At 43.0% G+C, this 108933-nt stretch overlaps 1 protein-coding gene across 2 annotated transcripts; it reads right to left on the reverse strand.

The window, feature by feature from the left end:
* Positions 1-2071: 2071 nt before the first annotated feature.
* On the reverse strand, positions 2072-92850 carry ldlrad3 (low density lipoprotein receptor class A domain containing 3). 2 transcript variants are annotated; one of them, XM_084365017.1, is made up of 6 exons: positions 92368-92850; positions 53271-53417; positions 41552-41677; positions 39616-39747; positions 4994-5396; positions 2072-4622 (listed from the first exon to the last, which is right to left on the reverse strand). In XM_084365017.1, the coding sequence occupies exons 1-6, from the start codon at positions 92420-92422 to the stop codon at positions 4418-4420; spliced, it is 1068 nt and encodes a 355-aa protein (XP_084221143.1). In that variant the 5' UTR covers positions 92423-92850; the 3' UTR covers positions 2072-4417. The 2 variants fall into 2 exon arrangements, with proteins under 2 accessions (XP_084221143.1, XP_084221144.1); XM_084365018.1 differs by lacking the exon at positions 41552-41677.
* Between the last annotated feature and the right edge of the window lie 16083 nt (positions 92851-108933).

Raw genomic sequence — 108933 nt, forward strand, 5'->3', positions numbered from 1 at the left:
ACATCTTTATTTAATGGCTGAGTGTTAGTGGACGACAGTGGTGTGACAGCCAGGTGAGATGGCTGCCAAGCAAGAGGCTACTGTGCAAGACAGCATATCAACATTTGTAAGTGTGAAACGCCTGCATATGTTTAATGAGACATCGAGATATTTTGCCACTATTGGAAACAAAACTGGATGTTTTTCAAAAAAATATGTCTGGACATTTTCCAGCTGGGAACCGGATACTTTTAATGAGATGTCAGGATGATTTCCAGCCATGTTTGTGGCAACGAAAGCAGGTATTTTGAGCTAAAACACAATCTTTTTCTAACCCAGTGCACTAACTTGGTCTCATCTTGTGTGGGACAGCATCCTCTGGTCCAGCCACACAACTATTCATCAGCATATGTAGAAATTCCCTTTTGCCAATTCCCCAGCTGCCGGGCGGACAGAGACGGGACAGACAGCAAAAGCGAAGCGTGCAGGCTTTTAATTAAAGTCTGTGTAGTTAAGGGCTCGGGCTAAGCAAACATGGGCCTCCAGCATCAGAGTTTAAGATGAGGCAGAGGAGAGCGAGGGCGACGAGAGAAAAGGCACGTTGGATGAGGGAGGAGGGGTGAGGGGAGGGAGAGATGTGCAAGTGTGGGAGGATAAAAGATGAGCAGAGAGGGATAAAGGACAATTAGGAGGCGAGGGGCAGGTAGAGGGATGGATGTGTGCTGTCAGAGATGGTATCACATGTTATCTGATGTGTCATAATGTCATGCGGATATTGGGGTGGGAGGGCGAGATGAGATGCAGGCTTTGGGGAAGACATTAATATTATCTCACCAGTCGCCCCCTATTTTCATTGTAATTTATGTATACACTGAACTAGGTGTCGTGAGAGATGTAGATAGTTGCCATGAATCGATGATGTGTGCATATCTGAGCTTGAATTAAAACTTTTAACATCAAGGTCTCGAAAGCTACTTTGACAAAGCCTAAATGTGACATGTTGAATTACAACAAGTAGCAGGACAGAAATGTAGAGCTTCACTTTTGCACATTGGACAACTCTGCCTGAAGACTGTCCACTGTGGTGAGACGGTGACACCTATTGGTCCAAATGTAGAACTGCAGGGCTCCGTTCAGCTGCCAGTATAATAAAAACATTCATTCGTGGAGGAAAAATGTGGATACTGGACTGAAGAGCTGCATGCTGAACAATAATTATGGAAGTAATTATGGATTTATGGAAGTGATTAAAGGTTTCAGATGGAAATATTATGTTTTTACTCTTTAAGACTGTTTCAAAGACTGTTCATCTCTGCACATGGACACAGATGCAGAACAAATGACTTTGAAGGTGCTGTTTGTAAGAAAATTAGATTTTTGAGTGTCATACTGATGCTTTGGGATTGTTGGACGGGTCGACCGCCATCCCAAAGCGTCAGTATTAGTATAGTATACGAGTTGTTTATAACAGCTTCAGAATCATTTTAATGCTACAGTGTCTGGTAAAAGGGTGAATGGTGTCTCTGTCTCAGCCACTCCACGCCCCATCACTTGTTTCTGCACTATGTTACCTCAGCGTTACGCACACGTTCACTCCAAGATATAAGTTTTCAACACGTAACATTGTTATGATGTAATGAGTTTATTTGTAGTTAGCACCTACTGACAAATTGCTACACAACATTTCTACATAATGTTGCTTTAAATAACTGTTGAAGTCCAACAGAGTCAAAATTCTTCAATCTATATTTTGATATCGAGGAGCTTTTCCTTGACCAGCTGCATCAGAACCCACAATCGTGTCATAGATAATAATATTATCAGTCACAAGGGTCATTTTTACTGCAGAACAAGTACTTTTGATGTTTAAAGTACATTTTGCTGATAACCCTTCTGCACTCTCCACACACAGTTTAGACTCCGATGGCTGAATCTTTATTATTTGCTGATCTGTGATCTAATCTCTGTCAGTCTGGGGCGCCGGCAGCTGGCGGTACAACTCCAGAGTCTTACAATATATAGATTTAGCTATATATTAAGTTGCTGAGAAAATGTCATATTAGACCTCCAAGAAGTATCATACAGACACAAGCTGAGTCAGAATTTTATATTACTTTCGATGTACAGAATACAAGAGATAAAAAGATCACGATGGGCAAACGTCACAAATATGTCAATAACTAACCTCATGAGATCAAATCAGAAGAAGAAAAATGGAACATGATCTTAAAACACAACCAAGATATAAACAACAGAACAGACGAGACTGGTAGAAATTTTGTCCTGAGAAATATTTTCCAGTTTTTTTTTACAGCAAATAACATGAATTCTGTTTTACTCAATAAACCTTTTGCACATTTTAATAGAATAACGGCACAAACACTTGTGGAAAATCATTCCTTTGGAGGGTAACAGCCTTGGGTTAAGGTTAATCATGATTATCTTTGGTTTGATTGTTTTTTTCTTGGGCCTGCATTATCACGGCTGGCTCTGGAGGAAAAAGTCAAAATGCAAAGCACGACAACATTTACACATTCATCTCTTCCTTTTAAACTCTACCTTTTTTAAATAGATCTCTTTACTTTGCCCTTTCTGCTATGTACAGTGTCCAACGAACAACGGTCAAAACACAACAGTACACTTACAAACACAGATCCTTCAGATATGGGTATCATCGGTCATTGTCTAACACTACTGAGGATGATTTTTCAAGAATGATTCACAACCAGAGTTACATACATTTAAAAAATCTCAAGCAAAATTTTAACAATCTGATTATTTTTGTCATGTGAGCTTTACTGTAATATATCAGACCAAGCTTATGTTTTTATAGGTTTTTAAAATGGCTGTTTGTGCCCACAAACACGTCACATACAAAGGCACTCATGGCCGACCTGGCACAGAATAAGGCCTCAACAAAAAAATCATTCGTATTTTCCTTTTTGTCTCTACATAACATCATTATTGGTCTTCAAGCAGAAAAGTTATATTTGCTGACAGCGGTGGTTCTTTTGCTCGGAGGAATGATCTGTGAAACTCGCTTACATAATTTCTGCTCAGCATTATTTAAAAAAAAAAAAAAAATCTCAATGGTCCTCTTCACATTTTTTTAGCTTGAATTTAAGCAAACGACAACAAGAAATACTGTGAACATGATTTGTGAAAAAGGTACAAGGCCTCCACTGCTCTTTTATGATGACAACCCCGATTCCAAAAAAGTTGGGACAGTGTGCTGAATGTTTATAAAATCATTTATACAATCGTCTTTCACACCCAATCATGATGCTATCACCTGTAATGTATCTGTCTACCTGTCTACCGTCTTTTGCGTCCCTGTCCCAACTAGTTTGAAACACGTTGCTGGCATCAAATTCAGAATAAACATATATTTACAAAAATCTATGAAGCTGATGAGGTAAAACGCTAAATAAATTGTCTCCGTACTGTTTTAATTGAGTATATGTCTAACAGGATCGGCAAATTATCACATTATGTTTGATTGAACATTTTTAAGGAACTGGGGTTGTTTCCTTTTGAGATGTTTCTCATCAACTATGTGAAAACACATCGTTAATATGAGTTTGAAGTCGCAGCAAAGACGTTACAAAATGATGTTTTTTCCTACAATCAGTTCAGTGAAGCTGTATAATCAGGTCACTGTTGAAAGGACTGCTTAAAAAGGTTTGAGTACCTCTAGACTGAGCTGCTCTTAAACATTTTACACAACACTACTGCACCGTCTAAAAGTGTAAAAATCGGCTTCAGTAAGAATAAGGCGCGTCATTGCTAAAACCATCGAGGAACATTAAGTCATCAAATGTAGCAGTAACTCTACAGTACAGGTTTCATCTAGCATTCAGGTACTTTACAATTTAACACAATGATAATTATGTAATTTTAAACTCCACTATGGAAAATATGGTAGATGTGAAATATTGTGTACAGTGAGGAGGAGTCCCAGTGCTGCCAATGTGTGTTACACCATTCATGATTATACTAGAACAGAATGACAATTTCAGGTGTTATCATCTTATATATGTCAATGATTACGTTAATGATTGGCAGTTTAACTCCAGCTTGATAGGTATCGTGGAGAGTTTTTTCTTCAAGGGGAGCACAATTCAATTGAACTGAAGTGATGAATGAATGTGTGACTGATTTAAGGTGTAGTGCAGCCACGACGCCAGCAGGGGGCGCCAGCACACAGGATCAGTCTAGCAGGAGGAGCTCGTCTCAGTCCGGTGCTTCAGTCAGCCGATGTGTGGGCAGCCGGTTCAGGGCCCTGTTTATTCCAACAGTCTGTGAGTCCCTGTTGATTCTCCTCAGCGGGTCTCAGCTGTGGACCGTCTCTGGCCTCTCGTGGTGCCTTGCAGCCTGCTCCTTCAGTCCGGCAGTCTCTCCAGTCTAACTACGGTCTCTAAGTTCTACAAGAGAGTGACTACAGCTGCTCCGACTCCTCTCTGGAGCCTGAACTCGGCTGAGTGCCCGAGGCCACAGTTCTGGGTGTGGAGGGTGCGGAGGGATGTGCTGTGGGGTAGCTCAAAGGGTCTTGTGGGCCCTCGTACTGAGGCAGCTCGCCTTCTGATGGAAGCTCCCCATCAGGGAGGTATGGGGGAGGCGGGAGATCAAACCAGGGAGGCCGACTGGGGGAAAAAATAGAAGATAGAGGAAGAATATGATGTCAGGGCCATGAGCTACTACATACGGACTGTACAATGAGTATTTTTTTTGACTGGGACCAGCAGCTAGTGAAGCAGGGTGTACAACCTTTCTGACAAAATAACTTGCATCTGTGTGTATAAAAGAAATAATATATGAGAAAAATAAGCCAACAATGAAATTAAATTAGTCTCATTATGTTGTATTAAAATATTACACTGAATTAGATTATTCTTTGCTAGAGAGACACCTTTCCGCGCCACTATTTTGTGCTTTTTGCTTAAGTCAGGCTTTCAGTTATGAATACAGAGATAATAAACCTCCACAGAGCTGTGAGAATCATTATTTCTTTCACCTGACATCCAGAACAGCTTGTGAGTAGGATGGAGGTGAGTCCATGGAGAGTCCGGAGGGATACAAGGTTCCAGACAGCAGCTGCAGTGCCTGCGGAGTCGAGCGGTACTGTCCCGCTGCGGTTGGGGAGCCGGGGGAGAGGCCCGCACCTCCGGGGTGGACGTGGCCCCGGTCCAAGATGACCAGACGGGACAGCAGCAGGGGCTGGTGGTGGTGGTGGTGATGCGAGCTCCCTCTTACGCCTCTGGGCAGCAGGACGCTCCGCTTCCTCTGGTGGTGGAGCACCAAAGCGAGCAACGCCACCACCAGGACGAAGATGACGGCGCTGCCGATGACGGCGTAGGTGATGCTGGGGTAGTAGCGCAGGCGATAGTCCAGTGTCACAAAGTCCTGTCCTGGAGCTTCTGTAGGGGGGGGAGAAGAAGGAGATGAAGAAGAAATTAAGAATGATGCAGAAGGTTGGGGGGAAAAAAGGAAGGATGGAGGGGAAGAGGAAGAGGGAAACAATTAAGGGGAACAGGAGATTGAGGAAATGGGAGGATGAGTTGTGGAGCTGCAGAGCCAGGGGAATGGAGAAGGGAGTTAAGGAGAGACGCATGAATTTCAAGCAGTAAATTGTTTTCAGGTTCACGCTGAAATGTGTTCAGTGTGATTCAGATGAGAGGGAGAGAGATAATAAGCATAACGGCAGCCAGACTCTCCCCGTGAGCATCCGGAGACAAGGAGAACAATTTGAGCCTAGTGGAGGCTAGTCGTGAGCCTCTAGTTCAAAAGTGGGGACCTCACTTTTCATCATGAAGAAAGGGAAAGAACAGAGTCTAAATAGTCTTTTGCAAGTACAAAACAGCTTAAAGCAGTTATAGATAAAACACGACCCGAGTTGTTCTGCACTGAAGACGATAGAAGGCAGAGGAGCACCAGGGGCTGCCACAGATTGCCATGTTTGTCGCAGGGAAACGGGGGCGTCTGCAAACTAGGAGTCCAGGGAACTTAAAGTTGACAATGAGAAGACGACGATGGCCAGCAGTAAGGAACGAAGAGCAGCCAGCTCGCTGCCTGTAACGAGTGCAGTGCAGTGCAGCTTATTATTCCAGATGGGATGAGGGGAATAGCGCTTAAACATTTCCGCTGACTGATATTACAGTGTGAGAATTTCAATCAGGCACTCGGGGTGAGGCTCATGTAAATATCGCTCCTGCTGCTCACCGGCAGACAGTACTTTTGTATTATGGAGGCAGGGAGGGAGTGGAAGGAATCCTATTTATTACGGCGCTGCAGTCAGGCTGTGCTAATGAGGAATGAGCTATATAAAAGTATTTTACAGTTGCTGTTTCAGTTCAAATTACACTAATGCCTCAGGGGGCTGTAAACATCAAACCTCGGTGCGGCTCCTAAAAAGTTCAATACACCCTTTGGAGTACTTCCAATCTTCTGTATTCGAGGTTTCTGTGCATAGCAGACTGTGTGTATCGACGGCTAATATACGCTTTAAAGGACTCATATCTCTGTCCACTAGCCATCATGCGGACAGTTGGGGATATTGCCCAGAGAGCTTGCCAGGAAATGACCATTACGAGAGATCTCGAGGTTGAATCAATAGTCCGAAAAACGCCATCTGTAAGGATTAGATCCCCTGAAACTGCAAAGCAGCCAAGCCTTTTTGGAGCTTTTTGAAGTATTCAGGGCTTACATAGACTTACAGGCTCTTGGGGGATATTGTATTTAGCACAGGGTAAAGATCCCCCCCCGCTTACAATCTAGATCGACAGGGCCTCGGAGAATTAAATAAAGATGCAGAGCTCCACAAAAAGTCAACCGGTGCGACCCTCTTACACCGAGTTAAAGGTCAGAGACACCAACTAAAGTGCCTATAAAAGAAACTCCACTTTCTGATTCCCAACAGACTAAGTGATAAACTTTTTATATGTGCTGGAATTCAAATCATGTTTTCATAGAGGTCAAAATGTGAATCTTAAAGGAATAGTTCCACATTTTGGGAAAAATGCTTATTTGCTGTCTTGGCAAGAGTCGGATGAGAAGATGGATAATACGATTTCCATTAAAGTTAGATTTTGTTTCATCACGATGTCTGACTCCCTTCCTCACTCTGATGTATCATCAGGTGTTTACCTGGAAGTGAAAAGCCTTCGTCTTACACATGAAATGTTACAGATTATATCGTCAAGCTGTACAAAAACAGACAGACGAAGCTATAATTGTGTGCCTCTGTGCGCTCGTCAAGTTGCTGTGTTCCCTCATGGTGTTTCTGGAGTCCAGGCTGGTCCAGGAGGAGACTGTTCCTTGCCAAGAAATAGTTTGGCACATAACCCCCATAACACTGCAATGTGTGCATCTATTATTCAGTTCTTTGGACAGATTAAATAAATGAGATATGATGTGTTAATTGATGAGCTCAAAAGCAGATTATGTTACTTTACCGAGGCTAAGTGTCTCCCTCTGTCTCCAGTCCATATGCTAGGGTGAGCTCACCAGTTGTGGGCTTCTTTGAACAGACAGGTATGTGGGTGGTATCAATCTTCTTATCTTACTCCTGGCAAGAATATGATTAAATGAATATATCTTCCCAAGTGTCAAACAATCCTTTAAGAAAACAGTGCTGGGGGTTAGAGATACTATCAAAGCTCGGTATTTTCCAGAGCACCTGTGTGGACGTAACAAGGAGCTATCATTAGAGGAGGAGTTTTCGAGCTTGTTTTTCCTTTTCTTCCAGACACCATGCTGCATGTTTCCTCTGTCTACCTGACCTTGAGGGCCTGTGGGAGTCTTCAGCTGTTGTGTGTGTTTGTGTTTGTGTGTGTGTGTGTGTGTGTGTGTGTGTGCACACACATACTGTTGAATTCAAAACAACTACCACTCTGGCATACAGCCTATTTATGTACCAGTGAGTAGTCAGGGGCCTCATGCCTTAATTAAATCTAATCTAATTCAGATGCTCCACCCGCCCGCTGCCCCAACCAGGCACCAGCCAATAAAACAAGCCCCCCTCGACCCCTCCCTTGTGATTTGAAATTGGCTAGTCCTTCACGCTACCAATTAACTATGAGCTGGACTCTCAGCAGAGAAAGGCCAAAACAAAGAAGAATTATTTCCATAATTACCTAGTTTAAAAAAAGCACAAATAAAGAGATCCCACCGCTGCCACCCCTACGCTGCCTATCAGGTTTCAGTGCGGTCTTCTGGGAGCAGAGAGAAACGCACACAAAAGGAACTCATAATGCTTTAACATTAACAATGGGAGCCTATTCGGTACATTAGCGATAGAGGCCTCAAAGGCTGTTTCAAATAGCACGGGAGATGAAAAGACAGGCAGAAGACGAGAAAGAGACTGAAGCTCATTTTCTGTAAGAGCAGAGAGGTCCTGTGTGTCTGCCCCCCCTTCTCTGTGTGTGTCTGTCTGTGTGTGTGTGTGTGACTGTAATTTGCATTCACGTTTTGAGCTGTCACTTGCAGTTATAGCACAAGGAAGGTGTGATCATCACATGCAACGACAGGTGAGGGGGCTTCAACAATAATGATGTAATTGTGAATCAAAAGAGAAAAGTGCTCATCATACCGTACGGACACGTGCGCACATTATGTCCTTTGATAGCAGCAGTTACTATTGGCTTTTATCTGCGAGTCTTATTATTTTAGTTTCTACCAGTGAATTTAATCTCTATGAAGAATGGATTCACACATCAAAGTCCAGGATGGCTGAGATGTTGTTTTTCTGAGGCACATCAAAGGAGAAAGTCACAAACCTGACGACTCTGATGCAATCTACTTATTTTAAATGATATGAATCAACATGTTGCCTCCTTTTTAAATAAAAGCCAGCAACCGTCTGACTGACATATAATGAATATACGACAGGTAATTCAAAACAGTAAAAAGCCAGTAAAACACTCTGAAATGTACTGTGTACCAAATCCATTTGAGGGAACTGTCATCATCAAAGTTGAAGATCAAAGTTCAGACCAGAGGCTTTCCCGTCGCGTCAAACTCGACATGAAAGGCTCAAGTGCATCCGTGCTGTCGACCAATAGCAAAGCTGCCTGGACACTGTTGGCTTCAGAAGAGGGGACGTCTAAAGTGAAGGAAGCGTTCAGCTCGTTCAATTTCATACAAGTCTCGTGTGATGTGACAAAAAATTTACATTCTTAAGAAACCGCTGGCTTACTGTCAGTCAGGATACAAGTTGAAGTACTACTTCGGTGGTTTCCCAACCCGGTGTAGGCCTACATGTGCTCCGACCGGTAACTTGTTAGCAAGCAAGCGTAAAGACTCAACAGTTAGCCATACTTCCAACCATTTATCCATTACTTTAAGCTAAGTATGGTCAAAATAGTTCACTTAAAGTAAAGAATTAAGGGTTTAAATGGTTAATTAATACATGGTTAATAAACTAGAATAATAGAAATGGTTGCTAAATAATAAACGTTGCAATTGTGAAGTAATTGATAAATGGTTGAAATATTCAGGTTTTTTCGCTCCAAGTGGTCGTCATACAAATGTGAACTTGGCCCAGCTGACCTAAACATTGACTATTCAATTATATGAAAAGATTATTGTAATAAATTAACCTCTTTTCGAGGGTTGTCTGCCTGAAGTGAATTGAAAAGGAATGGACTATTTTTGACCTTTGCTTTGACTTTTTTTACTTTACATCAATGGACTTCAAGGCTGCTTTTGAAGGAAAGTTAGTCCTTTTTGAAAGATTTTAGTCGTATACCTCTTCTTTTGAAAATTACCACAATGGATAAAAGATGAATCTATTGATCGTGTTTAATATCAGGTAACTTTCAGAATCCGTGAAACTCGTCCAGTTGTGTTGTCACCTCTAACAGTGCGTCTATGCTGTGTTCATAAACTCATAAACCTTCCATATGTGCAGGCTTGGGGAGAGGGGGGGGTGGCAAGGTGCAGCCTTTCAACTCAGCCACTTTAATTACATCAGAGTGCCTTTCCTCCACATCACTCCCCTCACATCCCGTCCTCCCCTCTTGCCTCCGCGCCACCACGCCTGTGCCTTTTGTTTCCCCCTCTTGTCTCTCCTCTAATGCCTCCCACCTCCTCCCTCCTCCTCCTCAGCTTCGAGCTTTTCCTCTCCCGTCCACCCGCTATCCCACTCTGCTCCCCTCTCGTTGTTAATTTACTGTCGTGGAGATGACATGTACCTTGCCTTTATGATATACAACAACTGCACTCACCCTGGATTATGCACTTAATAAAATGCTTATAACAAAAGACAAAAAACAAATCAAATCCCTCTCTGTGTTTCCCCACTTCCTCTTCTTTCCTTTCAAACTCTCCCGCATTGTTTCCTCTTTCAGTGCTGTCCCTCTCTCCAATAGTCCACCACTCTATTTTTTTTTTTTTTGCATTTCATTATCTGCTGCCTGCATCAATCTTATTACCCCTGCATGAGAGGAGAGAATTATAGGGACACAGTGAGGTCACAGACAGCAGTGGACAGAGGCGAGGAGATGAAATAGGACGTAGGTAGGAACAGATGAAGATATGTCCAAAGGGAGAGGGAGGAGACATAAGCAGGGAGTCTTTTGAAGTATCATGTGCACACATCTCATCTCCTCCACCACAGACCTAGAAAATTGAACTCCACACACGCTGCTCCAAACAAGCCTTAAATCTATCACAAGAGACAGAGTCACAAAACCCCCTTCTGGAACGTAATCCTTCTGCCTGGATCCCTTTTTGTGCTTTTTCTCTTCTACATCTTTCAGCCATTCTTTGCAAACACGCATAACACTGCTTATTTTATTCAACTGTTTCCCTTTTATCTTATATTTTTGTGTAAAGAAGCGACCCAGTATCACCCCAAAGCATGTCATATACCCGCCGCTCAACCAGGTCAGTGTCCCGTTTTGTACAGCACGTGTTCTCTTAACGTCCAGTTGGACTTTCAAAATAAAGCTTCATCAGGACATTTAAGGTGATTGTCTCAGTTTGGTTAGGATTAGGCACCAAAACTATTTGGTTATTATGTTTTGAAAAAAAAATCATGGTTTGGTTAAAGTGACTACTTCCTTAAAGGTCGGGTTTGTAGGATTTAGTGGCATCTAGTGGTGAGTTTGCAGAGTGCAACCAACTAAAGACCCCTTGCTTCTCTTCTCTTCCCTATGGTGGCTTTTTGAAACAGCCTTCTCTATAGCCAGTGTTTGGTTTGTCCGTTCTGTGCTATTGTTTGTATTGTATTGTAGAAACATGGCGGTGCAACATTGCCGACTCCCTGGAAGAGGACGTGCTCACTTTGTCGACATAAAAGTTTAATTCTAAGGCAAAATTACAACTCTTAGTTTCAGGTTTTCATACCTGAAATCCTCCTAAATACTACACACTGGACCTTTAAAACAATCAACGTTGATTTAAGGTTTCAAGCAAGATATGAACCCCAGTCTCCTGTGTGACAGCCTGTTTTACACTCTGTTTGACCAATCCATCCTCCAGGGAGCTGCAGGGTTTTTTATATTACACGCTATTACACACTTTGGTGTTACAATTTACAAGAACGGCAGAATATACTCGTCATTTAGAGACAGCGTGGCAATAACATGCTGTTTCTCCAGCAATAAGCATAGATATAGCCTATTCAACTGCAAAAAGGCCCACTATACGCATATCTTAAAGTCACAGTGAATTGAAAGTGTCAATCTTCAGTGATGTGAAATCTGTGTTCCTGGGAGAAACCGGAATCTGCGAGGAGGGTGTCATCAAAAATACTTTTTTCATTTCAAAAGTAGAGAAAAGGGGATTTTGATGTATAATGCAATGTCAAAAATGTATTTTTTGACACATATTTAGCATGAAACAAGATGTAAGAGGGTTATTAAACAGGATTATCGCACAAAATTCTCATTAAAACATTTATTGGCTGAAATAAAATAAGAATATAAAAGCACTAAGGTGTGGATGAAGGTTCTCAGTCATCCAGGTCGTACTATATCATAGGCAACTGGAACAAGTCCAGTTGCCTACGATATAGCGCTTAGAAAAGCATTAAGAGTTGCCACAGAACTGGATGAGAAAAAATATTGGTGCACACAAACATGGCCCAAAAAAAGAACATTGTACACAGCTACTGAAGCAAAGTGAGGGCTGATGTTAGTGCACAATAGGCTATTGAGGGCGCGGTGATTAAAACAAGCTCTAAAGCGCTCTTTTGTCTGTCTTTAATCAAACTACGCTGCAGATAAACAGCAGACACGCTGTTGTGTTGCTGAGATACATTCCTTTATCCTGATTGGCTACCTTCCACTGAATATGCAAAATAACAACTGTCAGGATACGCTCATCTGAAGATGAATGAGCGAAATAAAATGAAAAGAAATCGGGCTAATAAAAGACTCCACATATCTTAATTGCCACACTTAAAACGCCTCTGAATAAAGGGAATGGCGATATCTCCCCCCCCTTCTGGCTCATTCCTGAGGGAAAAGATGGGGCCTGCACACATGTGCCGTACTTTCCCTACTCACCGAAGACTCATTTCACATTCACAAAGAGCCATCTTTAAAAAGAGTCCAAAGTGGGGGGAAAAAAAGCAATCATCCTTTCGCTCCGGCATTCCAGGGTTTGCCGCTACGTGTCTAGTTCGGCTGTCTTCGGCTGATACTGTAGAGGCCGGTCACAGCGGTGCTTCCCCTGACTGCAGAGTCACTTTGTCTGACGCTAATTACAGGTGTGAGGCTCCTGGCTCATTTGGCAGCCCCGCTGCCACAGCAACGCCCACAATGGCAGAGTGATAAAACGAGACGCTGAACCAGTGACAGGCTTTGCCAGCGAGGAGAGGGAGAGGGAGAGGAAGAGGAGAGGAGGGAGAACCACAAGGGGGCAGGCGGTTCTCATGTTTACTTGGCAACACACACACATTTACTCAGGCACAGTCACACTTCATCCGTTGTATTGGGCAGGCATCCAGAGCAGAGGGAGGGGTGTGAACTGGGTTGAGGGGTGGGTTAGGGAGTAGAGGGTGTGCGGCGGGGGGGCTCTGCCATCTGGCTTCAAACACCAGCAAAAAGATGCAATTAACATACAGCCCACAAATACCGAGCACATGCCAACGAGGCATATACTATACATGCATGAAGATACTTGAAATGTGACTTAATCAACTTACCTTACAGTAAGTTCATCCAAAAAACAAAGATCAAACACATCCACGCACCCACGCACTTGAACGCAGACTGCTTTCAGATGCTCATGCGAGAAAAAAAAGTTTAAAAAAAATACAGCAATACAAACAAAATCCCACAAATCCTTTCATCCCGGGCCAGAACGAGCTAACTAAACCCATGCCACATGGTGGAGAAATGTGAAAAAAAAAATTAGGGGGGGAAACTACAAACAGCAACTTGTGGGTTATTTGGTGCACTTTCTTCTCGTCAGACAGCGCGACCAACAGCAGAGTGGAAGCCAGAGGGTGAAAAACAAACTCCTAAAAGTGACTGTGGTTATGGTCACAATAAACTTGGCTAAAAAGGATCATAAAAACTGAAACCCCTCCCACTTTTACCGTCTTTCTGACCCAGTTTACACCAACGGTTAAACTAAATTCTGCATCTAGAATGTAAAAAAATCACTCCGCTGCATTTACTCTCAGTCTTTATGTTGTCTGTGTCGTCCCTGCATTGTCATTTGGCCACATTTTTTTTATGCACACTATGCAAAGCAGGCGAGGAGGTGGAAAGGCAGAAGGTTTATCTATTCTCAACAAAGAAACATGTAGGTGAGGCGAGGTTATTGTTGAGAATGCACCTTTTCTTTCTCCGAGGGAAGCAACCGAAAAACGACAAGTTGGTGTTTTACAGCTATTGTGTTTTGCAGCAACTGTGAATGTTTGACTTTGGAGAGAAGAATTGTCCCTATTTTGGTGCATTTTCTTGCCGAGCCTGTCGTGATTTTATTTCTACCTCCATGAGTGGACACTGCCTGATGCGATCCTATCACTCTGCCAGCCAGATGAACTCCAGAGGTGGTCTGGCTGATCCGGTCACGTGCTGATAGTGTTCGTGCGCCTTCCATTAACATACAATCTTCTATATCTAGATTAAGACACCCAGATACAGATCAAACTTGAATTCCCACACATAAATGGGGTCCATGCTTCACCTCCATTCCAGCTCACATGTTTTCACTATTGCACTCGAGATGTATGGTGTTTGTTTGTGTGCAAGTGGCTTACCGGTGAGACATTTCCACTCAGGCAACACTGATAAATGGCTTGTGATACAGGCCTCCTCGCTCTGAAACTATGAAAGGCAAACATATATTTTATCTAACAGAGACCTGCAAACACTTTTCATTAGGGTTGCTGCTTGACACGATGTTTTGGCAGCAAATTAAATACTTTATCGCTCTAAAATGCAGGCAGCCTGAAGCTACTGCATGAAGGCGGTTGCTCAAAAGGCTTTGTCAGGTCAAAGTGAGAGCCATCACCAAACTTGAAAATATAATATGTAACATTTCTGTATTAAAATGTCAAAAAACGACTGAGATGTGTGCTTAGATTTCTCCAACAATGTTCAAAGGCGGAGAAATCAGTAATTTTTCTCAAGGTTGCAGTGTGTTTCATTGGTCGCCTGTCGCCTCTAACTTTTGGGAGAGAATCCGAGGAAGGAAGATAAGATAACTTAACCTTTAAAGGTGCAATATGTAAGAAATTTAATGCTAAAATTATCAACAGAATGTGAAGAAATAACAGTTTTGATGTCACGTCAAAGATGTCTACGTACTGTGTTGAAGAGATATCTACTGAAGTTAGCATGCTAACCAGCTAGCCCTGGGATTTAACACCTTTTTCTCCCAGCAGTCCAAAGCTCCTGTGCTAGCGGTGTATAACACCAACATTGCCCTGGTTATCTGGCTAACTGCACGTCTAACTGAGCTAACAAGCTAACAGTAGCCGTCGTGGATGTATAAAAATAATCCAGTTAGCAATTACTCAGATGAAATGCTGCCCTTATTTGTCGTACCTTTAAAACCTTGTCTGTGAACATAATTTCTACCAGCAATGGTGGATTTTTAAAAATAGGGGGGTGTTTGTACTATTTAATCTCCCGTTTTCCAGAAGTCAGGGTTTTCACCTCTTTCTCCCCTGTGGGATGATCTCTTGTCGTCCTCTGTTATGTGATATTGTTTTTAAAAAACCTCGGTGCCAACAAACTTTTCCCCTGGTGGGAACATGAAAGATGGATTGATTGAAAGCTCCTTTGCCAAGCCACGCTGGGAAGCAAAGCATGTTAACAGTTCTCTGACAGGACTGTTCCAGATCCCTTCAGCATCCCCGTATTAATATTCATGTCCCATGCTGTCACCCTGTTCCTGTTGCTGTGCCCTGTCATGTACTATATGTCTGTTCTCGTTAGCATGCAGAGAGAAAGAAGGAATTAATGGGCAGGCTGCATATGTCTGTGTGTGTGTGTGCGCGTGGTACTCTATACGCCTGCCTATCTCTTTTTTTTTCTCATTAAGAACTTCTGCATATCTTAATAGTTTCGTGGAAGAGAGCATAAAAGTGCCTGCGTTGTTTGTGTTTGCCCTTGTTTTTGTCTGCTTCCAATTCTGTCCTTCTGTCCGTCTGTCTGTATATCTCCCAGTGTGTGTGTGTGTGTGTGTGTGTGTGTGTGTGTGTTTGAGTGGCGCTTTGGGGAAGGGAGGTTTTCATGCTTCATCGCGCCTCTATTTGCCTGTCCTGTAATAACTTGTCTGCTCCATTGCTTGCGACTATCAGACCCCCCCCCATAACACTCAGTCACAGCTTACTGTGGGCCGGCTAGAAGAGCGGAGGGGAGGTGGGTTAGAGTTAATGGATGACTTCGGCACCTAGAGAACATCCACTAAAGAGGTGGAGGTGGAGGAGGAGAGTGGAGGAGGTTGCTGGGAAGAGCAGGACAGGGACGTGGAAGGGCAGGTGAAAGGAAAACAACTGGCTGATAATACTTCAGGAGCAGCTATTGCACAAAGGTTAAATGTTCACTGTGAAATAATAAAGAGCCAGGTTAGAAAAGTAGTAGAGCTGAGAAATGACATGAGTACTACTACAATAAGTATTTCTAATAACGAGTTATTAGGCGTATTTAAAAACAAATTAGGGGTGGAAATCACGAGGCAACCCTGGATTCAATTCGATTCTGATTCATTATATACATGATTTATTTTTCTCTCACTGTGTGACTACTTGCTAGATTAAATCAGTGTTTATAACGATCCACAAACAGATTAATTTACTTCCATTATCTTTGCTCATGCTCAGCCATTCTCACCAGAACTCAAGAAATGGCCTCGAACATAAACAAGACGCCTGTTTCACATCAGTTAAGTTAAGCAGGGAGGAACGTACGGCCCGGACAGGTCTTACAGGATTGTTACAGCCAACAATGTCAAGATTCGATTACTGAGTTTTCTGCACGAGAAATAATGTAACAAGGGGAATTGTGATGCATCTGAGAATCAATTTTTTCGACTATAAAATGATATTTGCAGGTGTTTTTGATTTTGATACACCATCACGGCTCACAGCATCTTGCGACCATCCAACCTGACTGGCCTGGGGCGGTCCCCCAGGGAGGAAGAGAACCGGGACAAGAGCCATGCTAATCCGGCTTGGTTTTAAGGCTGCTCCTTAAAGATACATTCCTGCATCTGCATCTACTTGGATGGTGTGTCCATAACTATCATGGCATAACTAACATCACTGTCTTGTCAGTATGAGATGTTGTGGTTTAACACGGAGTTATGACGTATGCTGAACTATTTCTCGGCTGGGCAAAGTGACTTCACCCTGTTTTGTCGTCACTGTTGTCAAGAAGCCAGCTTAAAATCAGTGCAGTCACTGAAATAGACCGGCACATTATCCCCTGAAAAGCTGAACATTAAACATTACTGTATGTTATTGTTATTCTAGCAGTGGAAGCTGGCTGTTTTATTTATTTTTGAGCTAAGCTCACCAGCTGCTGCCTTTAGCTTCATATTCACTGGTATCGATTTTCTTATCTAACGCTTAGAAAGAAAGTGAATACGCTTATTTCCCAAAATACCAAACTCTTCCTTTAATGCATTCAGTCATTAATTTATTAAGACAATAAAATAGCCATGATTGTATTTTATTTTACCACTAAGTGAAATAAAGCAAAACGCCATCAGCTAAAACGAATGCAAGGTTTCGACTACTGGCTCCTGCACACAAAGGACTGGATGTTGCTGCTGTTGAGGGAGCAGTGAGAAGTGGGATAGTGGAGTCTGAGGCTGTTGGTGAAAAGACGGGGTATGACTATCACTTTTGCTTGTGCATCACAGAGATTCAGACTCAGTAGGAGCAACAAAAACAAAGATGCGTCACTCATAGCTCTATTCATAACATGTTGCGTGCTCCAACTGATGCAGTGAAGTAGTTTTTTATATTTTTTTAGAAACCTTTCAGTGGTTGTGAAGGGTAGGCTATTTTGTTCCTGGATGAAAAGGAAGAATGGTGGTAGAGGAGGGGGGGGATTGATGGGAGGCTTTGACTACGAGTGCACCCCTCCAAATCTGACGGGTACGGTCGCCATGGCAACTGGTCTTTGAGGCCATAAGGTGAGTGAGGAAGGGGTGGAGGCTAGCCTGAGAGTGGACACAAACAGGACTCACGCATGCGCACAAACAGACGACGCCCCGAAGCCAAGATGTGATGAAGATGAGTGATAAGATTGTCGAGATTAAAAGTCCCTCTTTAAGGCCTGAGCATTTCCAGGGATGGGATCCTCAGGCTTCAACCAGCCTCCTCCAGAGCGAGAGGAGACTATTATTAAAAAAAAAAAACTAGCCTGCAGCTAGACCGACACAACAGCAGGCAGGATGAAACGCAGGAGTCACAGAGGAGACGTAGACTCATCTGACAGCCTCGGTGACGGGGAGCTGATGTGGGACGTCTGACTGTTGAGGGCAAATTGGTTTTAGTGATTTATAAAACTTAGAAGAAGCACCAGTTGGGTTTGAATGTTGACTAGGAGCTCAGGCGGCTGACATTCACAGAGAATTAGGATGTTCATTAAGCTCAAATGTGAAAACACAGAATGTGAATAATAACTATGAATGGATATTTTCTTCCCCTCTGAAATATATTCCCACCGTGAGGATGATTTATCACAATAAAGTGCAGCATACTCTGCTCAAAGTGGATGGAAAGGAATTATGTAAGCACGGTAGAGAATTTCAATATTCCTCGAGGACAGAGGAGAGCTACACAAATATTATGCGAGGAGAAGCTTAAAAACACCTGACATTTTCTTTCTCTTATAGCTGGTCTCTTATAAAAGCTGGGTTTATTAATAGTCAGACACAAGGTCATCTGAAAGGTTCAGTAGTACCAGCAGCAGGCTGACCAACAAACATGATGAAAGACTGTTTGATGTGGGGGAGGATAGGACTGAACAGCAAATGATGCCGTCACATGGTGATCTGGAGAAAAACGACTAATTCAGGGGCGCACAGTGAAGGAGAAAGACTATTTAAAACGAGGCCCCATTACTGGGAGCCTGGCAGCAGTGGGGTGTAACAGGACGAGGCTTTTAATAACTGAGTAGTACACAGGGACTGAGCTGTACTGCCAGCATCCCGGAGTGTTATCTTTAGATTCTTTGTTCTGCTCACCACTAATTTCAGCTTCACTGTCATCCAAAACCTTTGTTTCACAGCTCTTCAAAGCACTGAGAGGTCTGTGTGTCACGGGGAACTCGAACTGAGAAGATATTTTTACTTGAAAAATATGCTCCTGTCCTAAAACAACAACTGAGTATGCACCTTTCTTTCCCAGATGGGGAAAGCATCTCCAAAAGCACAGAAGCTAAAGCACTTTCCGAGTGCTTTTGAATGTTTTAAGTCATTGACTGCAAAGTGTGCATAACGCAAGGGTTTCAAATGATTTTGTTTTTCTTTTAGGAGGTTTCGTGCCAATGCTGCATGAGAATCAACCTGTGGTGACAGGTTTATGTATTTTGAAATTCATCCATGCACTTTTTTGGACGTTGCTTGCTATTGTTGCAAGCAGCATAGGGAAAGTTTTGAAAGTGAATCCTCTGCTTTGGCATTCGGGGAAAGTCCAACATTTTAAAACGTAGAGGAATGTTTCAGGAGACATGTTTCTGGTACTCCCGTTTTCCACCATATTAGTTCTGGTTCTTGAACAGGTCACGTTCAGGAATTTGGGATCCTTGGTGCTATCTAGTAAGCCAGCCCGCATTTCCATCAACGGAGGCCGCTGCACAACAGCAGTAACAAGACGGCAGATGACATTTTATACCTTTCAGAGCTTTTGTTCTGTTATTACAGATATTTGCATTCATCCCAAAAAGTAGAGTTCTCACTTGACTTCTTTATTGGTACCTTCTCCATGATCTCTTTCCAACCTGTAGAACGACATGCCCACGGCCAGGGCAGATAATCGGTCTACCCCTAATTTATACAGTGATTTTCCAGTCTGTTGACCACTCAAAGCGCTTTACACACATCATATTCACGCATTCAAACACACATTCACAGAGGCTGCCATGCAAGATGGCTACCTGCTCATCAGGGGCAATTTGGGGTTCGGTAACTAGCCCAAGGATACCTCAACATGCAACCAGGGGATCGAACCACCAATCTTCTGATTAGTCAACGGCACGCTCCACCTCCTGAGCCACGAACGCCCTGAATGGTGATTGAGGTTGTCACCACTTGCACTTCAGGCCAAGAAAAAACTGCTTTCTTTGGTCTCAGCAGGGAATCAAAATATTGGGTTCCAAACAGATTAATTTTTTAAATACTCTGCATGATTAAAAATAGGTGCACAACTGGAACGTAATCTGTTCCATGGTGGTGGCAAAGGGTTATGAGGGAAAAACCCTACACGTAGCATATAGAGGTGGCATGAAAAGGTTAATGCCAATATTGTAATTTCTTCCAATAAAACATTTGCATTTCAGCAGCTGAGTCTCAAATCTTGAATGTCGAAGCGTCCTTGACTACACTAATAAGGAAGTGTCTCGTTTTACTTGGGAATCAGTCTGAAAACGTGCCATGCTTTCAAAAATGGTGTGCAGTAAAGGTTTAAAACATTGCCATAATCCTTTTATAAAAACATGCTGTGAATGTGCATACAATAGTTGACACCGTTTTTCACAATACCCTCGTGTAATGCCTGTAGTTTGACTGCCGCTGCTTATCCACGTCTCTGCAGAGAGCTATCCCCACATCTTGCACATACTGCAGCGATCAGATTAGTGCATGGTTATTGCCGCTTGTTTAAATCAGAGCGTGCGAGCTGCCTGCGTAGATGTCAGCCGTATTGATCACATAAGTGGCAGTTAAGCCATCAGTCATTGTCGGGCCGCCACTCACAGGTTCACCTGCAGAGTGTGTCCCCGCGGTGCCCCTGCTGACTGGCAGGTCTGCAGATGAGATTAAAGCTGGTTCAAGAGGTTGCTGTGGTGCAGCTTATTGTATCAGCGCTGACATTATGACACACAAAGATGCAACCTTTTTCTTTTCAGCTCTTATCAACACACTGCTGGATTGTCTGAAAAAAACTATTCCATTTGACAATGATGTTCCACCCTTTTTTCTGTTTGTGTAGAAAGTTGTTGTACTTTGAACCGGAAACCCGAAATCCAATTATTTTGATATCGTTCAGAGGAAATTAAGCTAACCACATTAAATGTGTCAAAAGCAGAGCACTTGGTGTTCCTTTTTATGAGTACACAAGATAATGTGCTATGCTAAATTATATTAAATCCAAACACAAACAGCGACAACAGGGAATACTGAAGACAATCTGTCAAATGGAATTTATATGTTGGGAGTTTCACAGCAGTAAAAGTAAAAGCTGCAGCACTCTCGGGTTTAACTCTGACATGAACTGTTCAATCAACAAAACCACACACACACACTCACACAGAAGCAGTTCATTTCCTCTTGGTAAGGTTATCTGCTGTGAGGTCTGGCAACAGGAGAGCGTGTCTCAGTGAGCGTTCCAGTCCAAAGCATTTGATTTAGTTCTCGGGGCAGAGATCAAAGTCACACAGACAGGATTAATTAAGGTGTGTAGACACATTTTCTTAATAACAACACCAAAAATGAACAGCTGAAGAATAATTCAAGGTAATTTCTTCAGGGTAGAAACCTCGTGCATCAAGTATCTAAGATACAATTTTATTCTCCTTTTTTTCATTCTGTTATTTCATCTCAGTCATCTAAAATGCACATTTAATGCCTTAATATAATAACAGAATTTAAGACCAGCAGTGAGTTCCAGCAGCGGTGAAATGTTGCTGTCGGGTTGATATAGTTTATCAAAGACACTAGCAACGCAACACAGAACATAAAATAAGAACAGCAGAAATGTCAGAGAGGTTGGACTACTGTGTCAACCGCAAGTTGTATTCACAGAAGTGACATCACAAAAAGTGTTGCTGTTACCGTGATGTCACTGTGACTTGGTCTAATAACACAATGAATTGATCCTAGGTCCCGCTCCCCTTAGTTACGGTTGCTGGGTCGAACAAGCTTGACAGTAACAAACATGGCGACGCCGGTCCCGTTTAGCCAGGTGCTGCAGTGTTTTTTAAAAAGTTTCTGGGCAATACAGCTTGAAGAAGCCAACAGCAAGGATATAATATACAGTTTTATTAATATGATAAAGCAATGCAGGTCATTCCAGTCCGAACTAAACTTAGCTAACCTAACATGTGACTATGTACAATATGATGTGGTGGTGTTGATGTTCAGCTGATGGCGAAATCTACCACACAGCCTGATCCACTCTTTACATTGTTTTTTGTCTTTGGTTATGGGAGCGGAACAAACACAACGCCTTCCATCGGGTCAGGGTGTCAAGTGTCACTTGTCAAGGTCCACCAGCAACATCTTTTAACAATCTTGTTAACTTGTTTTTCTTGTCAACACTGACAAACCTGGCACAAGGCATGTATAATTTTAACAGGAAACGGGAAAGCTGACCAAGGTTCATCCGGGTACCAAGGTCGCTCAACTGTTATTGGACCACAGTGCGAAAATGGGCAGGACTTAGGAAGGGTCAATTCAATCATTGAAGAGTTTACTGCACATTAAACCTGCCAACAACAGATTCTCAGATGTCTGTCGCGTTCACATATTGTGAGGTAATCTGCAGGCATAAGTTAAACAACACACACCATGTCCATCCATAAGTATGCAGAAGAGCCAGTCAATGTCGTTCAAGACGAGCACTGACGGCATGCTCAAGGCTTATCTGTTAAAGGTACAGTGAACAGCAGCCCACTTTATCCTGGCAGGCCACGCTAGGATAAGTCTGAGCTCAGAGAGGAGAGGGGCGCAGGGATGTCAGGCCAGGATCTGGTTTCAGATCAAGTGGGATAAACCCTGCAGACACACACATACATACACATTTAAACTATATACACACACGCACTGTATGAAATAAACGGACAAGCAAACGTGGAAAACACAGAAAAAGTTGTCTGCAAAGGGCATTAGTCTTTTGCAGTCATGCAGACAGACGCATGCACATGCATAAAATATCAGTGCCTGCACACAATGACAGTCCTCCCATGGCTTCAGGCTTGCCCTTCTCTTTTCCTGGTTAGGAAACAGAGCAAGACCCCTGATGCCCATTCCACCATCTAATCCCCTCTCCTTTAACAATAGGCCCGGTCAGGCTGGAGGAAGTGCAAGGAGCCCCTGCGTCTTTTATCAAAGTCAAACAACAGAACAACACAGCTCATTGCTGAATGTCTATGGCTCCTGCTCATATCTCTGTGTTCAGCTAAAGGGGAATCAATGGCTTCTGTCTGAGTGATAAGAAACGGAGCATAATGGTCAGCTGTGCAGCCTGTACGTATTCGCTGTGTGACAGCAGGGTTGAGGAAGCGTGGGCAGATTGGGGATCAGTGCCTAAAGAGTGGCTGGTACCTGGAGGTCAGAGATAAGACTGGTCCCAGAATGCTCTCTGAGATAAGTGTTTAAAGTCATGACCTTTTATGTGTGTGAAGGGAAGGTGGAGCCAATCAGTGAAGAAACTGGTCTTGCATGCTGTGCGGTCTGAACGCACAATACCGAGCTGTTCTGACGGAAAAATGAAGAGGGGACGGGAAAAAAGATCCCAGCAGGAATCTTGGTGTGCCTCACCAGAAGGATCTCAAAGTATGTCACCGTCTCTGTGTGGTCTGTGGCGCACTCCCTGGATATTACTGTATTTCAATCCTTCTCCTGTCTCTGAACTACTTCTTCTTTCCCTGCACATCCATTTGTATCTTCTTGCAAACTGAGTGACGCACACTGCTGGAAATAGCTGACTGGGGTCTTCTTGAAGACAGAACAGCATAAGACCGAACCGCGTTCAAAAAAATTGCGAAGATGTGACGAGCAATAGTCTCTTCCCCTGGTGAGCCGCAGTACAACAGCTTCATTAACCAGGGAGTAAAAGAAACTACTTTAGGCTGAGGGGCAAAGCTTTAACACAACACAGCCAATTAGGATCAATGCTTCTAAAATCTATTATGCATGCGCTTTACTATATAGCACATGTGCTATATGTGCAGGACCCCTGAGGCTTATTGGCTGAAGTGAAGCAGCAGGGCTCAGTGTGTGTTTAACTTTTGTAAGAGGCAGATTTCTTCCCTGTTATACCCTGCAGTAAGGCTCACTTGCTCAGTATCTTCCCTTCCGATCTCATTCCCCAACTGCATTTGTGGTCCGTCGTTATCGACAGCATTTGATCACTAAAAGCTCAATGAATGTTTGTTTTGTCTTCCCCTCCCTGTTTGCTTCCCAGCTCCTATCAAACAGTTCAGTTTCTTTTTTTGCCTGTTGTTTCTACGCCTCCGTTCTCAGCAGGAGCCTCTTTTGATGGTTAAGACAGTCACATTAATGGCTTCCTCCAAATCAATGACAGCCAGCCGCGGTGTACGTTAACATACACATCCACGGTATCATTTCCAGTGTAACTGATCCTCGTCCATGCGCTCGCACACATTTGTTTCATCTCTGTCAATAATGCTTTTGAAAAAATGCACATTTATTCATTAGCCCATCCATCAGCACCAGGCCCAGGCACGCACAAGCACATACTCTGCAGCACAGAAACACAATCTCTCGCCCACGCAACCACAGATGAGACAGGCCACACATCAAGCTGTGGCACACAGTGCAAGTGAGTTAGCTTTATGCCCATCTAATTAATAATGCAGCCTCCAGTTATGCATGATCTGCAGCCTGGAGGTGTCATCCGATACTGTGTTAGGGAGTGTGCTCGTCTCGCATACTTTGGAGGGTTTGTATGTTGAGGCAGAACTCTCGCAGATGCAATTACAGGCACATGAGTGTGTCCCAACTCCATTTACGTGCTAAAACTCTACAGTATATTAATACCTGTCTTCATAGTAATGTGCTTTTGCAGTAGTTGAACTTTTGACGGACTGAAAAAGGTGATAGCTAACAGGCATCACCAAGTCAAAGTGTTTTTCCAAATAATCAATACTTACTTTTAATGTCATTCACAACCTCCCTGCAGCTGTTTCATTGATATCCCCTTTCCCCAGCAATAATCAGCTCCTCTATTTCCTTTGTGCATGTGCAATTCACTGTAAAATGGGATCATTTTAAAGATGAAACAAAGGAGCACACACCATATTTAAAACTCGGTGAGAATAAGTGTAAAAGTGAACCACAGTTGGCAATAAAAGTGACCAAATAAGGCTGTAGAGAGGAAGATCAGCTTAGGAACATCTCATTGGCATGTGAACATACCATACAAAAATGCAAATAGCATATCCTGTCTTGAACTGAAGAGATTTTGATCTGCATGTAATTCTGGATAAGAAGTCAGGGTATCACCAGTTATATCAGTTATAGCATCAATTCTCTGGGAAAATAAATGTCTGCACCAAATGTAATGGCAATACATCTGAAATATTTCACTCTGGGCCGCAGTGTTTCACACACCAAGCAACCCCCACAGAAAAAAAACAGTGTACTATCATCAGAAATGATTGGGGCTGATGCGAGTTTAAAAAAAGGAGCAGTTCTCTCTAAACGCTGGATTTCCACATACCGTACAATTTTTGGGTGCCGTAAGCCCTATTTTTCAGAAGTCGTGTAATGATTTGAGTTATTCTTGGAGAGAAAATGAAACAAGTCAAAGAAAATAACAGTTGTGATTGTATTCAAATATCATCAAGACCACGGGATTAAAAGGTTTCCCAGTAGACTGTCAGAGCTGGAAGACGCTGCTTTGAGAAACTAGGCTAAGAACTACAAAACATCCCTCGAAAGCCGTCCCTCAGGAATACAGTACAGCTAGTTGGTTTACACATCCGCATCTATTGTGCACTGTCTACGAGGAAACCACCTATAGCGCAGCATATAGAAAGCAAAGGACCATAAGGAGGCATTTCATAATCATGAGAGTGAATGAATGCACATCGTCGTCTGTGTGAGGCAGTAAGTCTCAAACATTTGCACCATGGCAGTGAACCCTGACGGATGCACACTCTGTAAAGAACCATGGAGCTACACTGCCTGTGCGTGTGGTTCCTCTTATTTAAACATTTGAAAGAAAGGCATTTTTCCAAATGCAATAATCCTGCAGTTTGAGCAAAATGAGAACAGTCCTCCGCTTTCAATCTTCATATACTTTCATCCGAGATCCTTGTTGGCTGTGAGGCTGGTGTCGGAACCCACACATTTGGATGACGGCTATGTGAGAATATCTCATGAAGGGCAGAAATCTCTCTCTATTTTGGTATTCCCTAGCAGAGCGTCTGCAACCACTTCGGTTTCTTTTTGTTCAGTGCTTTTTTACTGTGTGAAACAGAGCGCTACTGCAGCCCTGTGACTTAACGGGAAAAAAAAACGACCAAAATCTGGAGATTAAATGGCTCAAAATGCACATTCGAAATCCCAATAATGTCGGCGTCGCAACACTGGAAATGCCATCCACAAATACCTCCCTGTAACACACAATCACACTCCAACACAGCCACGTCGCAAAGCTATTATAGAAAGCCAAAAACTGGTTATACACGCTCAAATCAAGTGAGCAAACACATTCACTGGTAAATCCAAAGTAGAATGATGTTTACGTGGGAACGAAAACATAAAAAAAAGAAAGAAAGAAATGTAAGAGAGTGAATGCAGATAAAACAAGTCATTTTTTAACTTAAATACTTGCAAATGTATTTCAAAATGGTGTATTCATACTGCATACTCAGCTCTTCCTGCACCGCCCACTATCGACACCTTGATATCCTGCAATATTTATTTAGTATTTCCTGATTCTGGTTCTGCGGTTGCAGTAGTGGCTCTGCTCCACTGACAGTTAAAATAAAAACATCAGAGAGGCAGTTAGTTCAAATGTAGCCTACCGGAGGTCTGAGAGAGGTCACAGTTAATTTGCACATCAGCCGAGGAACTTCAATACATCTAATTGACTGGGTATCAAACTGCAGGCTCAGCTAATAGAACGGATTAAGAGTACCACGTGTTGTTGCATCGAGATTTGAGCTCATTTCAGAAGCTTGCGATGTATTTTTCAGAATCGAAACCCCCCAGAACACTGTTAACCATTGCTTGGTATGATACGTATGTGTTCAGCTTTATGTTAAAACCCACCTTTAGGAGATGAGTCACAGGTAACAACTACAATAATGTTAATAGTACACATGTGTTGTCTGTTCCCATGTTTTTTTTTTACATACAGTCGGGTTCTGTCATATTGCTTATTAATATCACATCATTCAACCAAAGACACTGTGTCCTTACTGAATGTGATGTGCACGTCAGAATCAGTATGATACAATTGTTTTCAATTACAGTGTCCTAAGTGGCTGCGAGCGACACAGCGCTGCACAGCTTGACAACGTTGTGCGCACCCTCTTTCTATTCATTACTGTTTCTCAGCTTAACAGAGCTGCATCACTGACGACGAACAGCTGATTCCTGAAGTTGAAATGAGGTGTTATCTATACGTTATCTTCTCACTTTACTACAAAAACCTAAATAATGTGGCAGCTAGCTTGAGGGAGATGTTTCCAGTCTGATCTCCAGCCCACAGCTGAGAGGAACATGGTTTAATTTACATGACGCATCAGATGTGAATATTTAACAGATGCAGTGTGGACAGAGAGCTTCTGATGCGGAGCGTGAGTCAGACGCTTGCTCGCTGTTGGGATATGGTGTAAATTACAGTGCCCAAGGTAAGACTCTTTTGAGGAATAGGACAATAATTGAGGCATTTTCTTTGGTTTTCAGAGCATTTTATGCACACATTTATTTTTTCTCCTTCATTCTCTACAACACATACTTTAATTTCAAGTGCCAAGCAGCTCATAATCATATACCACAGACCTATACCCGTTATAGTCCCGTCAACACACTCGTCCGTGATTTATGCACATTCTCTCCACCAAACAAAAAAGCTGCTCAAGAGAAGGACCGAAGCTGAAACACACCACAAAAAAAAAAATCAGTTTTCATTGTTCACTGTATCTCTTGCTCTCTCTTGCTCCTTTCCTCTCCATATCTCCTAGCTCTCAATCTCCGGCATGGGTTCAACACGCCTCTGGCATGGGGTTGTCCATATGACACTATCAAACGACAACAACATAAAGAGTAAGAATTGCGAGGCAGAGACAGAGAGACAGAAAAAAGGATGAGGAGGGTGTTAGAGGGGATGATAAAAACACAACAACAAAAAAAAAAAAGCACCACTGCAGGAACAGAGTGGTCTTATCATCTCAAGTGTTGCATTTAAGCCTTGCCCATCGGAACAAAGCGACCGCAGACTGCCAGAGGAAGTGAGAGCAGTGAGAAGAGGCGAGAGGAGAGCGAGCCCGTGACAAGAGGAGACAAGACAGTGGGGAATGGGGAGGTGAGATGGTAAAGAGAAGTGATGAGAAAAGAGTGGGGATGGGAGCCGAACGCCAAAACTGAGAAAAGTTGATGCAAGGTTAATGGTACATGAGCCAGGGAGGCAGAGGAGAGCGAGAACAATAAGAAAAAGAGAAAGAAAAGACAGCGGTTGAGAAATGCGGTGAGGAATCCAGTAATTACCACGAATGAGACCACTGTTGCATGCAGGGACTAATCTAGGCCCCCTATTCAATCCTTCAGCTTCAAGTATGACCCCTTTCAAAAACCTCGCCCTGTAGTTTTTCAGTCCTTCCTGTCACTGTTCACACTCCTGTTCCTCATTTTCTTTTTCATCCGTGCTTTTTCTCTCTTTTTTTTTTTGTCTACCCTGCTTTGTTTCATTCCCACCTCACCACTCTGGCTCCACTTCAATCCCCTCATCCTGATCACTCGCTTTGTTGTTTCCTGTCGTTTCCCCCCCCTCCACATCCTCTCTCTTCTGTTCTTACCTTTGCTTCCTGCACCTGTCTCTCAGGTTTCTGCCTGTTTATTCCCTTCTCTGCTGATGCCTTCTCTTGCTCACTATTTCATCTTTTTCGCCACTCGGTTCCTCTCTTTACCTCTTTTTGTGGGTTTTCTCTCTCTACCGGCACCCATGACCCCATCACCAGCTACCGTTTCCATCTCCCTGTTTCCCACCGCCTCTTTGTCCTCCCCCTTGATTCCCTGTCTCTCTACACAATGAATCCAGAGGGTTTTCTATCTTTTTTTTTTTTCCCTCAATGGCTTTGCCACTCTCCCTAATCCCTCATCTCCATCAGCTTCCCTCTCGCTCTCTATCGCTCCCTCCCTTGTGCTTTCCTTCCCTCTTCCGCTCCATCGTCTTCACATTCACATTTTGCTCTTTTGTCATCCCATATTCTGCTCGACCATCCTCTCACATTTCTATCTCTTACACTCTCTGACATGCAATCCCTCTTCGCTCTCTCCGGGGCACTCTTCATTTTCCTTCATTCCACTGAAGCCTCGCTTCTTTTCGCATTTCCACAACGGATGCGCACACAGCCAACAACATATGTGGACCTTCAAATCTCCAAAACACTCACCTTTATCTGCATTCTATCGCACCTTAATAATTGCTCTGGCTCTTTGTCTGCAGAGCAGCTCAACCATATCGTGGGTGAATGCACACTTACAGTATTGGCAGAAAACACATTTGCAGAAAATAACCCGGCCCATTATGGTGAGCGCTGACTGACACCTAATGCATCACTTGAGGGTGTCTATTTGTTTACTCCTAATAGCTGCGCACCATTTCGGTCCATTGCCTCTTGAGTAGATGCATGTGGGGATAACACTTCCTTGGAGTAATAATTAAAGGGGATTAGTTACTGTCAGGTAACCAATACATAAACGCACATCATGGGGAAATTAAGAATAAAAAGATGATACAGAATTCAGCAGACTAAAGGATGTGTTTCGTGATCCACATCCTGAGCAACCTGACAGCGACTCAGTAACGTTTTGCAGCCTAGAGGAGCTTCTTTTGATAAGATGCAGCAGAGCACCTTATGCCAGCCTTGATTACGGCCCTTTTTTTCTTTATATCTCAGCTTCTGTTATTTGCTTTAATACACCGGTCTGGTACACTGTAATTTACTCCAGCAGACTAGCGCTGCAATGCCACTAAGTGACTCTGCTACTTATGGATGAGTGCATTAGACATGCCTAAGGAAAAGATAATACGGTCAAAAAAATTGCGTCTCTGTGGGAGGGAAATTAGATCGAGCTCTGGGCAAAAAACTGTCTAAAAGGACTGTATCTAAATTTTCTCCAGCATTCATCAAAGCTATCCAAGAGAATGAACTCATGCTCAGTGCACCTCGTCGCTCCGGATTCATAATTTTTTCTCCATTTTTAACTCGGTGCAATTTTAAAAATGCAAAAACAGCATTTTCCCCCCTTCTCTTGGGCGAGAGATATAAAAGAAATGTTGCTTGTACTAATGGAAACATTTCAAAGAGAAACCAAAAACAAGGAATAATTAAACTTTCCTTTTAAGTTCTTTTCACTGCATGCTAATCCATTAAAGACCTGATTAACAAATCTCTAAACTTTTGCAAAGAAACAGTCAAAGTATCTGCCACCACTTAACGGGCTATTGAAGAATTTAGCAGAGTGACTAATGAGCTGTCAATATCCGGTATTGGTGCAGCCTCAACACCTCTCGGTCTTTCTAGAAGGTGTTTTCAGAAAGATAAAGGCCTCAATGCAGTTTGAACAATGCGGACTAGGCAGGCATAATTTTTGCTGGTGTATAGTGAAAAGAGAGGAGGTACAGTAAATGACTGGAATGATTTAGATGCAGGGATGGAAAGAAAAGCCTTAGAGAGAGGGAGTCTGATTCAAGACCACTTCATCTCACCTCCTTTATGCTGTCAGCCAACCAGTAAGTGTGTACTGAGGGGGCCGGAGAGGGGCACGTCTTTCAAGCCAAGTGTCGATGGAGCAGGGAAATGCTGCAGTAGAGGCCAGGCTTAACGCACTCTAATGCAAATGTGATGCTCGTAGAAGCAGAAATCACTGAGCTAATGAGCTAATTTCTCACATTTTGGGATTTTTAAGTGTTGCTAAAATAATCTAAAATCAGATTATTCACCTTCAGTGTTTTTGGCTGCTGTGTGTGGCCATCATGTCCAAGCCTGCCAAACCAGAGATTGACACTTGAGCTATATTATCTCTAAACTGCCTCTAAGTCATCCATCCAAAAAGCTATTAAAATGGGAGTGCAAGCAAGGAATGGCAGCGAAGGATTGATGGAAAACAATCATTTGTGCACCCACACGTATACACGCAAAAACAAAAACAGCACCAGCACTCAAACTACAACTCCACCAAAGAGCAACAGTGGAGCTATTGTTCACAGTGAAATTCCTCCACTAGTCTGTGGGTGCAGGTCGTCACTTGACCACCATCACCATGGCGACTGAATGAGGATAGGTTTAAGAGGGAAAGGTTGTTAATTTACAGGGGCCTGAACAGCAACGGCTGACTGGAAATGATTCAAGGACGGGGATGATTCATGCAGACTCTGGTCCCCGGAGTGACCCCCCCTTGTGGCCGCGGCCAACGGCAACGAGGCCCTTAAACAACAGGAGCTCTGAAAAGGCTGACACTTAGCCTTGGTGAGCGAGGAGGGAGGGAGGGAGGTGGTGACAAGCAATAAAGGAAGAAGCGGGGATACATTCTCACACTATAGTAAAGCAGGCTGCGCACAACAGATAGGTCAGATGAATGTAATCTATTACTGTTATTACATCAATTTTAAATGTGAGGGATTTTAAAGTGCGGGTAAGCCGATAAAAAACGGGTGATTGACTTCTTTCCCATTACCAGGAGACGAATATAACGGAAATGAGCGCGTTCACCCAGGTGGACATCTTTCTATCGCTGCCGACTGGAGTTGGAGCTGATAAATGGGAAAGCACCCTCCCCCAATAAAGACAAAAGTCAGATGTTTCAGCAGGTTTTAGTGGGTTTTTTGTCCAGTGTGAAAGAGGTATACGGTTTATTCCTTTCCAAGTACACACGGATAACAACAGCATACATGTTAATTGCTACTGCCAGACCCAATTTCAAAAACGCTCTTACTGTATACTGTAAAAAAATACTCATCTCAAATTTAAATGATGGAAATAGGAAGCCGTACCACCCCCTCAGTTCAACTTTGCCAGCAGCAGCAGCAGCGAAAAAACATCTTGGCAGCTGCTCTGCCTTCCTCTCCTGCAGACCAACAACCAAGAGCAACTCAACACCGCTTTCTGAGAGTGCTGTAGGCTTTAAAAATAAAAAATAAAAATAAAAAAGCCCCCGAAACTTTTTCCAGAGTTCAAATCCATGGGCGGTGACATGTGCAACCTTCCCCATTTGTGCCTGTCAAGTGTGCGTTGGCTCTGATGAACTGGCATCATTACATTCCACTCCCACTCCTCAGTCTGCTGCCATTATATTCCCCTGCGCCATTTCATGCTCCCTCCTACACCTTTTTCTCTCTGTGCCAGCGCTCTGAGTGCTACTGACGAAGGGCATGAATGGACCAACATCTCAGCGTCACACACGTCTCCACTTCAAAAATTGCACGCGGATTAACTTGTCATTTTAATCTATAGCGGCTATATTATTCCGGCCCAAAGTCTGGCAGCAATCAATGGGGGAGGACGTGGCTGTGTGAGAGGCTATTAGCAAGCTAAAAGGATACCAATATTGAATACGGACCGAAGGACTTTTAATCACTCTGACATTCTTTGTTCTTTATGTATCAGAGTGACATTATAAATGAATGTCTAGTTTACTGGCGACTCTAATGGAGAGGCGGGAGTTACTGCTAGATGTCAGCACACAGTCACTGTATATACAACCCCGTCTGAATTACTGGTGTTTATTGGCGCTGTAAATGGCAGGGCTGTGATGGCTGGTTGCAGAATACATAGTGCTTATGCAAAACAGCAGATGCAGTGCTAGTGGATCTATCGAGTAGTTCTTACACAGCCTTAGGAGGATATAACAAATAGAAAGCTGCAGATTACTCTCGGTGGGAGGGGAGCATCCCTGGAGTTTAAAATGAGGGATTTGACTTCTCAGAGAGCGGCGCTCCATACACAAACCAGGAGGTTAAAATTGCTTTTTGTACCCTTGGCAGGTTTGTGGATATGTGGCGGCGGTGGCCAAAATAAAGCTTACGAGCGTGTGAATTTTACACATTATTGCTTGCCATGATCATATTAATTTTAGTCATGCAGACACTGTTGCTTGCCAGATGCCCTTGACGAGCTCTGTGAAACAAGTGATTCTCGCTGAAAGGCTTATCAAAAAGAAGCTGGCAAGTTTAATTATACACAGTCATGTTCTCCAAACAGTCTTGCTGCCACTTAATTCCACTAAATCTTGGATCATGTTTAGTTGGTGGCTTAATTTTCCTCGAACCACTCCAGGTCAAGAGTGATGTCGGCTGCCTCTGTTGTGACAGCGTACTCGTGTAGCAGACTAATGTTAATCGTCAGCTCGCTGCCCAACGTCTCACTCTGACTGACAGTTCTCTGAGGACCTGTAGGCCAATGATGACTCTGATGAGGTCACTGGTGAAAAAACAATTTTAAAAGCCACTTCTACTTCCTGAATCACACAGTATAGTTGGCATTAGCATTCTTTAGTGTGCTGAGGGGCTTACTGATCGTCTCCACAGGAGTCTGGACATTAAAAAACATGCATAAAATACAGTATATTGAGGCGGTGTGTAAACAAAGGCCCACCCTCGGGCGTGATTCCTTCATTGTAAGAGTGATTTAAGATACCCTAGAGCAGAAAGACTATAAATAATTCTGTTTGCAATGCATTGTAATTTAACTCACATGTAAATGGATTTGTCCAGCAAACTGCGTAAATGTATTCTATAATGTGCCCCGAATGTCAACACTAGAAAAACCTTTTTGGTCTGCTGTATTGATGCTGCCCCTTTTGTTCAAAAAGGCCTTAATTGATGCGCTGATGCTTTCAAAGTGTTTGTGCACATCAGGCGGTGAAAGTCTTCCTGTGTTTAAGGATTCATTTGCCTTTTATTTGTCCAATTATTGCGCTGGTATTAAAATAAATAGCCGAGAGGAGAGGCGGCGGTGAAAGCATAAATCTTCCTCGTGGCGTGTGGGAAAGCTACGGTACATCACGAAATGTAATTGTCACAGCTTCTCAAAGTTTTAACGAAGAACATAACGAAACTTGGACGTGTGTGTGTGTGTGTTTGTGTGTGTGGTGTTCACTGAAAGAACAAGTGCACACTGAAATGTACGCACGCGCACACACACACACACACACAAGCAAAACAAACCTTTGATGCCCGCGGCCACACAGAGCATACCTTATCTTCAAAAACACACAGAGGCATTGAGCGCTTTTGAAGCCCTCATCCTCTGGCCCTCTGTTCCTTCCCACCTTCACATCACTTCCCCTTGGTCAGCTACTTTTTACTCCTTCAGAACAACTTCAGATGCAGCTTCTTTGAGACGTGAGAATCAATCATTCTCACACAGTCCCCCAACTATTTGATACTCCTTTTCCTACTTGTGTTAATTAATGCGTAATGAGAGACGCTGATGTGTGCATTTTATATCAATTACTTTTCTTAAACGACTCTAAGGCGATTGTCAGACACCGTTTTTTTTTTAAAGTGTTAACTTCTGTGCTCATCAGTTTTGTACTTTACCTTGTCGGTGCCGCGACCTTCAGAAAAGTTCCATCTCGAGGCTGCAGACTTATCATTTGCAATTAAACATGCAGAACAGTCACAGTGGACTGCAGTGTGACTCTTGTGTCAGTGTGCTCAGGCACTCATGCACATGCTTCCTTGGATATGCAGAGCGGCTCTCTTGTTCTCAGCGAGGGCTCCGCCGGCATCAGGCCGTGTCCTGTGAGCCCTGCGGCGGTGTTTCAACAACAATTCGTTGCAGGGGCAAACATGTGCTCCATCACTGCACACTCTCTCCGCCCCGCTATGAGCAGCCGGGAAGACCAGGGAGAGTAAAGAGAAGCTCTGCTATGCTAGCTTTCATGTCATTTTTGTTTCCGGTGCTCGGGCCTCGGGGCTCGACTTGAGATGGATGCTGCCCTCATCCTCTCTGGCTTATCGCTACCCCTCACTCACTTCTACCCAGAAACCTGCCTTTCTCTCTATCAAATCACCTGTCTCTGTTTGCTTACCTCAATCTTCCTGCCCATTGCTATTCATCGCTCCTCGCGACTCCCTGTCTGGTTCACAATATTACGATTATATGGAGTACTTTCCATTTCTTTATCTCTAATATACGTTACAGGCTCCCCTCTCCTAGTCCTCCTATCTCACCGTGAAATGATCGCACCAATGCATTTATAGCAGATTGCGTATTGTTACATTGCCACTTTGCCAACTCTCCTCTACTTCAAAAATCAATTACCCATCAAATAAAACGATAAACATTAAAGCTCTGTGCTGCTCTGTCCGTATCTAACACTGCCAAATTGTTTAAAATCACTCTGATCGGAAATAAAAACACTGGAGGCATAAAGAGAGCTGGGAGGACGCCGCTGCTTCTGCGGGTCTAATTATCGGACACCTCCAGGGCAGGATAAGCAAACGCTACTCCATAAATGCGGCGCTGATGCGTCCGCTGACAGGCTGATCTCTCACTAGACTATTCAAATCGAGGCAGAAAATGTGCAGACACTGGAGCGAATAATTATGGGTAAGGAGGAAGAGGAGCTGAACAGAGGAAGAGGTACAGGAGGGAAAGTGAGGAAGGAGATGCTGGGCTCAGGTGGCTTAGAGCGGATATTGTATGCCTTATCTGTCACCTGCAGGTCTGTGCTTATTATAGAGAGGCAAAGTCAGAGCAGAATGTAAGGTGAGAATGTGTGTGTGTGTGTGTGTGTGTGTGTGTGTGTGTGTGTGTGTGTGTGCATACAGGAAAGAAATAAAGAGTCAAACTGCAGCGATGCCTTCACTCCAGAGAGGGTGATGATAAAAAATAAATAACTAAAACAAAAAAACAAAGGAAAAAAACCCCGAGCTGTTCTTCCTTCATCGGTTCTGAAGGTCAGAACAACACGGAGCTCACAGCTTCTCGACACGTGTACTTTACGCCGCTACACAAGTTTTCAGCAGCAAAATAAGCGGGAGAACATTTAGGTCATTTGCGCTCCATACATACAAACGCTGCTATAAAATCAGTGCTGACAGGGAGTCTTCTGGGATACAACAACACTTCCCAACACTGGCAGGTTACAAGTAGGTGCACTGGCACATTTCTGTGAGAGCCGAATTGAAAACTTGCACACTGCTCTGCTTGAAAGCTGTAAATTCAGGTATTTTTTTTGAGAGAAAAAGATAAAACTTAGTACTGAAAACATTCTCTCAGCCTTAGCGGGGCTTTAAATAAACACCCGAGCGAGGCACAACACTTCTTTAAGTATAAAATAGAGTACAATTACTGTACTGGCAATATCATGTATCATAAAGCTTTAGACCTTAGATCTTCTCTCAGCCCATGAGCATTGCATAAAACAATTTATGATTAAAGCAGGAGTCGTAATAAACTGAGAACGTTTTCTACAGAGTAATCACCAGTGAACTCTAACTGTAAGAAACATTTCTCCCATTCATCCTGTCTTAGGTTTTCTCCTAACAATGTTGTTCGATTGTTTCACCTTCCAGTATTTGTTGTGAAGAACACGCTCTCAGATCTAATGCCTCAGACGCCATAATGAGACTCGGCTGCATCCTGCCAGCCGGCACCGGAGTTGGTATTGTTCACTTGTCAACAAGGAAATGGAGTGCATTGGACACAGACATCGATCAATATTTCTGCATCACAATACAGGTCCATTCAGAAAATCTGTGGCTCTGCATTGAGTTGTGGAGTCTGAAAAGGACGGGCGTGTGATGATGGATGGACTCCCTTTCTTTGTGCCCTTTCTTCTGTTTCTTTCAAAAACACACACACACAAAGATAGTATGGCACACATAAAGATCAGTAAATCAGCTTTACTAAAATAAAAATATAGATTTACTTTTTTTTAAATAATCTACAGCGCTTGTACAAAGGTGCAGCAGAAAAGTATCTCTTTTCCTTATAAACACGATTATGAATGTGAATGAATAATTTGTCTTTGTCGAGTCCAAAATGGTAGTTTTGTTTGTCCGAGTAAGAATTCTGACATTTGACATTTTCTGTGATTTATTTTTGGTTTAGTTTCATTTTTTAATGTTTGGATTGTATATGCGTATATACTCGGTAATTTCGTTTTGCATTTATGTAACTATCCTTGTTCTGATTCATTTACTAAAAAAACTCAGAAAGCCAATATTTACAGTATTAATGAGGTAATAGTATAAACTCTGAAATAGTTATTTGATGTATTTCCATATAAACAAGCCGTCCTCAAGGGGACTAAGGGACCCAAAACACTGTTTGAAGCTAGAACGGTAGCTACTAGAAGGACCTGGCAAATATAAACACAGTAGAACAGTATGCAATTGTGTTTGAGGACAGTTTTTATCTTCTCGTAAAATTTCTTCCCCAAAACTACATTGTGAACTTTTACATAAAGTTTAAACATGACAAATAACTTTTGTCCCTGCTAATGAATACAATAATTCTTATAGGGGAAAGCAAAAATGAACTTAGGGCAAGTAGATGTGAACCACATCCCCAACAGGACATAAAAATAAAAAACCTTTACGTTGAACCCTGGTTGGTATACTGAATCATAATAAGCAGACTAATTATCTCCAGGAACCATTTGGCATGAGGCATTTTTCACAGCCGGAGAGAAACTGAACAGTTTCATTTGACTTAAGAGAATAAATGGTGTTGAAAAGTTTCACCAGGCTCTGCTGTGTTTATATTCTGTAGACTCTTTATCAGACGTTTTTTGCCTCTTGAGTTTAAATCAAGTTTCTGCTGACTTTGCCTATCTCAGTCTGGTAATAACATTACCGTCTCATGGGCTGTAGGCGCTGACATAATATCGACTTTTTGTTATGCACTCCACACAGCCTGTTTTCTGTTTTGTTATTCTGACTGACGTTTTTTTTTTTGTTTTGTTTACTCAAGTTCATCAATGTGACAGCAGTACCTAGACAGAAGAGTAGGGATGCACAGGAGAAAAGTAAAAAAAAATATACACTGACACTGGTCCACATTTGATTGCCTGGGGTTATATGCACAGTAGAGTTGGTCTGCTGGCAGGAATCACGTCCTCCTGCCAGTGAAAGTACAGCTGAAGTGTTGACAGGAGCTGAGAGTTGTGCCATAGTGGCAGCAGCTGCGTGTGAGAAGCGCCAGTGGAATAAGACATTCAATCCGAGACGACATCAGAATCACTGTCAGGGATGATTCTGCCGCCGCTTGTGTTACAATGCCAAGTCAGCACAATGCCATCAATACCATCGTATATCACAACATTACACCGACGATGCCGTGGTGTGTTATTAAAGGTCTGATAGGCAGAGTGAGAGGAGTGTTAAAGCTGAAGTTCAGTCTCAGTGCTGTGAGGCGCAGACTGCGGGACACATTTCCCGAGTGATGCTGTCAGAAACATCAGAAGATGTGACGCGTCGAGTGGAAAAAAAAAAAAAGCCCAACTCCCCTAAAATCATTCAATCCTGTTTAATAGAAAAGCTAAGTACTTTATCTACAAGCTTCCACCTGTGCAGAAAATCTGCCACAAAGCTCTCTGCCAGTTTTTCCAGCAATTATAACCTGATTAATTTCAACAAACTGCAGGTTGTCACAACAAGCGGAAGTGGCAGTGATTACGGCCCGGTGTGTTGTTGCCGGGGATGAACTCTGAATGAAGCGGATAAAGTGAGAGGAGATAGAGATGACTGTTTCAAGACTTCCCTTTTTAATTGTGAGAGATATTACTCATCCATAATTGGTGTCTGTAGCTATTTCTGACAGACTGGATCGCAGTGCGTTAAGGCTTTTAGTGTGCCGTGTGCAGATTATCTCGCAGTATCAGCGAAAGTCTCCATAAAAGATTATCACCGACATGATCACTCGCAAGATTTGTGTAATCATGGTGCAAGTTAAAGGGACTGCTAATTGTTACCTCCGCCATCAAGCGATTGTTAGCATGTCATTTTTAACAACATTACAGCAATCGGTCCTTTTATTCTGCAGATTATGAAATATTCTGCCTCATCAGTTTAAGCTTAAATCATGTATGTCTCCTGAAGCAAACCTCTAACCGTCTGGTTCATGTCTCAGACTCAGTTTCCAAGTTTGTATAATATACTCCTTTTAAAAAGTGCTGTTTTTAACGAGATAATGAACACAGACATCAATTCACATATTGTGCATATGGTGCCTCCATCTGGAGTTTGTGAAGCCTCTTATTCACATCCTGAAATCTGTGCACAAAACACCTACTTCTGTCAAGTGAGTGTATATTTCACTTATTAGTGGAGAGTGTTTACATCCCACGCAAATGTCTTTACATTGACACACTTTATGACTCTATAGATCACTGGTGTGGTAGCAACAAATTATTTATATTTACACATCATGTATGAGTGTAAGCTGTGTATTGTGTTTTTTAATATCTTTCTAATTTGTTGTCTAAAGGGTAACTCCACCAATTTTACATGTTGAAGTGTGTTCACAGGTCTTGGAGAGTACTACTGCTTATGAGGAGAAAGGAGTATAGAGCTGCATGAAATCTGCCTATAGTGATGTCACAAGGTGGCTAAGTTGCATTGTGGGTAATGTAGTATCTGTATTGATTTTGATCATTTCTTTATTTTTTTAACAGTCCATATTGAGTCTGACATTGTTATAGGAGTGCAATGCTAGATCAGTGGACTGCTTTACAAAACCTGGCACTACATTACCCACAATGCAGCTTAGCCACCAGAGACACAAAAGGCTTTATACTTCTCTTCATCAGATATGCTGTAGTACTCGGCAAGACCTGTAAACACACTTGAATGTGTTGCCCTTGACGCATGCATATATTTGTCTTTTTGCATGAATTTTGGTGCTCTAATGCTGCCAATATTTGGACTGGTCTTATTTTAAGTTATTTCATACTTAAGTCTTTTGCCTCTATGAATGAAAAAAAGTAGATGCTCCATTTCCAGTTTCAAGGAGAACTTCCTCTTTCCTTTCTGTATTTATGATCATCTCATACATTGGACTTAATTTGACTTACCTGCTGTAGTCAGGCAGAGCTCCTCGTCACTGTTGTCCTGACAGTTGTCCTGGCCGTTGCACAAGAAGCTTCGGTCTACACAGTGGCCATTTCGACACTTGAAGCGAGCCTCCGAGCACACCAGTGGGTTACCTGTTGTGGACGCGTCCGGGCAGAGATCAAGTGTCAGTTGTTAGTTCAAACAAGGTTACAGTGAGAGGTTTCCTTTCAATGTTACCTGACAAACAGGCGCAACTGTGTCAACGACTCTGAAAATCAAGAGCGCAGAAAATGATTTACAAGAAAATAAAATGTTGAGCCCATCCCATCTACAGGGTGAGAGTAATCCTACCACTTTGATATGATTAAATATCAAAGAAAAACATCTGTATTCCATTTTCATAAAAACAGTCTGAGTTACTATCATCTGATCTGTGGAGTCTGATAAAAATCAAACTGAATTAAATAATGATCTTCTAAAAAATCTTGGCCAGAACTTTAACTTCCTAAAAAGCACACGTTCTGGTTTTGTCTTTGTTCTAGCTCCTCTAAAAATAAGGCAGAATTATCTTGTGAGAAGATCCAGACAATTACACAGTGGTGACGCATTTTGTGCTGGGAGCGTGGAGAAAAGCTCCATTTAAATGGCTAGATTAGATTTGTGAGCGTGGGGCCCTGCAGGCTAGGAACACTGCCTCTGACAATGGTGAGTGATTGGCTTGATGTGCTGGGAAAGCGGCGATGGGGTCATGAGAGGAGAGCCTATATGCCTGATAATGGAGACTGCACCTGGATGTCCCCCTTGTCCTTCAATTCAATACAGCACGGGTATTATTAACCTGTAAAAGGACAAAGCTACACCCGAGGGCGCAGAGTCATGACTTACAAGCACGCAAACAAATAAAAACGACTCAAACTTATTTGAAAAGGTAATAGAATTCTCTACGTTTGCCATTCATACCTCGTCACCACTGTTATTATCTGCTCTAAATGCAGGGTTTGATAGTGAGCAGAGGGGGCAGCAACAGTGCAGAAACTGAATTCTTCATAGAATGAGATTTCTGTCATTTTCCTCTGAAAGAAGGGACATAAAGAACAGCTTCACACGAGAAGAGATACAAAAGTGTGATGAAAACACAAAGGCTTTCTTTAGTTGGATTCCTTCAGTCTAACTACCTTTGCTCCTATATGTTACTATATGTTAACTATATGTTAAGTACTTTTTGTTCATTGACAAAATATATATTTCAGCTTACGGTGCAGTAGGTGATTCTAGAGAAAAGCAGTCCGGATTTTTTTGGTTTAGTCACTTCCTGTTTTATGTTGTAGACTAAATTCTCATGTGTTACTTTCCACTTCCTGTCTTTGTCCTTTCCCCCTATTTTTCCACATTATTCCTGTTTTGTTACCAGCCTTTTGTTTAGTGGATGCCAGCTTCATTTAATAAAGCTTGCTTTTTGTTTTCTTTACCAGCCTGCTGTTGTGTGTGTGCGTTTGGTCTTTATTTGTCTAAACCACAACAGTTTTTGTTAAGTCTGGGAATCAGGACTCAACAATCAATTATCTTTCTCCAGAATTACTTACTGCGCTTTTAAAAGAGGTAATCCCACAGTTCAGTGTTGCTCTTCCATAATGGCACTCACAAGAGACTTTCTCTCTTATATAATCTCTTATATTATATAATAATTGTCACGTTTCCTACAGATATTCGCGGTTTCTTTCTTCCTGTCTGGTTGATGCCTTTCAAACCTCCACATCCCCAGTTTGTAATTAAGACTTTCTATTGCAAACTTATAGTGTCCAAACTGCTGGGTAGTTCATTATGAGTAAACTGCCTTTTGGATGTAAACTTGCAGGACTTTTCCTTTAATACGTTGCTCAGATTTCACAGGAATAACTGCATTCAATTAAAGAACATATTCAGCACTCGTACAAGAGCTATACAATTGAGACTTACTGCAGTTCTCCTCGTCGCTCCCGTCAGGACAGTCGCTGAAGCCGTTGCAGCGGAAGCGTCCGATGATGCAATGGACGCCATTGGCGCAGGCGAAGAATGTGGGGGCACATTTGGACTTGACCTTAGCTGAGGACAGACGGAGGGTCGGGGGAGGTGGTAGAAAAGAAGTCTATTGGTGACGTGGAGAGGATGCAGCAAATTTCAATGCATTACATCATGTTTTATGACGAATTAGCCTCGGCTGTGATGCACAAGGGGAAGGGAGGCACCCACCAACAAGGCCGGATACATTTTCTTGAAGTTTTTATGGTAATAACACAACGGGCACGATTCTATGTCCTTAAGTTAAAACAGCGAACCATTCAGCAATTAACCATTGTACAAGATGTAAAGAGGCAAAAAGCTGCTTTGTTATGGAGGCAAATTAATTACAGAGCTCAATTCCTTCTGCATTGCTTATCTTCACGTTCTCTGAAGTATGACATGAAAAGGGTAAGATCCAGAGTGCAAAGTGCTGATAGGAGAAGAAAACAAGTTAATGACAAAGACAAAGAGAGCAAATCTTGCGGGGGAGGGTTCATATGGATTCTGCCATTGATCAGCTTAAGCAGGCCATGGGACTTATCTCCCAGGACAGGCCTGAGACTGAGTGACGAGCCTGCAGAACATCAATGCCTGGCGTTCTCCGTTTAGCAGTAAAACCTCCCAGTTTAGCTCAAACACATTGATCTTCCATTGCAGAAGGAGAAAACAAGATAGCAGGTAGATGCAAGTGAATACATGAGAAAATGAAAGGACTCCTTTAGCTTTAGCTCGATCACTGTGAAAGTAGAATTTTAAAGCCTGATGGCATAAAAAGTAGACACAAAAGACACTGCAGTATAGTGATTGCTATCTAAAGTTTATAATAATGAGCACATCAGTGTAAAATACAGTATCTCCTCTCAGACCTCTTGTTTCTCTACTCTGGCCATTGTTAAACTGCTCTGTATTTTTCCCTTCTGTTGATTTGCAATATAAATGTTTAAACTTGTCTTTGTGTGAGACCTGCTCCTGTTGTAATTGTACCTATTGTTGATGGAGAAAAGCAAAGCTACCAATTGCAGCAAAGAGACAAGTTAAATAATACTAGAAGTTCATGCCAATGAAGGAACAGCATTATAAACATAAAAAAAGGATGGAACAACCCACACACTCCAACACACAGGGAGGAGAACAGTGAGTGGGCATACTAGACATCTGAAAGCGAGCCACCAAACAGTCTCTCTGTTTTTTTCTCTCCGCTGAATACAAAGGGTGGAATTGGCCTGCTCATAGGTTGGCATTGTGCCGTCTCAAATGCCAGGGGCCGCATTTTTCCCTCTACGATATATTGTGGTAGGCTGATTTATGAGCTCTTTCAAGCTGCGGCGATTATGTGTAGCGAGGGGGGGGGGAGGGCTCGGCATAACAACCACGAGGGTTTGCTGTGCCCGTCTCCAGGATGAAATGTAATCCGCTGAACGCGGGAGGAAGCTGGGATAGCGCCCGATCTCTGTGTCTATAGTCCGGGAAGCCTTTGTTTACCTGGACAGCCCTAACCACCCAAAGCTCATTCTGAATGGTATATCACATTCATCAGAGGCCAGGCACAAAAACAGACATGGCTTTGAGCTGTAGCTCAACACATAAAAGAAGAGATGCAAAAACATGGTGCTATTGGTGCCATGGTGCATGGTGAGAGGGGGGAACAGAAATTCATCTGGCCACAAATAAAGACAATATTATCCTTTACTCTCTATTTGTATTTATTGTGCACCTCCAGGATTTCTCTTCTATTTCTAGATTCCTTTGTTTTGTAACCAGCTCTCTTGGATATGGATCATTACTGCTTTTTTGGATAGAAGGGACAGCTCTGAGGTTCATCATTCGCTTCTTCCCTCGCCCGAATCCTCATTAGCACTTCTACTGCCGGCAGGACTCATCTGACCCAGTGTTTGTGCTCCAAATTAGCTCACAAAAGTCACATGAAGGGCAAGCACATGAAGGGAAATTCGTGGGTGGGGAGAGACAGCACTGGTTGGGAGGGATAGAGCTAATGTGCTTAGCTGTATTTTGGTGGGGATGCATGGCCCTTTATAGCCTGAGCTGAGCAGTTTTCAGAGCAAGGAGATGAAAAATTAATTAGGAGGAGGAAACTGAGGGCGGACGAGATGGTAAAAAACACAAACTTACAAATTTTCCTTTGATAATCTTGTGAAGGTGAGCTCTTTTATCTCACGTCTGGGACATAAAGTCCAAAAACAGCTGTTGATTTAAGGAAATGCTGAATAATTTCCTCTGCCTTACTCTGCAACATATAACCATCCATTTCATCCAGTTTTCATCCCCCCTGTCATCACTTTTTTTAAAAATCTGAACAGCTTTAGGTCCGTGCCAAATTTTCTTTCTCTTGCCTAAGCCTTTCTCGAAGTTGTTTACGAAAAGCAGGCAGGGTGTTGGAGGGCTTCCAGAATGGTTCCACTGTTCGGCTGAGCAGCACAAATGAAAACGAATGAGGTTAGCAGTCGAGCTGATTCCTCGAGGTGAGACTATCACTGGCAGAAAAACATGGTTGGATCACACTAATACGCACAGCTGGAGGTCACACAGACGAAGGCACACAAGCACACACGCAGACGTGTCTCTCTCTGTTTTACTGTCTCTTACAAAGGCACACACACCACACTTTGGCTTCGGATGGTTATGAAAACAAGATATTTGGGAAAAAAATATTATTGTACTGTTTGTTTTGTATTCCCAGCGTACTCCTTTCCTTGACAGCAGAGTGCGGCATGTTTAGTTCATCTCCCTGCGATCGAGGTAGCCATTGTTTTGCAAAAACCTGGTCAAGCCATGCTCAAAAAAATGCAGCACAAGTGCCCTCTTGGAAGCTCCTATGGTGAATACAACTTGATGAAGTGCCCTCTAAGGTGCCCTTCCAGTGGACAAAACATGGTGAAGTGCCCTCTCCCTCCAGTAGATGCCCTCTCTTCATTATAAATATATCACGAACGTCTGTGCCTCGGTGCCGTTTTTATTTTTTCCGCCCAAGCCCCATTAAACTCCACCACCGGCTTGGAGTTTGATGTGCATCCATCCTCAGGACCAGTGCAATCATTTCTCACAACAAATAATAAGCACATTTGAATACACATCATATATTAAATAAGATGTTTATGTTTTTTAATTGTCACTTGAATCAGTTTCTCTGTGAGTTATATCTAAGGTGCGAAGCAATTCACTATTAAAGAGACTTTTTTGATTCTTGATCATGATTTTTGACATTATGGAGCAGCTCTATGAGGTGCCTATTTTGAAATCTGTCTGCAAAACATAAGAACATTTTTAAGTGACAATGTTGCACCGTGCTTTCTCCAAACATCCATACCATACGACGAAACAATCCCAAATATTTCTATCCGAAAGAAAAAGAAATTTCAAATCTAGGCCAGGGAGTGCAGCACCGAGGCATATTTCGGTTTCAAGTGTAAATCATTTCATAGTCTAACATGAAGTTGAAACTGAATACTGCTGTTTGCCTCTTCCCGTCATGTTTATCTCCCCCGTGGCATCAGCATTCATGCCAGACTGACTCAGACAGCAGAACTCCTGCTGGAGATGCAGTGAGCTTCCCCAACATGCAACCTCCATGGCCCCTCGCAACACTTCTCCCCCCTTTCTCCCTCTCCTTTCCTCTCCGGAGAGCAGAATAACTTGTTCGGCGCAGGTAGGGTTGGTCTTGGCGAGCTTGTATGATTGGCAGAGCGAGGAGACACACTGAAGGAAGAGACTAATGAGAAAGAACACAGCGGTGAGTGAGAGGGAGAGAATAGAGGCCGAGAAAAGAGTGAAGACAGCTGAAGACTTCAAAGGTTCCTCTGACCTTGCTGAGCATTTCTGAGGGGAAGAAATCAATAGGTAATGAAGGCTGGGAGTAAGCAAGAAGGCCAAGGTTAGTTTGAGTCTAAAAGGCTCGGGGATCAAAATAATCACTCTGTACATTTCACTGTCTGGGCCCCGCATGCTTGTTGTACAGTACAATAACCTCCTGTGTGCGGGACGAGGCACTGCAACGTTATAGAGCTGCCTTCATCTCAACGACCGAGCGCTCGTGGGCCGCTGGCGTTCTGCAAAGCCATCAAACTTTATGCTAAATGATGAAGCAAGTGCGGCTCGTATACTATACAGCGGGCGCACGTGCAGAATAATAACACTTCAACAAACTTTCGTCAAAAGAAGAAGGGCACGAGGGAATGTAATGAAAAAGCAGGGAGAGATCTGTGTGATAATAACCCTGCTGCAATATTCATCATAGACAGCAGCCTGCTGCTAAAAAATGTTTGAAGCGCCCAAAATTGTAAAATGACACGACAGCATATTTCATTCCTTTGAAGAGCGTTTTGCCTAATTTGTAACTATTGATTGGACATGGATAGCATTCAATCTGAAAGATAAAACTAGAGGGGAATAAAAGACAGTATGTGAGATCCTAATCAATATTTCATCCCTGTTTCTTGGTATTAATTACACCAGTCAACCATTTAACACATTGGATGCATCACTATGAGTCCCATTAAACCCTCATCTGCTGCCCCTACTTATCCTGCTATTAATGCTCCACATTCTCTCTCCATTTTCTTTTTGCTCTCCAGACAGTTTTTGTTTCTCTGAGCTGGGTTAAAACCACCCACACAAGCCAAGCCATGCGTCGGTCTCCAGTCCCCCCCAAAACTTCTCCAATCCCACGTGCTTTTTCTTTCAAAACATGTCCTCCTAAATGTACACACCCACACAAACACACAAAAACAGACACACTCTCCGAGCAAAGGACACCTAGCATGCACAATGAAGCAGAGCATGAAGAGAAGACAACAGCCGAACGAAAACAGATCTGTCAGCAGTGTATGGCTCTTTGTGTAAAGAGTCAGAGCGTTGGTCACTGCTCTTATCACATGAACACACACTCCTAATCTTCGTGACCCCCTTCCCTACCCACAGTGGGGTTTTGGTAAAGGAATAAGCAGTGTGTGGAGCCTTGATATCTAAATCATAACCGATCTGCCTCAGGAGTCTATTTTAGCTATTTCCACCCCTGCTGTTGAAGGGAACTTTGTTGTTGGTGAGCATTTAGCGGTGCTTTTGAACTCGATATCTCACGGGCATTTTGTGGAGGTCAGTGCGCAACAAAAAAACTAAAAAGCACCATTGATGTTGCTCCAGGCTTTGGCAGCGTTGGCATAACGAAAAGCAATAGCGTGATAATATTTGAGTAATCCAATGAACTGAGTTTATTTTGCACCTAATCGTTGTGAAGAGCTAACAGGATCAATAGGCAGTGCATCAGGTAATGAAAACTCCAAACAGTTTTTACCCCGCAGTGTTATATGAAGTATTAACAGACTTTTAAGTGAATTGGCAAAATATCAGCTCTTGTGCGAGCCTCCAGTTTTCTGTTTCCTGTGAGTATTTTCCACCGGTTTAGCCAGGAAATAGAGCGGATACTGGCACGCACAGTGTGTGTTTCACAAAATGTATATATTGGTCAGATTTTGCAGAAAATCTCAGTGCATACAGAAAGTTTCCTTAATAGCCCAGATAACAATGGTGAGCAGTTCAAATAAGGTGATATTTCCATCACAAATGCTAAGATGTGAGTCATCAAGTCAGCGAACTGAATCAGAAATATCACTTGTGCTGCAATATTCGTCTGAAGTTAGCTGAACCCCCCCGGAGTGTGTTGAATTGATGCCTCATTTTATTGCTTGTGAATTTAAGATCTCATTTGAATAGGAAGATTGTTTTACTTTTTTTCATCAAAATGTTCAAAGCCCTTAAAGGCGAAAATGATTCAGTATTTCATAAAAGAGGCAATTGTTAAAAAACAGTCAGAAAAAATTTGGATAGAAAGAAAATTGTTTTGGGACCTCAGCGATCCTTTTTATCTCTATTTGGCTCAAGGGGGGGCTCAACCAGGAACATCTTGTTTGCAGTAAGTACTGTACTTAAAGCAACATTGTGTGACTTTTCTACCTTAAAATAACAAGTTCAAGATCATGTTGATGCTACAGTGTCTTGTAATACAGTGAATGGTGTCTCTGTCTCAGCCACTCCGCCTTCCTATCACTTGTTTCTGCACTATGTTACTTCAGTGAGAGTGTAGCATCACAGCGTTACATACATGTTTACTTCAACATACAAGTTTTCAACACATAACATTGTTATGATGTCATGAGTTTTGTTTGCAGTTAGCCGGGATTTGTATTTACGACAGTGGTGTTGCACTCAGAAGTACAAGTAGTATTAGTCGTACAATTTAGTACAATTGTGAGCTACTTTATTCTATTATTTCCATTTTTATGCTGCTTTATACTTTCACTCCACTACATTTAAGAGACAAATGTACTTTTACCTCACTGGATCGATTTGATAACTTTAGGTTCTAGTTACTTTGCAGAACTTTGCATGCTGAGCTTATTTATCACATTTTTAAATGAATTTATTTTAGCAGCAACCTGATTCCAATAATCAGAAAAATGCTGAATATGGATCCAGTAGTCTGTCGACCCGTAGTTTACATTATATACATACATACTTCTACTTGTATTTTTGATACTTGAGTACATTTATTGCCAGAAAACTACTTTTGCTAGTTAAGAATATTTAATATCAGATACTTTGTTTGTGCTCAAGTACTATTTGTATGATTGACTTTCACTTTTATGTAGTTAAATATTTTATTATCTATTTATATCTTATATCTTGATTTTTACTCGAGATAAGTATGGCTTTTGAGTATGTTTACTTGTTACAATATTGCCTTTTTCGGTTCCTTCCTTCTTCTCTTCTTCTCTATGAAACACAACGTAAAAGACAGGGGATGTCCTTTAGATAATGAACAAGCAGCAGGACAGGCACATTAGCCTTGATTCAAATCATGTTGACATGCTAACGTCATTGTGAGCAGAATATGAGGAGATGAGTAGTCCTTCCGTACGGCTGAGCTTTAATCCTGAAGAGCCACGGGCCCTGCTGATGGCTCGTCCAGTTAAAGTAGAAAAGTTGATCTTGTGCAGAAGTTTTAAAGTGGAGAAGTCTGAACACATGGATTGATCCACACAGAGAGGCCACGGCCTCGGCCTGCAGGATCACCGGTTCAGAACAATCATTTCTTTCAAATGTGATTCTGTCTTTTTCTATTTCTCCCAACTGCAATTCTACCCTCCCCGTCTTTGATTCCCCGCGTCTTGTTTTATACATCATGTCCACTCACCCTTTCGGCCCCACTATGTATCTCTCCTCACTCGTCTGCTCATGCTCTGCCCAGACAAGGGCAAAGAGGCTAATCCTGGCTCTGAGGCCCAGTAAGCTCAGTCAGCTCGCCTCCTTCTCTCCTCTGTCAGTATCCATTTCGTCTAACACCCTCCCAGTCGTTATGGACACCAGAGAGCAGGCTGGTACTTTTGACCTCTTGGTGTGAGGACGTAGTCAGCAGCCAGTCTCTGAATCATCACCTGAAGACCCCCTCAGATGTGCCAGAACATATAAATACGAGAATGTCCACATAGTGAGGATGTTCAATATCAGAGCTGCTGTAAAAACTACTGATCCATCTGAAATTCAGTTAAATTCATGCGGAGCAAAGCAGAGGGTACACCCCATAAAAAATTGGACTTCATAAAAACGATCTGTAGGGGGGTCCTGGTCTAGCTCAGCAGGACAGTAATACAATAAGCTGCATCGTTAATGCAATAAGACTCAAGCTGGAGATATTGCCTCTCTTCTCTCAGCCCAGACTCTTATTTAAGAGCCAGCAAAGAAGTATTTACATGACTCAAGTTGACCCGTGTGCTGGAGGGGACCGGAAGAACAAACAAGGGAAGAGCAGCGGGGCTGTGGGGGAAAGGGAGAAGCCTGTCTTTTCTAAGTGAATAAACATTCCCTGACCATCAGAGAGACAATCCCTGACCTATGAAGTGTAGCAGGCTGGGACACATCCACGTTAAGTAAATAAATAAGGGACGGAGGCAGGTGATTGCAGACCGGGTTTGCATGATTCTCTTCTTAACTTCCTAACCCACTGATGGAAATAGAACAAAATAGTCAGGCCAAGAAAAAAGGTAGAAAATAAGTTGATTTCTGATGCAAAAACAACTGCTGGTAAAAATGAAACTATGCCAGGAAATGTCATCATAAGTTCATGTGTGGGTGGTTCTGTCTTACAAAACACTTTCGTACTCATTGGACCGATGCAGCCCAGTATATGCGAGTGAGTCAGGTTATTGCTACTTTTGCAGAATTGGAGTTATACAATTTTCATCTAGTTTTGAGGGAATATTGATCTTTACATGCACATCCTAAGTAATTTGCAAGTCCAAATTGATTTGTTCTCCTTCGCGTCTCCCTGTTAGCTACTGTACATCTTTCTCAAAAACAAAATTCTCATTAATGAGACACCGGGGAGATCACATTTGACCTTTACCTCAGGCTCCGCATAACTATTCCCTGGATCAGAAACACCCACATCAGCACAGTGTGCTGGCTTAACGGGCTTACAGGGGATCTACTCTGTATCCAAAGCTGTCTTCTAATGCAAATGTACACAGTAAAAAAATAGCACAAAATATTTAATTGTTCATGTATACATATTCTAAATATATAAAGTTATTTAGTATATAAGCATGCGTGCAAAGCTCGCACTGTCTGTGTCTAACAGAGGCAGAAGGAGTAGCACGCTAAAAACGCTAATGCTTTCATGACCTAGTCTCATCCCTGGCCTATTAAAATTGACTAATTAAGGGGGGAAAGTGGTCAAAAGTGTTAAACAAAAGCTTCCACATTGATGGACAATTAAAACACATGTTCTTGGATAACTCCTGACAGAAGCCATCTGCTCACACATTGGAGGAATTTCAATGTCCTACTGCTCTGCCTCCATAGTAATGTGCAGGGATGCAAACAGGTTAGGAGAGAAGAGTCAGAACACTGCGTGGGTAGAGAAAAAAAGATACAACTAGAGGACAAAAATGTTGAAAAATGATGCTATGAAATCCCCAAATATTAGTTTATTATCTTTTATTATTACAGTCTTAGGAGGTGCTAATGAATGTCCATGCGCAGCAAGTAGAAAAAAAGCAGTGCATCACTCCTCATCCTTATTCTTTGATTCTGAACACAAGAAGCAACACAAAACGTTTCACATTGTGAACAACAACGTCATCTTACATTACCTATGCAATATCGGCGGATCGCGATACACAACATGTACCTCGATATTTTGAAATGTCCTCAAAAAAACGTAACTGCTTGGATTAAGCATCAAATCATGCTATTTATGACCAAATACCTCAATATTTACATTGTGACAATAATATATGGATGACTATTGGCACTTTCACAGAACATGAGCACAATGAGATTTATGATAAATAATCATCAGTAATGATGTAATAACTAAGAGGGTAAAGGCAAGGTCATAAACGGCTTCGTTGACCGACACAAACTAGCCACATGTACTGTCATAACATTATAAAATCAACATTTTTAATCATAATCGCCTGCGAACAACAGTTTCTCCTCAGATCTACACAAGTCTCAGAGGTCTCAGTCTGCAGCAATGTGAAGAATTTGCATCTCTGAATGTGACCATGATTGCAGACATCATCACATACAGTGTGCGATATCTTGCTTGGTTATAAAACTGTAATACCAAAAAAAAGTTAGTCTAATTAACAGCAAAATTTCACTTAATAAAAGCGTTTTTTAAAACGACTTTTCTGAGGAGTCTGCATTGAAACACACTACTCATGAAGCTCAATCACAGAGGAAGAAGACGCCAAGTCAACAAACTTGTCTTTGAAGACATAAACCATCTCTCTGTTAAATATATATATATATAACTCTGTGTGTGTGTGTGTGTGTGTGTGTGATTTCTTAGAGGGGGGTATCTAATTATGATTCAACTTGCAGAATCCAGTGCCGAAGTCTCAAAGTTTCCAGGCGTTGTGTTCTCCTCAGACAATAGACATCTAGACAGAACTCCTGCTGTAGCCACCATAATGAGGCATCCTCTTTACCTCCTCTCCTTCCCTAACTCCCTCGTTTCCCCCTCCCTCCCTCCTTCCCCGCTGTCTGTCTGTCGGTCCCTGCAGAGCCCCTAATGGAGCCAGAGGTTTGTCTGGGGATTTTTGTGAAGCCGTCGTTGGAGATATCGACTGACAACTAGCCATCTATTTGAGGATAATAAGGCCCACTTATGCCAGTGTAGATAATGTAGACGCTGACAACAAACACAAATAGACCTCTGACAACCCGAGAGGCAGGCTGAGTGTGATGCTTTACGATAACTTTCTTTTATCCTTAGCAGTACAGCATGTAGTGTCGACACCGGACGAAATATTTATATATCTATATTTTGTTTGATTGAGGATGAAACAAACTGACACGTGAATTGCGTAATGCGATCAAACAGGAACAGTTAATGCAACTTATTCTGATGCAATTAGTCTAAATGGACAGTTTAAGGTCATTGAGTGCATTAAGTGATGAGAATCTGGGGCACGGAAGTCATTAATCTATGTAGTTTATTAATGCTTCAGACCTATTTATAAGTTACAGGCATGTCGATAGGAAGACTAAGTAAAATAGTAGAGGACACCGCTTGAAATTGTCCTACTTACACTTAACTTTAAACGACAGAGGCGTTACAAACTGAGAAGAGTGACGACTGCAAAGCTTTTGGCTGTGTGTGTCTGTGTATGTGCGTTGGTATGCCAAGGGACACAACTTTGTCAAGAGTAGTTTGCCTGTTCCCCGAGCTGCCAGGAAGAGAGGACAGTGAGAGGAGTAAATGATTGCTGAAGGAGGAGGAAAGAAAGAAAATGAGAGAGGTGACAGAACGGAGGACAAATAGTGTATCATTTATTTTTGGGCAGACAATTAGCCGTGGCAAAGAAAAAACAAATCTATCTCCATCTCTACGAGAGGGTTTATGCTCTTTCTAATTGAAAACAAGCCCCAGTGAAGCAAATTACAAGCCAAAAGCCAAAAATAATCAGATGAGATAGAGATGCAGAGGAGTGAAAACGGGAATGCGAGACTGTTAAAGAGATGAATATATCTAGCGATGGGGGTTTCCATTTGGCGTGGCAGGGGCCTCAAAGTCAATCTTCATCAGCAATCCCATCTTCGCATTCGGAGCTCCGGCTGAGGCGGGAGGGGGAAGAGGAGGGGCAGCAGACCAGGAAGATCAAAGCTCGCTAAAAGTGAGGATCAAAACTGAACTATTACTGTAGCCTTACAGTAGAATTATGCATGCGCTGCTATTCCTAAGCGCAGTAGTAATCGGCCTTTGCTTTGATGGTATTAAGTGTTGCCCCGGTGCTAAACTGGGGCCGAGGGTCTGACAGAAGAGGAGGAGGAGGAGGAGGAGGAAGAAGGGTGCACGCTGTGGGGGCGCAGGAGAACCGAGGATTGAGGAGGGATGTTCATTTAAGTTGGCAGAGAATTAGATTTAAATGGCTGTTACGGCTCTACGGATGGGGACCGGAGATGAATCAACAATGCTGGATAGCGGGAAGAGTTCAGGAGTTGAGGAGACATGACGGGACTCTAAATAGGCTATCAGGCTTTATTGCTTTAAGGCACAGCTGAGGGGTAAAGAAAAATAAGGATGTGATAATGGAGTCTGAACTGGACTTACGACAGCCTTTCTCGTCGCTCTTGTCAAAGCAGTCGGGCAGTCCGTCACACTGCCACCCACCTGGGACACACTTCCCATCTCCGCACATGAAGTTTCCAGGGATGTTGCACTCTGTGGTGAAGTTATTCCCCGGGAGCAGCTGGCTCTCTGTTTGATAGACATGGAGGAGGGGAGAAGAAAGAGAAACAGTCCATTACAATCTCACTCCATAAAGAAAGCAAAGGGACATTGCATTTCAGCGATATTAATCACCACGGTCAAAAGACCCTTATTATCTCCATTTTCCAGAGATAGAAAAATATCAAAAGCTCCATATAAGAAGCGGAGGAGTTCATTCAGTGTTAACAGTAAATGTGGGCGTAAGCCTTAGTCCAGAGCAGATAAGGACCTAAACAACAAAGAACGCTCGCAAACAAAGCACCTATTTACGTCTTGGACTCAGACCAGGAATACACTCACTCAGTAGAAAGCTAAGTGAGGCCCCTGAACTTGGTCGGGACATTTCCAGTTGGCGCAGTGCAGCTGTGGCATAATAGGCTGGAATGTGAAACATGGCCTTTTGGCTGAGGTTTGACACTATGCGGTGAGCAGTTTAGCTCGTAAACAAAACTATAGGGCAGTAATGAGGAGTTCAGGACGGACCGGGAACGCTTTCATGCCGCACTGCTTGAGCCGGTTTCAGCTGGTGGGCCACTTTATCACACTTGAGAGCGGGGCGCAGGAGGTGTGGACCTTTAAGTCTGACATTTTCATTGAGCGTCAAAATGATTCCTACATCTTTATGTAATTACTCATTAAGTGTTATCTAATAACTTTCACAACTTAATCTGAGCCTTTCTACAAACCCCGTCCAAAAGACTGTCAGTCATTTGCAGAAGAGGAACATCGTGTTGGAGCTGATATTTTCAACGAGAGCCAAAATGACTTTGTGTTGTACGACAGTATCCTTTTGTGCCATAAATCAATTAACACATTCCCCCGGATGCCTGATCTGGTGGTTAATTAGATGCTAAATTCATCGTTAGATGCTGGCTGAAAAAAACGCGATCTTGACTTATCAATATTGATATTAATTATCCCACAAATAGCACATAAAATCTGACCATTTAAACACGTCATATTTCATGCAAAGTGAATAAATATCCTACGTTAGTGCAGTTGAAAGAGATGATGCTTCTGTCCGTTCAATATTTTAAAAAATAAATTGAAAGAAATTAAGAAATCACTTTGCGCTGTTCACACAGGGTTTGTTTTCTCTATTTAATCATTACAGACACGCGTTCCCGATGAGACATTATTCATTACTGAGGGATCGGAGGTACTCCGACACAAACGGAAAGATTTGACCTTTGCATGCTTGTGAATTCATAACCAGAGCTCGCAGGTTCAACACAGTTAGTTGATATTCACTTAGTAGATGTAGCCGGTTCCAGGAGTACAGCAGTGGAGTAACTGACACATGGAAACCATCTGTTCTTACATCATCCTTCTCCCGCTGCTCTTCCTGCAGCAGGCTGTGGAAACATCTATAGATCCTCTCTTTAATAAGACAGCACCACCCTTCTGATCCTCTGCGGGCATGATGCAAAGCCATCTTTTGTCTCTTGCAATATATAGAAGGGTAAGTGGCGGTTAAAGAGAAAAGGCTTTTGTAACCTATGAGGACTGGAACGCCTTCCATTTTTCATTTCCTCCCATTTAGGGAGGCGACTACTGATGAATACATGCAATGGAAAGTGTCACATTCATGATTACAACCTACAGCAAACAAATAGTGGACTTAATGTGCTTGCAATTCAAGTCTCACCTGTGTAACATTCAAGATTACTTAATTTGTCTGTAGGGAAATGTGTCTTTGACATAAAGGCTGCCACATAAAATACATACATAGAATAAATAACAGGCAAAAACTGCATAGCACAGACAAGTGCAGACATAGGTATGATAAATTATGACGTACATGCAACGCTGTCAGTACATGCGCTATAATGCATTAGCCAATAAGTGCAGACAAGTTCAATGCATTCATTAAATAGAACAACACCAATCGAAATGGTGCTGCAGAGACAATTTCTTGTGGACAGCACTTTTCCCATAGTGAGCCTCGAGGATGTACGAACAGCCATCCAAGTGTGTTTAGAAACTGCTGAATGTCATTTTTTTTGTTATTTATCAGAGAACACGCCGTCATCTTAACACGTCTCCCCCGGCTCAACCCCTCCAATCCTTGTTTGTTTGGCTCATGCACACTTTGGACAGAAATAGAGAGACAGAGAGAGAAGAACGACGACACAGTGGTGTCAGAAGACGTAGATTAAGAATGCAGAGTTCTTTACAAGCCGTCACAGTTCGAAAGGTGTAACATACGGTCTACTTTTTACTATTTTAACTGTAAAATATACTTAAATATTTCAAGAGAAGAAGCCAGGAAGACATGAACATGTTATTACAAAGTCAATTTTTGGATAAATGTAACAGATCATTTCTGGCATCCTGATCGTAACTGATGAGGATGACTTTAATGTCACTTACATAAAGTATACAAATCCTACGCTACACTTGTTTACCAGCTCTGTCTGACTTGTTGTTCATAATTTAATCACACAGCCACCGGGCCACATCTGGCCCGGGAGCAAACTCAGAGTGGCCAAGCATACATAAATCTGACAGAATATGTTAACTGCATATATATATAGAGAGAGAGTATGTTCCCATGAATGTCACACAAACATAAGCCTGCAGTATGTGATGCACATGTAAGTCATCATAGACTCACATACCACATCAGACCGCAACTAGAAGACGTTACAACTTGTTTCAAAAAAGATTCAATCGATAACATTCTGAATTATAAACATGAAGTATTGATATTTAGAGTTGTTCACAGTACTGATCGGGCAGGATGCACAGATTTGGAAATCTTTTACACGTCAAGGTTTTCTCAATGTGACAGTTCCAACCACGCTTAGCAGCTTTTCCAATCTTGGTATTGACAGTTGCAAGTAAGCGAGTGCTCTACTGAAAATACGTCTCTGTCAACCCTAAAATATCAAACTGACAATGCAGAACATTTTGAATAAGCTGTTGAAAATGTCTGGTCCATCTACATTTAACATCAGACTCAATTGAATTTGTAATTGAATGGCCCTGGCGCATGCTTTTGATGTCTCAGCCAGCAACTCTTTATACAGGTTCTTACAGACTACCACACTTGCACATGGTTAAGTGTGATCCGAGCCACTCGATCAATGTCAACAGCAGGAACTGAATACCACGTTAATGTCCATTCAGACCCACGCAGTACAAGTGTGGGAGGGAGGCTGCTTAAAGTGACTTGAAAGAGCCAGCGGTTCTGGAGGCATCAGGTTAATTGGAGAGTTGCCTTGTGGACAAAAGAGAGAGAACAGAATAGCCTGTGTGTGTGTGTGTGTGTGTGTGTGTGTGTGTGTGTGTGTGTGTGTGTGTGTGTGTGTGTGTGTGTGTGTGTGTGTGTGTGTGTGTGTGTTTGAGAGACAGCCACAAATAATGGAGAAAGGAGGTTGACCGACAGCTCATCTTTCCCCATGAGTCTCTAACACCGCCAGTGGCAAACCTTTGCATCACTACTTGTGAGTTGGCTCTTTTGGCAGGCTTGACACATCTCTCTCGTCAGTCCATCGATACAGTAATAAGCCTGAATACTTAAAGCGGTTTGCCGTCGAGGTAACGAACAGACCCACCTCATTACCACAGTAAGTGTGCCTACACAGCTCATTACAGACCGCTCTATGAGCTTGTTAACAGAATAATTCGTCACCACAGTTTGCTGTGGGCACTGCAACACTCCTACAAGGTCACCTGGAGAATTTTAATGGACATGACAGCGTCGACTCACTCAGTCACCCCATATGCTTTTAACTATTATGTTGTGGATAGCCCCGGGGCATTGTGCACAGCTGCACAACACCGCTGTGGTCACACAGTGGGTGTGTGGGGGAGAGCTGGAGGAGATAAGGCAGGGATGACGCTGGACGCGTGTGTATCTTGCTGGGGGAAGTGTAGACCAATTACTCACGGTAAATATTGACTATACTATCCTTGCCTCTCCGCACACCCATCCTCTGCCTTCCACCCTCCACCATGCCTGTGTCACCTAAGGTCCTATTTAGACTGTTAAATCATGAAGGGGTAGAAGCTTTCAGAAGCTAGCTGGATATTTTTTTAATTAGCGTTTCAATTTTCTGTTTACGCTACTTCCAGAAAGTTTCGCTGGTTCACTCTGGGTGAGATTCCTTCCTTCCACACCTCATTTTAGCTTATCTGCCGTTGCTGGCACTGTAGTGCACCTCTCGTACCTCAATTATAATTCAAAATAAAAACAAACTCCCAGCATAAACACAACCCTAATTTCCCAGCGGTTCTCAATAATACTGAAATTAAATTTGGGATACTTTTTTCCGATATTTTCCAACGGCAATATCATCCCGTATGCAATCTTTGCTTCTTTGAGTCATAAGTGGCAATATGAGCACGGCTGCTGTGCTCTGTCAAGGTGATATATGGTAGAGTTTAGCAGATACAAGTTAAAAAATCCTGTTGAGACATACTGTAGAAATAAAAACTTAAAAAGTTTTACATTCTAAAAAAAATATTTGAATTGACTTTTTCAAAATTCTGAAGGTTATCTCTGCTCCTCGTCCCTCATAGAAATACAGATCTATTACAAATACATATAAATCTCCCACTTCACTGAAAGGTCCACTCTCAGTGTTTGTACTCTGGAGGTTTCACTGTTTCACAGTTTCACAACACATTTATGTAAGATCTATACTGGACCATGTTTAAGGTGAGCACGGAGAAACTTTCCCCCCTTCAGCAACTGAATGGAAAACTGCCTCCTAGTATCAAAACCATGCACATACATCATTCTGCACAGTGAAGGTCAAACATCCAAGAGGAGTAACAATAAGCAGAACACATCTCTTTAAAGCACCCTGTATAGTTTTGTCCACAGTGCCATGGCATAATGTTTTTTACCAGGGGCTTTCACATGTGAGGGTGACAACACACAGATTCCTGCTTCGGATTTCTTGGCAGTTGTTGACTGTAATGCACAAAGAAACATAATAATGTGCCTACAGAGGCAAAGGAAGGAGACAACTGCAAGCTAGTAAACACAGAAACACAAAACAAGATTTAAAATACGCAAAAAAAATAGACTTGCAAAAGTTTTCCAAGACGTCCGACGTGTTTTTCAGGTGAGTAGCACTGAAAGTAAGAATGACTGTGTACGAGAAAAAACTCCTCTGGGCACCTTTAATCAAAGTCATTTCTGGGTGAAAGCAAGGGAAAAAAATCAAACTCATCCCAAATTTAATCAAAACATGACATTAAAATGTTGCCGATGGGTCTGCTCCTCCTGAGTATAATACTTTTTACATCTTTTAATGGCTGATTACTGTTTTGCATAATTGGAATTGGAAAGGGGAACGCGTACCCACAATCTCTTAAAAGGCTTGTCAATTATTCAATACCTTCGACCACCCATTTGAAAGAGCAAAAGTAAAGTCAAATGCATAAATGGCAAGCCTCCAAATGTCATTCCAGGAGTTTCCATGGGTACATTTCATATATAATGATTCTGAAAATGGCAGCCCGGAGACGTCTGTATACTAAACAACACTGTGGAAATGCAGAGACAGCCTACGATCCAGTCGTCTCTCAGGTCTTATGAAAATGTTCATGCCAAATGTACGCATGGCGCCCCGAAACTGGACAGCTAATTTGGTGATAAAATCTACATTACTCTCGACAGGCCTATTGAAAATTTAATAAAGCTGACATATTAGACTCTTCTAGGTACTTCTGAATTTTGGGTTGTGCTACTGTAGGTGACTGTTCCTACAATAGGACGAAAGCGTTTATTATTACAAGACCATTTATTCATTAGCTTGGTCTCATGTATTTTAACCCATGGCAGAGGATGATCTTAAGTGTGTATATGTCCGTTTGAATGAACTGCCTTTAGTTTTATTTTACATTTTTATTATTACACTGTGTTTTGCTTTTGAAGCCAAAGATGATTTTCCACATGAGAGGACAATAAAGATTTCTATTAAACTCAACAGTGAGACAGAGAAACGTACAGTGTGGCGGGCGAGGGGGAACCGAAGCAAGATTAGAAGCCTACATACACAACGGTATGTAGGCAAAACACGTAAAGACTGTCATCTCACTGAAGGAAAATAAGAGAGAAAGACGAGTAGATGACGGGGAACAAATGGGAGGGGAGGGGAGGGGAGGGAAGACCGGGATACAGCTGGAAAGGGAGTAACATGGACCGAGCATGGAAGAGAAAGGTAGAGGGGGTAATAAGAAAGAAACAGAGAAATGGACAGTAACATCATTTTCTGGCCTCAGATTCCTGGTAATAGCCGCCCTAAGCAGGTTCTCAACCCTGAGCTCTGTGCATGAAAGGTCAGTGATATAAATCCATACCTAAAATGACTATTGGCGTGGCTGTTACAGCTTTAACCCCGTCTTCCTCAGCAGGCTTTGATTTCTGACCTGCATTGATGAGCCCTGGCTGAGCGGTCCGGCTTTAGATTGAAGCAGCACTGACAAATGTACTGGGCCATCTTTGTATACTTTGTGAGCAGTCCAGTAGAAGTGAAATGAATGCTTAGGTCTATGGTAGAAGTATGACAATAAAATGTTGATAAAGGGGAGTTGTTAAGCTCTCCAGAGGAAAAGAAATCGACCATCCCTTTCACCATATGCTTTTTGTCTTCAATAATCCACCACACCGAGCAAAACAGTCTCCAGTGAATTGTGTGAAATCCTGTTGGAAGACGAATAAAAAGCAAGTCAAGATACACCACTGCCTGATAATGTCAATAAAACATGGACGGCAAAGGTTTGCTTGTGTTGGAGGAGAAGGGAGAGAGTGAATTGGATAAGGAAGGCCGAATAACACCGAATAAAAACTTGCTTTCGGCTTCACGGACAGAAACTTATTTTTCAGTTATACACGAATCTTAATGGGAAAGGTATACAGACGGGCTCTGAGGTGCAGCCTAGAAGGGGTGGAGGTGATTTGGCTGTCTCTTTCATTGTGTGTGTGTGTGTGTGTGTGTGTGTGTGTGTGGAGAGAGAGAAAGAGTAAACGAAAGAAAGAGCTTCACGGAGAGGGAAAAAGATTCTCCATCGCGTTCCCTCAACTCACCGAAGCATTCAATATAAATGAGCACAAGTGTAAAGAATCTGGTGTGCATCAATTAAAGACCCCCCACGGACAGACAGACAGACAGACAAACAGAGAGACAGACAGCAGCACAGAGCAACAGAGCAAGCAGACAGTAATGGGGTGGGATAAAGAAAAGGGCAGTCATGCATGGAAAAAACAGTACCGTCTGAATAATTTGATACCGGCTACATTTAGGACTGTTCCTCTTTCAACAGCTGTTTTTGCCTTTTTCAGCCACATGGAAACTGTGAATCTCACTGGTGTGTCCATGACAACAACGCTAAGTGAGCAATTGAGCAGAAGACAAATAGCTTTAATTTCAAACGTAACTCTAAAGTGAGAAGAAGAGCACAGCTCTTAAGAGGGCGGGAGTGCATTAATACAAACATTACACATCAACAATCGGGTGCTTTGCTCACTCGTATGAATCGATAGCCAACATGCCATAAAAATCCGCAACACAGTGTAAGTACTTGATGAATAAAATACAAAAGATTATGAATGCAATGGGGCTTCAGAAAATTGCAAAATCAAAAGTCATTAAGCAGATAGCAGTCCTACAAAGCAAATAACACTTAACATTAACATAATCAAACGCAAACAAAAAAGCCTTTTGTGGATGCAGGAGTTTGTTAAGCTACAACAAATATATTGCATGAAATTTATTTTAATGCTATTCATGTTATTTTTGCCACAAATATTCTGACTCATTTTACCCATACACACACATGATCTACTGCAGTGGAAACTCAGAAGAAATTTGATTGTGTCCTTAGGTAAACTATACTGATGCTTATCTTAAGAGATTATCAATAATGTGTAGTGGATTGTGCGTGATAACTTCATTCAAATGTCCATAAAGTTGCAAACTAATGGGCATTTTAAAAGAAAGAGTATGTAGAAAATAGACAAAGGGAATGTGAAAGAGCTGAATAAAAGCGCGGCACTGGGGGGAGATAATTCTCATGCTCATGCTGTTTTTTCAATAAAGAATATGGGTATGTGTTATAAATAAACCACAGCTAGAAGAAGAAGAAGGTGTACAGACTTTCTCTGTGGGGATTTAATGATTCATAGTGTGATTAATGATTTAGTACAGAAACATAATCAAAAAGTAATAGATGCTGAGGTAAGTGTGGATGTGATAGTAAGTGCAAGAGCATGGACACCATTATGAAAGCGTGTGTGATTGTGGCTTCTCTCTCTCTCTTCCCAATATTTCTTAAAAAATACACAAGGAAGCTTGCAGTAGCTAATCATGAGCTGCATTACTGAGCAGAAGGAGCTCAAATGTCTGCTATGTATCAACATCATACCTTTCAAAAAGGCTTTATTGGCATTGGAGGCAGACATTGCCAAGCCAAGTGTGATATTATACACATAAATCCTAACAAAACAACCACGTACGATGGAATCTACGCACAACACTGCATCATAATAACTCAAGTATTATGTCTTTCTGTGTTTGTTGACTTTGTGGTGTGACATGGTATTCTCAATATGTAGGCCATATCGCTTGTTGTTGCACTAAGCATGTGCCACATTTCAAAATAAGACTTCTCCACAAGGGAAAAACAGTCCGTCTGTCTGCCAGAGGCCGGCTGACATCTTTCCCTGCTCCATATTCTTCAGGTACACCTCTGACCGCACCCTTACGAAACAATCCAAGCCTTAAACACAACTTAAGCCTGATGGGAAAATCTATATTTTTTATACTTCGAGTCTTTCTAATTCATTGGCACAGCCAGGGACACAGCAGTACTGGTAGCTGCAGCAAGCCACAAACATGAGTAATCCCACAACTAGACAGGCTTAAAACAAATCCCAGATTTACCTAGTTGTATAAACGCACATATTTGGAGGTGAAAACAAAAGCACATTCACCTGAAGTGTCTAATCATGCTCCGCTTTGTGAAACTACGGTAGGGACAGTGGGTCAAACACTTACAGAAAACATAATAACGTCCTCCTCAATCTTTACTTCCACATGAAGTGTTTTATTTATAATATTGCAAGATCGCAGCAATGAAGTTGGATGTGAAGAGTGGGACTGATGGCCAAAGCTGTGACAAAACAATTGACCACTGGTCACCCTTCCAAACTTACTGTAATGAGACAAAATCATCTTTGCCTCTGGTACACTAGATAGCTTTATTTGCACTGACAGCTGTGAGCATACAGTTTATGTAATCCCCATTTTCATTATCCCAAAAGTGAGAAAATGAGAGTGTGATACAGTTAAAAGGCAGCATGGTTTGTCATTTTTAATTACATCTAAAGCAGCGGGCTGCTTTTCGGGGAATGGTGCTGTAATACAAACATGTTGATCTCTCATCCGCCCATCAACGCGTCGAGAGAGAAGCTGCTGAAGTTAAACTGTACTATTAATTTGAAGTGCACTTTTCTACTGATGATTTAGTTTACGATTTATAAATAATGGTTTCATACACAGGCCACACAGTGATAACAAACACCACCATTATATTTCAATCATTTCTTGAGTGGAGAGAAAAAGAGATGATTTCAGTGACCATGCTGTTAACTATTCTCTATAATCAATTTGATACACTCTGTGCAGTAATATTAACTCAGAATACACAGACTCGGGCGTAACAATTTTGATTGGCTTGATTAACAACACATGGGTGTACAATAAGGTTCTGATGATGCAGTAAGACTGTGTAATAGTGCTAATACGTCCCATATGCACTGTAGTCCTTGTCATTGCTTACCCTGCTGTTGGACTGAAGAGGGCTGAAGACAAAACCAGACAGACCACATGCTGCTGCAGCTTATTTACACCTTCCAATTCACTTTAAAGCCTAAACGATATGTAAAGGCAGAGACAATGCTCTTAATGGCCAGCAGGGGGCGACTCCGCTAGTTTTGAAAGGAAGTCGACTCCATGTTGGCTTATGAGAAAATGGCCTGTCACTTGATTTTTTACCTCAGTGAACGCCTTCACAATGAGTTTTACGGTCTCAGTTGCTAGTTTCAAGTCTTCTTCAAGACAGCATGGTGTTTTATTTTGTAAACTATGATCTAATTTAGTGTAAAATAGACGGTAAAGCAGGGTATGCTTTAGGGCGCAGCTACCTTGTGATTGAGAAGTTGCTACCACGGCTTGTCCTCAGGTTGTCAGTCAGATCAAATCAAGATAGAGGCGTAGAAATGCAAATCCCTTCCCAGCTCCACTCTAGTTCAAATATGGTCACTTCTGGCACCAAAAACCCAAAATGGCAAAGGCTTCTATAGGTAAACACCAGTCTTTGTGAGTGCAGCCACATGCTTGTTAGCAGAGAACCAAATGCAAAGTTCTGGATATTTCCTCTTCTGCGTTTTGCACAGAAGTAGAGCGTTCCTCTGAAATGGAAATGTCTTTTACATTTATACATTACATTTCTATCGGTGTACGATGCATAGACACACACGCACATATAGATATAGACAGAGCGGGGGAGTCATACTGAGCAAGAAAGTTAAACAACAGCAGCATGTGGTTGCTGTAGGGAGCAAAATAATCTTAAAAATCCTCCTCCGTCAGTGAAGTCAGCAGTTTGGCAATATTGCGCTTTTCCCATTTCAAACGACACTTAAAATATTCCTATCACAAAACAGCACAGTCACACATTTTTCTCTTCAGCTAATGACAAGAACGTTTCAGGACAGGTGCTACCATTCTGAGGAAACTGATATTAATAAAAAAAAAACATTTCTCAACCCACACAACTTGCCGAATCAATCATAGACCACATGCAACACACATTAAGTATAATCAGACCAGCGACACTACATTGGTGGGTGTGACGCGGCGCGCCACTGCGCCTGGAGGCATCTCCATATTTGCATATTCATACATTTTGGAATTTTTGATGAGAGCGAAGGAGTAGATGTACTTTTAATCTTTTCCAGTACTTTATTGAACATATTTTTGTGGGAAAAATCACATTAGATAAATTATTATTCAATGCAGGGGATCTTAACCAAGTAGATACATTTCATGTTTAGTCAAAAAAGAGAGAAAACAAATCCTGGCTTTCAAAACAGCACCAGCAGAGAGGGGTTAACACTTGACCAAAATGAAATCCTCTTGTCGACCACATCAAGACAAACAGGCTGATTGCAGCTGGCTGACTTCCCCACCCTGGCACAAAGAAATCCAAGGACATCACAAAAACCAACCACTGCCGAGACCAAATCCCTTTAACACCGACTTCCTGAGGAGAGAGTGGTTCATTCTCAACAGGATTGGCCACAGCGCTGGTCAGCACTCTCAGGTGGGGGCATCAGCCCAATCCCCATGCATCTGGAGAGGAACAAACAATGGACCACAAGCTTGTACCCTCAATAGCCTAAAGCAGGATTAGTCAGCATCCGTGCAGCAGATAACGAGGCGATTGTTTGGCAGAGGGACTCAGCATTTGCTGTTCAATGGAATAAGGACACTGGCTCTCGAGGCAGAAAGTCAGAGTAAATTCCTCCAGGAAGGAAGACAGAGTGTGAGCCAAGTGTTACATCTGATGTTCAAAGCAAACTCCTCCACAAAGTCTCGCTGTTTGCATTATGTTCAACATTCTATTCTAAAGAAAGCAGAAGATGATACAAGAAATATTGACATTAACTAGCATAAAGCTAGCTGTTCTTTGAATTTAACATTAACGCCACACATTTACATTGTGTCAACTGTAGAGTACACATTCATTCTTCTTCATGTGATGCCTGATGTTCGACAACAAGGATACAGTGGCAACATCCCAACGCAATCATTATCTTGGAGTGTTCGTTATACAGAAGTTATTTCTGTTTGGCTGCGCTGGATCGGCTCTTTTGGACTTACATCAAACACAGTGCTGGTTTCAGTCAACGTGCCTGAGTGAAGGAAAAGTTTTCTAACCTCTTTTAGCTTATGGCATTAATCACATACACTGGGGAAAAACTGTGATTTCAGAGAGCGGCCTCCATTTCCTCAAGACCCCCTTGTAACTAATCCAAACACACACACACACACACACACACACACACGGACGCTGCACGCAAAAGCAAAAAATTAAGCAGGCTGCACCACACAGGTTCTGCCTGAGAGGGTGGGTGAGGTTTGCGATGCCTGCCAAGTCTTCTTTTGTCTGCACAGAAATGCAAACAATATAAGTTCAAGCACAATATACTTTATAGAGTGATACAGTGGCTGTGCTTTCGTCTCGCTTTGGCCTCCATTTCGTTTTTGCCTACAGCTATACAGTCAGTGCTTAGGTCTTTACTTCCCTGATGAGGCGGTGACCTCACGCCCTCCCAGCATTAAGTGGTTTCCAGCATTTGCACAGTTCAGAAGAAAAAGCCTTGACAACGATATGAATTTCAAATAAATTGTCTGGTAACAGCAAGTTTATTTCGGGTTTCATTAAAAAAATCGAACATTTTCCACTAGGATGTGGCCACCGGGCGACTATCAGGCATCTAGAAGGGATGGGCACAGACAGAGCCTCTTAAAAGCCTCAGTCTTGTTTAAGAGGTTGCATTATTGATAGTGCATCTGTGGGCTGAAATAGAACCAGAGCGAGACAGAGAGAGGGAGGATACCAGCTTGAAGAGACGGACTAATGTGAGAGAGGGAAAACGTGAGATTGAACAAAAATCTTGTTTATCAATGTGCGTATAAAGGCAACATGATACTAATAATGAAGAGAAAATTATGACGATAATCTTACACATACAAATTGTCTTAAAGTACAGTATAGTTTCTATCCATCCTTAAAATATTTTCAAGGGGATTATATGGAAATTATTATTTATTATTATTTGGGTTGTCTAATCCTGTATCTACATTAGGTATGCCACGATGAGGAAATTTTCCCAGTGGATAATGAACTTGTGACAACACAGGTGTTAGCGAAAACACAAGGCATTTTTCAAGAGGTGTTCAGTTTGTTTAATTTGATCCTTGAACATTATATATAACCCCTTACTTTTAAGGAAGAGCATGCTTAAAAGGTTGCCAACTGTAGCTGATGTCCACAGACGAGTCGTAAAGTAACGCTAACGTTAATGACACGCCGGTTGTAATGTTAGTTTCTTGTCAAGGCTATCTCTGTTTAGCAAAATCGGTAGTCTTTGTTTAGACAGTTTAGCATCAGCTACTGCCCTCATGTTAACGTATTTATAACAAAATACTCACTTTTATGTCTGCCCGCACCCCACAACTGTTAAGTGACGTTGGGTTTCCACATGATTGCCCTTCCAGCAGAATTTCAGCCGGTGAATCCCAGTGTTTCCCACACATATACTTTACTTGGGCCATTACCAGCCGTCCAAGTATATTTGGCGACCCATTTTTGCATGTTTTTCCATCTGAGAGAATAATGTCATCCACAATTGATTAACTACTGGACACTTTGCCCTCGCTCTACCCCTCCTGTGTGCTGACAACTGCATATGCTCTGCAGAGAAACTCAGAGAGAGAGATGTTCTCTGGTATTACATCTCTCCTGTAACAAACTGATTATGATGAAACCTCTCCTGTTTAATGCCATTGTTTCCAGCGGGCTTGTAAGTGCACCTGGTTGTTGCAGTGTCATTCGGTACAACATTGGTTTTGATAGTATCGCTGGGCTACATAATGAACGACAAGCCTCCTCCACACTTGGCTAACCTGTTGTTGTGAAAACGGAAATCCAAAACATGAAGTGTTTGTAACCCACATGGTTACTAAACCAGTATTTGTAGTTTAAATACAGTACCCCCGTTTGCCCACATGGTGGCACCCTCACCCTACGAGTAACCATGGACGCGTTGAACGTGATCTCGACGTGACCTGTGACCTGCACAGTCTTACCCGTCGGTCATTTTAGACCAAGCTGAGACACCGAGCAGAGCGGTCGCACATGTACCGAGCAGAAGGACCGGGGTATGTAAAGTGAACAAAACCACGATAAAACATCAGTAACTCTCGAGCAAAACCTTCATAAGTCTTCTGTTCATTAGGAAGTGTCGTTACGAGTTTGTGTGAAGGAGAGGGAGACCGAGTTCACCGTGTTAAGTGTCCCAGAGAACTCCGGTAAGAAAATGCTATGTTGCTTAGCAATCCTCAGGCTAGTTGTGGGTATTAGCATTGATAGAGAGAATTCCTATGACTGAAGTGAGTTCATAAAAACCAGTCGGAGTCCATGCTAAGTCCATGATATGTTTTGTTGATGTTTTAGACCTGCTCCGGCAGACCTGCTGTATTAATGTGTGCATTGAAAGCGAGCTGTAAAAAGATTGCTAGTGACTAGCGCGAAGCTAACGCTAAGCGCTCTAAGCTAATCGCGGCTAACCGCCGCTATGCTAATTCCAGGTGTTACCTGTTGAATGTGATGTAAATGCTAATGGTGAAGCTATCTAAGCTAATGTGGTACTAGCTGGTCAAGCTAATGAGCTTTACTGAGAGTCATGACGAGAAATACATGCAGCTATGGTACAGAAGTGTGGTTAAATGATACCAGGTCATGTTAATTATTTTTCTGGTCATTGGAATTAATGTGTTGAGTGTTTTTGCACTACAATTGGTTTAATATGTATTCTACTCAAAATAATTCATACTGTTTAGAGTTTATACTGTAACTTTATGGTTAAAAAGAGATAAAATGCTATGGTTAAAAGATAAATACTGTGTTAAAAATGTAAATTCTGATTTATTGAGTGGTTTATAAATATGAATATAGCTTTATTAAAATAAATAAGGTAATTTATGTTAATATTTAAGTTCATGATAAACAATAGTCATGGTAAACATGCTTAGACAGCACTGTAAAAATATATGCAGTCTCATTTAAAGCATTTAAATACTGTGTATCCTTTATTTGGGTATAAGTGTGAAGAAGTAGAGTGAAAGTGAAAGTAGAAGGATGTCAGTTGAATAGGAAGTAATGATTATTTGTTCTACACTCTTTGTGTAGACTGGTTTTTTGTGCTTCGACGGATTAGGACCCCAGACCCAGAATTCCGAGACAGGAGGTTTCGGTGGCGAGCCAATCCAGCGAGAGATTCAGACGGAGCGGGTCCAGCCTGGCCAGCTGTAGACCCAATCCGAGGAGCCGAGATATCGTTTCACTTCACACAGATAAGAACACATACACAAATCTACCCGGGTAGTAAGAACATTTGGACTGAACATTACACAGAACATAAACACAATTGAACATTGAACTCTGACCTTCAATAGAAGGATGGACAATTTTCTTTGAACTTTTTATTTTTTTATTATTTTCTTTAAATACAGAGAGCTCTATTTTTTGTGTTTTGTTTCATTTTTGCAATGTTTACTACTGTGACAATAAATTGTTTCACTACTACCAACTCTATCGAACCTAGCTGAATGTAGTGTTATTGTTGTTACTAGCCAGTTAAGACTACAGGCGCTACATAAAACTTGGCGAGCTAGCCAGGAGTTGGTTTAACTCTTTTGAGCGTGAAGTTTAACAGTGTAACATTTATTGTACGTTTCTGTAAGCATTGATGCTATTTGATTTGCATAAATTTACATTTTGGTCCAAAACCAACTATGGATACTGTTACAAGGGAAAATGTTAAAGTACCTAATGCACTGCTAATTAGTGGTGTAACTGGTTGTGATGTAGACAATGAAGTGTTTGAGTACCTGGGACAGTTTGGTAAGATTGAGAGGATTATTAAAGTTACCAGCAGAGAAGCTAAGTTCCAGAACTCAGCCATTGTGGAGTATAGTTCTGGTGAAGCTATTGAGCATCTTAAAGATACCTTACCTGTTGATAGACCCTCCAGTAGCCCAGACACTGTCCACCACATTGAGCTCTTGTCAGAGCTGTACACAGCAGACAGAAGTTCCACCTTAACTCAGACCTACCTAAGTGAACTGAAGGGTGTCGCTCAGCTAAGTGGGGCAGATTTCGCAAAGCTTTTAGAAGATGAGCTGGCTAGGATCCAAGCATCCACCAAAACCCAGACCACTCAACCTGCCGCATCAGGAAGTAATCAGGGATCTCACTACGCCAGCCCTGCACACTCCCCTGGTAGGACTACCCCTGAGCTTCAAGCATCCCCAGTTGAGGTAGATGCAGCGGCCTTATCCCCACCCAAGGTCCCAATCCAGCACTTACCTTCTGAGCATCTCTCCACTCCAGAAATCCAAAAAGTGGTGGTCGAGCATGTCATCAAGAGCAGTGATCTTCCCCACCACTATCAAGGCAACACCAGACTCAGACCCTTTTCAGGGAGAATCCCTTGTCCCAGTGCAGAGTCAGATTTTGACACGTGGCGCAGCAACGTTGAGTTTTTCCTTGCAGACCCCACCATGTCTGCTACCCACACAACCAGGAAAATGGTTGAGAGTCTCTTTCTGCCTGCAGCCGCCATTGTGAAACACCTTGGGCCCAATGCATCTCCTCATGAGTATCTTGCCCTTCTTGACTCTGCTTATGGTATCATTGATGATGGTGATGAGCTTTTCGCGAAGTTCTTACACACAAACCAAGATCCTGGAGAAAAGCCTTCTGGCTATTTGCAGCGCTTGCAGACAATCTTGAGTAAGGTCATCAAAAGAGGTGGGTTAGCTGCTAGTGATTCCGACCGCCAGCTTCTTAAGCAGTTCTGTAGAGGCTGCTGGAGTAATGGTCTACTTACCAGCCTTCAGCTCGAACATAAGAAGAATAACCCTCCTCCTTTTCCAGAGTTACTCCTTTCAGTGCGCTCTGAGGAGGACAGACAAGCTGCCAAGTCCAGCAGGATGAAGCAGCACCTTGGGGCTAACAGAATGAAAGTACAGTCACACACGCTCTCAGTGGAGGACTATGCCACTACTGATGATGAAGCAACAGTTACCCCCTCTGACCCACAGAAGCTTGAAAAACAAATGGCGAAGCTACAAGCCCAAGTAGCTTCCTTGGAAGCTTCCTTAAGATCAAACCAAGCGTCTGCTAAGCCAGGTAGGAAACAAAAGGCTAAGCCCAAAGCTCCTGCTGAAGGAAATCCATCGCTTTCTCCAGAACCAAAACTTATCAATAGGAAGCCCCGCCCATGGTACTGCTTCAGGTGTGGCGAGGACGGCCACATCGCGCCTTCCTGCAACAATGAAGCAAACCCTGAATTAGTTGAAAAGAAGCGCAGAGAGCTAAAGCAAAAACAAGAAGCCTGGGAACAGAGTTTAAACTGAATGCAGTTCCTGCTGTGGGACAACCAGGAACTGTAACTGAGAATGATAGTCCCAACCCAAAAATTAGGACAAAAACATTCATTCGCTCACACAGAGTAGACCCCCAAGCTAAGCTCCCTCGAGGTCTTGTAGGGCAGAAATGTGTAGCAGATGTCAGTGTGTCAGGGGTTAACACTAGGTGTCTCCTAGACTCAGGGTCCCAGGTGACCACAGTAACCGCTTCCTTTTCCAGAACTCACCTGTCAGAGCACCCCATCCAGCCCTTCCAAGCCCTGGATGTTGAGGGCGCTAACGGTCAGAATGTCCCCTATTTAGGCTATGTACCCATCACTCTTAAGTTCCCCAGAGAATTTGTTGAAGCTGAGCCTGAAATCTCTACATTAGCCTTAGTGGTACCAGACCGCGGCAGTAACAGTGACTTACCCGTCCTCATTGGCACAAATGCATTAGACATTTTGTATGAAGAACATTGTATTGATAGAAACCCCAGTGACTTATCTTCTGTTTATGGCTATAGGCAGATTATTCGTGTACTCAAGCTCAGAAACACAGTTAACTCTACAGGGAGAATAGGGTTAGCTAAGCTAAATGGTAAAGTCCAGCAGGTCTTACTTGCTCAAGAGAGAGTCTGTTTAGAAGGGTATGTGAAGGTTGACACCCCCAGTGATTGTGTTATGGTCGAGCAGCCTCAGTCTTCCGCCTTACCTGGTGGGGTGTTTGTAGAATGCTGCCTCGTCACCTTGCCCTGCTGCCATCCTCACAAGCTGTCTGTATGGATGAGAAATGAGAACGAGCACGATGTCACACTTCCTTCAAACTGTGTCATTGCCGAGCTTCACACACCCAAAGAGATCCATGACAACTTACCTGACTCAAACAAACCCGCTGACCCTGTGAAATGCTGTGCTGGCACCCCCAAACCAGCCAAAAAACCAGACCAGTCAGGGTTCACCATTGACTTTGGCGATTCACCCCTTCCAAAAGACTGGAAGGACAGAGTAACAAGTAGTTTGTATGAGTATCGTGATGTTTTTGCCTGTGATGAGGATGATTTTGGGCACGCAACCAAAGTGAAACACCACATAAATCTGAAGGACGACACACCATTCAAACAAAGACCCCGACCAATCCACCCAAACGACTACGAAGCGGTGAGAAGGCATTTGCGTACATTGCTAGACGCAGGAGTGATTCGTGAGTCCGAGTCCCCTTACGCTTCCCCAATAGTAGTAGTTCGTAAAAAGAATGGAGAGGTCCGTCTTTGCATTGATTATCGTAAGCTAAATTCCTTGACAATCAGAGACGCATATGCATTGCCCAATCTTGAGGAAGCCTTTTCAGTTCTCGCCGGATCTAAATGGTTTTCAGTAATGGATCTAAAATCCGGCTATTACCAAATAGAGATGGAGGAACGTGATAAGCCCAAGACCGCTTTTGTTTGCCCGTTGGGGTTTTACGAATTCAATCGCATGCCCCAAGGTATCACAAATGCCCCCAGTACCTTCCAACGACTTATGGAAAGAGTCATGGGTTCCATCAATCTGAAGGAAGTACTGGTATTTTTAGATGACATCATCGTGTTTTCCAGCACGTTAGAGGAGCATGAAGTCCGGCTCAAGCACGTCCTCCAGCAGCTGAGAGAGAATGGCCTGAAACTCTCACCCAAAAAGTGCCATTTCTTCCAGAGCTCAGTGCGGTATCTAGGCCACATCGTTTCGAGCAGAGGGGTAGAGACTGACCCAGACAAGGTTAGCGCTCTCCGCACCTGGCCCAGACCTCAAACCCTCGGCGAGCTCAAGTCTTTTTTAGGCTTCGCGGGGTATTACCGCCGCTTTGTCTGCGACTATTCAAAAATAGTCAGACCCTTGAATGATCTCACCGGCGGCTACCCACCTTATCGAAAGGGCCCCAGAACACCTCGCCCCGGAGGGTACTTCAACCCCAAAGAACCCTTCAACGAACGGTGGACACCTGATTGTCAAAAGGCATTTGACGTCATCATTGAAAAACTTACCTCCGCACCTGTCCTTGGTTTCGCAGACCCAAAACTAGCATACGTGCTACACACCGACGCTAGCACTTCCGGTCTAGGGGCGGCCCTGTACCAAGAACAGGAAGGCGAAATGCGAGTCATCGCTTATGCGAGCAGAGGTCTTTCATCCAGTGAAAAGCGATATCCCGCCCATAAGCTTGAATTCCTCGCTCTCAAGTGGTCGATCGTAGAGAAATTCCATGACTACCTCTATGGGAACGCTTTCACTGTCATAACGGACAACAATCCATTAACTTATGTTTTGAAGTCCGCCAAACTTGACGCTGCCAGTTATCGCTGGCTAGCAGCTCTTTCGACCTTTGACTTCAACATAAAGTACCGTGCTGGGAAGAGCAACCAGGACGCCGACGGCCTCTCACGACGGCCGCATGACAGTTTGGCTGACGATCCTGCATCTCTTGAAGAGAAAGAGCGAATCAAAAGATTCACGTCACATCATCTTTCCTCATCTTCCGACCAACAAGACTTACCTGTAGACGCAGTCGCTGTTGTCTGTCAACACCGTCTTCTTAGCGAGGCAGACTCTGACTTACCTTCCATCACTTTGGTCGAGTCCCTCGCTATCCATCCTGATGCTGTTCCGGACACCTACGGAAATGATGTGTTAGGCTCTTCTACCATACCTACCTACAGTTCAGAGGAACTACGGCAACATCAAAGGTCCGACCCGATCATTGGACAGGTTATCCAATTCTTGGAGGATGGAGATGAGACCAGCCTGGTTCCCGACTCTCCGGAGCTCAGGCTGATGCTCAAAGAAAGGAAAAGGTTGGAGATGAGGAATGGTCTGTTGTACAGAGCACGTCAATCTGGAGACGATGTCACTTACCAGTTCGTTGCTCCCGCGTCTCTTCGTGTTACCATTCTCAAGTCCTTACATGAGGATATGGGACACATGGGTCTGGATAGGACCCTGGACTTGGTTAGAACAAGGTTCTATTGGCCGAGAATGGCTGCGGATGTGGAGAAAAAGATTAAGTCATGCGGACGTTGTGTCAGAAGGAAGACGCAACCAGAAAGATCAGCGCCTCTCGTGAACATCCATACAACTCGCCCCATGGAATTGGTGTGCATTGACTACTTATCTCTTGAGCCCGACAGTCACAATACAAAAGACATATTGGTCATCACAGACCATTTTACCAAATATGCTGTCGCCATTCCGACCAAGGACCAGAAGGCAACAACGGTCGCCAAAACTCTTTGGGAGCAGTTCTTCGTGCACTACGGCTTTCCTGAGCGGCTGCTGAGTGATCAGGGCAGGGACTTCGAGTCCCAACTCATCAAAGAACTCTGCGCCCTAGCAGGCATCACCAAGGTGCGCACTACGCCCTATCACCCAAGGGGAAACCCCGTAGAGAGGTTTAATCGAACCCTCTTAGGCATGCTGGGAACCCTAAAAGACAAAGAAAAGAGTCATTGGCGAGATTTCGTAAAACCACTCACGCATGCCTACAACTGCACCAAGAGCGACGTCACAGGGTACAGTCCATACGAATTGATGTTTGGACGTCAACCCCGTTTACCTGTTGATATTGCCTTCTGCTTACCTGTGAAAGATGGCTCCCCCAAGTCCCATTCTCAGTACGTGAAACAACTAAAAGCACGCTTGGAGGAGAGTTATCAGATTGCCATCAGAAATTCACAAAAGGTTGCTGACAGAAACAAGCGTCGCTTTGATAAAGCAGTCCGAGAGTCAACACTCGAGGAAGGAGACCAAGTCTTGGTCAAGAATCTGAGGTTCCGAGGTAAACACAAACTTGCGGACAAGTGGGAGTCCACTATGTACAAGGTTCTGGAAAAAGTGGGAGACCTACCTGTCTACAAAGTACAGTCCATCAACGGGGACGGTCCCATCCGAACTCTACATAGGGACTTGCTACTTGCTTGCGGTGATCTCTCAGAAGAGGAGGAACCTGAACCAGTCAAGCCTAAGGTTCGCAAGCCAAGGACAAGACAGAGTCACCCACAACTCTTGGGGGAACACTCAGAGTCCGATGACGACTTCCTCATCTATCCTGATCTCTCCCCTGTTGTTCCTGAGAAGAGATTCACACAAGTCTGTGAAATCCCGAGGCAGAAACCCAATGCAACCCCAGAGCGTGGCGGTCTGCCGGCCTTGCCTTTGGTACCCTTGACCCCCCAGCCTCAGGTTGGTCCTGAAAACAGCAATCTCCTTGCTGCACCTGTTGAAACACCCCCCGAGTTGGTAGAAGGAGAGGAGCCTGAGGTCATGGTTGAGCAGTCCCCTGCTGGAGAGGACAGTACACAACAGGACGTGACACCTGAACCGGATGAGACAACTGAAATGGATATGACAAACAAACTGGATGTGACACCTGAACCGGATGAGACAACTGAAATGAATATGACAAACAAATCGGATATGACAAAAGGAACGGAACAGGACAAAACAAATGGAACTGACGAGGAGAACCCTGCAGGTGAAGGGACTGTAGAGGTTCTACAAGGTGCTGAGCCGAACCCCACTCAGGCACCCCAGTCTGACAAAGAAACAGAAAGTGAAAGTGAAACAGGAGGAAACCCCCCTGACTCAACACGGAGGTCAGAAAGGTCACGGCAAGCCCCTGATCGTTTTCAGTACATTCAGTTGGGGAAACCCTTAGTGTCTTTTGCACAGAACATCTTACAGAGCTTTAATCAAGCATTAGACATTATCAGTAACTACGACAACCTCCATGTGATTGAGAGACCAGCTCATGAAGGGACTCATGCAGATTCAAGAGGGGAGGGTGTAACCCACATGGTTACTAAACCAGTATTTGTAGTTTAAATACAGTACCCCCGTTTGCCCACATGGTGGCACCCTCACCCTACGAGTAACCATGGACGCGTTGAACGTGATCTCGACGTGACCTGTGACCTGCACAGTCTTACCCGTCGGTCATTTTAGACCAAGCTGAGACACCGAGCAGAGCGGTCGCACATGTACCGAGCAGAAGGACCGGGGTATGTAAAGTGAACAAAACCACGATAAAACATCAGTAACTCTCGAGCAAAACCTTCATAAGTCTTCTGTTCATTAGGAAGTGTCGTTACGAGTTTGTGTGAAGGAGAGGGAGACCGAGTTCACCGTGTTAAGTGTCCCAGAGAACTCCGGTAAGAAAATGCTATGTTGCTTAGCAATCCTCAGGCTAGTTGTGGGTATTAGCATTGATAGAGAGAATTCCTATGACTGAAGTGAGTTCATAAAAACCAGTCGGAGTCCATGCTAAGTCCATGATATGTTTTGTTGATGTTTTAGACCTGCTCCGGCAGACCTGCTGTATTAATGTGTGCATTGAAAGCGAGCTGTAAAAAGATTGCTAGTGACTAGCGCGAAGCTAACGCTAAGCGCTCTAAGCTAATCGCGGCTAACCGCCGCTATGCTAATTCCAGGTGTTACCTGTTGAATGTGATGTAAATGCTAATGGTGAAGCTATCTAAGCTAATGTGGTACTAGCTGGTCAAGCTAATGAGCTTTACTGAGAGTCATGACGAGAAATACATGCAGCTATGGTACAGAAGTGTGGTTAAATGATACCAGGTCATGTTAATTATTTTTCTGGTCATTGGAATTAATGTGTTGAGTGTTTTTGCACTACAATTGGTTTAATATGTATTCTACTCAAAATAATTCATACTGTTTAGAGTTTATACTGTAACTTTATGGTTAAAAAGAGATAAAATGCTATGGTTAAAAGATAAATACTGTGTTAAAAATGTAAATTCTGATTTATTGAGCGGTTTATAAATATGAATATAGCTTTATTAAAATAAATAAGGTAATTTATGTTAATATTTAAGTTCATGATAAACAATAGTCATGGTAAACATGCTTAGACAGCACTGTAAAAATATATGCAGTCTCATTTAAAGCATTTAAATACTGTGTATCCTTTATTTGGGTATAAGTGTGAAGAAGTAGAGTGAAAGTGAAAGTAGAAGGATGTCAGTTGAATAGGAAGTAATGATTATTTGTTCTACACTCTTTGTGTAGACTGGTTTTTTGTGCTTCGACGGATTAGGACCCCAGACCCAGAATTCCGAGACAGGAGGTTTCGGTGGCGAGCCAATCCAGCGAGAGATTCAGACGGAGCGGGTCCAGCCTGGCCAGCTGTAGACCCAATCCGAGGAGCCGAGATATCGTTTCACTTCACACAGATAAGAACACATACACAAATCTACCCGGGTAGTAAGAACATTTGGACTGAACATTACACAGAACATAAACACAATTGAACATTGAACTCTGACCTTCAATAGAAGGATGGACAATTTTCTTTGAACTTTTTATTTTTTTATTATTTTCTTTAAATACAGAGAGCTCTATTTTTTGTGTTTTGTTTCATTTTTGCAATGTTTACTACTGTGACAATAAATTGTTTCACTACTACCAACTCTATCGAACCTAGCTGAATGTAGTGTTATTGTTGTTACTAGCCAGTTAAGACTACAGGCGCTACATGTTGTTTTTGGGGGACTTTATAATAACTGTTGACAAAATAAGTCAATATAGCAGAAACATACTGGGAGAGAGAAACAGAAGCCAGCATGTCTGCATCATGGTGGACAACTGAAGCAACACTACGCAGGCAAACTTTTAAAGCAGTTCTGAAAAAGATGATTTAAAGTCTCATTCTCAGGTCGTCCAATACTGACACTTTGTGCCCCCAAGATTGGAGCCTCCTTTTCAACCGCTGATAATGGATTTTTACAAAGTCCTAATTAAGCATGCATACATCCACTCTGAGGTGAATGTTGTGACTTGTATAATGTACAAGAAAGTCAGTAAAAAATAAATGAGCATTTCTCTCCTCTGAATGGACCTACAGAGTGCTGGTTGTATAAATCATGTTTTTATTATACGACTAACAGCTGTCTGTTCAAGTAATTACTCTCTGCAACTGAATCCCTGGAGCTATGTCTATGTTCTTACGTATGGACAGATAAAGGTTAATGGAAGCATAAAGATGCACACTTTGCAAGCAGACGTGCACACAAACCTTTTCGGCAACATGAGCACAACACTGATTGTCTCATTAGCCTCTGCCTTATTATTATGTTTTCATTTAGCAGCCTCTCCTTTATCAAATAGGCCTTGCAATGACTGCCTTCTACTGCCTTTGGTTCTTTGGAACGGTGACTGGCCAAATTAGCCTGGCTCGGCTAAACACGGCTCTATTAATCAGGCACTGGTCTTCCAGTGATGTGGGATCACAGATCACACTGAGCCAATAATCCCATCGCATCAGTTTATTTTGGCTCTTTATGAGCCCATCTGTGGGCTAAATTACAATGAAGATCAGCATATTACAATGCAAACTCTATACTGGGGACATAAAATCCAGCATGGTGATGTTAAGGCACAAAAAAAAACAACCTTTCAGAAAAGTTGTTTTATTGCAGTTTTCTTTTTACAACTTGGCTTAGGTTTCAGGGAAGCAATTGTCCATCTAATCCTCTAAGAGATGACAGTGGCATTTTCAACAGCATCCCAGCCTATTAACATCACCTTGGGATTACCTTCACAGAGAGGAGGAGCTGGTGGAGGTGGGATCGAGGGGGGGACTAAAATGAGATTTAGATGTTGGCACTGTGGGCAAGCTGCTCACATACAGAGACACAAACAAAAATGTCTGAACAGAGAGATGTACGCACAAAGCCAGCCAGACTAATATCTTTTTATGGGCTTGAATTTCTCATCAATCCAGAGGAGGAAGCTTCTCCTGTCAAACAAACACATCTATCCCATTAATTCAGATTCCCCACATTGCCCCATCACGGGCGCAAAACTAAATGTCAACACTCCCCTGCGTCTCTTTCATCATGCAGTCGACTGTCACCGAACACACCGGTAAACAGCGCCCAACCTTCATCCGCCGCTTCGCCGCGGGACCCCTTGCTGTGAAAATTGGCATTTCCGCAGTGCCAGTCGGATAGTGAGAAATGATGCAGACAGAGTGAAGCTGCCTGTGTTGACCTTATGTTACACCTGCGAGACTCGTGTTTGTGAGCATGCTGCTTGCTCACACTGAGCTCTGAAGGTGACAAGGGGAAAGCATCTGCAAATAAAGGAATCAAATTATCAAAGAAAGACACTGCTTACATAGCGTACACAACATTTATTAAGCAGTTTAAGCTTTCTAGATGCTAAATGAGCCGGAAAATGACACGCAGAAACCCAAATGTCATAGGTAAAAGAGTTGAGATTACATTTCATTTCGTAAAAAAACAAACGCTTAAGAGATGGAAATTGAACTATTAATTCTTCTTAGCACACGCTGGCTCATTATGCAACGCAGAGAAGATGTACTGTAGCGAGGGTACAATGAGAGGAGAGAGCGACCGGAGGAAGAGAAGAAGTCGCACCCTTTTTACTCAGAAAGTGCCTGGGGAGAGAGAGAGAGAGATAAAATGATGGGAACAGGGAGCGCTCAACATAAAAAAGGCACAGGCTGCCTTTGTCTGTCTTCTAGTCTGTGTATTAGCAAGTAATGAGCTCCTAATTGTGTAGCCAGGCCATGGAGTCACTGCAGGGGTTGGAGAATCAGTGGGAATGAACTATATCTGCCAAAAAACACCGGGGCAAAGAGAGAGAGCGATAGTGGAACAGAAAGAGGGAGCACAAGGTGAGCGCGAGGAGACATAAAGGGATGCGAGAGAGAGCGACCACATTAAGGAGAAAAGGGTGAAGAGGGGGAGTGGCGGGGGCATTACAACAGGGATGTTTATTTCGACAGAATGCAGATGAGGGAAAAGAGTGCCGGTGGCCCGTGCTCTCTATCTCTATGTCTGTCTCCTCTTTCTCCCTCTATAATATAATATCTATTTAACCCAATGGTAATGAGTCAAAGTGCTAATAAATGAAGTGAAGGGGCTCGGATTAAAAGGTAGAGGGTGTATGAATAGTCCTCCTCGTGGCAGCTGACGCTGTAACTAAAGGTCATTCCAATAAGGCTTCAGCCTTATGTGCTATGTGTAAAAGGCCAACTTAGACATAGTAGCGAGGTGACAGGAAAAGACATGAACGATGACGAGGGAGGTCATGAGAGTATTAGGTGGTTACAGTTAAGGCGATGAGTTCACAGCAGAGGGATATCTCACTCTTCCATCCACTTGTCTCTGTTCCTGCTGTGTGGTACAAAGTGGAATGGTGAGAGATGTTAATTTGTGTGTTTGACTGCAGGTGCACGCCGGGTATTTGTCTCAATCTATCTAAACGCGATCACAACGGACCCCTGCTGTGCCTCTCGGTTGCCACTTTATTCATCTTCGCCAGGTGAATTCGATTCATCTGGCTGCACCTTCCCTTCTGAGAGATCACTCAGTCCCCTTAATTTTGTTATACTCGCTCGCACACAGAGCCACAGACCTCTATGTTGTCATGGTAATGGCTAAAGAGGACTCTGAATGCACTGGGGAAAGAGCTTCATATGTTCGTGTTATGAAACCCAGTCATGTCCGTCTCACTGCTTTACACGTGAGTGCTCCTGCTTCATGCAGAGTCACGCTCAGAGCTGCAGCTCCTTGACACCTCTATGGCTCCCCCCCCCACCCCACCCCCGGGTCAATATCACCATCGACTCTTCTCAATCTTCCACTTTCTATTGTTCCTGATAGCCCTCTGCTCCCTTTCAAATGCAAAGCGCTGACCAGGTGACTGGACGCGCATCAGCCTGCACCAGCGATTAGTGCCATCAGACTCATTTCTCTTCATCGCACACCAGCACCATCAGTGGTAATGGAACGGGGGGGCGGAGGCTGCGGGTGGAGGCGGAGGCGGAGTTGGCCAGTCTGACAGAGACACACTGCTCAAAGTGCTCTGCACGGCACCAGTAAAGACACCAAACCAAATGAAAACAAATGGCCACCACTGGGAGCAGCTCCCACTCTTTGGGCTCGGTTTGTCCTTTTATTTCCTGGTGGTTGTATTTGCTTTCAGGCGAGTTTCTGGTCCGTTAATTGGATTTGGTTGAAGACTACTGATCGGAGCCAACCTGACAAGATACACTGCACAGCACCATATGGTCTTATGTTGCGACGTCTGGTTATACATGTATGAGTGCAAACTTAGCATGCAGTATGTATGCGTGACCATGTCTGCTCTTCGGTGAATTCCCACTGCAACGCTGACATTTAAGTTTCATCACATGTGTGCACACTTTTGTGTTTCAGTATTTATGTGTGTTTGTTGAAACTTGTTTGTGTCTGTTGATTTATGAGTGTCTAAGTGCGTGTGAGTGCAGAGAAGACTGTGTGACTGGCTGCAGAGGTCAGTCAAGGAGGAATCTATCATAATCCATCATAATCAGCTGCTGTGCTGCTCCTTCAGGACAGATGAGCTCCTGACCCATAACGGACACGGTGGAGATGAGATTCACATGAGGGTGAAATGTGATGTTTACCAGCACGACTGGTTACCGTGTAAGACATTTTCGACTCCGTCGAGGGGCTGCGTAGATGCAAGCGGGTCAAGGCATCTACAAAAGCACGTGGTTATTGAGGGTAGCATGGCATTTTTGTGCACATTTTTTCCAGTGAGCGCATTTAGCATTTTGGAAATGTCACTTGGGAAATTCGGCTGCATCAGACAGATCACCTGTCTGATTTTGGACTGAAAGGGTGATGGACGTGCCATTGTCTGAGTATAAAGACTGAGACTGACTGACTATTTAGTTTTGGTATATCGCTAATTAACACCCACAGGAAAAACAAGATTAATAACTTTATTCAACATTATTATTTATTCCGAGCAAGCAATTCTTACAACTAATGATAGTTTGTCTTTAATTAGAGGAAGATTATTTAGTTTTCCTAGTTTCAAAGGTATGAGGAATGAGAAGCACACAGTATTAGGCAGAGCTTGCCCGGATGTTTAGCCTCATTAACATCTAAGCCTGTCCGTGAAAAACTACATAGAAAACTGTGTGAGGAATCAATAAATTACACTTATCCGTCAAAAAATGTGTAAATACAAATATATGTAATACACACAGCTTTTGATCACTGGTACGGTGCACTGTCAGGACATCAAAGGGCCTTCCAACATCATTACATGAGTCTCCAGAGTGCACTAACTTTTGAAGTGCACTAATATAAAGCTTCATCCGAGTCTTTGGAAATCCCACCAATCCTTCATTAAGTATCTGGAGTCATTAGGCATGGGACGGCCAGGCTGACATATCGTCCTGGGCATAAAAGAAATTAGTCAAATCTTAGGCCTGCAGCTTCTCATTAGAGCGGGCTGCACGGAGACGGACTCAATTACCATCTCTGACACACTGGACCTGGGCAAGACTAATGGTTCTGGGACCAGTAATGACCTGAACTCTCTGCCCCTGCCGACTCCACAACGAACCCGCCCTAACTTTCACTCCCCCTCCCACATCTGCTTTCTCCAGTTAAAAATATCAGAGGGTAAAAAATGGCTTTCTGCTTCTCAATCCTGAGAAGCCTGTCTTTCGTCTTTGGTATTCATCGTACAAGTGAAAAGAATTTATTTCGTGGCCTAGTGCTGGTGGCTGCTGCCAAGCCGTGGTTGACAGGCAGGCAGCATTAAGGTAATTAACATGGGCTTTGCATTTGATTTTGGCTGGCGAAACTGCCTCTGTAAACAGCAGGCGGGATCAGGTGATTAGTTCCTGTGAAGATGAGCGACTCGCCTCCCCTGGTCCCTGTCCAAGAGAGGATTACCCTTTATACATATTGCGTGTATACACTGTGCCTTGTACACACACACACACACACACGCCTGATCTCTACTACAGAAGAAAGAGAAAAAGCATGGGGAATCATTGTGTGCATGCTTGGGGCGAGGGGCCAACAGCTCATGGGGTGAAGCCATGTTGGTGACACAACAGAGGTGGAGTCGTGTCTCCTACACACTTTTACTTTGGGCTTCTGCATTACTTCCCCTCTCTTCCCACAATCAGACGGATGAATTATCTCCGCCTGCCTTGACCCTTTATATCATCCATTTAACACACGGACTAATTCTTTGGATTCGGCTCCATTTAACGAGAAGGTTTTCAGGAATGTAATAATGGGAAATTCAATATCAATATCAAGGGGTCTTGAGTCGAGGCTCTGAAATTAATTGTGACAAATAGGCAATTATTTCAAGTCGGCTGAATTGAGCTTGATCTTATTTGTTCATTTACGAGCTCGCCTGGAGGAGTAGCCTTGAGTAGCTTTTCAGTCCCTTGATTGGGATTTCACCTGAGAGGTTGCTAAATCAAACGACTGTCCGTGTGAGTGAGCACGCTTTAATTGGTGAAAGAATTCCACCGGCATCGTCAAACTTAATGTCAATCTGGTGCAAAGAGAAAGGCGGGTCACGTCTCTCGCGTCTCTACCTTGGGGGTGGATATCAGACGAAGTGAAGCTTTAGTCGTCTTGTTACTCTCGCTCCGTCGCACCTGGCCAAAAGCTTGTGCTCTCAGATTGAGGTTACAGAAATGCAGAAAAATCTCCACGGCGCAAATACGGCATGCGACCTTGAAAAAATATACAGATTACTGTCAATAAGACATACAGCTACACTATGTTGAGATGGGGATAGAAAATTCAGTGCGTTCTGCAAATCACTGGAATTTCACACTCTGCGGCACCTCAATTATAATTGTGAGTTTCACTTCAGCACATGGCTTGTTTCATGAGCCGTCACTTCTTTGCATGAGAGTCTCTGTCTTAAGAGTTTACCCCTGACCTTTTAAGCAATTCTGAGTCATCGTGTTGTGTGACAGAAGGAGAAAAGCGCTCCACTAAAGGTCCCTGTGATTCTCGAGATTAATCTGATCCTGCAGAAAAACACAGAAAAACATTTTTCACCTACGATGCTACGGAGACAATTTCCATATTTAGCACGCAGGACACTGAATGCTTATGTAATCACATTTGGCACGCAAAAGGGAGAAATAAAGGAAACGAATGTCTGTGTGATTGCAATCAAAAAACTGTGTCTATTCCAAATAACCGTTTTACTTGTGATTAGAGGTTTGGAGGATTGCATCTAATTATAGCACATGAAGCTGGTGGATGGAGTTGAGGCGACTCACTGGAATGATGAAACTGCCGGAGCTGTATCACAATTACAAAGCAATTATCCATGAGGTTAAAGGTATGTCAACACTAATGTTTAGTGCAGCACAGTCATCACCACAGGTATTTGGCAGCTGACGATAAAGCATTGGGCAGTAATGAAAAGAAGAGCTTGGAAGACACTTGATTTTTGGGGCCGATGCCAGCACTTATATAAGGTAGTAAAAAGTTCCAACATCGATGTATTGGCCAATATACACACAAGTTTTGCAATGATCCACTTGTGACAAAGACATGTAATAAAGGCAGGATATTAACAGTTAACTTTATGGTCTAAAATGTCTAAAATAACATTGCATCAGTGCAGCATATACACCAATACCAATAGTTGTGTGGAACTTATTGAGTCCATTTTCAGGGCCAAAGTCGTCTCAGCATCTCAAGGGACAGGTCAAAGTCACACAAAGATCCAAATTTATAAAACCACACCACGCTTGCTTCTACCTGGGTCAACAAACAAACAGCAGATCAACTGCCCTGATGTTATCTGTGTTTTTCTCCGGGTTCGTGCTGACCTTTAAGGTAGTGTTTGTTTGGTTTGACAGAGGGATGCTGGAATTTCAGTCCAAAATAGCCTGTCAGTGTCCACACTGGACTGCCACGGTGGCAGTGAGACACAGTACAGCAAACGACTGCTGATCACGGGGGACAGCGGGGGAGCCAGCTGTCAGCCTGCCAGTGTCCATTCCCTGTGTGACAGCAGGCGAAGCAACACAGGGGACACATGCAGGGGGTCACTCTTCCTCTCAGAGGGGGCGCCATGGACGAACATAAAAGTAGGGATATCAAGGTGACTGGAAAATGTGCTGCGTTAGCTCGAATCGAAAAAAATCCATGAGTCTATAGCTGTGTCCAAATGTAACAATCACATCCTCCAGAGTCTGCAGACTGAATACATCAAGACAGTTCAGCAGCTTCAAGGTCAAACACTTCTAAAGGCTCAAAACTTTGGACAAGACTAAAGAATAGACTGACAGCAGTTGATCCTGCTGCTGACAGCTCGGCTCCAGTGAGATAACACAGCTGCAGACTGCTTTAATTCAAATATGCAACGTCAATCGAAAATTGTCAGCTGGCAGGAGTCTGTGTGGTTACAGTCCAATGTGCAACCTGCATTACAATTTTGAATAGGTCTCCTGCAACTATAAAACATTACAGCACAATCAGCAATTACGTGTTAAATTGCCCAATTTTTTTACAGGCAGACGCTGAGTATTTACAGAAGTTTAACTGCACTCACACTGCACAAACAGAGGCTTTTGTCAGAACATGTTTTTGCACTTTTCAGAAATAATTCAGCTCAATTAGCAGTATGGGTGTGGTAGTTAACAATCACGTTCTTCGTGGACTGTCTTTCTGTCAGTCCAGCCTGAGTCGGGACACATCATGTTAGCCTGTTAAGCCTTTAAAGTATATCAAAAATAGATAAAGTTTATTGTTAGTGTTGCACATAACGCTTCAAACATGGCCGATCTGTCAGTTTGCTGATACATCCCACAATCATTCACTTATGGGCAGATCAATCACACAGTTTACTGCTTGCTTCCATGGTTGCTGCAGTTTATATTCGCAGGTGATACGGATCAGTGCAGCACCTGCACCTGAAACTGCACCTTATTTCAGCTGTAAAATTATTTAATTTGCAATAAATACACAATAAATGTCAGATGTGATTGGTTACCACATTGCTATTCTCCACCTCTTGAATGTCACAGTTCACTGAAATGAACTTTTCTCTCTCGCTCTGCTCGATCACTTCCTTGCTGTTCCTACTGAGAGGTTTGCTGCTTTACAAAGGCAATGAATGGGATGCCTCAGCTCCATCTATCTCACTGTGTATAGGGTGTCTTTACCCTAAGAGATTATTGTAGTGTAGAACAATAGGACATCAGGGAGGGCTGTTTGAAATGATAAGAGGGACAGAAGGGTGTGATTTCTGGAAAAACAATGAAGTTCATCCACCGTTTCTCCAGTAAAATTGAAAACAAAGTGGGGTCGAGAGTTCGTCATTTTCCTACCTTACAATCCACAGTAAATCTTGTGATAGTTAAATTCTCTCTGCCGTGCAGCTCAATGTACAAAATGAAACAACAATACATATAATGTGTGTATATGAACATCTGTAGGGCTGCAACTAACAATTACTTTCCTTGTCGATTAATCTGTCAATAATTTTCTTGATTCATTGATGAGTTCTCTGTCTGTAAGACATCAGAAAATGTGAGAGGATGTCGATCAGTGTTTCCCAAAGCCCGAAATGGTGACCTCAAATGTCTTGTTTCGTCCACAACACAAAGATATTCAGTTAATTGTCATAGAGGAGTAAAGAAAACAGAAAATATTCAAGTTTAAGAATTGATTATCGAAATAGTTGGCAATTAATAGTGGCAGCGCTGCACATCTGTATGTGTTGCAGACTACAGCAGTCTTAAAAATGGTCCACAAAAAATCACTGCTTAGACTTCACTTTCAGACAAACTTCAGCTCAAGTTACCCTTTGGGTCTGATACTGTAGACAGTTAAAATCAATGTCTAGCACAAACTGTCCTCTGGTCTCATGATTCACTCCACTGGGAATAACTGTAGATAGTAAACACAGCGCTGGGTAAAAAGTACAGAGCAAACACAATATTGGCCGAAAAGCAAGACTTCATAAGTAAACAAAATCGAATGGCTAGGATACTCAAAACATATCTCTTATTTAAATCAGTAGGTTCATTCAGGACAGAGGTGTGATCTTGACACGCGAGGACGTCCTCGATCAATAAAAGCCAACCACCAGGGATTAACAAAGATTCTGCATCAATGCATGGCAAATTAGTTACCATCAATCCAAAATCAATACGTAATAAGCTGTCCTCTAACTTTTTCCAGTACATGGTATTCCTCTCTGTCTCCATCGATCCATACATTCCAGGGTACATGAAACTTTTAACATCATGACTTATAGATCAGAGATGCTCAGAGAGAATGGACAATGGACCTTCCTCCCTTGCAAAGAAAAACCCAGTGTGATTTCCACCCGATACAAATATGCTTTGCTGGTCAAAAGCATGAAGTTACATTTGACTGATAAATTATAAAACTGTATCAAAACAATGAGTGCTTACAGTAGTAAGAGCTGCACCGTTACAAAGATCTGAAACTTGACTCTGGTCATGTGGCTTTGTTTAACAACTCTGGGAAGTAAAGCCAAACTGGACCTCCTTAATCCCTGGCCTTCTTTCCGCGACTATGGCTGGAGGCATATCAACCATGTCAGCCACCCTCTTTCTCTTTCTCTCCCTCGTTTCTGTTCCAAAGACACGCGAAGATAAGCACGAACACATAGCGGTTTGGGCCAACTGGCAAGTCTCTGGGAAGCCGCAGTGCAGAAACACAAAGCACAATAAGCAGGAGACAATGTGATTCTGTTTCCTCGTTCATGGGAGAAATGACCCGAATAGGCTGCTTTTGGTTATGGATGAATATATCCGACCACCTGGCCTGTGTGCGTGTGTGGTCTGCTAACACGGATCGAAACTGGGCCATTTAAGAGATAGGAATGCATAATATGGTCTTTTTGCATAGAAAAAAAACTCAGATATTAGATGTGGTTGGCTTCTGGCAGATACTGTGTTGCAGTACTACAGTACTGTACACTTGTGTTGGGTGAGTGGGAGAACTAACCTCTTATGTGTTCCACTCTGTGAGCATAACAGCTACATGTAAAGCATCAAGGTCTCTTACCAAATTTCTCACTGAGGTAAAACATGGGCTTTCAGAGCTCCGAGAGGTCGTTTATTCAAGACAAATAGTAGAGTAGTCACAAGAGAATGTTCATTCTAAGACTCGGCATTTTCAGTTATTTTCATGGTCAAGTACTTGCATTAAATGGATATCAAGTACTACGTACAATGTAAGGATAGGGTCTGGAATGAAGAGCCAAGCACAATGTGGGTAGGGATAAGGGTTAGCGACACATGTTAAACAACATAGTCAGTCGTAATGGATACCTTGCTGGCACTAGGGTTGGTTAATGTCTGCCAAACTGGCATATGACGATGTCCACAATGAAAGATCGTGATGGATGGTGCTGACGACAACCACCAACTGATCTCATCGAGCAGAGGAAACTGTCTCCTGTTACCACAACATACATCCAGGTTTAAAAGCATCTTTGTCTCTGCACCACATGTCCATAACTAAGCTGTGTTCTGCCTTTGAAGCTTGAAACAAAGTTAAACAGCTAGTTATAATGAGGAGGCTCTGGCATTGGGCCTTCTAAATCATGATATAATCAGCGACTGGCAACGGCATCGTTCACAGGCCCAACCCTAGTTGGCACTTTGCAGATCAGCCCACAATTTCACTGCGCTCTCCCCAAACATCTTCTCCACTCCGCTCTCACAAGTTCAACATTACATAGCTTGCACTGCACATTCATGTAGTTTATTTTGTCAAAATACTTCCCCCAAAAATGTAAAACATCACTCTTCGGCCTGCTGGTTGCCACTCTGCCTGTAATGGAAGATCCAGTGAAGTCTGACTGAAAACGTCGAACATTATCTAGCTATCTATCATTCTTGCTACATGGATCAGTGCAGATATTCACAGATGGCAGTTACATCACTGCGCCCCATCCAAAAGATGCAAACTCCCAATATAGAGCAGGCTAGAATTTTACTTTTGCATTTATCATATATACAAATACTGATGACAACTTGTAGATACTACAGATGTACAAGTAATTTAAGGCTTTGAACACGTGAAAACATGCTCAAACTTTCTCATTTGTTTCATTGGTGCATTTAAATCAAAGGGAACTGGTCCAATTGTCAGTCTATGTGTTCATTAAAACACTAAGTGGCAGACAAGGACATGCAATGATCATTTTTGTGCTGTATCTGATTTCAGTGCTTTTAACTTGAGGGGTAGCTGGGAGCAAGGATTTGAAATATATTAACTATTTAAAATGTGACAGTGTAGTATTTGATCACCACACACAAATATGTAAAAGACCTACATTACAGGATATTTAATCCAGGCGGCACTGGCTGCTAGAATAATGTAATCAAAGATTTATGAAGTCGGCATATATATCACAATGCTGATCCTAAACAAGCAATAATCATCCTCGGGTACAATGGGGGAAGCGACTGATGCAAAGCTAATTCATCTTTCCGACTTTGTACCTCAATTTACTTGTATCAATACCCCCCCCCCACCCACAGTGCATGGCCCAGCAGACCAGCTGAAAAGCTCCAATACATCGGACACATCACAATTTCATAGTTTTGTTTGTAACTGCACTGCTTCATTCCATTGTCTGTGGGTCGGGTGGCTAAATCTCATATTACATAACACTGATTTATCTCATCTTGCTCCATCTAGCATCTAGGCTGCAAGGTTAGGAATCCAGTCCAGCGTAATGTCTGTGAAGTCTTTTGGCTGAAAAGGAGTACAAGATTACTAGATTTGATATCTCATCATCACTGTGGGACAGGTGCTGTACCAACACTGGAACACAGGTTTTGAGCCAAAACATATTAAGGACCAATGGATACAAAGAATGAACCAAAAGTACACTGATACAAAGTTTTTAAAAAATCATAACTGTGAATGTTTTCTTCAGTTTGACTGGAGCCGGCTGATAAATGATCCTTGATACTGTATGGCTTGTTAAGTGTTTAAAACAGGAGCTACAATATATTCATCTTGTTATGACAGTTATAATCTTGAGTAAAGACTTATTTCTGCTGATCTGCAAGGCACACTTTATATTCCATTATGAGGTATAATCATCCAAATTGTGATTTTTAAACTGTGCTCTGGAAATGCATTCAATTAAATGAATCTGTTGTTGAGTGTTTGTATGACTGAAAAAAAAGTTACCGTGCCTTGATTTCACATGACACCTCTGTTACATCTGTGCAGGGAAGTATATGCAATCACATATAATGTCTGCAGATTTGCATCGTTCACAGCTGCAATTATGCGTAGTTAGAAAGAGATTTTGATTCTTCAGTGCACATTTGAAAATAAAAAAACCCCTCAAGCTTGTGCATGAAGCACATACTATGGAAATTCTGCTCAATTCATACATATTCTATTTGCTTTATTATTTTTAGCACAGACCCCTTGGGGTGGGAAATTCTTCCAATTTGATTTTCCACAGCCATATCTTCAAATGTCAATATTGTGATTAACATTTTAATAGCCTAGGTGATGATGCCCAGCCAAAACCGAAATAGATTTTGAAAATGCATTAGACCTTTTATTAATATCTTGGCTTTATTTCAGATTAATTACAGTGACGCCCCAATTTAGACCTAACATTACTGGCTCAATTGTAAGCTAAATTTTAACCCTTTACACTGCCCTGTCAGAGGACAATAACACCTTGTATTAATAACTAAGCTCTGTTATTACTTACACGCTGGCCAAGGAACCGATACAGCACACACACACACACACACACACACACACACACTAGCTGACATTATTATTGCCTGGGTAAGGCTGTGAGCTAATAAAAGTCTGAAACACAATTTGTTTATTCAAAGCTGACAACACATAAGCAATAGTGAAGAAAACAAACTACAGTAATATTCTGGGAGGATATTTCTGACATCAATCATCTGTGCAAGCTCCTTTGCTCAAATAGAGCAAACTAGGGTGGGGTTTGGCAGCAGTTCGGCACACTAAATCTCTCTTCCACACCTAATGTAATGTTATTTACACTTTACTGTCACTGTCATTGACAAAAGCCTACTCATGGGCACGTACAGAAACAGACAAACTGCTGTAATATTCCATGCTCTCAATAACACAGTGTTATATTTAAAAGTTGACATAAATTTCAGAGGTCTTGTGTATGTTTACACAGAGAACAAATGCCTTCAGAGGCTTGTCCTAAAACTGAAGCAATAATAAAGAATCTCCGAGGGGAAAGCACAGGTGTTACAAGTGTCCCACCAAAGCAGCTTAAAGGAATTAAGCCTTCATTAATTTTTTTGTTTGCACCTGTGCCTTTCCTACTTCGACATGTCAAAATGTCCTCCAGGGTACCATGAGCAGATTTTTTGTAGCTACACCCATTCAATGCACCTGCAAAAGCAGTTAAACACATTTCAATGCACTCGGCATACTGCAGATTTAAGGTTTAGCACAAATAATGGTGACAGAAAAGTTGCTTACTTGATTACACTCCTGTCATATTCATACTCCAAACAAAAAGGAGGCAGCATATCACCAGCTCGTAAGCTAGGTTAACCCTGCAGCTAGCAGTTGTATTAGCATTAGAAAACTGGCTTCAAAGCCTGGCGCTCGTCCTGGGGGCTTGGTGCAAACTGGCTAGGGGCTAGCTGCCTAGCATGCTAACTTCAGTCGATATCTCTGCAACTGCACAGATGTCAAAGCTGTGATATTTTCGCACTTGTTGATAAGTTCATATACATTTTGAAGACTTTAAACTCAAATAAAACCATATTGCACCTTTAAAGTCTTGCTATCAAATTAGAAAATAATATTTTGCATGAAGATGGATTTCCCTATTAATTGCAGTACATTTTCTTTTAGATTGAATGTTGTCCTGTACATTGAGAGCAAAATTAACTGGAGTCCAATGAAGCTGTTTCTGATTCTGATGTTGAATCAGCATCAGCAGGAGGAAGTCCAGCTCACCTATACTTCATTTAACACTTTAATATTGTTGATGCATGCCGGGCTTTAAACCCATTGTTTGATGTCGCATGTGCAGATATTATTCTAAGGGAGGAAGATGTACAAACTCCTATAATATATAAGTCTTTATCATCATAATATCGCACACCTGTTTCACATTAGTTAGTGTGGATATTCACTGCAGGCCATCACATGGACAGTGTTTTCAGCACACTGTAATAACCAGTGTATAGATGTCACCAGCTGAAAACTACAGCTGCATGTAAAGGCAACAAATGGCTGCACTATGTGTAAACTCCTTCAGCCTTTTTCTTTTTACAAGTGTCCTCCACCACCACCGGGGCCCCCCCAGCTGCCATGGCGGGGGCAGGAGGAGGAACAGATTGACTTGTCAACACCGTCCTGTCAACAACCTCTCGGTCATAACTTAACCTGGAGGAGACCATAACCCTATCTGAGTAAAACACACAGTAGATGGGGGGGGTATGGGCACGGAGGGTGCAGCAGGAGTGAAGGAGGACACTGTGCAATGCATCCGACATGCTTGGAAAAACTCGAGAAACTGCAGCCCGAGCTGCTGCTTCAACTCCCAACTCCTGCCCCCCAAAAATGAGAAGAAAATACCCGTCCAGTCGATGGAAATGAAAAGTCTTCTCATATAGGCTGTTCAAATAAGTTTGAAGGGGATAAAAAAAACAACCTCACACGAGAAGTGAGGAGGTTATAACTGAAACGTTGCCACAGACTGAACGCTTCAGAGGATTTTACATGCCTCCCCCTCCTCGTCCTCCTCCTCCTCCTTCCTCTAGCTAACCCACCGTCCACTGGAGCGTAGCGGGACAACAACATTAGTTTCCGTGTGCCTTTTTAAAAAAAAAAAAAAACTTACCAACAGTTCTTGAGCCGGACCCCGAACCAAGCAGAAGGTACCAGATCCACATCATACGGTCTCCGTTTCTTCCCCCCCTCCCCTCCCAACTCGGCCTGCCCTTAACTGTCCTGCCTGCCCCGCCGCGGGGCCAACAAACTGGGGGCAAAGAAGAAAAACTTCCCCCGGTGCAGCTAATCCTTCCCGCCGGTACTTCTCCTATTAAAGTTTTGCTTCCGACATAATCACGAGTACTTGGGAGCGACGTAGCTTCGCGTCGGCAGTCCGGTTTTCAGGGAGTTCAGGCTGGAGCTGGAAGGGGCTTCGGGGTGGCGGCAGGCAGGCTGGGGAGTCGGTCGCTCGTGTGTTGGTGCCGAGAGAGAGGCGGAGTCGGGAGGCAGAGAGCCGGAGAGCAGAGGTCGGCCAGTCCGGGACAGCGGTTTCCAAACTGCGGGCTAGGGACCGCTAACGGTCCCCCTGCTAGCTAAACCGGGAGCTGTGTGCTTGCACCGTTACTCCTGTAAGTTAGCTAACGGCTGTGAACTCACTCACTCACTCACTCACTTACTTACTTACTTACTTACTTATTACAGAAATTAAATGAGGGGACAGACATTTAGGAGGCTAAGTTAGAAAATGAAGCTACAAGCACTTCCACATTCATTTTCCCCAAAATTAGGCTACTTTTTTAAACTTTACATGGAGTTATTGCTTCAAAAACTTTAAAAAAAACCTTAACATAAGATACACCAAAAGAGGCAAGGACAGCACATAATGCATAATATCCCATTATAAAAGATAACTACCTACTAACTGCATTTTACATTTACTGCACCTCATGTGCAGCAATGTCATCAACGTTTCACATCTGTCGTGACTAGAGAGGCCAGAATAGATTGATGTGCTCAGTGGTCAAGTCAAGTTTATTTATATAGCACGTTTCATACCACAGGTTTTAGTGTCATTGTGCTTAAAAATACAACTTAAAAGTGAAGTAACGCCATACATGACAAAATGCAATACAATAAAAAGCAGCGAGGAAAACATAGAAAAACAAAGAATAAAGCAGAAGTAGTGAAATGATAGACAGGAAATGATATCAATACGAGCAGAAGTGAAAATGAATGAATCACCAACCGGCACCAGGACTTCGTTCCCCTCAGTTCGGCCTTTCAGGAAGTTCTTGTACATCGTCTTCAATAATAAGCTTTAATCTGAAATTTCTGCTTTTGGGCTCAGTGTGCTATTCATGAATATAAATGGCTGACCCACTGGTACAAAACCATTTCAAAAGCAAAGAACAGAACAATGTGAGGAACGGGCCCTGAGCAGGGTCTGCCTGCAAGAGCTGGGGAGTGTGAAGCAGACTACTTAAAGGTCCAGTTTGTAAGATAGTTGATTATTGAGTCTCATTCCCCGAACTCGTCAAATACCAACGCTTTGGGCTGGAATATCCTGAGCAACAGTGTTTGACAGCTCGGGAATGAGACTCCACAATCATCTTTCAAATAGGATCTTTAAAAGAGCGTTGCCTGCAGCAAAACTCTCACATTTTTAAACTATTTTAGGCCGATCACCTGGGCCTCGCTCTGTCACTTCATTCACCTCGCTCCCTGCTCCCTCCATTCACCTGACATGGGCGTTTCTTCATGTACTCTCTCTCCATTTAACCAACCAGTCTCCACCACCACATACCCGTTTTTGTTTCTGTTTCACACCAGTAATTTCATTTTATCATCCATACATTTTAATTAGATCTCCCGTTTCGTGTTTTAGCCGTATGATAAGCCAGAATGCGGCTTGCCAGCTGTGCGACTTGACCTGTTGCCGGTTCATCAGAATCTGGCCAAATACTGCTCGTTTGCTGAGGCGTTTTTCCATAGGAATGTAAATATTTCGAAACCGAGAGGAAAAAATAGGTACGGAGGCAACAGATGGCACTGGGGGAAACTACTTAGAGCAATCCTTTTAACAGATGGTTTGTCTTGATGAAAGTTAAAAGAGGCAAAGACTTGTCGGAAATCAAAGAAAGGAATTTCCTGGTGTGGAAAAAGAGATTTTCTTCTTTTCAGCTGTATTTGTTGATGTTCCCGTTCAAGCTCAGCTCGAGGAACTTTCAAAGAACGAGGACTAAAATATTTAACAACCCTCGTACAGCACTGTCCGGGCATTGATGCACAGAACGCTTGCATACAGAGAGATACAAGACACAAGAAAGTAAGGGAGAAAGTACCCTCATGCTTCATATTGGTGTTTTCATGCCAATTTAAGTTGAATTGAATCAGAGAGAGAGGGATGTACGGACGGGAGGCTTCACCTATCAAACCTCTCTCCTCTTTATCATAGAGCTGCAGCTGTGTGCAGACAGACCACCTTGCTTCAAACAAACCCCTCCTTTTTGAGAGCATGCTAACCTGGAGGCGCATGATTGGGGCGAGTCCCAATATCAGACTCCTCCAGCTCACTTTATATTCATCCACTCGCTTCCTTATCAAGCCACAGCTTCGTGCAGACTTAAACTCCAGGGGGGAGGGTCTTGGCATGTCAGTCGGATCTGTTAAAAAATTTGTCGGAGATTCTGACTTGATAGCTTCTGCAGGGGCCCGCCGTCCTCGCATCCCCCCATCGTTGCCTGCAGGGCCGTATGTATTTCAATCTGTTATGATGAGTCCCGATGTTTGTGTGTGTACACTGCGTAACCGCTCTCGAAACGTCTACAGTTGGCAGATATGAATATTTCAGTGATCGCCACAGCTAACAAAAGCAGACACAGGTCCCTTCAGCAGCGATCCTGAATACAATCAACACTAATAAAGCTAAATGCTTGTTGAGGAGGAAGACGATTTGTCAGTCAATGTTTAATGGATTCTATTCTGCTCCCCTGGAGTTATCATTAACGTTAATGCTGAGCTGTTTCACAAATTATACAGCCTGATCCATGAACCAGAACGGTATAATCTGTTTTGGGGGGCCTCTGCACTGGAGGGCTGCGAGTTAAAAGCAGAAAAGTGCTCAGCTACAGTACCGATTGACACACAGTGTTTCAGCCATGCCCATCAATTAGTTTGGGCTATCTATAAACAGCTCAGACCTAATTAGCCGCTGGCCAACAAATGGACTCATTAGGGGACATTAAACTCTAATATGAAGGTTGTTATTGACTTAATCGCAGGAGAAACCCAATTAGTGGCCAAATTTGGAAAATGACTCTGAGGTAGTGAGACGATCTGATTGGCGGAGGAGAGGGAGCATGGCAACCTGGGATGACTTTGCCTGTGGGTGAGTGGTGGCACTGAAAGAGAGAGAGAGATTCAGCCAGAGATGTAGCGAGAGGTAAGGGGATGTACAACTCGAGCAACACAAAGAGAGACTGTGTGAGTTTGTGTGTGTGTGTGTGTGTGGGTGTGTAGAGAGAGAACGAAACACTCTCAGAGAGGAGGAGACGGAGAATGAGTTATGAAACCGACGGCAAGAAAAGTACCAGGAGGTGGATGAGGAAAGCGAGAGACGAAGAAGGTGAAAGAGATGATTTGAGAGTAAAGAGGAAAGAAAAAAAATCAGGGAGATATTGTAATAGAAAGATGTACTTATTGTATTTGCATAAAATCTTCCTCCTTACTCAAAGGTATTACAGTGTATTACAAAGTATTACACGCAAGCTGTCTGGGTATTACTTAAAGTATGTAGTTTGCCAACAGGAGAAGCCGCTGTCAGCGAGAGCTATGCTAATATATCACCTAATCTAATGAGTGTGAGATGAGGGATGAGAGAGCAATAATACAACTCATGAGAGTTTCAGGATGATGTGTCCTTGTCATGTCAGACTGCCCCCGAGGTGGCTGTTGAATGCCAAGGCCCCTAAAAAGGACCGGTGATGGCAGCTTCACTCTCTAGTGCGACTCTCTTGACATTCATCTTATATTTAATAACCGGCGATGCGAAGGACGTCTTTGTTTGTGAGCCCGGAAAGCAATGGAGAGCGGGAAAAAACAAGAGAGAGGACACATTAAGGGACAATGCGCTAATGATTATAGCAAATGTTTTCGCTCGCCCATTAAGAAGTTGACCTTAGTGGCGAATGTTTAGAGCAACGCACACATCTCCATAAACACCACCACACACTCAAATGCAATTCATCCTATGAAAACACCTGCACAGATATCCATTCCTGGTATTCTTCCCCACACTCATGCTCACTCAGAGTCTCCTTCATGCTCCTCCAAGTGCATTAATTGAATAATCATTCAATTTTGTGATCAATGCCTTGTTCCATTGGCATTAGTTAGCAAAGCTGATGTCTGGCCCAGTGCTGCTGCGACTGCAGAGACATCAGATAGGCATCAACAATTGAATCAGAGGGAGATAGAAAGGGTAGTGTGCGTGTGTGTGTGTGTGTGTGTGTGTGTGTGTGTGCAACTGTCAATCTATAAGGCCCAAGCTGAGAATCAAGTGAGGAACAGATATTGATTTGGGATTTCAGAGGCAGGGGCCAATAACAATTTGAGTGAGGAACGCCTGGAGCATCAACAATTACTTTCTTAATTGAGCTCGACAAAATGATGTACAGATTGGAATGGGTTACACAGCAGATTGCAAAAAAAAAACAAAAACAAGGGTGATAATGACTGACAAATATAGCATTAGCATAACATTATTGCAATGGAAAAATTAAGAACAGAAAATAGGATCATTCCCAGGGCTATCCGTGTAGCTGTAAATAACTGGTGGGCTTCCCTGCTGTGTATGTTAATGGAGAATGTCATTAAAACCCACGCTGTAAAAAGTAATAAACAACCCTCAGTAGAAAAGTTAATAAGAACAATAATAAGTGATCGATTTAATGTAATGATTTACTCTTCTTTAACAGTAAAACATACACAGAAAACAAGACTGCACACAAGTCATTTAACTGGAAACCAGCCAGCAGTTGTTTCTGATGGATAACGATCCGAATGAGCTCCAACATAAAGCTGGAACAGGCCAGATTTACTCTCCGTGGTACTCTCAGGGCCGCAGTAGTCTATCACATCTGGTCTCCAAACAACAGGCAGTGGCATTTTTAAACAGCAGCCTTAAACAAGGTCAAGTGCGGCTGAGCGTTTGCGTAATCTTCCCTCGCTTATACGTGATTAGTAGACGTTGGTTAACTGTGAGCACTCATTGAGGTTTCATACCTCTCTTTAGGCAAAAATCTAAACTAAACTGTTGCACGGATGGTCTCAGATGTCTCTCTAAATGACAAAATTATTGTCAATTGAGTTTAAACAATGGATGATTAAAGGGAGCAGAGTCGCCAGGGGCAGTGTGTCCGACTGGGACTGTCCTCTGAGAGGCTCTATGTGGTGCTACAATGGTGCTTTTAAGCTAAACGCAGCAGAGCGCAACCGAGGCTGATGGGAATTCATTAGTTTTGTAGGCATTAGATCATAAACCACAGTATTGGACAAATTTCAATTCTGACCTGATAAAAACTCGGGGGACGACCAAAGCTATTACATATCATCATGTGGGCAGCATGCTTAAATGTCCAAAGCCAAACCTTAGGGCAAGCTAACTATTGAGACATTTTGCTTTGAACTCGAACTGTCAGCTTGCTGGTGATGCAAGATGAAAAGTCAGGGGACTACCAAAGACTCAGTGTGCCAGTCTATGTAGTAGATGTGAAGATATTTCACTGGATACATGAACGCTTCGACCTGCTGATGGCTGCAAAGTCAGGGGATCTCCAAAGTCATTAGCTGCGTTTACATGGACCCTAGTACTCCAGCAGAGACTGATCCGGCCTAATCTGAATAAAATCCCTGTCATTTCTCTCTGGTTGGAGTAGATATACTCTTTCTGTGCATGATCGCCCCACGTTTGCGTAACATCATAGGTAGATGTTGCTTCCTTTCAGCACAAAAACATGTCAGGAGCGAAACAAGACTGCTCTGTGGCTGATACAACTTATTTATTGAAGGTCTAAAAGGAGTGAAAGATTGATGAATGCCTCGATGGTTGAAGGGCTTCAAACAACGAGTGGTTCAAACAAGTGTTTGAAAAGATGAACAAAGCCGGAATCCACCGAAACATTGACCAAATCAAGAACCACTGGAAAAGTTTGAAGGCAGCCTACGAACGCAATAAGGCTAAAAGTCATAACAGCAACAGTGGTTTCAACCCAGACAGACTTGTGGATGATTCAACATTGCCGACCTTACAATAACAAAAAAACAATAGCATTGTTGGTTCGTTTAAAGAAAAACATGTTTATGCTTTTCACAATATGTGGCCTATTGGGACAATGTAAATAAGGATCGCTCTGTCTCAGAAGCAAAGGAAGAAGTAGTATGCGGGTGTAGCATTGCAACAGCTCTGAGAGAGGAGCTCAGCTGGGAATACAAAGCGTCTGACTTTGATTCCACAGAAGAGAGATTTGCATCCCCTCTCCAACAGTCGGCATTGGTTTCCTCTAACGTCAACAAAGTCGTTTTAGATGTTTAAACCTCGCCCAAACCTTAACCCTAAAAGGTGGCAAATCAGAAACACTCGCTTGCAATGGTCGCGTTGTTTTAGAAGGAACAGAAAAACAATGTTTGCCTGCCAGTTTAGTGTCTGATCTGATGTTTTAGAAGGCACTGAAAAATGGACTAATGAGCCGTTTATGTATGAGGACTTTTTTGGTCAAAACACCCTCTGGTCAGGGGCTCACAAACACCAGAATTAAATTCTTAAGCATTAAAAATTGAATAAAGTTGCTGGTGTCTTGCTTCCTCGCTGAATAATGTCTCTAGAATTCAGTCTCATCATAAGGGTTGTTCACACTGAAGTCTATAACTCTTACTATCAAAGACAACATTAAAATGGACTTGAGGATTAAACAGAATCAAAGAATTGAGCCCACTCAATTGTGCATAAGTCTGGGAACATGCGGCCAGCTGTGCTGACAAAATCTAATAGAATATTGAGGAGCAGAAGGAGCGTTAATATCACAGAGTGAGCGAGACAGGCGAAGAAAACGGCAGGACAGACGGGAGCATCAGGGCTAGAAGGTCATGTGATTGAATGAGGCCGCGATGAAAAGAGGCACCAGAGCTCCCAGCAGGCTTGGCCTGTTTTAGAGCAATCATTTTGGCATGGCCCACTGCTCAAACCTGCAGGCTGCCTTCGTTTAGAGGACCACAAACTGTCTCAGGTGTTTTTTCATGGGCCAAAGTGGGCCACCAGTTCCCTGCCTTCCTGCCATGCCCTGGCCCCTATTCTGCATTTTTCATCAGACTGCTCGGTGCTCAAGGCTATACTGTATTTGTGTTAGATAAAAAGACCCAGATTTGAAGAAGGGTAGCACTGAGAGTGACCTTGAGAATATTACAGCAGCGTTGACTGTCTGCGAAAAAGCTTGAATGAACAAATATGCATAGGGCCAGTGAGCGAGTGACGTGTGTGAGCTATTGAAGTGCGAATTAGAACAGAAGGAGCAGTGGACAGCCATCGAGAACAAAAGAAAGTTGGAGCGAGCAGCGAAGAAAGAATCGGTTCATATAGGAGATTCAGCAGTCAAGTGCATGAATATAGATGGGTGTGTGAAAAGTGGGTTAGCAGGAGAGGGAGCATGAAATATCTTAACTAAACTGAAAGTTATGGGTATTAGGAGAGGTTTCGTCAAGGGGCGTGATAGAGTGGATCATGTAGAGAGTTCAAAACTGTTTGAGAGACTACACGCAGGAGGACGGCAAGAGGGAGCAGCACTGTAGGAGCCTGAAGGGCTTTCGAGACGGGTCAGGAGTGAAAGAAATTGTTTGAATCTGGGTGCAGCGAGAGCATGGAGATTGACCATGAGAGGAGGAAGTTGGGTTTGAAGGGGCAAGAGTCAGCACAGTGAGGGGTCGCCAGTCGGGCGGGACCAGTAAGATCTGCACGACTCAGGGATAATAAGCAACAGCGCCAAGGGGGCTCTCACACACGCCTGGCTGCTCTGGGCTATGATTGGAGCAGCGAGGAGAGGGGAGGGAAGGGAAGGGGAAATAAGAGGAACGGCGTGCGGGTGGTCGGGGAGCTTGCCGAGAGTCGGGCCTTTGATCACATTGTGAAGAATTACCAGCTCGATTCCCACTTCTGCTGGGCCCCGGACCCAAAGCACCATGGGAAATGTTCATATTCGAATATCAACTCCCATCTCTTCATTTATTGACAGAAACACACACATAAAACCTACACGGTGACACACGCACACTAAAATAAATGACTTGTACTGTTGCCTTGAGGAGCTACAGGCTGTGACACACAGTGACATAAGGTAACACCAGTCTGCACACACACATCTTTACGGTTGTCAGCACTGACACACTGAGACTGATAAAGAGGCCACCCGCCAGAAGCGTCTAAACAATTGCAGAGGGAAACTGGAACATAGTTGAAATATAGGACATCTTTTGAAGTGCGAAGACAACATGTCTCCGACTGGACGACATGGAGGCAGCCACTCGGATTCAAAACAGCGGAGAAATGCTGCGAAGCAACGTGATTCACCTATAAACGAGTCCCACGTGGCCACAAAACATACTCCAACCTCGTGAGAATTTATGCGCGGTAATAGAAAGTTTCTAAGCAGCATTTTCGGTTTGCATTTCCCTTCCCTCTCAAGCACGCCTGAAGCTCACCCCGCCGGCTGATACGGAGGTTTGTGTGTGTGGGCCGATGGGGGTTTCCCGCCTGCTGTTAGGAGGGAGGAAATGTGAGCGTGGAATGAGCATAGCTTTGATCGCTTCTAATCCCCAAAGGACCGAGGCCACCTCAGCACGGCGGCAGGGGAAGGCCAAATCCAGCATGCAGGGAGAAGGGGGAGTGTCGGTGCATGTCTGCGCGCTATGTGGTGCCGATACAATAGCTCTACTACAAACACTTGAAGTGAATATTTATGTGTTTGATGCGCTTGTGACAGGGATTTTTTGAAGAAGGTGGAGCTCGATCCGTCTTCCATAACATCTGATGGGGCGACAAACTGCCTTTCCGCTGCTCAAGCGCCTGTAAGACCCAGCACGTACTATAAATGTCAGTTGGGAGCAGGAGGTGCTGGCATCCGTCTTTGTTTTCCTGTGGATAATTTAATTGAGAAAGTCTCATTAAATACCACTGCTGGTGGTGCCTTGGCTCAGACGCATGCTGAGTCTGACCTTTCATCATGAGAACGATTAACATGATTGGATGCTCCTTTGATCAGACGGACATTTTATTATCATTATCCTAATGGCGACTCATTTATCACGGTTAAAGTCAAACCTTGTTCACAGAGTTGTGGCCTCTGGCGCAGTGAGGTGGGCACGGGTTTAAATGAGCGTTCTGATCGGCTATGGCATTGTGGCAACGAGAGGCTTAAAATATCATCTCAAAGCGCAACCCGGTCACCAAGATACATTTTGGCAATGTATGTTTCTGCAGACCGCGGATATAATGAAACTTTATGTTTCTTTATGTTCAGTTTTTTAATGCTGCACTGATAGTGTGTTTAGGTTTAAGCACAAAAACCACTTGGCACATGATTTACAGATACCAGTAAGACAGGAAACCCCCTGATGGAGCCTAGTGGTGGTTGTGACGGGGTGAAGATGAACGGACACCCTGTAGTCTTCTAGATTGAACTGAGCTTCATTGCATAATCCGCCGTTTATGCACACCTGAGGGTAAAGAAGGCTCATATAATGAGCGAAGATGGATGATTTGATATTCCTAATAAGGTTTGTTGTGTTTTTCCCTCCTCTCTGAACCTTTATGAAACATGTACTGCAAATTGCAATCATGGTGTCTTCTTCTGAAACACTGCACGACTCTACCCAGGTATCAGTTTGATGTCATTAGTACTCCTACTGTATTGGAGTGTATAGATGCCTCATTTGTCAAGCAAATGAAAGCAATTTTATTTTGTATTATTGGCACTTTTTATTGGCTATTATTTCACAGATACTGATAAATAGCCGATAACGTAAAGTTCCCATTATTGGTCTGATAGATATTGTGCATCTTTGGTTCTGTCAGCACAGATACGGCTGGAAATTGTCCCCACGTCTCGTTTAAAACACCTGGTTTTGTCGCCACTAACACAGCTGGAAAATGTCCTGTGTTACAAAACTTGAAACGCTGTCTTGAACAGTGGTCTCTTGCTTGGCAGTCCTCTAGAAAGTCAGCTCGTATACATATAATCTGAACGTGATATGACATGTGCTGTAGAAATGTTGATACGAAGCGTATGACAGATACAAATTTAATTCATCCACGGTTTGCAGAGACGTACAATGCCATCATTTTGTTATGGGAACAAGGCTGCAAAGCAACCACAGAAGACAGAGAGTAGATGTTAAGTATGAGGTAGAGAGAAAAAGTTTTGTTGCAGCCACTCATTATTCCACTCAGTCATACACAGAGCTCCCATGAGGAAAGGATTCTGTATACAGAGTCTATAAGACTCAAGTGCAGTGTGAATAAACAAATACTGGCTATCAGAAACTCGCCGGTTATTTTCCTCCCAGTTATCAGGCAGCGTTCTCAGTGAATGCGTTTGCATGCACATTGTTGGCATCTTTTTGCCCACTCTCTGTCATGCAGGCCCACAGTAAGTGCAGTGATTACATGCCTTTTTTTTTAGAGACTGACCCGGGATGGTGGAGTCTTCTCGAGGGATATAGTGTTTGTGCACACGGGAGAGTAAGCACAGAAGAGACAGAGTAAAAAAAAAAGCTGTCTGTGCAACTATTTATATGATGTTGTATGAGCACAATCACGGATAGCGCGTTTGGTATTCCGCCCACAGGTAGAGATCGCGAGGCCACTCTGAAACAGTCCAAGCTACCTTGGGACAGCTCCAGCAGCTCTCACTTCACAGTCCTCCTGTATACATCCGAGACCCCGCTGGGGCACTCGGAGGGGTGGTTAAAATTGGAACACATTCATCTCAATCCCCTGCCTGCCAGCACTAATGGATGTTAGCCTGTTTTGGAGAGACAATGAAATCGAAGAAAGACAGGATTTCGGGCTCCTGTGGCGTATGTGGACACGAGTGAAAAACACAAACACGTTTAATCCCTTTGTGTGCGTTATACATGTTTTGAATTCAACAACAGACGCTTCATAGCCTTGTAAGCGGGGTACTCTTCCCCTCCATTGTTTCACGGTAGCCCTGATGTGTCAGTTTACTGCAATCAGAGTGGAGAATACAATTACTTTTCATTCTGCTCCATCTCCACATTGTCTGGCCTTTTGTCCCATGTCCCGTTTCCTCTACTACAAAGAAAAGGTGCATCACTAAGGGATGATTGAGCGCAGACTCCAAGGCTGCAGACTGAAATACAGCTGCTTATAGCTGAAAAGGTATATTGAACAGTTCTAATGTGCCTGGAATGCAATAACACTTGTACTTATGCTTTGAGCTTTATCTACACAACATAAAATATTTTCTCTCTGCGATTGAATTCTCATCCAGGCTCTGAATCTTACCTCATGCCTTGTTTACCGTCTTTATTTCACTGCTTTTTATGCCTTTCAAACTGCACCTCGGTTCACACACTATTTATTATGTTTCTCTATGCCTGTAATGCAGTCCTGTCTTTTTTTTCCCACAGAAAAATATCACCCCTTGAGACCACACCTTTAGGAGAAACTAAATCACAAACAAAACAGACTGAAATATCTATTCTGCCAATTTGCCTCGCCAGTTTCGGAGAAATCCATCAAAAAAGCAAGACTCCCTAGGTGGAGGGAAAAAAAGGAGCATTTTCCTTTCCTCTCTTTTGATTTCTCTTCCTGTGGCTTTTACTTTTTAAAAATTTACGGTATAGATGTCTTTTGGGTGTTTGTGGGCTACAGTCCCAGCCATCCAGAAATACTGTGTAACAATGTATTGTATCGATCGTAGTCGCTTAGCAGCAGGGTCGTGAGCAATGTCCGGATTTCAAAGTGGAGGAAGTGTTTGTGATGCCGCAGAGATCGAAAGTTCAGTCCCCCCCCCCCCCCCCCTGCTGAACAGAGGTCATTAGCACATCTGCCGAAACCTGGAAGAGTTGCTTCCATATGTGCAGGTGCCTCGGAGTAGTGTAGCGTAGCAGCACCAAAGAGGTGAGAGATGCATCGACAGAAAACAAGAGACTGCAGAGGTGTTGGAGTAGGTGGCTCAAACAGACAGACAGAGAGCACGGTGAACAGTTGAGTCTTTAGTTCAAGGACTCTGTGAGGGAGAGATTTATCTTATTTCTCAAAATACAAAAGAGTGCATGTTTAGTCAACGCCTTATCATCGCTGCATTCAATTGGGATCTGATTTTTAAGCTGCTTGTCATCTTGATTAAACAGTCTCCACAGGGAGTCTGCCGAAGAAACACTTTCTGTAGGCGGGAAGTACAAGGACAGACGGTGATACAACATGACAGTAAAGAAACAAACGGATTAAACCATGTTGACTATACAAATTCGTACTAATATTGACAGTCCAGTGTCTATATTTTCCAAATCTCAGACTCTTCGTAGAAGTACAACATGGTGTTTGAAAATGTATTTTCCATATACGATTATAACAGCAATAAATGTGGTGCACTGCTATCTAGAACATATTGAAGACATACAACTCAAGTGAGTGCATTGTTAAAGTGCATAACAATTAGCAGAATCTCATTTCGTAACAAACGGCTGTATTTCTGAGATCACAATCACATTTGCATTGGAAATCACTCATGCTAACTTCTAAGCGCATGGTAGCTGATTTGTATAAACATAAGTACATGAATTATGCCGGGCGCCACTACTTACCCCACTAGCATAAAGCAGAATGCTCTGATGGGCTCTACAAATCTGATGAACTTCCACTGTGGAGCAGTTCATATATCAGTTGGCTAATTAGGCAAAAAAACCTACTGACAGTATAAATAGTGGACAAAGGTTCCAGTAACAAAGTGAAGCCAAACCTGCAATTTTTTTCTACAAGCCAGCAGGTTGCAAAAAGAAGTCTGCTTGTATGTGAGCTTATGAGGAAATGATCATACTTCTCACTTGATTTATTACCTCAGTAAACAGTTTCCTAATGAGGTTATGGCCTCAATTGCGGGTTACAAGTCTTTTCCAATAGAGCATGATGATCATTTCATAAATGATCATCCTTTAGGGGTCCCTACATGGCGTGGCTTCTAAACTCAACATTTTCTTATCCAATTTCGGTCACTTCTGACACCAAAAAAAGATGGCAGCAGCCATAATGCCAAATTCACGGCCTCAAAACAGTAGTCCAAAAACCAGTGGGTGACGTCATGTTGGGTTGACACCAACCTATCTTCATACTTAAACGACTGAATAGGTTGATTGTTAGGTTTTGCAAAGAAAAGTACTTGGTTAAGGTGAGGCAACATAATTACTTGCTTAGCGTTAGAACAATACTTGGTTAGGTTTAGGCAAGAAAAAGATTTTGTATCCACATTACATTATGTACTTGACATTACTTCAATATGTTCCTAAGTCTACAAAAGTCACTGTTGACTCTTTGTTTCACACTGGGCTTGAAGTGGTCTCCTGAATTAAAGTCCTCTGCTTGATTAATCCATCCACCATCCTTGACTGCCTCCCTATATGGACTTCACTCGTTGTAGTACTTCCCCTTACATCCACTTCTACAGCTGTAATAACTTCTAAAGCTGGTGAAGGGCGCCGCCTAACAACAAACATCGTAATATCGTAATGACCTTCCTGAGGGGGACAGGCTTGTTTACCCTTATATGGACAGGGATTAGCCAGTTTTCATAGAACTAGGGTTACAATGTATAACCTTGGTCCCTTCTTCAAGGTCACTCTCTCAGGGGTCTACACACAGCAGTGGACGATGCTTGCACCCCTCCCATGACACCATCATGACACGAATGCCATGAATCTAAGTGAAGCAAACACCATGTTTCTGACTGCTTGATCTCACACTATACAAAAAGTGGGTCAGAACATTTCTACTTACAGTACTTGACTGCGAGGAATGAAAGAGCTCCCCATATTTCACACTGGGCAACAGTTTGGTGGATTCATCCTGATTGGCTGAGTAAGTGTATGTGAATTTCAAATGTGCTGCTTCACACCAGAGTGTGGCTAAAAATGTGCAGCAGTTTGTGAAATAGAACATGATTTGAGAATAGTAAGGATAGGGAATGATAACACAATAGCTTCCTACATTGATTTCCAAAATGTATTTGTATTTCGTCCTTTAACCCCACTTCTGAGACTGCCAAAACACACTACTCTTGGCAGCAACCCGTGCAACCTTGAAGCTGAAAGTCAAGCAACACCTGTTATGTTTTTACTTCATTAATCACTGAGGAAATTGTCCTCTGCATTTGACCCATTTAGCAAATGTGGGCAGCTGTGTTGAAGCCCTGAGGAAGAAAATCAAGGTCTAAGGTGAGCGCACTAGTCAAGGGTAATGTCGGGTGAATACCCATTACCTAAACTTTGGGGAGGAAGGAAAACTCCATTCTGAGCCACCTCAGGTGAAGCACTGAGTCACCTTGCCCAGATTTCACATGTTGCATTTATTGGATTAAATTCCTTTGCCGTCATTGGTTGTGATTATACTAAATGATGATGATCCTGCCTCTTAAAGATCCCCATACCCAAATACCCAGTCTACTCTGATTGGTCAGCTCACACACGTGTTAGACAGCATCGCTCACCGTGTCTCCGATCAGATGTGAGGTCGCAGAATTAAAGGCGGGACTACTGAAGAGGTGTTTCAGGCACTGACATGCACAAGGACCTCTATAACACACTGAAGGAGAGGGGAAAAAACGAAAAAGCATAATATGTCTCCTTTAAGATTTCATCTTTAGGATTGCCTCCCTTCTTTGTTCACCTTGGAAGCGAGTGCCGCAACCCAAACTCGACGCAAACCTGGAAAACAATAAAAAATCAGTAAAATTCAATAAATTACATCAAGGTGTGCCAAGCCTTTCTTTTAAACAAAACAAAGTGCAACATTCTGAGTGCTTCACATATCACTGATTTCCCTGTTTCCCTGCCTTTTACTTTTTCAATTTCCATGGAAGAATCTCCAGACTTTTCCAGAACAGCTTGATGCATGGCGCCCAATGACACTAAGCTACTGACTGAGGGAAAGCTATTTGTACAACAGCAGGCATTTAAGCTTGCCACCCTTATGCATGTGAGTCTACAAATTATGCTAAGTGATGGCTTTTAGGCTGCTTGTATTAGAGAGAGGAGAAACAAATAGACTGAATGGATATCACGGTGCCCCTGCTGACATCTAAAGGTCACCGCTGTTATCATACAAACTTTTCCAGTATACAGCAGAACACCCATATATATATCCTGCTGCTTGGCAAACCCAATGAGTACAAGCTTGATGGTAGACTATCCCTGATAAAACTGCTAATGCTCTGCATCTCATCAAACATGGAGGCATGTATCTAATCTCGTAGCCTTGGGGCAGACCTGAAGGCCAGACGGTTACACCCTTCCTCTCCTCAGGCCAGGCCAGAGCAATTACTACGGCTGCTTCACACGCGGACCTGTGTCACCAACGCAATTAACAAGCTCCGGAGGAGCCTGGGCAACCAGAAAGGACAGACTGTGTACACAGAATGAATGATGAGAGGCACAAAGAAGGATGGATGCGAGTGGAACACATGAGTGGATCAAGCCAGGTTGCCAGGGTTTTTCGGTGAACGGCGCGAGTGTAGGCGGATGTCAAACTCTGTGGAATGAAAGACTGGGACTCACATCTCGAGGATTTTAATGCAGCGCATCATTTTAAAGATGCACAAAGACGTTCTTGCCGACCAAGAAGAAGATATTTGTTATTCCGTCTTGATACTACAATGTAAACATATACATTGTTTTCACTTCCACGTATCTTTGGGCAGAGATTTTGGAAAGCGAGCCAGCGAATGCTTCACTATGCCTCCCACTTCTCTGCATTCTACATTCATCCTCGTTGTGAGGATGATTCATCACAGCTGTGACAGAAAGAGGATAATGTGTTACAGCTCCCAGAACGAACAGCAGTAGGTTTTATCTAGGCGGGATGTTCATTTTATTCAGAGGCACGTTCCATTATCAGCTGAAGGAAGCCAGGCATCCCGGCTCCTCTCCACCACATCCGCGGCATCACGATCCCCATCTCTATTACCTTGCATGTGACCAGTTTTATGTCCCCCTGTTGCGAGCTTAATTCTAAACTCTAATCCTCATTCTAAACCCTAGTATGAGCCTGCTCATCTGCTGCTTTTGATTGCAAAATATCCCCTCGGTCTCCTTTCCCTTCCTACACTACGATTCCTCTGCTCGTCCAAGTAGGATGCTCAGACAGGAAGCGATTGCACGGAGGTTAGATACAGAGGCCCTAAGGTGTCTTTGCTGACTCGGGGATGTAAGAGTGATGGAAGCTGTCGAGAGGAGAGATGGATTCCCCCGGCCGTCTTGTCTCCACCCATTCATTGTTCATGAGCTGGGGCTGCCAGACAGCTGTCTGTACCTGCCACCTCTGACAGATGCCTGCTGTCAGTCAGTCTGGGAGGGTCTGCAATCTGCATCACCTTCTGGCTGGATCTCATATGAGCCAAAAACTCGGCGACTG

Source organism: Pagrus pagrus (genome assembly GCF_965226575.1).
Source record: "Pagrus pagrus genome assembly, chromosome: 10".
Lineage (NCBI taxonomy): Eukaryota > Metazoa > Chordata > Actinopteri > Spariformes > Sparidae > Pagrus > Pagrus pagrus.

Bases quoted from the DNA above. Each gene is read 5' to 3' on its own strand.
- ldlrad3 (XM_084365017.1), bottom strand. From the start codon at position 92,422: ATGATGTGGATCTGGTACCTTCTGCTTGGTTCGGGGTCCGGCTCAAGA. The intron at 53,418-92,367 runs GTAAGTTTTTTT...TCTATCAAACAG, and splicing joins GTCCGGCTCAAGAACTGTTG to AGAGCCAGCTGCTCCCGGGG. The intron at 39,748-41,551 runs GTAAGTCTCAAT...CGTCCACAACAG, and splicing joins GAGCGACGAGGAGAACTGCA to GTAACCCACTGGTGTGCTCG.